The 144,179-nt window shown below is 42.4% G+C and overlaps 2 protein-coding genes across 4 annotated transcripts; one reads left to right on the top strand and one right to left on the bottom strand.

Moving 5' to 3' along the window:
* Window positions 1-68,830: 68,830 nt before the first annotated feature.
* Window positions 68,831-87,662, bottom strand: LOC308552028 (dihydrofolate reductase). Of its 3 annotated transcripts, none has more exons than XM_081162992.1 (6): window positions 87,478-87,662; window positions 87,150-87,196; window positions 83,344-83,449; window positions 76,812-76,938; window positions 74,597-74,712; window positions 68,831-71,466 (listed from the first exon to the last, which is right to left on the bottom strand). In XM_081162992.1, exons 1-6 carry the CDS (start codon window positions 87,561-87,563, stop codon window positions 71,388-71,390), a joined length of 561 nt encoding a protein of 186 aa, XP_081019118.1. In that variant the 5' UTR covers window positions 87,564-87,662; the 3' UTR covers window positions 68,831-71,387. The 3 variants fall into 3 exon arrangements, with proteins under 3 accessions (XP_081019118.1, XP_081019119.1, XP_081019120.1); XM_081162993.1 differs by having other exon boundaries at window positions 86,328-87,196; window positions 87,478-87,609; XM_081162994.1 differs by lacking the exon at window positions 87,150-87,196 and having other exon boundaries at window positions 87,478-87,649.
* A 37-nt stretch (window positions 87,663-87,699) lies between these two features.
* LOC308552027 (DNA mismatch repair protein Msh3-like) lies at window positions 87,700-140,684 on the top strand. Its single transcript, XM_081162991.1, has 12 exons — window positions 87,700-87,996; window positions 89,932-90,049; window positions 93,573-93,793; window positions 95,695-95,910; window positions 98,049-98,165; window positions 98,448-98,565; window positions 100,382-100,518; window positions 102,644-102,810; window positions 118,367-118,479; window positions 121,738-121,852; window positions 134,783-134,867; window positions 140,474-140,684. Exons 1-12 carry the CDS (start codon window positions 87,799-87,801, stop codon window positions 140,585-140,587), a joined length of 1,719 nt encoding a protein of 572 aa, XP_081019117.1. The 5' UTR covers window positions 87,700-87,798; the 3' UTR covers window positions 140,588-140,684.
* The last annotated feature ends 3,495 nt before the right edge of the window (window positions 140,685-144,179 follow it).

The following is a 144,179-nucleotide window of genomic DNA, read 5'->3' as shown; positions in this document are numbered from 1 at the left end:
GCTGTAAAAAATTTCGTACGAAGCGGGATTTGGCCAAAGTTGAAAGACCTTCCAAAACCAACCCTAAAGAACTTCGCCAAACAATGAATGTTGCAAGAAGCTCCTGCAGGACAGGTGCTTCTATGACACAACCCCCGAGTAGGTAACTACATTCTGCACAGTACAAAGTGCATATGAATTCCAGGCTGAAAACTCACTCCAAAAAAATGAAATGTATGTGTTTCTCTCTGAAAGAACACTCAGCCAGTAGGCTTTTGCTTGCTCCTTCAAAGTCTTTGTAGAAACGTGTGTTTTCACTGCTGGAATACGTTTTGGGATGCATTGTTTCAATCTCTTGCAAGCCTCATGTTGTTTCTTACACAATGGGGAAAAATAAGGAGTATGTTTCCCAATCACTTGAAATCCAGGAAAACGCACACTGCATCACTCTTGCACAAACCTGCTCTTTCTCCTAATGTATTGAGAACTTTCAACAAAACCAGAAACTAAAGGCATTTTGCAGTGAAATTCAGACGAGTTTGTATAAAAGTACATTTCAATTGGCTGCAGAGTGAAAAACCGTGATTGATTTCATGTTCTCAATGAAAACCTTACATTTCCAGGTGACCTGAAGTAGGCCTTTCACAAAAAGAATGGTTGCGTGTCTGTGGTGAAAGGAGCTCTAAGTTGTGTATTCAGTGCTGGAGAGTGACACACTCTACATAGGTTACACAGCGTTTTGAGAGCACCAACATGCTTCAAACTGAAACTGCTACAAGGTGTGTGTAGCGTGCAGAATGAAGGCTTGTCATTTCAAAGAAAGAAGAGGAAACCAAAATCCAGGTAGTGAAACGAACACACCAGTATGGGAGATGTGCATGTGGACAGTTTCCAGCAGCACCTCTTGGTGGACACTTGGAAACAGCGCTGTAAAAAATTTCGTACGAAGCGGGATTTGGCCAAAGTTGAAAGACCTTCCAAAACCAACCCTAAAGAACTTAGCCAAACAATGAATGTTGCAAGAAGCTCCTGCAGGACAGGTGCTTCTATGACACAACCCCCGAGTAGGTAACTACATTCTGCTCAGTACAAAGTGCAAATGAATTCCAGGCTGAAAACTCACTCCAAAAAAATGAAATGTATGTGTTTCTCTCTGAAAGAACACTCAGCCAGTAGGCTTTTGCTTGCTCTTTGAAAGTCTTTGTAGAAACGTGTGTTTTCACTGCTGGAATACGTTCTGGGATGCATTGTTTCAATCTCTTGCAAGCCTCATGTTGTTTCTTACACAGTGTGGAAAAATAAGTAGTATGTTTCTGAAATCACTTGAAATCCAGGAAAATGCACACTGCATCACTCTTGCTCAAACACGCTGTTTCTTCTAATGTGTTGAGAACTTTCTACAAACCAGAAACTAAAGGTATTTTGCAGTTATATTCAGACGGGCATTTACAAGAGTTCATTTCTATTGGTTGCAGAGTGCAAAAGCATGATTGACTTCATGTTCTCCATGAAACCCTGACATATCCAAGTGACCTGAAGTAGGACTTGCACAAAAAGATGTGTTTGTGTGTCTGCGGTGAAAGGAGCTCTAAGTTGTGTATTCAGTGCTGGAGAGAGACACACTCCACATAGGTGACACAGTGTTTTGAGAGCACCAACGTGCTTAAAACTGAAACTGCTACAAGGTGTGTGTAGCATGCAGAAAGAAGGCTTGTCATTTCAAAGAAAGAAGAGGAAACCAAAATGCAGGTAGTGAAACGAGCACACCAGTATGGGCGACGTGCCTGTGGACAGTTTCAAGCAGAGGCTCTTTGTGGACACTTGGAAACAGCGCTGTGAAAAAATTTCGTACGAAGCGGGAATTGGCCAAAGTTGAAAGACCTTCCAAAACCAACCCTAAAGAACTTAGCCAAACAATGAATGCTGCAATAAACTCCTGCAGGAAAGGTGCATCTATGACACAACTCCCGAGCAGGTAGCTACATTCTGCACAGTACAAAATGCATATGAATTCCAGGCTGAAAACTCACTCCAGAAGGAAGCAATGCGTGTGTTTCTCTCTGAAAGAACACTCAGCCAGTAGGCTTTTGCTTGCTCCTTCAAAGTCTTTGTAGAAACGTGTGTTTTCACTGCTGGAATACGTTTTGGGATGCATTGTTTCAATCTCTTGCAACCCTCATGTTGTTTCTTACACAATGTGGAAAAATAAGGAGTATGTTTCCCAATCACTTGAAATTCAGGAAAACGCACACTGCATCACTCTTGCACAAACCTGCTCTTTCTCCTAATGTGTTGAGAACATTCAAGATACCAGAAGAGAAGGGCATTTTGCAGTGAAATTCACACGGGTTTGTAGAAAAGTACATTTCTATTGGTTGCAGAGTGCAAAACCATGATGACTTCATATTCTCGATGAAATCCTTAATTTCCAACTGATCTGAAATAGGACTTTCACAAAAAGATCTCTTTGCGTGTCTGTGGTGAAGGAGCTCTAAGTTGTGTATTCAGTGCTGGAGAGTGACACACTCTACATAGGTTACACAGCGTTTTGAGAGCACCAACATGCTAAAAACTGAAACTGCTACAAGGTGTGTGTAGCGTGCAGAAAGAAGGCTTGTCATTTCAAAGAAAGAAGAGGAAACCAAACTCCAGGTAGTGAAACGAGCACACCAGTATGGGAGATGTGCATGTGGACAGTTTCAAGCAGAGGCTCTTTGTGGACACTTGGAAACAGCGCTGTGAAAAAATTTCGTACGAAGCGGTATTTGGCCAAAGTTGAAAGACCTTCCAAAACCAACCCTAAAGAACTTAGCCAAACAATGAATGTTGCAATAAACTCCTGCAGGAAAGGTGCTTCTATGACAAAACCCCCGAGCAGGTAGCTACATTCTGCACAGTACAAAATGCATATGAATTCCAGGCTGAAAACTCACTCCAGAAGGAAGCAATGCGTGTGTTTCTCTCTGAAAGAACACTCAGCCAGTAGGCTTTTGCTTGCTCCTTCAAAGTCTTTGTAGAAACGTGTGTTTTCACTGCTGGAATACGTTTTGGGATGCATTGTTTCAATCTCTTGCAAGCCTCATGTTGTTTCTTACACAATGTGGAAAAATAAGGAGTATGTTTCCCAATCACTTGAAATCCAGGAAAACGCACACTGCATCACTCTTGCACAAACCTGCTCTTTCTCCTAATGTATTGAGAACTTTCAACAAAACCAGAAACTAAAGGCATTTTGCAGTGAAATTCAGACGAGTTTGTATAAAAGTACATTTCAATTGGCTGCAGAGTGAAAAACCGTGATTGATTTCATGTTCTCAATGAAAACCTTACATTTCCAGGTGACCTGAAGTAGGCCTTTCACAAAAGAATGGTTGCGTGTCTGTGGTGAAAGGAGCTCTAAGTTGTGTATTCAGTGCTGGAGAGTGACACACTCTACATAGGTTACACAGCGTTTTGAGAGCACCAACATGCTAAAAACTGAAACTGCTACAAGGTGTGTGTAGCGTGCAGAAAGAAGGCTTGTCATTTCAAAGAAAGAAGAGGAAACCAAACTCCAGGTAGTGAAACGAGCACACCAGTATGGGAGATGTGCATGTGGACAGTTTCAAGCAGAGGCTCTTTGTGGACACTTGGAAACAGCGCTGTGAAAAAATTTCGTATGAAGCGGGATTTGGCCAAAGTTGAAAGACCTCCAAAACCAACCCTAAAGAACTTAGCCAAACAATGAATGTTGCAATAAACTCCTGCAGGAAAGGTGCATCTATGACACAACTCCCGAGCAGGTAGCTACATTCTGCACAGCACAAAATGCATATGAATTCCAGGCTGAAAACTCACTCCAGAAGGAAGCAATGCGTGTGTTTCTCTCTGAAAGAACACTCAGCCAGTAGGCTTTTGCTTGCTCCTTCAAAGTCTTTGTAGAAACGTGTGTTTTCACTGCTGGAATACGTTTTGGGATGCATTGTTTCAATCTCTTGCAACCCTCATGTTGTTTCTTACACAATGTGGAAAAATAAGGAGTATGTTTCCCAATCACTTGAAATCCAGGAAAACGCACACTGCATCACTCTTGCACAAACCTGCTCTTTCTCCTAATGTGTTGAGAACATTGAAGATACCAGAAGAGAAGGGCATTTTGCAGTGAAATTCACACGGGTTTGTAGAAAAGTACATTTCTATTGGTTGCAGAGTGCAAAACCATGATGACTTCATATTCTCGATGAAATCCTTAATTTCCAACTGATCTGAAATAGGACTTTCACAAAAAGATCTCTTTGCGTGTCTGTGGTGAAAGGAGCTGTAAGATGTGTATTCAGAGTTGGAGAGTGACACACTGTACATTGGTTACAGAGCTTTTTGAGAGCACCAACATGCTTCAAACTGATACTGCTACAAAGTGTGTGTAGCGTGCAGAATGAAGGCTTGTCATTTCAAAGAAGGAAGAGGAAACCAAAATCCAGGTAGTGAAACGAGCTCACCAGTATGGGAGATGTGCATGTGGACAGTTTAAAGCAGCAGCTCTTTGTGGAAACTTGGAAACAGCTTTGTGAAAAAATTTCGTACGAAGCGGTATTTGGCCAAAGTTGAAAGACCTTCCAAAACCAACCCTAAAGAACTTAGCCAAACAATATATGTTGCAATAAGCTCCTGCAGGAAAGGTCCTTCTATGACACAACTCCTGAGGGCGTAGCTACATTCTGCACAGTACAAAATGCATATGAATACAGGCTGAAAACTCCAGAAGGATGAAATGCATGTGTTTCTCTCTGAAAGAACACTCAGCCACTGGGCTTTTGCTTGCTCCTTCAAGGTCTTTGTAGAAACGTGTGTTTTCACTGCTGGAATACGTGTTGAATGCATTGTTTCAATCTCTTGAAAGCCTCATATTGTTTCTTAGACAATCTGGAGAAACGCGGATTATGTTTCCCAAATCACTTGAAATCGAGGAAACCGAACACTACATCACTCTTGCTCAAACACGCTCTTTCTCCTTTTGTGGTGAGAACATTCAAGAAACCAGAAAAGAATGGTATTTTGATGTGAAATTCACATAGGTATGTACAGGATTTCATTTCTATTGGTTGCAGAGTGCAAAACCATGATTGACTTCATGTTCTCGATGAAAACCTTACATTTCCAACTGACCTGAAGTAGGACTTTCAGAAAAAGATGTGTTTGCGTGTCTGTGGTGAAAGGAGCTCTAGGTTGTGTATTCAGTGCTGGAGAGTGACACACTCTGCATAGGTTACACAGCGTTTTGAGAGCACCAACATGCTTCAAACTGAAACTGCTACAAGGTGTGTGTAGCGTGCAGAATGAAGGCTTGTCATTTCAACGAAAGAAGAAGAAACCAAAATCCAGGTAGTGAAACGAACACACCAGTATGGGAGATGTGCATGTGGACAGTTTCAAGCAGAGGCTCTTTGTGGACACTTGGAAACAGCGCTGTGAAAAAATTTCGTATGAAGCGGGATTTGGCCAAAGTTGAAAGACCTTCCAAAACCAACCCTAAAGAACTTAGCCAAACAATGAATGTTGCAATAAACTCCTGCAGGAAAGGTGCATCTATGACACAACTCCCGAGCAGGTAGCTACATTCTGCACAGCACAAAATGCATATGAATTCCAGGCTGAAAACTCACTCCAGAAGGAAGCAATGCGTGTGTTTCTCTCTGAAAGAACACTCAGCCAGTAGGCTTTTGCTTGCTCCTTCAAAGTCTTTGTAGAAACGTGTGTTTTCACTGCTGGAATACGTTTTGGGATGCATTGTTTCAATCTCTTGCAAGCCTCATGTTGTTTCTTACACAATGTGGAAAAATAAGGAGTATGTTTCCCAATCACTTGAAATCCAGGAAAACGCACACTGCATCACTCTTGCACAAACCTGCTCTTTCTCCTAATGTGTTGAGAACATTCAAGATACCAGAAGAGAAGGGCATTTTGCAGTGAAATTCACACGGGTTTGTAGAAAAGTACATTTCTATAGGTTGCAGAGTGCAAAACCATGATTGACTTCATATTCTCGATGAAATCCTTAATTTCCAACTGATCTGAAATAGGACTTTCACAAAAAGATCTCTTTGCGTGTCTATGGTGAAAGGAGCTGTAAGATGTGTATTCAGAGTTGGAGAGTGACACACTGTACATTGGTTACAGAGCTTTTTGAGAGCACCAACATGCTTCAAACTGATACTGCTACAAAGTGTGTGTAGCGTGCAGAATGAAGGCTTGTCATTTCAAAGAAGGAAGAGGAAACCAACATCCAGGTAGTGAAACGAGCACACCAGTATGGGAGATGTGCATGTGGACAGTTTAAAGCAGCAGCTCTTTGTGGAAACTTGGAAACAGCTTTGTGAAAAAATTTCGTACGAAGCGGTATTTGGCCAAAGTTGAAAGACCTTCCAAAACCAACCCTAAAGAACTTAGCCAACAATATATGTTGCAATAAGCTCCTGCAGGAAAGGTCCTTCTATGACACAACTCCTGAGGGCGTAGCTACATTCTGCACAGTACAAAATGCATATGAATACAGGCTGAAAACTCCAGAAGGATGAAATGCATGTGTTTCTCTCTGAAAGAACACTCAGCCACTGGGCTTTTGCTTGCTCCTTCAAGGTCTTTGTAGAAACGTGTGTTTTCACTGCTGGAATACGTGTTGAATGCATTGTTTCAATCTCTTGAAAGCCTCATATTGTTTCTTAGACAATCTGGAGAAACGCGGATTATGTTTCCCAAATCACTTGAAATCGAGGAAACCGCACACTACATCACTCTTGCTCAAACACGCTCTTTCTCCTTTTGTGGTGAGAACATTCAAGAAACCAGAAAAGAATGGTATTTTGATGTGAAATTCACATAGGTATGTACAGGATTTCATTTCTATTGGTTGCAGAGTGCAAAACCATGATTGACTTCATGTTCTCGATGAAAACCTTACATTTCCAACTGACCTGAAGTAGGATTTTCACAAAAAGATGTGTTTGCGTATCTGTGGTGAAAGGAGCTGTAAGATATGTATTCAGAGTTGGAGAGTGACACACTCTGCATAGGTTACACAGCGTTTTGAGAGCACCAACATGCTTCAAACTGAAACTGCTACAAGGTGTGTGTAGCGTGCAGAATGAAGGCTTGTCATTTCAAAGAAAGAAGAGGAAACCAAAATCCAGGTAGTGAAACGAACACACCAGTATGGGAGATGTGCATGTGGACAGTTTCCAGCAGCACCTCTTGGTGGACACTTGGAAACAGCGCTGTAAAAAATTTCGTACGAAGCGGGATTTGGCCAAAGTTGAAAGACCTTCCAAAACCAACCCTAAAGAACTTAGCCAAACAATGAATGTTGCAAGAAGCTCCTGCAGGACAGGTGCTTCTATGACACAACCCCCGAGTAGGTAACTACATTCTGCTCAGTACAAAGTGCAAATGAATTCCAGGCTGAAAACTCACTCCAAAAAAATGAAATGTATGTGTTTCTCTCTGAAAGAACACTCAGCCAGTAGGCTTTTGCTTGCTCTTTGAAAGTCTTTGTAGAAACGTGTGTTTTCACTGCTGGAATACGTTCTGGGATGCATTGTTTCAATCTCTTGCAAGCCTCATGTTGTTTCTTACACAGTGTGGAAAAATAAGTAGTATGTTTCTGAAATCACTTGAAATCCAGGAAAATGCACACTGCATCACTCTTGCTCAAACACGCTGTTTCTTCTAATGTGTTGAGAACTTTCTACAAACCAGAAACTAAAGGTATTTTGCAGTTATATTCAGACGGGCATTTACAAGAGTTCATTTCTATTGGTTGCAGAGTGCAAAAGCATGATTGACTTCATGTTCTCCATGAAACCCTGACATATCCAAGTGACCTGAAGTAGGACTTGCACAAAAAGATGTGTTTGTGTGTCTGCGGTGAAAGGAGCTCTAAGTTGTGTATTCAGTGCTGGAGAGAGACACACTCCACATAGGTGACACAGTGTTTTGAGAGCACCAACGTGCTTAAAACTGAAACTGCTACAAGGTGTGTGTAGCATGCAGAAAGAAGGCTTGTCATTTCAAAGAAAGAAGAGGAAACCAAAATGCAGGTAGTGAAACGAGCACACCAGTATGGGCGACGTGCCTGTGGACAGTTTCAAGCAGAGGCTCTTTGTGGACACTTGGAAACAGCGCTGTGAAAAAATTTCGTACGAAGCGGGAATTGGCCAAAGTTGAAAGACCTTCCAAAACCAACCCTAAAGAACTTAGCCAAACAATGAATGCTGCAATAAACTCCTGCAGGAAAGGTGCATCTATGACACAACTCCCGAGCAGGTAGCTACATTCTGCACAGTACAAAATGCATATGAATTCCAGGCTGAAAACTCACTCCAGAAGGAAGCAATGCGTGTGTTTCTCTCTGAAAGAACACTCAGCCAGTAGGCTTTTGCTTGCTCCTTCAAAGTCTTTGTAGAAACGTGTGTTTTCACTGCTGGAATACGTTTTGGGATGCATTGTTTCAATCTCTTGCAACCCTCATGTTGTTTCTTACACAATGTGGAAAAATAAGGAGTATGTTTCCCAATCACTTGAAATTCAGGAAAACGCACACTGCATCACTCTTGCACAAACCTGCTCTTTCTCCTAATGTGTTGAGAACATTCAAGATACCAGAAGAGAAGGGCATTTTGCAGTGAAATTCACACGGGTTTGTAGAAAAGTACATTTCTATTGGTTGCAGAGTGCAAAACCATGATGACTTCATATTCTCGATGAAATCCTTAATTTCCAACTGATCTGAAATAGGACTTTCACAAAAAGATCTCTTTGCGTGTCTGTGGTGAAGGAGCTCTAAGTTGTGTATTCAGTGCTGGAGAGTGACACACTCTACATAGGTTACACAGCGTTTTGAGAGCACCAACATGCTAAAAACTGAAACTGCTACAAGGTGTGTGTAGCGTGCAGAAAGAAGGCTTGTCATTTCAAAGAAAGAAGAGGAAACCAAACTCCAGGTAGTGAAACGAGCACACCAGTATGGGAGATGTGCATGTGGACAGTTTCAAGCAGAGGCTCTTTGTGGACACTTGGAAACAGCGCTGTGAAAAAATTTCGTACGAAGCGGTATTTGGCCAAAGTTGAAAGACCTTCCAAAACCAACCCTAAAGAACTTAGCCAAACAATGAATGTTGCAATAAACTCCTGCAGGAAAGGTGCTTCTATGACAAAACCCCCGAGCAGGTAGCTACATTCTGCACAGTACAAAATGCATATGAATTCCAGGCTGAAAACTCACTCCAGAAGGAAGCAATGCGTGTGTTTCTCTCTGAAAGAACACTCAGCCAGTAGGCTTTTGCTTGCTCCTTCAAAGTCTTTGTAGAAACGTGTGTTTTCACTGCTGGAATACGTTTTGGGATGCATTGTTTCAATCTCTTGCAAGCCTCATGTTGTTTCTTACACAATGTGGAAAAATAAGGAGTATGTTTCCCAATCACTTGAAATCCAGGAAAACGCACACTGCATCACTCTTGCACAAACCTGCTCTTTCTCCTAATGTATTGAGAACTTTCAACAAAACCAGAAACTAAAGGCATTTTGCAGTGAAATTCAGACGAGTTTGTATAAAAGTACATTTCAATTGGCTGCAGAGTGAAAAACCGTGATTGATTTCATGTTCTCAATGAAAACCTTACATTTCCAGGTGACCTGAAGTAGGCCTTTCACAAAAGAATGGTTGCGTGTCTGTGGTGAAAGGAGCTCTAAGTTGTGTATTCAGTGCTGGAGAGTGACACACTCTACATAGGTTACACAGCGTTTTGAGAGCACCAACATGCTAAAAACTGAAACTGCTACAAGGTGTGTGTAGCGTGCAGAAAGAAGGCTTGTCATTTCAAAGAAAGAAGAGGAAACCAAACTCCAGGTAGTGAAACGAGCACACCAGTATGGGAGATGTGCATGTGGACAGTTTCAAGCAGAGGCTCTTTGTGGACACTTGGAAACAGCGCTGTGAAAAAATTTCGTATGAAGCGGGATTTGGCCAAAGTTGAAAGACCTCCAAAACCAACCCTAAAGAACTTAGCCAAACAATGAATGTTGCAATAAACTCCTGCAGGAAAGGTGCATCTATGACACAACTCCCGAGCAGGTAGCTACATTCTGCACAGCACAAAATGCATATGAATTCCAGGCTGAAAACTCACTCCAGAAGGAAGCAATGCGTGTGTTTCTCTCTGAAAGAACACTCAGCCAGTAGGCTTTTGCTTGCTCCTTCAAAGTCTTTGTAGAAACGTGTGTTTTCACTGCTGGAATACGTTTTGGGATGCATTGTTTCAATCTCTTGCAACCCTCATGTTGTTTCTTACACAATGTGGAAAAATAAGGAGTATGTTTCCCAATCACTTGAAATCCAGGAAAACGCACACTGCATCACTCTTGCACAAACCTGCTCTTTCTCCTAATGTGTTGAGAACATTGAAGATACCAGAAGAGAAGGGCATTTTGCAGTGAAATTCACACGGGTTTGTAGAAAAGTACATTTCTATTGGTTGCAGAGTGCAAAACCAGGATGACTTCATATTCTCGATGAAATCCTTAATTTCCAACTGATCTGAAATAGGACTTTCACAAAAAGATCTCTTTGCGTGTCTGTGGTGAAAGGAGCTGTAAGATGTGTATTCAGAGTTGGAGAGTGACACACTGTACATTGGTTACAGAGCTTTTTGAGAGCACCAACATGCTTCAAACTGATACTGCTACAAAGTGTGTGTAGCGTGCAGAATGAAGGCTTGTCATTTCAAAGAAGGAAGAGGAAACCAAAATCCAGGTAGTGAAACGAGCTCACCAGTATGGGAGATGTGCATGTGGACAGTTTAAAGCAGCAGCTCTTTGTGGAAACTTGGAAACAGCTTTGTGAAAAAATTTCGTACGAAGCGGTATTTGGCCAAAGTTGAAAGACCTTCCAAAACCAACCCTAAAGAACTTAGCCAAACAATATATGTTGCAATAAGCTCCTGCAGGAAAGGTCCTTCTATGACACAACTCCTGAGGGCGTAGCTACATTCTGCACAGTACAAAATGCATATGAATACAGGCTGAAAACTCCAGAAGGATGAAATGCATGTGTTTCTCTCTGAAAGAACACTCAGCCACTGGGCTTTTGCTTGCTCCTTCAAGGTCTTTGTAGAAACGTGTGTTTTCACTGCTGGAATACGTGTTGAATGCATTGTTTCAATCTCTTGAAAGCCTCATATTGTTTCTTAGACAATCTGGAGAAACGCGGATTATGTTTCCCAAATCACTTGAAATCGAGGAAACCGAACACTACATCACTCTTGCTCAAACACGCTCTTTCTCCTTTTGTGGTGAGAACATTCAAGAAACCAGAAAAGAATGGTATTTTGATGTGAAATTCACATAGGTATGTACAGGATTTCATTTCTATTGGTTGCAGAGTGCAAAACCATGATTGACTTCATGTTCTCGATGAAAACCTTACATTTCCAACTGACCTGAAGTAGGACTTTCAGAAAAAGATGTGTTTGCGTGTCTGTGGTGAAAGGAGCTCTAGGTTGTGTATTCAGTGCTGGAGAGTGACACACTCTGCATAGGTTACACAGCGTTTTGAGAGCACCAACATGCTTCAAACTGAAACTGCTACAAGGTGTGTGTAGCGTGCAGAATGAAGGCTTGTCATTTCAACGAAAGAAGAAGAAACCAAAATCCAGGTAGTGAAACGAACACACCAGTATGGGAGATGTGCATGTGGACAGTTTCAAGCAGAGGCTCTTTGTGGACACTTGGAAACAGCGCTGTGAAAAAATTTCGTATGAAGCGGGATTTGGCCAAAGTTGAAAGACCTTCCAAAACCAACCCTAAAGAACTTAGCCAAACAATGAATGTTGCAATAAACTCCTGCAGGAAAGGTGCATCTATGACACAACTCCCGAGCAGGTAGCTACATTCTGCACAGCACAAAATGCATATGAATTCCAGGCTGAAAACTCACTCCAGAAGGAAGCAATGCGTGTGTTTCTCTCTGAAAGAACACTCAGCCAGTAGGCTTTTGCTTGCTCCTTCAAAGTCTTTGTAGAAACGTGTGTTTTCACTGCTGGAATACGTTTTGGGATGCATTGTTTCAATCTCTTGCAAGCCTCATGTTGTTTCTTACACAATGTGGAAAAATAAGGAGTATGTTTCCCAATCACTTGAAATCCAGGAAAACGCACACTGCATCACTCTTGCACAAACCTGCTCTTTCTCCTAATGTGTTGAGAACATTCAAGATACCAGAAGAGAAGGGCATTTTGCAGTGAAATTCACACGGGTTTGTAGAAAAGTACATTTCTATAGGTTGCAGAGTGCAAAACCATGATTGACTTCATATTCTCGATGAAATCCTTAATTTCCAACTGATCTGAAATAGGACTTTCACAAAAAGATCTCTTTGCGTGTCTATGGTGAAAGGAGCTGTAAGATGTGTATTCAGAGTTGGAGAGTGACACACTGTACATTGGTTACAGAGCTTTTTGAGAGCACCAACATGCTTCAAACTGATACTGCTACAAAGTGTGTGTAGCGTGCAGAATGAAGGCTTGTCATTTCAAAGAAGGAAGAGGAAACCAACATCCAGGTAGTGAAACGAGCACACCAGTATGGGAGATGTGCATGTGGACAGTTTAAAGCAGCAGCTCTTTGTGGAAACTTGGAAACAGCTTTGTGAAAAAATTTCGTACGAAGCGGTATTTGGCCAAAGTTGAAAGACCTTCCAAAACCAACCCTAAAGAACTTAGCCAAACAATATATGTTGCAATAAGCTCCTGCAGGAAAGGTCCTTCTATGACACAACTCCTGAGGGCGTAGCTACATTCTGCACAGTACAAAATGCATATGAATACAGGCTGAAAACTCCAGAAGGATGAAATGCATGTGTTTCTCTCTGAAAGAACACTCAGCCACTGGGCTTTTGCTTGCTCCTTCAAGGTCTTTGTAGAAACGTGTGTTTTCACTGCTGGAATACGTGTTGAATGCATTGTTTCAATCTCTTGAAAGCCTCATATTGTTTCTTAGACAATCTGGAGAAACGCGGATTATGTTTCCCAAATCACTTGAAATCGAGGAAACCGCACACTACATCACTCTTGCTCAAACACGCTCTTTCTCCTTTTGTGGTGAGAACATTCAAGAAACCAGAAAAGAATGGTATTTTGATGTGAAATTCACATAGGTATGTACAGGATTTCATTTCTATTGGTTGCAGAGTGCAAAACCATGATTGACTTCATGTTCTCGATGAAAACCTTACATTTCCAACTGACCTGAAGTAGGATTTTCACAAAAAGATGTGTTTGCGTATCTGTGGTGAAAGGAGCTGTAAGATATGTATTCAGAGTTGGAGAGTGACACACTCTGCATAGGTTACACAGCGTTTTGAGAGCACCAACATGCTTCAAACTGAAACTGCTACAAGGTGTGTGTAGCGTGCAGAATGAAGGCTTGTCATTTCAAAGAAAGAAGAGGAAACCAAAATCCAGGTAGTGAAACGAACACACCAGTATGGGAGATGTGCATGTGGACAGTTTCCAGCAGCACCTCTTGGTGGACACTTGGAAACAGCGCTGTAAAAAATTTCGTACGAAGCGGGATTTGGCCAAAGTTGAAAGACCTTCCAAAACCAACCCTAAAGAACTTAGCCAAACAATGAATGTTGCAAGAAGCTCCTGCAGGACAGGTGCTTCTATGACACAACCCCCGAGTAGGTAACTACATTCTGCTCAGTACAAAGTGCAAATGAATTCCAGGCTGAAAACTCACTCCAAAAAAATGAAATGTATGTGTTTCTCTCTGAAAGAACACTCAGCCAGTAGGCTTTTGCTTGCTCTTTGAAAGTCTTTGTAGAAACGTGTGTTTTCACTGCTGGAATACGTTCTGGGATGCATTGTTTCAATCTCTTGCAAGCCTCATGTTGTTTCTTACACAGTGTGGAAAAATAAGTAGTATGTTTCTGAAATCACTTGAAATCCAGGAAAATGCACACTGCATCACTCTTGCTCAAACACGCTGTTTCTTCTAATGTGTTGAGAACTTTCTACAAACCAGAAACTAAAGGTATTTTGCAGTTATATTCAGACGGGCATTTACAAGAGTTCATTTCTATTGGTTGCAGAGTGCAAAAGCATGATTGACTTCATGTTCTCCATGAAACCCTGACATATCCAAGTGACCTGAAGTAGGACTTTCACAAAAAGATGTGTTTGCGTGTCTGTGGTGAAAGGAGCTCTAGGTTGTGTATTCAGTGCTGGAGAGTGACACACTCTACATAGGTTACACAGCGTTTTGAGAGCACCAACATGCTAAAAACTGAAACTGCTACAAGGTGTGTGTAGCGTGCAGAAAGAAGGCTTGTCATTTCAAAGAAAGAAGAGGAAACCAAAATCCAGGTAGTGAAACAAACACACCCGAATGGGAGATGTGCATGTGGACAGTTTCAAGCAGAGGCTCTTTGTGGACACTTGGAAACAGCGCTGTGAAAAAATTTCGTACGAAGCGGGATTTGGCCAAAGTTGAAAGACCTTCCAAAACCAACCCTAAAGAACTTAGCCAAACAATGAATGCTGCAATAAACTCCTGCAGGAAAGGTGCATCTATGACACAACTCCCGAGCAGGTAGCTACATTCTGCACAGTACAAAATGCATATGAATTCCAGGCTGAAAACTCACTCCAGAAGGAAGCAATGCGTGTGTTTCTCTCTGAAAGAACACTCAGCCAGTAGGCTTTTGCTTGCTCCTTCAAAGTCTTTGTAGAAACGTGTGTTTTCACTGCTGGAATACGTTTTGGGATGCATTGTTTCAATCTCTTGCAACCCTCATGTTGTTTCTTACACAATGTGGAAAAATAAGGAGTATGTTTCCCAATCACTTGAAATTCAGGAAAACGCACACTGCATCACTCTTGCACAAACCTGCTCTTTCTCCTAATGTGTTGAGAACATTCAAGATACCAGAAGAGAAGGGCATTTTGCAGTGAAATTCACACGGGTTTGTAGAAAAGTACATTTCTATTGGTTGCAGAGTGCAAAACCATGATGACTTCATATTCTCGATGAAATCCTTAATTTCCAACTGATCTGAAATAGGACTTTCACAAAAAGATCTCTTTGCGTGTCTGTGGTGAAGGAGCTCTAAGTTGTGTATTCAGTGCTGGAGAGTGACACACTCTACATAGGTTACACAGCGTTTTGAGAGCACCAACATGCTAAAAACTGAAACTGCTACAAGGTGTGTGTAGCGTGCAGAAAGAAGGCTTGTCATTTCAAAGAAAGAAGAGGAAACCAAACTCCAGGTAGTGAAACGAGCACACCAGTATGGGAGATGTGCATGTGGACAGTTTCAAGCAGAGGCTCTTTGTGGACACTTGGAAACAGCGCTGTGAAAAAATTTCGTACGAAGCGGTATTTGGCCAAAGTTGAAAGACCTTCCAAAACCAACCCTAAAGAACTTAGCCAAACAATGAATGTTGCAATAAGCTCCTGCAGGAAAGGTCCTTCTATGACACAACTCCTGAGGGCGTAGCTACATTCTGCACTGTACAAAATGCATATGAATTCCAGGCTGAATACTCACTGCAGAAGGATGAAATGCATGTGTTTCTCTCTGAAAGAACACTCAGCCACTGGGCTTTTGCTTGCTCCTTCAAGGTCTTTGTAGAAACGTGTGTTTTCACTGCTGGAATACGTTTTGAATGCATTGTTTCAATCTCTTGAAAGCCTCATATTGTTTCTTAGACAATCTGGAGAAACGCGGATTATGTTTCCCAAATCACTTGAAATCGAGGAAACCGCACACTACATCACTCTTGCTCAAACACGCTCTTTCTCCTTTTGTGGTGAGAACATTCAAGAAACCAGAAAAGAATGGTATTTTGATGTGAAATTCACATAGGTATGTACAGGATTTCATTTCTATTGGTTGCAGAGTGCAAAACCATGATTGACTTCATGTTCTCGATGAAAACCTTACATTTCCAACTGACCTGAAGTAGGACTTTCACAAAAAGATGTGTTTGCGTGTCTGTGGTGAAAGGAGCTCTAGGTTGTGTATTCAGTGCTGGAGAGTGACACACTCTGCATAGGTTACACAGCGTTTGGAGACCACCAACATGCTTCAAACTGAAACTGCTACAAGGTGTGTGTAGCGTGCAGAATGATGGCTTGTCATTTCAAAGAAAGAAGAGGAAACCAAAATCCAGGTAGTGAAACGAACACACCAGTATGGGAGATGTGCATGTGGACAGTTTCCAGCAGCACCTCTTGGTGGACACTTGGAAAGAGCGCTGTAAAAAATTTCGTACGAAGCGGGATTTGGCCAAAGTTGAAAGACCTTCCAAAACCAACCCTAAAGAACTTCGCCAAACAATGAATGTTGCAAGAAGCTCCTGCAGGACAGGTGCTTCTATGACACAACCCCCGAGTAGGTAACTACATTCTGCACAGTACAAAGTGCAAATGAATTCCAGGCTGAAAACTCACTCCAAAAAAATGAAATGTATGTGTTTCTCTCTGAAAGAACACTCAGCCAGTAGGCTTTTGCTTGCTCCTTCAAAGTCTTTGTAGAAACGTGTGTTTTCACTGCTGGAATACGTTTTGGGATGCATTGTTTCAATCTCTTGCAAGCCTCATGTTGTTTCTTACACAATGGGGAAAAATAAGGAGTATGTTTCCCAAATCACTTGAAGTCCAGGAAAACGCACACTGCATCACTCTTGCACGAACACGCTCTTTCTCCTAATGTGTTGAGAACTTTCAACAAACCAGAAAAGAAGGGTATTTTGCAGTGAAATTCAGACGGGTTTGTAGAAAAGTACATTTCTATTGGCTGCAGAGTGCAAAACCGTGATTGACTTCATGTTCTCGATGAAAACCTTACATTTACAAGTGACCTGAAGTAGGACTTTCACAAAAAGATGTGTTTGCGTGTCTGTGGTGAAAGGAGCTCTAGGTTGTGTATTCAGTGCTGGAGAGTGACACACTCTACATAGGTTACACAGCGTTTTGAGAGCAAGAACATGCTAAAAACTGAAACTGCTACAAGGTGTGTGTAGCGTGCAGAAAGAAGGCTTGTCATTTCAAAGAAAGAAGAGGAAACCAAAATCCAGGTAGTGAAACAAACACACCCGAATGGGAGATGTGCATGTGGACAGTTTCAAGCAGAGGCTCTTTGTGCACACTTGGAAACAGCGCTGTGAAAAAATTTCGTACGAAGCGGGATTTGGCCAAAGTTGAAAGACCTTCCAAAACCAACCCTAAAGAACTTAGCCAAACAATGAATGCTGCAATAAACTCCTGCAGGAAAGGTGCATCTATGACACAACTCCCGAGCAGGTAGCTACATTCTGCACAGTACAAAATGCATATGAATTCCAGGATGAAAACTCACTCCAGAAGGAAGCAATGCGTGTGTTTCTCTCTGAAAGGACACTCAGCCAGTAGGCTTTTGCTTGCTCCTTCAAAGTCTTTGTAGAAACGTGTGTTTTCACTGCTGGAATACGTTTTGGGATGCATTGTTTCAATCTCTTCCAAGCCTCATGTTGTTTTTACACAATGTGGAAAAATAAGTAGTATGTTTCTGAAATCACTTGAAATCCAGGAAAATGCACACTGCATCACTCTTGCTCAAACACGCTGTTTCTCCTAATGTGTTGAGAACTTTCTACAAACCAGAAACTAAAGGTATTTTGCAGTGAAATTCAGACGGGCATTTACAAGAGTTCATTTCTATTGGTTGCACAGTGCAAAAGCATGATTGACTTCATGTTCTCGATGAAACCCTGACATATCCAAGTGACCTGAAGTAGGACTTGCACAAAAAGGTGTGTTTGTGTGTCTGCGGTGAAAGGAGCTCTATGTTGTGTATTCAGTGCTGGAGAGACACACTCTACATAGGTTACACAGTGTTTTGAGAGCACCAACGTGCTTAAAACTGAAACTGCTACAAGGTGTGTGTAGCATGCAGAATGAAGGCTTGTCATTTCAAAGAAAGAAGAGGAAACCAAACTCCAGGTAGTGAAACGAGCACACCAGTATGGGAGACGTGCATGTGGACAGTTTCAAGCAGAGGCTCTTTGTGGACACTTGGAAACAGCGCTGTGAAAAAATTTCGTACGAAGCGGGATTTGGCCAAAGTTGAAAGACCTTCCAAAACCAACCCTAAAGAACTTAGCCAAACAATGAATGTTGCAATAAACTCCTGCAGGAAAGGTGCATCTATGACACAACCCCCGAGCAGGTAGCAACATTCTGCACAGTACAAAATGCATATGAATTCCAGGCTGAAAACTCACTCAAGAAGGAAGCAATGCGTGTGTTTCTCTCTGAAAGAACATTCAGCCAGTATTTTGCTTGCTCCTTCAAAGTCTTTGTAGAAAGGTGTGTTTTCACTGCTGGAATACTTTTATGGGATGCATTGTTTCAATCTCTTGCAAGCCTCATGTTGTTTCTTACACAATGTGGAAAAATAAGGAGTATGTTTCCCAATCACTTGAAATGCAGGAAAACGCACACTGCATCACTCTTGCACAAACACGCTCTTTCTCCTAATGTATTGAGAACTTTCAACAAACCAGAAACTAAAGGCATTCTGCAGTGAAATTCAGACGAGTTTGTATAAAAGTACATTTCAATTGGCTGCAGAGTGAAAAACCGTGATTGATTTCATGTTCTCGATGAAAACCTTACATTTCCAGGTGACCTGAAGGAGGACTTTCACAAAAAGAATGGTTGCGTGTCTGTGGTGAAAGGAGCTCTAAGTTGTGTATTCAGTGCTGGAGAGTGACACACTCTACATAGGTTACACAGCGTTTTGAGAGCACCAACATGCTAAAAACTGAAACTGTTACAAGGTGTGTGTAGCGTGCAGAAAGAAGGCTTGTCATTTCAAAGAAAGAAGAGGAATCCAAACTCCAGGTAGTGAAACGAGCACACCAGTATGGGAGATGTGCATGTGGACAGTTTCAAGCAGAGGCTCTTTGTGGACACTTGGAAACAGCATTGTGAAAAAATTTCGTATGAAGCGGAATTTGGCCAAAGTTGAAAGACCTTCCAAAACCAACCCTAAAGAACTTAGCCAAACAATGAATGTTGCAATAAACTCCTGCAGGAAAGGTGCTTCTATGACAAAACCCCCGAGCAGGTAGCTACATTCTGCACAGTACAAAATGCATATGAATTCCAGGCTGAAAACTCACTCCAGAAGGAAGCAATGCGTGTGTTTCTCTCTGAAAGAACACTCAGCCAGTAGGCTTTTGCTTGCTCCTTCAAAGTCTTTGTAGAAACGTGTGTTTTCACTGCTGGAATACGTTTTGGGATGCATTGTTTCAATCTCTTGCAAGCCTCATGTTGTTTCTTACACAATGTGGAAAAATAAGGAGTATGTTTCCCAATCACTTGAAATCCAGGAAAACGCACACTGCATCACTCTTGCACAAACCTGCTCTTTCTCCTAATGTATTGAGAACTTTCAACAAAACCAGAAACTAAAGGCATTTTGCAGTGAAATTCAGACGAGTTTGTATAAAAGTACATTTCAATTGGCTGCAGAGTGAAAAACCGTGATTGATTTCATGTTCTCAATGAAAACCTTACATTTCCAGGTGACCTGAAGTAGGCCTTTCACAAAAAGAATGGTTGCGTGTCTGTGGTGAAAGGAGCTCTAAGTTGTGTATTCAGTGCTGGAGAGTGACACACTCTACATAGGTTACACAGCGTTTTGAGAGCACCAACATGCTAAAAACTGAAACTGCTACAAGGTGTGTGTAGCGTGCAGAAAGAAGGCTTGTCATTTCAAAGAAAGAAGAGGAAACCAAACTCCAGGTAGTGAAACGAGCACACCAGTATGGGAGATGTGCATGTGGACAGTTTCAAGCAGAGGCTCTTTGTGGACACTTGGAAACAGCGCTGTGAAAAAATTTCGTATGAAGCGGGATTTGGCCAAAGTTGAAAGACCTCCAAAACCAACCCTAAAGAACTTAGCCAAACAATGAATGTTGCAATAAACTCCTGCAGGAAAGGTGCATCTATGACACAACTCCCGAGCAGGTAGCTACATTCTGCACAGCACAAAATGCATATGAATTCCAGGCTGAAAACTCACTCCAGAAGGAAGCAATGCGTGTGTTTCTCTCTGAAAGAACACTCAGCCAGTAGGCTTTTGCTTGCTCCTTCAAAGTCTTTGTAGAAACGTGTGTTTTCACTGCTGGAATACGTTTTGGGATGCATTGTTTCAATCTCTTGCAACCCTCATGTTGTTTCTTACACAATGTGGAAAAATAAGGAGTATGTTTCCCAATCACTTGAAATCCAGGAAAACGCACACTGCATCACTCTTGCACAAACCTGCTCTTTCTCCTAATGTGTTGAGAACATTCAAGATACCAGAAGAGAAGGGCATTTTGCAGTGAAATTCACACGGGTTTGTAGAAAAGTACATTTCTATTGGTTGCAGAGTGCAAAACCATGATGACTTCATATTCTCGATGAAATCCTTAATTTCCAACTGATCTGAAATAGGACTTTCACAAAAAGATCTCTTTGCGTGTCTGTGGTGAAAGGAGCTGTAAGATGTGTATTCAGAGTTGGAGAGTGACACACTGTACATTGGTTACAGAGCTTTTTGAGAGCACCAACATGCTTCAAACTGATACTGCTACAAAGTGTGTGTAGCGTGCAGAATGAAGGCTTGTCATTTCAAAGAAGGAAGAGGAAACCAAAATCCAGGTAGTGAAACGAGCTCACCAGTATGGGAGATGTGCATGTGGACAGTTTAAAGCAGCAGCTCTTTGTGGAAACTTGGAAACAGCTTTGTGAAAAAATTTCGTACGAAGCGGTATTTGGCCAAAGTTGAAAGACCTTCCAAAACCAACCCTAAAGAACTTAGCCAAACAATATATGTTGCAATAAGCTCCTGCAGGAAAGGTCCTTCTATGACACAACTCCTGAGGGCGTAGCTACATTCTGCACAGTACAAAATGCATATGAATACAGGCTGAAAACTCCAGAAGGATGAAATGCATGTGTTTCTCTCTGAAAGAACACTCAGCCACTGGGCTTTTGCTTGCTCCTTCAAGGTCTTTGTAGAAACGTGTGTTTTCACTGCTGGAATACGTGTTGAATGCATTGTTTCAATCTCTTGAAAGCCTCATATTGTTTCTTAGACAATCTGGAGAAACGCGGATTATGTTTCCCAAATCACTTGAAATCGAGGAAACCGAACACTACATCACTCTTGCTCAAACACGCTCTTTCTCCTTTTGTGGTGAGAACATTCAAGAAACCAGAAAAGAATGGTATTTTGATGTGAAATTCACATAGGTATGTACAGGATTTCATTTCTATTGGTTGCAGAGTGCAAAACCATGATTGACTTCATGTTCTCGATGAAAACCTTACATTTCCAACTGACCTGAAGTAGGACTTTCAGAAAAAGATATGTTTGCGTGTCTGTGGTGAAAGGAGCTCTAGGTTGTGTATTCAGTGCTGGAGAGTGACACACTCTGCATAGGTTACACAGCGTTTTGAGAGCACCAACATGCTTCAAACTGAAACTGCTACAAGGTGTGTGTAGCGTGCAGAATGAAGGCTTGTCATTTCAACGAAAGAAGAAGAAACCAAAATCCAGGTAGTGAAACGAACACACCAGTATGGGAGATGTGCATGTGGACAGTTTCAAGCAGAGGCTCTTTGTGGACACTTGGAAACAGCGCTGTGAAAAAATTTCGTACGAAGCGGGATTTGGCCAAAGTTGAAAGACCTTCCAAAACCAACCCTAAAGAACTTAGCCAAACAATGAATGTTGCAATAAACTCCTGCAGGAAAGGTGCATCTATGACACAACTCCCGAGCAGGTAGCTACATTCTGCACAGCACAAAATGCATATGAATTCCAGGCTGAAAACTCACTCCAGAAGGAAGCAATGCGTGTGTTTCTCTCTGAAAGAACACTCAGCCAGTAGGCTTTTGCTTGCTCCTTCAAAGTCTTTGTAGAAACGTGTGTTTTCACTGCTGGAATACGTTTTGGGATGCATTGTTTCAATCTCTTGCAAGCCTCATGTTGTTTCTTACACAATGTGGAAAAATAAGGAGTATGTTTCCCAATCACTTGAAATCCAGGAAAACGCACACTGCATCACTCTTGCACAAACCTGCTCTTTCTCCTAATGTGTTGAGAACATTCAAGATACCAGAAGAGAAGGGCATTTTGCAGTGAAATTCACACGGGTTTGTAGAAAAGTACATTTCTATTGGTTGCAGAGTGCAAAACCATGATTGACTTCATATTCTCGATGAAATCCTTAATTTCCAACTGATCTGAAATAGGACTTTCACAAAAAGATCTCTTTGCGTGTCTATGGTGAAAGGAGCTGTAAGATGTGTATTCAGAGTTGGAGAGTGACACACTGTACATTGGTTACAGAGCTTTTTGAGAGCACCAACATGCTTCAAACTGATACTGCTACAAAGTGTGTGTAGCGTGCAGAATGAAGGCTTGTCATTTCAAAGAAGGAAGAGGAAACCAACATCCAGGTAGTGAAACGAGCACACCAGTATGGGAGATGTGCATGTGGACAGTTTAAAGCAGCAGCTCTTTGTGGAAACTTGGAAACAGCTTTGTGAAAAAATTTCGTACGAAGCGGTATTTGGCCAAAGTTGAAAGACCTTCCAAAACCAACCCTAAAGAACTTAGCCAAACAATATATGTTGCAATAAGCTCCTGCAGGAAAGGTCCTTCTATGACACAACTCCTGAGGGCGTAGCTACATTCTGCACAGTACAAAATGCATATGAATACAGGCTGAAAACTCCAGAAGGATGAAATGCATGTGTTTCTCTCTGAAAGAACACTCAGCCACTGGGCTTTTGCTTGCTCCTTCAAGGTCTTTGTAGAAACGTGTGTTTTCACTGCTGGAATACGTGTTGAATGCATTGTTTCAATCTCTTGAAAGCCTCATATTGTTTTTTAGACAATCTGGAGAAACGCGGATTATGTTTCCCAAATCACTTGAAATCGAGGAAACCGCACACTACATCACTCTTGCTCAAACACGCTCTTTCACCTTTTGTGGTGAGAACATTCAAGAAACCAGAAAAGAATGGTATTTTGATGTGAAATTCACATAGGTATGTACAGGATTTCATTTCTATTGGTTGCAGAGTGCAAAACCATGATTGACTTCATGTTCTCGATGAAAACCTTACATTTCCAACTGACCTGAAGTAGGATTTTCACAAAAAGATGTGTTTGCGTATCTGTGGTGAAAGGAGCTGTAAGATATGTATTCAGAGTTGGAGAGTGACACACTCTGCATAGGTTACACAGCGTTTTGAGAGCACCAACATGCTTCAAACTGAAACTGCTACAAGGTGTGTGTAGCGTGCAGAATGAAGGCTTGTCATTTCAAAGAAAGAAGAGGAAACCAAAATCCAGGTAGTGAAACGAACACACCAGTATGGGAGATGTGCATGTGGACAGTTTCCAGCAGCACCTCTTGGTGGACACTTGGAAACAGCGCTGTAAAAAATTTCGTACGAAGCGGGATTTGGCCAAAGATGAAAGACCTTCCAAAACCAACCCTAAAGAACTTAGCCAAACAATGAATGTTGCAAGAAGCTCCTGCAGGACAGGTGCTTCTATGACACAACCCCCGAGTAGGTAACTACATTCTGCTCAGTACAAAGTGCAAATGAATTCCAGGCTGAAAACTCACTCCAAAAAAATGAAATGTATGTGTTTCTCTCTGAAAGAACACTCAGCCAGTAGGCTTTTGCTTGCTCTTTGAAAGTCTTTGTAGAAACGTGTGTTTTCACTGCTGGAATACGTTCTGGGATGCATTGTTTCAATCTCTTGCAAGCCTCATGTTGTTTCTTACACAGTGTGGAAAAATAAGTAGTATGTTTCTGAAATCACTTGAAATCCAGGAAAATGCACACTGCATCACTCTTGCTCAAACACGCTGTTTCTTCTAATGTGCTGAGAACTTTCTACAAAGCAGAAACTAAAGGTATTTTGCAGTTATATTCAGACGGGCATTTACAAGAGTTCATTTCTATTGGTTGCAGAGTGCAAAAGCATGATTGACTTCATGTTCTCCATGAAACCCTGACATATCCAAGTGACCTGAAGTAGGACTTGCACAAAAAGATGTGTTTGTGTGTCTGCGGTGAAAGGAGCTCTAAGTTGTGTATTCAGTGCTGGAGAGAGACACACTCCACATAGGTGACACAGTGTTTTGAGAGCACCAACGTGCTTAAAACTGAAACTGCTACAAGGTGTGTGTAGCATGCAGAAAGAAGGCTTGTCATTTCAAAGAAAGAAGAGGAAACCAAAATGCAGGTAGTGAAACGAGCACACCAGTATGGGCGACGTGCCTGTGGACAGTTTCAAGCAGAGTCTCTTTGTGGACACTTGGAAACAGCGATGTGAAAAAATTTCGTACGAAGCGGGAATTGGCCAAAGTTGAAAGACCTTCCAAAACAAACCCTAAAGAACTTAGCCAAACAATGAATGTTGCAATAAGCTCCTGCAGGAAAGGTCCTTCTATGACACAACTCCTGAGGGCGTAGCTACATTCTGCACAGTACAAAATGCATATGAATACAGGCTGAAAACTCCAGAAGGATGAAATGCATGTGTTTCTCTCTGAAAGAACACTCAGCCACTGGGCTTTTGCTTGCTCCTTCAAGGTCTTTGTAGAAACGTGTGTTTTCACTGCTGGAATACGTTTTGAATGCATTGTTTCAATCTCTTGAAAGCCTCATATTGTTTCTTAGACAATCTGGAGAAACGCGGATTATGTTTCCCAAATCACTTGAAATCGAGGAAACCGCAAACTACATCACTCTTGCTCAAACACGCTCTTTCTCCTTTTGTGGTGAGAACATTCAAGAAACCAGAAAAGAATGGTATTTTGATGTGAAATTCACATAGGTATGTACAGGATTTCATTTCTATTGGTTGCAGAGTGCAAAACCACGATTGACTTCATGTTCTCGATGAAAACCTTACATTTCCAACTGACCTGAAGTAGGATTTTCACAAAAAGATGTGTTTGCATGTCTGTGGTGAAAGGGGCTGTAAGATATGTATTCAGAGTTGGAGAGTGACACACTCTGCATAGGTTACACAGCGTTTTGAGACCACCAACATGCTTCAAACTGAAACTGCTACAAGGTGTGTGCAGCGTGCAGAATGATGGCTTGTCATTTCAAAGAAAGAAGAGGAAACCAAAATCCAGGTAGTGAAACGAACACACCAGTATGGGAGATGTGCATGTGGACAGTTTCCAGCAGCACCTCTTGGTGGACACTTGGAAAGAGCGCTGTAAAAAATTTCGTACGAAGCGGGATTTGGCCAAAGTTGAAAGACCTTCCAAAATCAACCCTAAAGAACTTCGCCAAACAATGAATGTTGCAAGAAGCTCCTGCAGGACAGGTGCTTCTATGACACAACCCCCGAGTAGGTAACTACATTCTGCACAGTACAAAGTGCAAATGAATTCCAGGCTGAAAACTCACTCCAAAAAAATGAAATGTATGTGTTTCTCTCTGAAAGAACACTCAGCCAGTAGGCTTTTGCTTGCTCCTTCAAAGTCTTTGTAGAAACGTGTGTTTTCACTGCTGGAATACGTTTTGGGATGCATTGTTTCAATCTCTTGCAAGCCTCATGTTGTTTCTTACACAATGGGGAAAAATAAGGAGTATGTTTCCCAAATCACTTGAAGTCCAGGAAAACGCACACTGCATCACTCTTGCACGAACACGCTCTTTCTCCTAATGTGTTGAGAACTTTCAACAAACCAGAAAAAAGGGTATTTTGCAGTGAAATTCAGACGGGTTTGTAGAAAAGTACATTTCTATTGGCTGCAGAGTGCAAAACCGTGATTGACTTCATGTTCTCGATGAAAACCTTACATTTCCAAGTGACCTGAAGTAGGACTTTCACAAAAAGATGTGTTTGCGTGTCTGTGGTGAAAGGAGCTCTAGGTTGTGTATTCAGTGCTGGAGAGTGACACACTCTACATAGCTTACACAGCGTTTTGAGAGCACGAACATGCTAAAAACTGAAACTGCTACAAGGTGTGTGTAGCGTGCAGAAAGAAGGCTTGTCATTTCAAAGAAAGAAGAGGAAACCAAAATCCAGGTAGTGAAACAAACACACCCGAATGGGAGATGTGCATGTGGACAGTTTCAAGCAGAGGCTCTTTGTGGACACTTGGAAACAGCGCTGTGAAAAAATTTCGTACGAAGCGGGATTTGGCCAAAGTTGAAAGACCTTCCAAAACCAACCCTAAAGAACTTAGCCAAACAATGAATGCTGCAATAAACTCCTGCAGGAAAGGTGCATCTATGACACAACTCCCGAGCAGGTAGCTACATTCTGCACAGTACAAAATGCATATGAATTCCAGGCTGAAAACTCACTCCAGAAGGAAGCAATGCGTGTGTTTCTCTCTGAAAGAACACTCAGCCAGTAGGCTTTTGCTTGCTCCTTCAAAGTCTTTGTAGAAACGTGTGTTTTCACTGCTGGAATACGTTTTGGGATGCATTGTTTCAATCTCTTGCAACCCTCATGTTGTTTCTTACACAATGTGGAAAAATAAGGAGTATGTTTCCCAATCACTTGAAATTCAGGAAAACGCACACTGCATCACTCTTGCACAAACCTGCTCTTTCTCCTAATGTGTTGAGAACATTCAAGATACCAGAAGAGAAGGGCATTTTGCAGTGAAATTCACACGGGTTTGTAGAAAAGTACATTTCTATTGGTTGCAGAGTGCAAAACCATGATGACTTCATATTCTCGATGAAATCCTTAATTTCCAACTGATCTGAAATAGGACTTTCACAAAAAGATCTCTTTGCGTGTCTGTGGTGAAGGAGCTCTAAGTTGTGTATTCAGTGCTGGAGAGTGACACACTCTACATAGGTTACACAGCGTTTTGAGAGCACCAACATGCTAAAAACTGAAACTGCTACAAGGTGTGTGTAGCGTGCAGAAAGAAGGCTTGTCATTTCAAAGAAAGAAGAGGAAACCAAACTCCAGGTAGTGAAACGAGCACACCAGTATGGGAGATGTGCATGTGGACAGTTTCAAGCAGAGGCTCTTTGTGGACACTTGGAAACAGCGCTGTGAAAAAATTTCGTACGAAGCGGGATTTGGCCAAAGTTGAAAGACCTTCCAAAACCAACCCTAAAGAACTTAGCCAAACAATGAATGTTGCAATAAGCTCCTGCAGGAAAGGTCCTTCTATGACACAACTCCTGTGGGCGTAGCTACATTCTGCACAGTACAAAATGCATATGAATTCCAGGCTGAATACTCACTCCAGAAGGATGAAATGCATGTGTTTCTCTCTGAAAGAACACTCAGCCACTGGGCTTTTGCTTGCTCCTTCAAGGTCTTTGTAGAAACGTGTGTTTTCACTGCTGGAATACGTTTTGAATGCATTGTTTCAATCTCTTGAAAGCCTCATATTGTTTCTTAGACAATCTGGAGAAACGCGGATTATGTTTCCCAAATCACTTGAAATCGAGGAAACCGCACACTACATCACTCTTGCTCAAACACGCTCTTTCTCCTTTTGTGGTGAGAACATTCAAGAAACCAGAAAAGAATGGTATTTTGATGTGAAATTCACATAGGTATGTACAGGATTTCATTTCTATTGGTTGCAGAGTGCAAAACCATGATTGACTTCATGTTCTCGATGAAAACCTTACATTTCCAACTGACCTGAAGTAGGACTTTCACAAAAAGATGTGTTTGCGTGTCTGTGGTGAAAGGAGCTCTAGGTTGTGTATTCAGTGCTGGAGAGTGACACACTCTGCATAGGTTACACAGCGTTTTGAGAGCACCAACATGCTTCAAACTGAAACTGCTACAAGGTGTGTGTAGCGTGCAGAATGAAGGCTTGTCATTTCAACGAAAGAAGAAGAAACCAAAATCCAGGTAGTGAAACGAACACACCAGTATGGGAGATGTGCATGTGGACAGTTTCCAGCAGCACCTCTTGGTGGACACTTGGAAACAGCGCTGTGAAAAAATTTCGTACGAAGCGGGATTTGGCCAAAGTTGAAAGACCTTCCAAAACAAACCCTAAAGAACTTAGCCAAACAATGAATGTTGCAATAAACTCCTGCAGGAAAGGTCCTCTATGACACAACTCCTGAGGGCGTAGCTACATTCTGCACAGTACAAAATGCATATGAATACAGGCTGAAAACTCCAGAAGGATGAAATGCATATGTTTCTCTCTGAAAGAACACTCAGCCACTGGGCTTTTGCTTGCTCCTTCAAGGTCTTTGTAGAAACGTGTGTTTTCACTGCTGGAATACGTTTTGAATGCATTGTTTCAATCTCTTGAAAGCCTCATATTGTTTCTTAGACAATCTGGAGAAACGCGGATTATGTTTCCCAAATCACTTGAAATAGAGGAAACCGCACACTACATCACTCTTGCTCAAACACGCTCTTTCTCCTTTTGTGGTGAGAACATTCAAGAAACCAGAAAAGAATGGTATTTTGATGTGAAATTCACATAGGTATGTACAGGATTTCATTTCTATTGGTTTCAGAGTGCAAAACCACGATTGACTTCATGTTCTCGATGAAAACCTTACATTTCCAACTGACCTGAAGTAGGATTTTCACAAAAAGATGTGTTTGCATGTCTGTGGTGAAAGGGGCTGTAAGATATGTATTCAGAGTTGGAGAGTGACACACTCTGCATAGGTTACACAGCGTTTTGAGAGCACCAACATGCTTCAAACTGAAACTGCTACAAGGTGTGTGTAGCGTGCAGAATGATGGCTTGTCATTTCAAAGAAAGAATAGGAAACCAAAATCCAGGTAGTGAAACGAACACACCAGTATGGGAGATGTGCATGTGGACAGTTTCCAGCAGCACCTCTTGGTGGACACTTGGAAAGAGCGCTGTAAAAAATTTCGTACGAAGCGGGATTTGGCCAAAGTTGAAAGACCTTCCAAAACCAACCCTAAAGAACTTCGCCAAACAATGAATGTTGCAAGAAGCTCCTGCAGGACAGGTGCTTCTATGACACAACCCCCGAGTAGGTAACTACATTCTGCACAGTACAAAGTGCAAATGAATTCCAGGCTGAAAACTCACTCCAAAAAAATGAAATGTATGTGTTTCTCTCTGAAAGAACACTCAGCCAGTAGGCTTTTGCTTGCTCCTTCAAAGTCTTTGTAGAAACGTGTGTTTTCACTGCTGGAATACGTTTTGGGATGCATTGTTTCAATGTCTTGCAAGCCTCATGTTGTTTCTTACACAATGGGGAAAAATAAGGAGTATGTTTCCCAAATCACTTGAAGTCCAGGAAAACGCACACTGCATCACTCTTGCACGAACACGCTCTTTCTCCTAATGTGTTGAGAACTTTCAACAAACCAGAAAAGAAGGGTATTTTGCAGTGAAATTCAGACGGGTTTGTAGAAAAGTACATTTCTATTGGCTGCAGAGTGCAAAACCGTGATTGACTTCATGTTCTCGATGAAAACCTTACATTTACAAATGACCTGAAGTAGGACTTTCACAAAAAGATGTGTTTGCGTGTCTGTGGTGAAAGGAGCTCTAGGTTGTGTATTCAGTGCTGGAGAGTGACACACTCTACATAGGTTACACAGCGTTTTGAGAGCACGAACATGCTAAAAACTGAAACTGCTACAAGGTGTGTGTAGCGTGCAGAAAGAAGGCTTGTCATTTCAAAGAAAGAAGAGGAAACCAAAATCCAGGTAGTGAAACAAACACACCCGAATGGGAGATGTGCATGTGGACAGTTTCAAGCAGAGGCTCTTTGTGGACACTTGGAAACAGCGCTGTGAAAAAATTTCGTACGAAGCGGGATTTGGCCAAAGTTGAAAGACCTTCCAAAACCAACCCTAAAGAACTTAGCCAAACAATGAATGCTGCAATAAACTCCTGCAGGAAAGGTGCATCTACATTCTGCACAGTACAAAATGCATATGAATTCCAGGATGAAAACTCACTCCAGAAGAAAGCAATGCGTGTGTTTCTCTCTGAAAGGACACTCAGCCAGTAGGCTTTTGCTTGCTCCTTCAAAGTCTTTGTAGAAACGTGTGTTTTCACTGCTGGAATACGTTTTGGGATGCATTGTTTCAATCTCTTCCAAGCCTCATGTTGTTTCTTACACAATGTGGAAAAATAAGTAGTATGTTTCTGAAATCACTTGAAATCCAGGAAAATGCACACTGCATCACTCTTGCTCAAACACGCTGTTTCTCCTAATGTGTTGAGAACTTTCTACAAACCAGAAACTAAAGGTATTTTGCAGTGAAATTCAGACGGGAATTTACAAGAGTTCATTTCTATTGGTTGCACAGTGCAAAAGCATGATTGACTTCATGTTCTCGATGAAACCCTGACATATCCAAGTGACCTGAAGTAGGACTTGCACAAAAAGGTGTGTTTGTGTGTCTGCGGTGAAAGGAGCTCTATGTTGTGTATTCAGTGCTGGAGAGAGACACACTCTACATAGGTTACACAGTGTTTTGAGAGCACCAACGTGCTTAAAACTGAAACTGCTACAAGGTGTGTGTAGCATGCAGAATGAAGGCTTGTCATTTCAAAGAAAGAAGAGGAAACCAAAATCCAGGTAGTGAAACGAGCACACCAGTATGGGAGACGTGCATGTGGACAGTTTCAAGCAGAGGCTCTTTGTGGACACTTGGAAACAGCGCTGTGAAAAAATTTCGTACGAAGCGGGATTTGGCCAAAGTTGAAAGACCTTCCAAAACCAACCCTAAAGAACTTAGCCAAACAATGAATGCTGCAATAAACTCCTGCAGGAAAGGTGCATCTATGACACAACTCCCGAGCAGGTAGCTACATTCTGCACAGTACAAAATGCATATGAATTCCAGGCTGAAAACTCACTCCAGAAGGAAGCAATGCGTGTGTTTCTCTCTGAAAGAACATTCAGCCAGTAGGCTTTTGCTTGCTCCTTCAAAGTCTTTGTAGAAAGGTGTGTTTTCACTGCTGGAATACTTTTATGGGATGCATTGTTTCAATCTCTTGCAAGCCTCATGTTGTTTCTTACACAATGTGGAAAAATAAGGAGTATGTTTCCCAAATCACTTGAAATCCAGGAAAACGCACACTGCATCACTCTTGCACAAACACGCTCTTTCTCCTAATGTATTGAGAACTTTCAACAAACCAGAAACTAAAGGCATTCTGCAGTGAAATTCAGACGAGTTTGTATAAAAGTACATTTCAATTGGCTGCAGAGTGAAAAACCGTGATTGATTTCATGTTCTCGATGAAAACCTTACATTTCCAGGTGACCTGAAGTAGGACTTTCACAAAAAGAATGGTTGCGTGTCTGTGGTGAAAGGAGCTCTAAGTTGTGTATTCAGTGCTGGAGAGTGACACACTCTACATAGGTTACACAGCGTTTTGAGAGCACCAACATGCTAAAAACTGAAACTGCTACAAGGTGTGTGTAGCGTGCAGAAAGAAGGCTTGTCATTTCAAAGAAAGAAGAGGAAACCAAAATCCAGGTAGTGAAACAAGCACACCAGTATGGGAGATGTGCATGTGGACAGTTTCAAGCAGAGGCTCTTTGTGGACACTTGGAAACAGCTCTGTGAAAAAATTTCGTACGAAGCGGGAATTGGCCAAAGTTGAAAGACCTTCCAAAACCAACCCTAAAGAACTTAGCCAAACAATGAATGCTGCAATAAACTCCTGCAGGAAAGGTGCATCTATGACACAACTCCCGAGCAGGTAGCTACATTCTGCACAGTACAAAATGCATATGAATTCCAGGCTGAAAACTCACTCCAGAAGGAAGCAATGCGTGTGTTTCTCTCTGAAAGAACACTCAGCCAGTAGGCTTTTGCTTGCTCCTTCAAAGTCTTTGTAGAAACGTGTGTTTTCACTGCTGGAATACGTTTTGGGTTGCATTGTTTCAATCTCTTGCAACCCTCATGTTGTTTCTTACACAATGTGGAAAAATAAGGAGTATGTTTCCCAATCACTTGAAATTCAGGAAAACGCACACTGCATCACTCTTGCACAAACCTGCTCTTTCTCCTAATGTGTTGAGAACATTCAAGATACCAGAAGAGAAGGGCATTTTGCAGTGAAATTCACACGGGTTTGTAGAAAAGTACATTTCTATTGGTTGCAGAGTGCAAAACCATGATGACTTCATATTCTCGATGAAATCCTTAATTTCCAACTGATCTGAAATAGGACTTTCACAAAAAGATCTCTTTGCGTGTCTGTGGTGAAGGAGCTCTAAGTTGTGTATTCAGTGCTGGAGAGTGACACACTCTACATAGGTTACACAGCGTTTTGAGAGCACCAACATGCTAAAAACTGAAACTGCTACAAGGTGTGTGTAGCGTGCAGAAAGAAGGCTTGTCATTTCAAAGAAAGAAGAGGAAACCAAACTCCAGGTAGTGAAACGAGCACACCAGTATGGGAGATGTGCATGTGGACAGTTTCAAGCAGAGGCTCTTTGTGGACACTTGGAAACAGCGCTGTGAAAAAATTTCATACGAAGCGGTATTTGGCCAAAGTTGAAAGACCTTCCAAAACCAACCCTAAAGAACTTCGCCAAACAATGAATGTTGCAAGAAGCTCCTGCAGGACAGGTGCTTCTATGACACAACCCCCGAGTAGGTAACTACATTCTGCACAGTACAAAGTGCAAATGAATTCCAGGCTGAAAACTCACTCCAAAAAAATGAAATGTATGTGTTTCTCTCTGAAAGAACACTCAGCCAGTAGGCTTTTGCTTGCTCCTTCAAAGTCTTTGTAGAAACGTGTGTTTTCACTGCTGGAATACGTTTTGGGATGCATTGTTTCAATGTCTTGCAAGCCTCATGTTGTTTCTTACACAATGGGGAAAAATAAGGAGTATGTTTCCCAAATCACTTGAAGTCCAGGAAAACGCACACTGCATCACTCTTGCACGAACACGCTCTTTCTCCTAATGTGTTGAGAACTTTCAACAAACCAGAAAAGAAGGGTATTTTGCAGTGAAATTCAGACGGGTTTGTAGAAAAGTACATTTCTATTGGCTGCAGAGTGCAAAACCGTGATTGACTTCATGTTCTCGATGAAAACCTTACATTTACAAATGACCTGAAGTAGGACTTTCACAAAAAGATGTGTTTGCGTGTCTGTGGTGAAAGGAGCTCTAGGTTGTGTATTCAGTGCTGGAGAGTGACACACTCTACATAGGTTACACAGCGTTTTGAGAGCACGAAAATGCTAAAAACTGAAACTGCTACAAGGTGTGTGTAGCGTGCAGAAAGAAGGCTTGTCATTTCAAAGAAAGAAGAGGAAACCAAAATCCAGGTAGTGAAACAAACACACCCGAATGGGAGATGTGCATGTGGACAGTTTCAAGCAGAGGCTCTTTGTGGACACTTGGAAACAGCGCTGTGAAAAAATTTCGTACGAAGCGGGATTTGGCCAAAGTTGAAAGACCTTCCAAAACCAACCCTAAAGAACTTAGCCAAACAATGAATGCTGCAATAAACTCCTGCAGGAAAGGTGCATCTACATTCTGCACAGTACAAAATGCATATGAATTCCAGGATGAAAACTCACTCCAGAAGAAAGCAATGCGTGTGTTTCTCTCTGAAAGGACACTCAGCCAGTAGGCTTTTGCTTGCTCCTTCAAAGTCTTTGTAGAAACGTGTGTTTTCACTGCTGGAATACGTTTTGGGATGCATTGTTTCAATCTCTTCCAAGCCTCATGTTGTTTCTTACACAATGTGGAAAAATAAGTAGTATGTTTCTGAAATCACTTGAAATCCAGGAAAATGCACACTGCATCACTCTTGCTCAAACACGCTGTTTCTCCTAATGTGTTGAGAACTTTCTACAAACCAGAAACTAAAGGTATTTTGCAGTGAAATTCAGACGGGAATTTACAAGAGTTCATTTCTATTGGTTGCACAGTGCAAAAGCATGATTGACTTCATGTTCTCGATGAAACCCTGACATATCCAAGTGACCTGAAGTAGGACTTGCACAAAAAGGTGTGTTTGTGTGTCTGCGGTGAAAGGAGCTCTATGTTGTGTATTCAGTGCTGGAGAGAGACACACTCTACATAGGTTACACAGTGTTTTGAGAGCACCAACGTGCTTAAAACTGAAACTGCTACAAGGTGTGTGTAGCATGCAGAATGAAGGCTTGTCATTTCAAAGAAAGAAGAGGAAACCAAAATCCAGGTAGTGAAACGAGCACACCAGTATGGGAGACGTGCATGTGGACAGTTTCAAGCAGAGGCTCTTTGTGGACACTTGGAAACAGCGCTGTGAAAAAATTTCGTACGAAGCGGGATTTGGCCAAAGTTGAAAGACCTTCCAAAACCAACCCTAAAGAACTTAGCCAAACAATGAATGCTGCAATAAACTCCTGCAGGAAAGGTGCATCTATGACACAACTCCCGAGCAGGTAGCTACATTCTGCACAGTACAAAATGCATATGAATTCCAGGCTGAAAACTCACTCCAGAAGGAAGCAATGCGTGTGTTTCTCTCTGAAAGAACATTCAGCCAGTAGGCTTTTGCTTGCTCCTTCAAAGTCTTTGTAGAAAGGTGTGTTTTCACTGCTGGAATACTTTTATGGGATGCATTGTTTCAATCTCTTGCAAGCCTCATGTTGTTTCTTACACAATGTGGAAAAATAAGGAGTATGTTTCCCAAATCACTTGAAATCCAGGAAAACGCACACTGCATCACTCTTGCACAAACACGCTCTTTCTCCTAATGTATTGAGAACTTTCAACAAACCAGAAACTAAAGGCATTCTGCAGTGAAATTCAGACGAGTTTGTATAAAAGTACATTTCAATTGGCTGCAGAGTGAAAAACCGTGATTGATTTCATGTTCTCGATGAAAACCTTACATTTCCAGGTGACCTGAAGTAGGACTTTCACAAAAAGAATGGTTGCGTGTCTGTGGTGAAAGGAGCTCTAAGTTGTGTATTCAGTGCTGGAGAGTGACACACTCTACATAGGTTACACAGCGTTTTGAGAGCACCAACATGCTAAAAACTGAAACTGCTACAAGGTGTGTGTAGCGTGCAGAAAGAAGGCTTGTCATTTCAAAGAAAGAAGAGGAAACCAAAATCCAGGTAGTGAAACGAGCACACCAGTATGGGAGATGTGCATGTGGACAGTTTCAAGCAGAGGCTCTTTGTGGACACTTGGAAACAGCTCTGTGAAAAAATTTCGTACGAAGCGGGAATTGGCCAAAGTTGAAAGACCTTCCAAAACCAACCCTAAAGAACTTAGCCAAACAATGAATGCTGCAATAAACTCCTGCAGGAAAGGTGCATCTATGACACAACTCCCGAGCAGGTAGCTACATTCTGCACAGTACAAAATGCATATGAATTCCAGGCTGAAAACTCACTCCAGAAGGAAGCAATGCGTGTGTTTCTCTCTGAAAGAACACTCAGCCAGTAGGCTTTTGCTTGCTCCTTCAAAGTCTTTGTAGAAACGTGTGTTTTCACTGCTGGAATACGTTTTGGGTTGCATTGTTTCAATCTCTTGCAACCCTCATGTTGTTTCTTACACAATGTGGAAAAATAAGGAGTATGTTTCCCAATCACTTGAAATTCAGGAAAACGCACACTGCATCACTCTTGCACAAACCTGCTCTTTCTCCTAATGTGTTGAGAACATTCAAGATACCAGAAGAGAAGGGCATTTTGCAGTGAAATTCACACGGGTTTGTAGAAAAGTACATTTCTATTGGTTGCAGAGTGCAAAACCATGATGACTTCATATTCTCGATGAAATCCTTAATTTCCAACTGATCTGAAATAGGACTTTCACAAAAAGATCTCTTTGCGTGTCTGTGGTGAAGGAGCTCTAAGTTGTGTATTCAGTGCTGGAGAGTGACACACTCTACATAGGTTACACAGCGTTTTGAGAGCACCAACATGCTAAAAACTGAAACTGCTACAAGGTGTGTGTAGCGTGCAGAAAGAAGGCTTGTCATTTCAAAGAAAGAAGAGGAAACCAAACTCCAGGTAGTGAAACGAGCACACCAGTATGGGAGATGTGCATGTGGACAGTTTCAAGCAGAGGCTCTTTGTGGACACTTGGAAACAGCGCTGTGAAAAAATTTCATACGAAGCGGTATTTGGCCAAAGTTGAAAGACCTTCCAAAACAAACCCTAAAGAACTTAGCCAAACAATGAATGTTGCAATAAGCTCCTGCAGGAAAGGTCCTTCTACGACACAACTCCTGAGGGCGTAGCTACATTCTGCACAGTACAAAATGCATATGAATTCCAGGCTGAATACTCACTCCAGAAGGATGAAATGCATGTGTTTCTCTCTGAAAGAACACTCAGCCACTGGGCTTTTGCTTGCTCCTTCAAGGTCTTTGTAGAAACGTGTGTTTTCACTGCTGGAATACGTTTTGAATGCATTGTTTCAATCTCTTGAAAGCCTCATATTGTTTCTTAGACAATCTGGAGAAACGCGGATTATGTTTCCCAAATCACTTGAAATCGAGGAAACCGCACACTACATCACTCTTGCTCAAACACGCTCTTTCTCCTTTTGTGGTGAGAACATTCAAGAAACCAGAAAAGAATGGTATTTTGATGTGAAATTCACATAGGTCTGTACAGGATTTCATTTCTATTGGTTGCAGAGTGCAAAACCATGATTGACTTCATGTTCTCGATGAAAACCTTACATTTCCAACTGACCTGAAGTAGGACTTTCACAAAAAGATGTGTTTGCGTGTCTGTGGTGAAAGGAGCTCTAGGTTGTGTATTCAGTGCTGGAGAGTGACACACTCTGCATAGGTTACACAGCGTTTTGAGAGCACCAACATGCTTCAAACTGAAACTGCTACAAGGTGTGTGTAGCGTGCAGAATGAAGGCTTGTCATTTCAACGAAAGAAGAAGAAACCAAAATCCAGGTAGTGAAACGAACACACCAGTATGGGAGATGTGCATGTGGACAGTTTCCAGCAGCACCTCTTGGTGGACACTTGGAAACAGCGCTGTGAAAAAATTTCGTACGAAGCGGGATTTGGCCAAAGTTGAAAGACCTTCCAAAACAAACCCTAAAGAACTTAGCCAAACAATGAATGTTGCAATAAACTCCTGCAGGAAAGGTCCTTCTATGACACAACTCCTGAGGGCGTAGCTACATTCTGCACAGTACAAAATGCATATGAATACAGGCTGAAAACTCCAGAAGGATGAAATGCATGTGTTTCTCTCTGAAAGAACACTCAGCCACTGGGCTTTTGCTTGCTCCTTCAAGGTCTTTGTAGAAACGTGTGTTTTCACTGCTGGAATACGTTTTGAATGCATTGTTTCAATCTCTTGAAAGCCTCATATTGTTTCTTAGACAATCTGGAGAAACGCGGATTATGTTTCCCAAATCACTTGAAATCGAAGAAACCGCACACTACATCACTCTTGCTCAAACACGCTCTTTCTCCTTTTGTGGTGAGAACATTCAAGAAACCAGAAAAGAATGGTATTTTGATGTGAAATTCACATAGGTATGTACAGGATTTCATTTCTATTGGTTGCACAGTGCAAAACCACGATTGACTTCATGTTCTCGATGAAAACCTTACATTTCCAACTGACCTGAAGTAGGATTTTCACAAAAAGATGTGTTTGCATGTCTGTGGTGAAAGGGGCTGTAAGATATGTATTCAGAGTTGGAGAGTGACACACTCTGCATAGGTTACACAGCGTTTTGAGAGCACCAACATGCTTCAAACTGAAACTGCTACAAGGTGTGTGTAGCGTGCAGAATGATGGCTTGTCATTTCAAAGAAAGAAGAGGAAACCAAAATCCAGGTAGTGAAACGAGCACACCAGTATGGGAGATGTGCATGTGGACAGTTTCCAGCAGCACCTCTTGGTGGACACTTGGAAAGAGCGCTGTAAAAAATTTCGTACGAAGCGGGATTTGGCCAAAGTTGAAAGACCTTCCAAAACCAACCCTAAAGAACTTCGCCAAACAATGAATGTTGCAAGAAGCTCCTGCAGGACAGGTGCTTCTATGACACAACCCCCGAGTAGGTAACTACATTCTGCACAGTACAAAGTGCATATGAATTCCAGGCTGAAAACTCACTCCAAAAAAATGAAATGTATGTGTTTCTCTCTGAAAGAACACTCAGCCAGTAGGCTTTTGCTTGCTCCTTCAAAGTCTTTGTAGAAACGTGTGTTTTCACTGCTGGAATACGTTTTGGGATGCATTGTTTCAATCTCTTGCAAGCCTCATGTTGTTTCTTACACAATGGGGAAAAATAAGGAGTATGTTTCCCAATCACTTGAAATCCAGGAAAACGCACACTGCATCACTCTTGCACAAACCTGCTCTTTCTCCTAATGTATTGAGAACTTTCAACAAAACCAGAAACTAAAGGCATTTTGCAGTGAAATTCAGACGAGTTTGTATAAAAGTACATTTCAATTGGCTGCAGAGTGAAAAACCGTGATTGATTTCATGTTCTCAATGAAAACCTTACATTTCCAGGTGACCTGAAGTAGGCCTTTCACAAAAAGAATGGTTGCGTGTCTGTGGTGAAAGGAGCTCTAAGTTGTGTATTCAGTGCTGGAGAGTGACACACTCTACATAGGTTACACAGCGTTTTGAGAGCACCAACATGCTAAAAACTGAAACTGCTACAAGGTGTGTGTAGCGTGCAGAAAGAAGGCTTGTCATTTCAAAGAAAGAAGAGGAAACCAAACTCCAGGTAGTGAAACGAGCACACCAGTATGGGAGATGTGCATGTGGACAGTTTCAAGCAGAGGCTCTTTGTGGACACTTGGAAACAGCGCTGTGAAAAAATTTCGTACGAAGCGGGAATTGGCCAAAGTTGAAAGACCTTCCAAAACCAACCCTAAAGAACTTAGCCAAACAATGAATGCTGCAATGAACTCCTGCAGGAAAGGTGCATCTATGACACAACTCCCGAGCAGGTAGCTACATTCTGCACAGTACAAAATGCATATGAATTCCAGGCTGAAAACTCACTCCAGAAGGAAGCAATGCGTGTGTTTCTCTCTGAAAGAACACTCAGCCAGTAGGCTTTTGCTTGCTCCTTCAAAGTCTTTGTAGAAACGTGTGTTTTCACTGCTGGAATACGTTTTGGGATGCATTGTTTCAATCTCTTGCAACCCTCATGTTGTTTCTTACACAATGTGGAAAAATAAGGAGTATGTTTCCCAATCACTTGAAATTCAGGAAAACGCACACTGCATCACTCTTGCACAAACCTGCTCTTTCTCCTAATGTGTTGAGAACATTCAAGATACCAGAAGAGAAGGGCATTTTGCAGTGAAATTCACACGGGTTTGTAGAAAAGTACATTTCTATTGGTTGCAGAGTGCAAAACCATGATGACTTCATATTCTCGATGAAATCCTTAATTTCCAACTGATCTGAAATAGGACTTTCACAAAAAGATCTCTTTGCGTGTCTGTGGTGAAGGAGCTCTAAGTTGTGTATTCAGAGTTGGAGAGTGACACACTGTACATTGGTTACAGAGCTTTTTGAGAGCACCAACATGCTTCAAACTGATACTGCTACAAAGTGTGTGTAGCGTGCAGAATGAAGGCTTGTCATTTCAAAGAAGGAAGAGGAAACCAAAATCCAGGTAGTGAAACGAGCTCACCAGTATGGGAGATGTGCATGTGGACAGTTTAAAGCAGCAGCTCTTTGTGGAAACTTGGAAACAGCTTTGTGAAAAAATTTCGTACGAAGCGGTATTTGGCCAAAGTTGAAAGACCTTCCAAAACCAACCCTAAAGAACTTAGCCAAACAATATATGTTGCAATAAGCTCCTGCAGGAAAGGTCCTTCTATGACACAACTCCTGAGGGCGTAGCTACATTCTGCACAGTACAAAATGCATATGAATACAGGCTGAAAACTCCAGAAGGATGAAATGCATGTGTTTCTCTCTGAAAGAACACTCAGCCACTGGGCTTTTGCTTGCTCCTTCAAGGTCTTTGTAGAAACGTGTGTTTTCACTGCTGGAATACGTGTTGAATGCATTGTTTCAATCTCTTGAAAGCCTCATATTGTTTCTTAGACAATCTGGAGAAACGCGGATTATGTTTCCCAAATCACTTGAAATCGAGGAAACCGCACACTACATCACTCTTGCTCAAACACGCTCTTTCTCCTTTTGTGGTGAGAACATTCAAGAAACCAGAAAAGAATGGTATTTTGATGTGAAATTCACATAGGTATGTACAGGATTTCATTTCTATTGGTTGCAGAGTGCAAAACCATGATTGACTTCATGTTCTCGATGAAAACCTTACATTTCCAACTGACCTGAAGTAGGATTTTCACAAAAAGATGTGTTTGCGTATCTGTGGTGAAAGGAGCTGTAAGATATGTATTCAGAGTTGGAGAGTGACACACTCTGCATAGGTTACACAGCGTTTTGAGAGCACCAACATGCTTCAAACTGAAACTGCTACAAGGTGTGTGTAGCGTGCAGAATGAAGGCTTGTCATTTCAAAGAAAGAAGAGGAAACCAAAATCCAGGTAGTGAAACGAACACACCAGTATGGGAGATGTGCATGTGGACAGTTTCCAGCAGCACCTCTTGGTGGACACTTGGAAACAGCGCTGTAAAAAATTTCGTACGAAGCGGGATTTGGCCAAAGTTGAAAGACCTTCCAAAACCAACCCTAAAGAACTTAGCCAAACAATGAATGTTGCAAGAAGCTCCTGCAGGACAGGTGCTTCTATGACACAACCCCCGAGTAGGTAACTACATTCTGCTCAGTACAAAGTGCAAATGAATTCCAGGCTGAAAACTCACTCCAAAAAAATGAAATGTATGTGTTTCTCTCTGAAAGAACACTCAGCCAGTAGGCTTTTGCTTGCTCTTTGAAAGTCTTTGTAGAAACGTGTGTTTTCACTGCTGGAATACGTTCTGGGATGCATTGTTTCAATCTCTTCCAAGCCTCGTGTTGTTTCTTACACAATGTGGAAAAATAAGTAGTATGTTTCTGAAATCACTTGAAATCCAGGAAAATGCACACTGCATCACTCTTGCTCAAACACGCTGTTTCTTCTAATATGTTGAGAACTTTCTACAAACCAGAAACTAAAGGTATTTTGCAGTTAAATTCAGACGGGCATTTACAAGAGTTCATTTCTATTGGTTGCAGAGTGCAAAAGCATGATTGACTTCATGTTCTCCATGAAACCCTGACATATCCAAGTGATCTGAAGTAGGACTTGCACAAAAAGATGTGTTTGTGTGTCTGCGGTGAAAGAAGCTCTAAGTTGTGTATTCAGTGCTGGAGAGAGACACACTTCACATAGGTTACACAGTGTTTTGAGAGCACCAACGTGCTTAAAACTGAAACTGCTACAAGGTGTGTGTAGCATGCAGAATGAAGGCTTGTCATTTCAAAGAAAGAAGAGGAAACCAAAATGCAGGTAGTGAAACGAGCACACCAGTATGGGAGACGTGCATGTAGACAGTTTCAAGCAGAGTCTCTTTGTGGACACTTGGAAACAGCGCTGTGAAAAAATTTCGTACGAAGCGGGATTTGGCCAAAGTTGAAAGACCTTCCAAAACCAACCCTAAAGAACTTAGCCAAACAATGAATGTTGCAATAAACTCCAGCAGGAAAGGTGCATCTATGACACAACCCCCGAGCAGGTAGCTACATTCTGCACAGTACAAAATGCATATGAATTCCAGGCTGAAAACTCACTCCAGAAGGAAGCAATGCGTGTGTTTCTCTCTGAAAGGACACTCAGCCAGTAGGCTTTTGCTTGCTCCTTCAAAGTATTTGTAGAAACGTGTGTTTTCACTGCTGGAATACGTTTTGGGATGCATTGTTTCAATCTCTTGCAAGCCTCATGTTGTTTCTTACACAATGTGGAAAAATAAGGAGTATGTTTCCCAAATCACTTGAAATCCAGGAAAACGCACACTGCATTACTCTTGCACAAACACGCTCTTTCTCCTAATGTATTGAGAACTTTCAACAAACCGGAAACTAAAGGCATTTTGCAGTGAAATTCAGACGAGTTTGTAGAAAAGTACATTTCTATTGGCTGCAGAGTGCAAAACCATGATTGACTTCATGTTCTCGATGAAAACCTTACATTTCCAGGTGACCTGAAGTAGGACTTTCACAAAAAGAATGGTTGCGTGTCTGTGGTGAAAGGAGCTCTAAGTTGTGTATTCAGTGCTGGAGAGTGACACACTCTACATAGGTTACACAGCGTTTTGAGAGCACCAACATGCTAAAAACTGAAACTGCTACAAGGTGTGTGTAGCGTGCAGAAAGAAGGCTTGTCATTTCAAAGAAAGAAGAGGAAACCAAACTTCAGGTAGTGAAACGAGCACACCAGTATGGGAGATGTGCATGTGGACAGTTTCAAGCAGAGGCTCTTTGTGGACACTTGGAAACAGCGCTGTGAAAAAATTTCGTACGAAGCGGGATTTGGCCAAAGTTGAAAGACCTTCCAAAACCAACTCTAAAGAACTTAGCCAAACAATGAATGTTGCAATAAACTCCTGCAGGAAAGGTGCATCTATGACACAACTCCCGAGCAGGTAGCTACATTCTGCACAGTACAAAATGCATATGAATTCCAGGCTGAAAACTCACTCCAGAAGGAAGCAATGCGTGTGTTTCTCTCTGAAAGAACACTCAGCCAGTAGGCTTTTGCTTGCTCCTTCAAAGTCTTTGTAGAAACTTGTGTTTTCACTGCTGGAATACGTTTTGGGATGCATTGTTTCAATCTCTTGCAACCCTCATGTTGTTTCTTACACAATGTGGAAAAATAAGGAGTATGTTTCCCAATCACTTGAAATTCAGGAAAACGCACACTGCATCACTCTTGCACAAACCTGCTCTTTCTCCTAATGTGTTGAGAACATTCAAGATACCAGAAGAGAAGGGCATTTTGCAGTGAAATTCACACGGGTTTGTAGAAAAGTACATTTCTATTGGTTGCAGAGTGCAAAACCATGATGACTTCATATTCTTGATGAAATCCTTAATTTCCAACTGATCTGAAATAGGACTTTCACAAAAAGATCTCTTTGCGTGTCTGTGGTGAAAGGAGCTGTAAGATGTGTATTCAGAGTTGGAGAGTGACACACTGTACATTGGTTACAGAGAGTTTTGAGAGCACCAACATGCTTCAAACTGACTGCTACAAAGTGTGTGTAGCGTGCAGAATGAAGGCTTGTCATTTCAAAGAAAGAAGAGGAAACCAAAATCCAGGTAGTGAAACGAGCTCACCAGTATGGGAGATGTGCATGTGGACAGTTTCCAGCATCAGCTCTTTGTGGAAACTTGGAAACAGCTTTGTGAAAAAATTTCGTACGAAGCGGTATTTGGCCAAAGTTGAAAGACCTTCCAAAACCAACCCTAAAGAACTTAGCCAAACAATGAATGTTGCAATAAGCTCCTGCAGGAAAGGTCCTTCTATGACACAACTCCTGAGGAGGTAGCTACATTCTGCACAGTACAAAATGCATATGAATTCCAGGCTGAATACTCACTCCAGAAGGATGAAATGCATGTGTTTCTCTCTGAAAGAACACTCAGCCACTGGGCTTTTGCTTGCTCCTTCAAGGTCTTTGTAGAAACGTGTGTTTTCACTGCTGGAATACGTTTTGAATGCATTGTTTCAATCTCTTGAAAGCCTCATATTGTTTCTTAGACAATCTGGAGAAACGCGGATTATGTTTCCCAAATCACTTGAAATCGAGGAAACCGCACACTACATCACTCTTGCTCAAACACGCTCTTTCTCCTTTTGTGGTGAGAACATTCAAGAAACCAGAAAAGAATGGTATTTTGATGTGAAATTCACATAGGTATGTACAGGATTTCATTTCTATTGGTTGCAGAGTGCAAAACCATGATGACTTCATATTCTCGATGAAATCCTTAATTTCCAACTGATCTGAAATAGGACTTTCACAAAAAGATCTCTTTGCGTGTCTGTGGTGAAAGGAGCTGTAAGATGTGTATTCAGAGTTGGAGAGTGACACACTGTACATTGGTTACAGAGAGTTTTGAGAGCACCAACATGCTTCAAACTGACTGCTACAAAGTGTGTGTAGCGTGCAGAATGAAGGCTTGTCATTTCAAAGAAAGAAGAGGAAACCAAAATCCAGGTAGTGAAACGAGCTCACCAGTATGGGAGATGTGCATGTGGACAGTTTCCAGCATCAGCTCTTTGTGGAAACTTGGAAACAGCTTTGTGAAAAAATTTCGTACGAAGCGGTATTTGGCCAAAGTTGAAAGACCTTCCAAAACCAACCCTAAAGAACTTAGCCAAACAATGAATGTTGCAATAAGCTCCTGCAGGAAAGGTCCTTCTATGACACAACTCCTGAGGAGGTAGCTACATTCTGCACAGTACAAAATGCATATGAATTCCAGGCTGAATACTCACTCCAGAAGGATGAAATGCATGTGTTTCTCTCTGAAAGAACACTCAGCCACTGGGCTTTTGCTTGCTCCTTCAAGGTCTTTGTAGAAACGTGTGTTTTCACTGCTGGAATACGTTTTGAATGCATTGTTTCAATCTCTTGAAAGCCTCATATTGTTTCTTAGACAATCTGTACAAACGCGGATTATGTTTCCCAAATCACTTGAAATCGAGGAAACCGCACACTACATCACTCTTGCTCAAACACGCTCTTTCTCCTTTTGTGGTGAGAACATTCAAGAAACCAGAAAAGAATGGTATTTTGATGTGAAATTCACATAGGTATGTACAGGATTTCATTTCTATTGGTTGCAGAGTGCAAAACCATGATGACTTCATATTCTCGATGAAATCCTTAATTTCCAACTGATCTGAAATAGGACTTTCACAAAAAGATCTCTTTGCGTGTCTGTGGTGAAAGGAGCTCTAGGTTGTGTATTCAGTGCTGGAGAGTGACACACTCTGCATAAGTTACACAGCGTTTTGAGAGCACCAACATGCTTCAAACTGAAACTGCTACAAGGTGTGTGTAGCGTGCAGAATGAAGGCTTGTCATTTCAAAGAAAGAAGAGGAAACCAAAATCCAGGTAGTGAAACGAACACACCAGTATGGGAGATGTGCATGTGGACAGTTTCCAGCAGCACCTCTTGGTGGACACTTGGAAACAGCGCTGTGAAAAAATTTCGTATGAAGCGGGATTTGGCCAAAGTTGAAAGACCTTCCAAAACCAACCCTAAAGAACTTAGCCAAACAATGAATGTTGCAATAAACTCCTGCAGGAAAGTTGCATCTATGACACAACTCCCGAGCAGGTAGCTACATTCTGCACAGCACAAAATACATATGAATTCCAGGCTGAAAACTCACTCCAGAAGGAAGCAATGCGTGTGTTTCTCTCTGAAAGAACACTCAGCCAGTAGGCTTTTGCTTGCTCCTTCAAAGTCTTTGTAGAAACGTGTGTTTTCACTGCTGGAATACGTTTTGGGATGCATTGTTTCAATCTCTTGCAACCCTCATGTTGTTTCTTACACAATGTGGAAAAATAAGGAGTATGTTTCCCAATCACTTGAAATCCAGGAAAACGCACACTGCATCACTCTTGCACAAACCTGCTCTTTCTCCTAATGTGTTGAGAACATTCAAGATACCAGAAGAGAAGGGCATTTTGCAGTGAAATTCACACGGGTTTGTAGAAAAGTACATTTCTATTGGTTGCAGAGTGCAAAACAATGATTGACTTCAAATTCTCGATGAAATCCTTAATTTCCAACTGATCTGAAATAGGACTTTCACAAAAAGATCTCTTTGCGTGTCTGTGGTGAAAGGAGCTGTAAGATGTGTATTCAGAGTTGGAGAGTGACACACTGTACATTGGTTACAGAGCTTTTTGGAAGCACCAACATGCTTCAAACTGATACTGCTACAAAGTGTCTGTAGCGTGCAGAAAGAAGGCTTGTCATTTCAAAGAAGGAAGAGGAAACCAAAATCCAGGTAGTGAAACGAGCACACCAGTATGGGAGATGTGCATGTGGACAGTTTAAAGCAGCAGCTCTTTGTGGAAACTTGGAAACAGCTTTGTGAAAAAATTTCGTACGAAGCGGTATTTGGCCAAAGTTGAAAGACCTTCCAAAACCAACCCTAAAGAACTTAGCCAAACAATATATGTTGCAATAAGCTCCTGCAGGAAAGGTCCTTCTATGACACAACTCCTGAGGGCGTAGCTACATTCTGCACAATACAAAATGCATATGAATACAGGCTGAAAACTCCAGAAGGATGAAATGCATGTGTTTCTCTCTGAAAGAACACTCAGCCACTGGACTTTTGCTTGCTCCTTCAAGGTCTTTGTAGAAACGTGTGTTTTCACTGCTGGAATACGTTTTGAATGCATTGTTTCAATCTCTTGAAAGCCTCATATTGTTTCTTAGACAATCTGGAGAAACGCGGATTATGTTTCCCAAATCACTTGAAATCGAGGAAACCGCACACTACATCACTCTTGCTCAAACACGCTCTTTCTCCTTTTGTGGTGAGAACATTCAAGAAACCAGAAAAGAATGGTATTTTGATGTGAAATTCACATAGGTATGTACAGGATTTCATTTCTATTGGTTGCAGAGTGCAAAACCATGATTGACTTCATGTTCTCGATGAAAACCTTACATTTCCAACTGACCTGAAGTAGGATTTTCACAAAAAGATGTGTTTGCGTATCTGTGGTGAAAGGAGCTGTAAGATATGTATTCAGAGTTGGAGAGTGACACACTCTGCATAGGTTACACAGCGTTTTGAGAGCACCAACATGCTTCAAACTGAAACTGCTACAAGGTGTGTGTAGCGTGCAGAATGAAGGCTTGTCATTTCAAAGAAAGAAGAGGAAACCAAAATCCAGGTAGTGAAACGAGCACACCAGTATGGGAGATGTGCATGTGGACAGTTTCCAGCAGCACCTCTTGGTGGACACTTGGAAACAGCGCTGTGAAAAAATTTCGTACGAAGCGGGATTTGGCCAAAGTTGAAAGACCTTCCAAAACAAACCCTAAAGAACTTAGCCAAACAATGAATGTTGCAATAAACTCCTGCAGGATAGGTGCTTCTATGACACAACCCCCGAGTAGGTAACTACATTCTGCACAGTACAAAATGCAAATGAATTCCAGGCTGAAAACTCACTCCAGAAGAATGAAATGCATGTGTTTCTCTCTGAAAGAACACTCAGCCACTAGGCTTTTGCTTGCTCCTTCAAAGTCTTTGTAGAAACGTGTGTTTTCACTGCTAGAATTCATTTTGCGATGCATTGTTTCAATCTCTTGCAAGCCTCAAGTTATTTCTTACACAATGTGGAAAAACAAGGTGTATGTTTCCCAAATCACTTGAAATCCAGGAAAACGCACACTGCATCACTCTTGCACGAACACGATCTTTCTCCTAATGTGTTGAGAACTTTCAACAAACCAGAAAAGAAGGGCATCTTGCAGTGAAATTCAGACGGGCATGTACAAAAGTACATTTCTATTGGCTGCAGCGTGCAAAACCATGATTGACTTCATGTTCTCGATGAAAACCTTACATTTCCAACTGACCTGAAGTAGGATTTTCACAAAAAGATGTGTTTGCGTATCTGTGGTGAAAGGAGCTGTAAGATGTGTATTCAGAGTTGGAGAGTGACACACTCTGCATAGGTTACACAGCGTTTTGAGAGCACCAACATGCTTCAAACTGAAACTGCTACAAGGTGTGTGTAGCGTGCAGAAAGAAGGCTTGTCATTTCAAAGAAAGAAGAGGAAACCAAAATCCAGGTAGTGAAACAAACACACCAGTATGGGAGATGTGCATGTGGACAGTTTCAAGCAGAGGCTCTTTGTGGACACTTGGAAATAGCGCTGTGAAAAAATTTCGTACGAAGCGGGATTTGGCCAAAGTTGAAAGACCTTCCAAAACCAACCCTAAAGAACTTAGCCAAACAATGAATGTTCCAATAAACTCCTGCAGGAAAGGTGCATCTATGACACAACTCCCGAGCAGGTAGCTACGTTCTGCACAGTACAAAATTCATATGAATTCCAGGCTGAAAACTCACTCCAGAATGAAGCAATGCGTGTGTTTCTCTCTGAAAGAACACTCAGCCACTAGGCTTTTGCTTGCTCCTTCAAAGTCTTTGTAGAAACGTGTGTTTTCACTGCTGGAATACGTTTTGGGATGCATTGTTTCAATCTCTTGCAAGCCTCATGTTGTTTCTTACACAATGTGGAAAAATAAGGAGTATGTTTCCCAAATCACTTGAAATCCAGGAAAATGCAGACTGCATCACTCTTTCTCAAACACGCTGTTTCTCCTAATGTGTTGAGAACTTTCTACAAACCAGAAACTAAAGGTATTTTGCCGTGAAATTCAGACGGGCATGTACAAGAGTTCATTTCTATTGGTTGCAGAGTGCAAAAGCATGATTGACTCCATGTTCTCGATGAAACCCTGACATTTCCAACTGACCTGAAGTAGGACTTTCCCAAAAAGATGTGTTTGCATGTCTGTGGTGAAAGGAGCTCTAAGTTGTGTATTCAGTGCTGGAGAGTGACACACTCTACATAGGTTACACAGCGTTTTGAGAGCACCAACATGCTTCAAACTGCAACTGCTACAAGGTGTGTGTAGCATGCAGAAAGAAGGTTTGTCATTTCAAAGAAAGAAGTGGAAACCAAAATCCAGGTAGTGAAACGAGCACACCAGTATGGGAGATGTGCATGTGGACAGTTTCCAGCAGCAGCTCTTTGTGGACACTTAGAAACAGAGCTGTGAAAAAATTTCGTACGAAGCGGGATTTGGCCAAAGTTGAAAGACCTTCCAAAACCAACCCTAAAGAACTTACCTAAACAATGAATGTTGCAATAAGCTCCTGCAGGAAAGGTGCTTCTATGACACAACCCCCGAGTAGGTAACTACATTCTGCACAGTACAAAATGCAAATGAATTCCAGGCTGAAAACTCACTCCAGAAGGATGAAATGCATGTGTTTCACTCTGAAAGAACACTCTTCCACTGGGCTTTTGCTTGCTCCTTCAAAGTCTTTGTAGAAATGTGTGTTTTCACTGCTGGAATACGTTTTGGGATGCATTGTTTCAATCTCTTACAAGCCTCATGTTGTTTCTTAATGTGGAGAAACGCGGATTATGTTTCCCAAATCACTTGAAATCCAGGAAAACGCACACTGCATCACTCTTGCTCAAACACGCTCTTTCACCTAATGCGTTGAGAACAATCAAGAAAGCAGAAAAGAAGGGAATTTTGCAGTGAATTTCAGACGGGCATGTACAAAAAGTCATTTCTATTGGTTGCAGAGTGCAAAGGCATGATTTACTTCATGTTCTCGATGAAACCCTTACCTTTCCAAGTGACCTGAAGTAGGACTTTCACAAAAAAATATGTTTGTGTGTGTGTGGCGAAAGGAGCTCTAAGTTGTGTATTCAGTGCTGGAGATTTACACAGTCTCCACAGGTTACACAGCGTTTTGTGAGCACCAACATGCTTAAAACTGAAACTGCTACAAGGTGTGTGAGGCATGCTGAATGAAGGCTTGTCATTTCAAAGAAAGAAGAGGAACCAAAATCCTGGTAGTGAAAGACCACACCAGTATGGGCGAAGCGCATTTGTAGGATTTCAAGCATCAGCTCTTTGTGGACACTTGGAAACAACGCTGTGAAAAAATTTCGTATGAAGCGGTATTTGGGCAAAGTTGAAAGACCTTCCAAAACTAGCCCTGGAGAACTTAGCCAAACAATGAATGTTGCTATAAGCTCCGTCAGGAAAGGTGCGTCTATGACACAACCCCCGAGCAGATAGCTACATTCTGCACACTTCAAAATGTATATAATTTGCAGTCTGAAAAGTCACTCCAGAAGGATGAAATGCATGTGTTTCTCTCTGTAAGAAAACTCAGCCAGTAAGGTTTTGCTTGCTCCTTCAAATCTCTGTAGAAACGTGTAGTTTCACAGGTGGAATAAGTTTTGGGATGCACCGTTTCATCTCTTGCAAGCCTCATGTGCAGCCATCTATGTGGTTTCCTTAGACAATGTGGGAAAACAGCGATTATTTATCCCAAATGACTTGACATCCAGGGAAACGCACACCAGATCACTCTTGCTCAAACAAGCTCTTTCAACTAATGCATTGAGAAGATTCAAGAAAGCAGAAAAGAAGGGCCTTTTGCAGTGAAATTCAGGCGGGCATGTACAAAAGTTCATTTCTATCGGCTGCAGAGTGCCAAAGCATGATGGACTTCATGTTCTCGATGAAACCCTGACATCTCCAGGTGCCCTGAAGAGGACTTTGAAGAAAAAGATTTGTTTGCGTGTGTGTTTGCAAAAGGAGCTCTAAGTTGTGTACTCAATGCTGGTGAGTGACACACTCTACATATCTTCCTCAGCTTTTTGAGAGCACTAACATGCTTAAACGTGAAACTGCTACAAAGTGTGTGTAGCATGGAGAAAGAGGCATCTTTCAAGGAGAAGTTTGCCTCATAACACATCGCAGAAAAGAGGACCTTTCAAAAAATGGACTTCTATTTTTAATATCCCCAAAGATGGGACGACCCTGGAAAGAAGACTTGTCATTTCAAAGAAATAAGAGGAAACCAAAATCCAAGTAGTAAAAGGAGCACACCTGTATGGGAGAAGTGCATGTGATGGATTTCAAGCAGCAGTTCTTTGTGGACACTTGGAAACAGCGCTGTGAAAAAATTTCGTACGAAGCGGGATTTGGCCAAAGTTGAAAGACCTTCCAAAACTAGCCCTAGAGAACTTAGCAGAACAATGAATGTTGCAATAAGCTCCAGCAGGAAAGGTGCTTCTATGACACAACCCTCAAGCAGATGGCTATATTCTGCACAGTATAAAATGCATAGAAATTTCAATCTGAAAAGTCACTCCAGAAGGATGAAACGCATGAGTTTCTCTCTGTAAGAAAACTCAGCCAGTAGGGTTTTGCTTGATCCTTCAAATCTCTGTAGAAACGTGTATTTTCACATGTGGAATAAATTTTGGGATGCATTGTTTCATCTCTTGCAAGCCTCATGAAACCCTGACATTTCCAAATGACCTGTAGTAGGACTTTCACACAAAGATGTGTTTTCGTTTCTATTTGAGAAAGAAGCTCTAACTTGTGTATTCAGTGCTGTAGTGACACACTCTACATAGGTTACACTGGGTTTTGAGAGCACCAACACGCTTAAAACTTAAACTGCTACAAGGTGTGTGTAGCCTGGAGAAAGAGGCATGTTTCGAGGAGAAGTTTGCCTTACACATCCCAGAGAAGAGGACCTTTCAAGAATGGACTTCTCTTGTGAATTTCCCGAAATATGGGACGACTCTGCAAAGAAGGGTTGTCATTTCAAAGAAATAAGAGGAAACCAAAATCCTCGTAGTGAAACGAGCACACCAGTATGGGAGATCTGCATTTGTACAATTTCAAGCAGCAGCTCTTTTTGGACAAAATGCATATGAATTCCAGGGTGTAAACTCACTCCAGAAGGATGAAATGCATGTGTTTCTCTCTGAAAGAACACTCAACCACTAGTCTTTTGCTTGCTCCTTCAAAGTCTTTGTAGAAACGTGTATTTTCACTGGTGGAATACGTTTTGGGATGCATTGTTTCAATCTCTTGCAAGCCTCATGTACAGCCTTCTATGCTGTTTCCTTATAGAATGTGGAAAACATGGATTATGTATCCTAAATGTCTTGACATCCAGGAAAACGCACATTGCATAACTCTTGCTCAAACACGCCATTTCACTTAATGCATTGAGAAGATTCAAGAAAGCAGAAAAGAAGGGCGTTTTGCAGTGAAATTCAGATGGGCATGTACAAAAGGTCATTTCTATCAGTTGCAGAGTGCAAAAGCATGATTGACTTCATGTTCTCAATGAAACCCTTACATTTCCAAGTGCCCTGAAGTAGGACTTTGAAGAAAGAGATGTCTTTGCCTGTCCATTCACTTTAAGCTTCCTAAAGGAGCTCTAATGTGTGTATTCAGTGCTGAAGAGTAACACACTCTGCATATGTCAAACAGCCTTTATAGACCACCATTATGTTGGAAACTGAAGCTGCTACAACTTTTGTGAAGCATGGAGAAAGAGGTATTTTTCTTGGAGAGATTTACCTTATAAAACATACAAGAGGAGAGGAGCATTCAAAAGTGGACTTCCTTGTCTATTTTCTCAAAGTTGGGACGACCCTGGAAACAAGGCTTATAATTTTAAAGAAATAACAGGAAACCAATATCTACACTGTGAAATGAACACCCCAGTATGGGAGAAGTGCATTTGTAGGATTTCTTGCAGCAGCTCTTTGTCGACACTTGGAAAGAGCATTGTGAAAATAATTTGTGTGAAGCGGGATTTAGCCAAAGCAGAAAGACCTTCCAAAACCACCACTAGAGAACTTATCAATGTAATGAATGTTGCATCAAGCTACTGGAGAAAAGGAGCTTCTATGACACAACCCTCTAGAAGATAGCAACTTTCTAGGCAATACAAAAATGCATATAAATTCCAGGATGAACACTCACTCCAGAAGGATGAAATGCATGTATTTGTCTCTGAAAGCACACTCTGTCTCCACTTTGGTGCTTGCTCCTTCAAAGTCATTGGATAAAAGGGTATTTTGACTGGCGGAATTAGTTTTGGGTTGCATTGTTTAATCTCTCACAAGAGTGATGTGCAGGCTGCTATGTTGTCTACTTAGAGAATATGGAAAAACTCAGATTTGTGGGTCTTTTGACTTGTAATCCATGAAAATGCACACTATAAAATTCTTGCTAAAACACACTCTTACATCTAAGCATTTAGAAGATATAACAAAGCAGAAAAAAAGGTTATTTTGCAGTGAAATTCAGCTGTGTATGTACAAAAGTTCCATTCAATAGGTTGCAGAGAGCTAAGTCATGAATTACTTCATGTTGTCGATGAAATCCTTACCTTTCCATGTGCCCTTAAAGAAAGCCTTTGAAGAAAAAGAAGTTTTTGTGTTTCAATTTACTTTAAGCTTCCAAAAAGTGCTCTATATATGTTCAACCGTGTTTTTAGACCACCATCATTTTTCTAACTGAAAGTGCTACAAAGTGTGTGAAGCATGGAGAAAGAGATATCTTTCTTGGATATCAGATAGGAGAGGAGCATTCAAAAATGGACTTCCCTTGTCAATTTACTCATAGGTAGAACGATCCTGGAAAGAAGTCTTGTATTTCACAAGACATAACAGGAAACCAATATCTAGGTAGTGAAACGAGCACACCTGTATGTGAACTGTGCATGTGTAGGATTTCAAGCAGCACCTCTTTGTGGACACTTGGAAAAAGCACTGTGAAATGAATTTGTACGAAGCGGCATTTGGCCAAAGAAGAAAGACCTTCCAAAATACACCACTAGGGAACTTATCCAAATAATGAATGTTGCAACAAGTCCTGTGTGAAAGATGTTTTTATGACACAACCCTCCAGAAGATATCAACATTCTACACAGTACAAAATGCATATGAATTCCAGGATGAAAACTCACTCCAGAAGGATGAAATGCATGTATTTCTCTCTCAAAGAACACTCAGTCACTTCATTGGTGCTCACTCCTTCAAAGTATTTTGAGAAAAGTGCATTTTGACTGCTGGAATTAGTTTCTGTGTTGCAATCTTTAACCTCTCACAAGGTTGTTGTGTAGCCTTCAATGTTGTTAATTAGAGAACCTGGAAAAACACAGATTTGTAGCCCAAATGACTTGTAATCCATGAAAACTCACAGTACATAATTCCTGCTCAAACACGCTCTTACACCTAATGCATTTAGATGATATAACTAAGCAGAAAATAAGGGAATTTTGCAGTGAAATTCAGCTGAGTATGTACAAATGTTCATTTCAATAGGTTGCAGAGAACTAAAGCCTGAATTACTTCATGTTGTAAATGAAATCCTTACATTTCCACTTACACTAAAAAAAGGCTTTGAAGAAAAAGATGTTTTCTGCCAGGGTCCAGCCCCAGCAATCCAGGGGTCCCCAAGGTGTGGACGGCATCGGAGCAGAATGAAAGACAGTGAGACAGCTTTCAGAGCATCAAGACAATTAGCTTCTCCCTTTACTGCTCTGTTTCAACTGTATTTATACTATTTGGTTTTATTGCTGGTTAAACAAGATGGCATCATGCTTTGTTCCAGTTTCTGTTTTGGCCTTTCACAGTTAATGATTATATCTTCTTATCTGACCTTTGCTCTAGAATTTACATCTTTTTAGGTGTGTTAATTTTAGTCTTATCTATTGTTTATGGGCTATTCTACAGGTTAATCTCTAGTTTGTTATTTATATTCTGAAGTTAATATTTTATTGCTCTACCATATAGCTAAAAGGAGAATAACTAAGCCAGCTTTTCTTATGTGAAGGTTATGCAAGTCCTAAGTAAGGGTTATGTAGCTTGTGCCTGATTGTTTTTAGCTATGGTGATTGACTGCCTGACTAGCACCTTGCCTTCGTCTCTCCATTTGCATTCCCTGCAGCAGTCCATCCTCATTGTAATATCCTGTGTATGATATGGGTTCAGGTGTAGATTGAAATAATCTTTTCTAGACTGCTCTTTCCTTGTGGGGATTCCCAGAGTTTTCCATTAATATAAACATCCCCCAGTAATACATTCTTTAGTTGGAACTCACTGGTGGACTCCCTATGGATGGCCCTGCACCGCTGATTCAGCAGGGGCCACAACCCAGGCCTCTTCCCTGGTGGGAAGGCCCCCGGGGTAGTGGGCCTAACAAGTCCTAACTCTTCTGCTGACAATCTGAGTCTAAGTACCTTATAGGCGCCACATGATATCTTTGTAATACTTGAGGCTTTTACGGAATCATTGTCTTTTCCAGTTCTATTCGACTCCCCTGCTAGGGAAAAGTTTCCAGCTAGGGCAAAACCCTTTACTGGTGAAGTGACTCAGAGGGTAAGGAAGGGGAACAAGTGTAGAAAGAGGGATATGCCATACACCAAGTCCCATGGAGCATTTGCTGTGCAGATGTCTCCTCCTTGAAGTACTGTGTCAAGCAGCAAGGATGGAATGGCTTCCAGCTTAAACCCACAGCAAATATCATAATTGTGAGAACTGAAAGTGTTTCCTGTAATATCAGGACAAAACAAGGAAGTCTACTCTCAGAACTGTTATTCAACATAGATCTGGAAGTCTTAGCCGGAGCAATAGGGCAAGAGATATAAATAAAAGGCATCAAAGTAGGGAAGGAGGAAGTAAAACTGCCACTTGTAGGAGATAAAATGATTTTATACATATATAGAAAACACAAAAGACACACAATGAAACTATTAGAAGCAATAAATACAATATAGTGTGTACTATCAAAGATTAACTTCAATATGTTCCAGATAGTTAATGTATGAATAAGTTTATGACATAACATGAATTTCACATGTGTTCAGGCTCGTAACAAAGAATGTGTGAAAGAGTGTAGTTTTAGTGTTTATATGTGCCTTGAATGGTTTAAACTTGGAATGAAGTATCTGTACATTTCTACAAAGGTGTACACAGCACATATATGAAACACCATTTTTCCCACAGTCATGATTAATAAATGAAAAGGTTAGGAAATATGAAAAACCTGAAATAACAGGCAACTTCCATAAAGAGTATTACATTGTAACACTTCACAGAAGAGATGAGCACTCTGCAGAGGACTTCTCTTGTGTATTTATTCAAAGATTGAAACACACTCAAAATAATGCATGTGTTTTTCAAGAGATATCATGAAACCAATGCAATTGTAATGGTAATAGCAAACCAGAATTCGAACAGTGTATTTTTAAGGTTTCAAGCAGCAGCTCATTGTGTAAAACTTGATTAAGCATTGTAGAATTAATTTCTACAAAGTGAATTTTGCAAACTTTTAAGCACACACAAAACTAAGAAGAGAGATAACAAAATATTGAATATTGGGACATCCTCCCCCTACAGAGGCAATATGACAATACTTTATGGAAGTTATCAGCATGCTACACAGTAATAAATGCGTGTACTTTGTCCAAGATTGAAATATATACTCCAAAGAGAGGATATGCATGTATTTCTCTATGAAAGAACCTAAAATCAATATATTTCTACATGCTCCTTCAAAATCTTTTGAGAAAGGATTATTTTCGGTGTTTGAATGAGTTTTGTCTTACACTGTTTAAACTTGTAACAAAGGTGATGTACATTCTTAGAATGCAGTATACATAGAGATCTGGAAACACAGATTTCTAGCACAAATTGTATGTAATGCAAGAAAATCCAAAGTATGTAGCACGTGTTCAAACATGGTCTTACAGTTAATGGCTTTAGTTCATAAAACAAATGAGAAAATAAAGGTATTTTACAGTGCGTACACCTGTGTAGTATCCCAGGTACATTTCCAAAGGTTCCAGATAGTTAGTGCATGAATTAGTTCATGTCATCACATGAACTCCGTACATTTTTACAAGCCCATAACAAAGACTGCATAGAAAAATGTAGTTTTAGGGTTTCAAATAGCATTAAACTGTCTAAACGTGGTGTAAATTTTTGGTACACTTCAAGAGAGTTGTACAAAATATATATGTGAAACACCGTTTTTAGCACAATCATGATTAATCAATGAAAGAGCTACAAACTGTGTGAATGATGCAGTAACAGGCACCTTCTGTAAAGACTATAACATTAAAACACTTCACACAAGAGAGGAGCACTCTGCACAGAACTTCTCATGTGTGTTTCATCAAAGTTTGAAACATTCTCAAAATAATACTTGTATTTTACCAGACATAACATGTAACGGATGCATTCATAATGGGAAGAGCAAAAGAGTATTGGACCAGTGTAGTTTGAAGGCTTCAGATAGCAGCAGCTCATTGTGGAACCCTGGATTGAGCATTGTGAAATTAATTTGTACGAACCACCATTTGGGCAAAGTTTTAAGCACACTCAACACTAAGAAGGGAGATGTTAACCAAATAATGAAAGTTGGAACTGCTCCTCGATGAAAGGCCCTTACATGACACTACAGTCTAGAAGACATAAGCAAGATGGGATGAAATGCATGAATTTCTATATGAAAGAACCTAAAATCAGTGCATTTGTATGTGCTCCTTCAAAGTCTTTGAGAAAAGTCTATTTTTAGTGCTGGAATGAGTTTTCTCTTGCATTAACTTCTAGCAAAGGTGATACACACTATAGAATGTTTTATACTTAGAGTATCTGGAAAAAATGTATATGTAGCACAAATTATTTGTAATCCAACAAAACCCACACTAGGTCACAGGTGTTCGAACATGCTCTTACAGTTAATGCCTCAAGGAAATTAATGAGAACAACCAACAAGACAGCTCATGAAAAGATTCAGGAACTTAGTGGAAACATGAAAAAAGATAAATATAAATAAGAATCAGGCAGAAATGAAGAATACTGTATCTGATATCAAGAATACACCGGAAGGAATTAAAAGCAGGCTCAATGAAGCAGAGGATAGATTAAGTGATGTAGAAGATAAGGTAAAAAAAAAAAACACAACAACAACCACTCAATCAGAACAGCAAAAAGAAAAAACACTTAAAAAGCATGAGGACAGCCTAAGGGAGCTTTGTGACATGAAGCAAAACAACATTCCCATCATAAGGGTGCCAAGGGGGAGGAAACTGAGCAATGGATAGACAACTTGGTGGAGGAAAATTGGGCAGGTACATGCAAAAAAATGAAACTAGACCACCCACTTACACTATACACAAAAATAAACTCAAAATGGATAAAAGACTTAAATGTAAGATGCAAAACCATAAAAATTCTAGAAGAAAACATAGGCAGCAAAATCTGAGAATCTCTCATAGCAACATGTTTGCCAATACATCTCCTAGGGCAAGAGAAACAAAGGAGAAAATAAACAAATGGGACTGCATCAAAATACAAAGCTTCTCCACAGTAAAAGACACCATTCATCAAAACAAAAAGGGAGCCCACTGTATGGGAGAACATATTTGCCAATGACATACCTGATAAAGGGTTAATATCAAAAATATATAAGGAACTCATACAACTTAACAAAAGGAAGACAGACAACCTAATTAAAAAATGCACAAAGGACCTGAATAGACATTTCTCCAAAGAGGACATGCAGATGCCAAAAGACATGAAAAAATGCTCAAGGTCGCTAATCATCAGAGATGCAAATGAAAACCACAATGAAGTATCACTTCACACCTGTCAGAATGTCCACCATCCACAAATCAACAAATGACACGTGCTGGTGAGGGTGTGGAGAAAGGGAACCCTGGCACTCTGCTGGGGGGAATGCACACTGGGGCAGCCACTATAGAAGACAGTATGGAGGTTCCTCAAAAAATTTAAAATGGAGCTGCCATTTGACCCAGTGATCCCACTTCTAGGAATATATCCTAAGAAACCCAAAACACCAGTCAGAAAGAATCTATGCACCCCTATGTTTATAGCAGCACAATTTACAATAGCTAAGATCTGGAAACATCCCAAGTGCCCATCAGTAGATAAGTGGATAAAAAAAGCCGTGGGACATTCACACCATGGAACACTATGCAGCTGTAAAAAAGCAGCATCTCTTACCCTTTGTGACAGCATGGAGGGACCTGGAGAGTATTATGCTAAGCGAAATAAGCCAGTCACATGATTCCACTCATATGTGGGATCTAATGAACAAAATAAACTGATGAACAAAGTAGATCCAGAGACATAAAGGCATGGAACAGACTGAGGGATCTCAGAGGAAAGGTGTGTGTGGGTGTGTGTGGAGATATTAACCTAAGAACTTACATGCTCATGTGCATAACCAAAGGACACAGACAATACTGGGGTGACTCCTCCTTGTGGCCTCCAGTCTCCCTGGAGGAAAGCGGGGTCTGCCTATCAGACAGAGGCAGCTTTTTCACCCATTCTGCCAGGGTCAGAGTGTCATGGTCCTCTTTATTCTTCCCCAGGGGTGACGGCACCGTGAGCACCGTCTCGCTGGAGGTGTTGCACTGGAAATAGTCGTCCATAGCTGTTTTTGTCAGACAAGAGTTGAGTTCACCATAGGACGTGAAACTCTCAGGTGGTTTGCCTGGCTCCATGAGGCTGCAAGCACTGGGAGGTTCCTTGCTGTTGCCGACTATTTCTGGAATACACAGCTCTTTATAGCTTGTGGACAAAAGATGAGCCCTTTGATGACCGGCAGTCTGCACAGGCCTTAGAGTGCTGTCGTCAATGTAGGACTGGATGGGGGTTTGGTTGAGGCAGGAACCGCCGCCATTTTAGGGAGATTCCCCATTTCAGGTCTCAGATTCCCTGCCTGAATGTACATGTGACCTTATCTGACCTCTGTAACCCCGCCCACTATTTTTGTGCCAAAAGCAGGCCCGACTTCCGACCCTATAAAGCTGACCCAAGCCCTTTGTTGGGGGCCCAGAATTTGGAGACTGCCTCCTCTGGGACCGCATGCGTTAATAAAGGTCTCCTTTCGCCTCCTCCTGTGTACGGCCTGAGTCTTTTCCGCTACATTTTGGTTCCCTGACCAGCAAACGACTCCCGCGTGCAAGCCCTTTGCTACCGGTGCGGGACCCGTGGGGGGGTCTGTGGAGCTCGGAGGCGGGAGGGAAGAGTGCGCCCCGGTCTTTTCGGTCCCGGCCCGGCCGGAGTTGCGTGGATGGCCACTCGCGGAGTCCACCCACCCGGGCTGCCGGGGGAGGATGAACAGATCTGGACACGGGACGAGATCTCTTCAAAACCGGTGAGTGTCCGGGGACCAGGAGCCCGAGACCAGGCCCACCCTGCGGGTGGAAGGAGAGACTGATCGCCTCTCTTGGCCCTTTGGCCACAGGCAGGGACATCCTATCGGGCGGGGATGTCTAAACTCAGTTGACGAACGTGAGTGTGAGTGAGTGAATGTCTGCGGCTCCACGGGCGCTCGCCCATGGAGTCTGAGTGGGCCCCAGCCTGCAGGTCCGTGGTGCACCTCATATGGCTCAGGGCAGCATCAGGCTCTGGGGGACCCCGTCCCTCCCTGTGAGTCTGATTCAGGTCAGGGGTTTATACTGACCTGCCAAAGCTAAGAGGCACCTAAATCCCCACGAGGGGAGCGGCCAGGCGGGCGAACTGAATACCCCCTCCCTTGTTTGTCTGTGCCAACGTGGGAGGAAGGGCTATGGGGGGCCCCTTGTCGACGGTATTAGGTTGTATGCTTAGGAACTTTGACCGGTTCAGGGGACAGGACCCCTGGATGACCCCGGATCAGCTGGGCACTTTCTGCTCAGTCGAGTGGCCATCATTCGGGGTAGGCTGGCCCCCTGAGGGAACTCTTAATCTGGGGATTGTCCGGGCAGAACACCTAGTAGTTACAGGGAAGCCAGGACATCCCGATCAGTACACATACATAGACAGGTGGCAGGAACTAGCCTGGGAGCTACCGAGTTGGCTTCGCCAGTGCCAGAAACAGACGCCCCAAACCATCAGGGTCACCGGGGCCAAGAAGAAGGCTTCCCGAATACTAGTGGCCCGCCCTAGGGAAGGCCGGCACCCGCCAATCTACAAGAGTGACCCAGAGGAAGAGCCGCCATTTAGCACATCCCCGCCTTACGCCCCAGAGCCGAGAGCCCCGGAACCGAATGCTCTGGAATCAAAGGTCCCAGAGCTAGAACCCCCCCCCCGTCAGTTTCACCGCGGTGTCAGGTGGAAGCAGCCCCAGCCTCACCAATGGTACCCAGACGCCGTCCCAAGCAGGCCCTACAGCTACCCTTAAGGGAGACCCAAGGGCCCCCGCAAGTCGGACCCGATGGGACTGAGCTACCAGGGCGTATGATAGTCTACTATCAGCCTTTCACTACCACAGATCTCCTCAACTGGAAGCATCACACTCCCTCGTACTCTGAAAAAGTACGGGCCTTAATCAACCTTATGGAGTCGATTATGCAAACTCACCGGCCCACGCGGTACGACTGCCGGCAGCTACTCCTCACCCTATTCAGTACAGAGGAGCGCCGGCGCATACTCCAGGGGGCCTCCAATACCTGGAAACCACGGCGCCAGTGGGGACACTAGACCCGGCGCAGTGGGCCAGAACGGCTGCGCCTGAAGTCCGGCCAGAATGGGACCACCACACCAAAGAGGGCAGGGCGGTGCTACAGAGGTATCGAGAAGCCCTCCTCCGTGGCATCCGAGCAGGAGCCAGAAGGCCCACCAATATGTCTAAAGTCGCCAATGTGACCCAACGACCAGATGAATGCCCGGGAGATTTCTACGAGCGACTGTGTGAGGCATACCGAATTTACACGCCATGACCCCAAGGGGCCAGACAATCAAAGGATGGTAAATACAGCATTCATCTCCCAGTCCTCCCCGGATATCAGGAAGAAGCTTCAGAAGCTCGAAGGTTCTGCAGGAATGAACATTAGTCAGCTCATAGAAATCGCCAATAAGGTCGACAACAACTGGGAGGAAGCGGCTGAAAGGGAGGCCAGAAAGAGAATGGAGAAGAAAGCAGCCCTCCTGGCGGCAGCCCTAGGACAATCCGCACCGTCTCCGAGAGGACCCCCGAGTAAAGAAAGGGTCGGGCACGGCCAGGTAGAAGCTGATCAGTGTGCTTATTGCAAGGAGAGGGGCCACTGGAAAAGGGAGTGCCCCAACAGGAAGAAGAGGCAGATCCAGGGTGATCCTCAGCCTAAGACTCCCGCCCCAACTGTCCTCAGCCTGGTGGGCATGGACTCAGACTAGGACAGATCGGGCTCCTTGAATCTTGGCCCCCACGAGCCCATGGTCAAGTTAACTGTGGGGGGCCAAACTCTCCCTTTCATGGTAGACACAGGAGCTGAGCACTCCGTGGTAACCACTGCCATAGCCCCCCCCCCCCCCCGTTGGGGCGTGAGATCTCCATTGTAGGGGCAACCAGACTATCAAGTGGCCCGAAGAGGTTCTGCCAAGCCCGAACAGTAGAATTAAGGGACCATCAAGTAAGACATGAATTCCTGTACCTCCCAGAGTGCCCAGTCCCACTCCTGGGACAGGACCTGCTGGCCAAACTAGGGGCCCAGATCTCCTTTCAGCCATCGGAGGAAGCCCACTTACAGGTCGGGGCACCGTCTGTGATGGCAGTCCTCATTCCCAGGGGAGAGGAGTACCGTCCTACGAGAAACGAGAAACACTAGAGGCAAAACCCCTACCAGCTGGGTGGTTGGCGCAGAGGGCAGAACTGTGGGCATTAATCAGGACCCTAGAGTTGTAGGAAGGGAAGGTCAATATATATGCAGATTCCCAGGATGCCTTTGCCACTGTACATATCCATGGCGCCATCTACCGGGAGAGAGGACTACTTCCCCAACCTGGCCAGCATATGTGCTACAACTGTGGCCCGGTGTACAACCTGCGCTCAGAACAACGCTGCTCCACATCCACAAAGGCCCTTCGGCATTCAACACAGGGGATAGCAGCCCTTTGAGGACTTGCAGGTCGACTTCACGGAAATAAAGCCAAGCTGGGGTTACAAGTACCTGTTAGTCCTTGTCTGCACCTTTTCGGGGTGGGTAGAGGCTTTCCCCACCCGGGCTGAGAAAAGCCGAGGTAGTAAAAGCCCTTTTAAGAGAAATAATTCCCCGCTTTGGACTGCCGACCTCCATCGGCAGCGATAATGGGCCAGCCTTTGTCGCCAAAGTCATCCAGGAGCTAGCAAGGCAACTAAGAATAACCTGGAGGCTACACACGGCGTACAGACCTCAAAGCTCAGGGAAGGTGGAGCGGATGAATCGAACTCTGAAGGAGACACTAGCAAAATTCCATCAAGACACTAACCTGCCATGGCCTGATTTACTCCCCTTAGCTTTGTTCAGGGTTCAAAATGCTCCTAACCCCATGGGCTACACACCCTTCGAGCTCGTGTAGGGCGACCACCAGCAATATTGCCCATCCTGAGGGGAGAACTACGAGTAATCGGGGAAGCCAATCAGACTAGGTATCTCCAGAAACTGGGGAAGACACTAGAACAGGTACACAAGGCCGGACTAGGCCCAGACCCAGTCCCTAGAGGGGGGCCAGCGCACCCTTTTAGGCCAGGAGATTACGTGCAGGTTAAGGACTGGAGGAAGGAGCCACTCCAGCTGGCTTGGACCGGACCCCACTTAGTCATATTAACAACCCCTACTGCCCTTAAGATTGCAGGAGCAGCGCCCTGGGTCCATCACAGCCGAGTCAAGAGGGCAGCCGATCCTGAGGTCAACGGAGAACCTGAGGACCGGCCCCAGCCGCGGCTACCCTCCTTGAAGCTAAGGAAAGGACCGACCCACGAACGGATTGTTGTCCAGAATGGCACCTCGCAGCTGCTGGGCTCCTCGCCACAATCTTCGGAGTAGGACTGGCGGCAACGGCACCTCAGGACTGGAACCTGTGGGGGTGGGTAGCCCTTGGGGGACTATACCTCAGTTTTGCTTGTTTGTGTGGGGATATATAGTTTACTTCCTATAAGTGCCCCTGCCGTTATCACAGTTCCCCGGTCCCAGTACAGCACCCCGAGAGAGAGAATAAGACTCTCGGGTGTAGTATTGTATGTAGTTGAAGGAAGCCCCTTTCCTATAGCACTGACATGCCACCAGACTGTACAAAACCAAACAAGGCTCAGTGTACCTGGAATAATAAGGTCTACTGGACAGGGGTTATGCAGGAAACTAGGGGCTACCAGGCTCACAAGTGCCGAGGATATGGACCACCCAGGCGGCAGGTATGTTGGGACCTAATATGGCCATTAAGTAACACAGAAAGTAAAGGAATTAAAAGGAAGCACACAGAGAGGCAGAGAGGAGGCTAGGAACTGGAATTGGGGCCTAGACACTCAGGCCTGGGTCCGGTGGCTCGTTCCGTTAACCGGGCCCGTTCTTATCATCCTAACAGGAATATCTATCGGGCCGTATGTAATTAGAACGGCCATCCGGACCCTAGAAACCAGTTACCAGAAGGGCCACCGCCAAGATTCTAGCCCTTCAGCAGGTCCAGTATCGTAGACTCCGGGAAACTGAAGACCCGGAGGAGAGGGACGTGGATCATGATGCAATAATTGCTGCAGCAACAATAGCATCAGAGGGGGAAATGAGGCAGGAACCGCCGCCATTTTAGGGAGATTCCCCATTTCAGGTATCAGATTCCCTGCCTCAATGTACATGTGACCTCATCTGACCTCCGTAACCCCGCCCACTATTTTCGTGCCAAAAGCAGGCCTGACCTCCGACCCTATAAAGCTGACCCAAGCCCTTTGTTCGGGGCCCAGAATTTGGAGACTGCCTCCTCTGGGACCGCATGCATTAAATAAAGGTCTCCTTTCGCCTCCTCCTGTGTACGGCCTGAGTCTTTTCCACTACATGGTCATCCTGGCTGCAGCCTTCGGCAAGGTCATCAGGTATCCTCAGAGAGGATGCACCCAGAGGTCCCTTGGAGTTGTCCATGGACCTGGACCTCTCTTGGGCTTTGTTGTACCTCTCATTCCTGGACCATCAGTCCTGGGTATGGCGGTGGCTTCGGTGCACTTTTGAGTGGAAGCTGCCCCTGGAAGGTTCAGGAAAAGGCATCTCAGTTCTCTTGGCCAGTTCCCAGGAAATGTCCCACTCCGGCGTCATGGGGAAGTGAGGCTCAAGCACGTTGGGGTCGCTGTGCATGATGAAGTTCTCGCCTTTGTGTTCGATGATGAAGCAGCCCTCCCGGGGAGCCCTGGTAAGGGGATCGCAAAAGTCATACTCCCTGTCCCCCGGGATGTAGCTTCATATATAGGTATTGCCATGCTTCTTAAATTTTATGCTCCAGCACTCCTAGAGTGTTTCTACAACTTCTGTGCTTTGCATGGTATTTTCTTTGCTTGGGATGTCCATAGCTCTTCCTCTCCCTACCCCTCCTCTGCTTGAACACCTGACAAACTAGTCCTTTAAATCTCAGCTCAGGTGTTGCCTCCTCTAGGAAGCCAAGATGAGGTTCCCGTTTCCCTATCAGATTCTACCTGTTACCTTGTGCTTTTTCACCACCATTTGCTTGCATATTTGTTTCTAGAATAGACCACGAGCATCTTGAGATGAGAAACCATGTCTTATTTATGTTTGAATCCCTAGTGCTGATGTGACTTAACAGTAGATGCTCAAGAAATTCTTGAATAAAATGAATGAAGGAGTTGAGGGCTGTGTTTTCACAGCTGTGTTCTCGCTTGATCCTAGACCGTCAGCTTCATGGGGGCTGATATGCATCAGTTTTGTTCACCCTGATCCCCATGGCTGAGCAGTGCCTGGAAAGCTCTCGATTGACCTTGTCCCACAAGCAGCCACTCCTTATTGGTCTATCATAAGGTCTGACTTTAAAAAATGAGCTGGGAGAATTATACTACAGATTGAGAATTTGAATGATGAAACAGAGAAAAGAAGTTAGTAGTTAGGATCCCAAACAGGAGTTTTTGTGGGAGGTAGGCTGGAGTTAGAAGAGGCACAGAGAGGGAGTCGGACACAGCAGGAGAGAAACCACCACTGACCACCAGCCAAACCCCTGGTTCCCAGCTTCACATCCTCGTGTCCACGTGTGTGTCTTTAGTCAACAGCCTGTCCCACAGTCACTGTGAGCTGATTCTAGTGAGCGCCTGCTCCTTGCAACTAAGGTTTTTAAAGACCATTCCCAGGTGACCCAAGGATTGAAACTCAGGCCTTCTCTCCCCTTGTCCAGTGCTCTTTCCACTATTTCAGGGCTAGAGACAGTATCTTTGTGCAGATTTTGGCAGAGGGCCATGCAAAAATGGTCCATATTAAATGTATTTTAATGACAATGAGCATGGCTGTAATTGTGATGTAAGTGGGAGGAAACAGCCATGAGGCAAACCAAATCCCCTCTCAATTTAAGCTAGACCAGTAGAAAGATCCCAAGAAACAGAAAATAGGCCCTTAATGGAATGCTTATTTTTATAAGGCATCTGCCTTCTCTGCTCTCTTTTGACCCAAATCTTAGGGAGTTCTGGCCACCCACTTCCACCATCTCCACCTGCTGCCCCCGCCTGCCAGGTGGGTGGGGCTTGGAAAGGGGACAATTGGTAAGTAACCTGGGCACATGGGCTTCTGCCCTTCAAGTCTCAAGGCTGCAGAGTGCAAAGAATGCCAAGATCATGGTTGCTATCCACATGTGGCCTTTTGGTTCACAAGCTAGTGATATATTTCAGGTACAAATCATTCTTTCCCACCAGCTCTTTCTGCAGGTCTCCAATGAGACAATTACATGGTTCCACTTAAAAGTGACTCAAGGACGGATGTGAGGGTCGACTCGTGTTGAAGCCTGGCTGTTTTCCTGCCCTTGTCCCTGGCTTTAGAATTTGTGTTGAAGTTAGTACCTGCCTGTGGGGGCAGCAGGCTCTCCAATGCGCCTGGTGTGTGCTCAGCCCTGCTTTTCAAGCACTGAATGGGCAGGTTCATGATGCCAGTAGGGACAATGGCAGCTCAGAGGGGTTTGCTCACCCCCTCATTTCTCTGAAAACATGCCTCTACTTGATGATTACCTATCTGGGGGTCATCTTTTGAAACTTACTGAAAAGAGTTTATCTTATAATCAACATTTCCCAGAAATTGCTCAAGAGCCACAGGCTATGAAAAGAAACAGATTTTAACAAACTACATTCAATGTACATTGTCATAAGTTTGCAGAGCTGCAGGCCAGCCCTTGGAATATTTTCAGATTTGATTTTCCAAAGGAATGCTTTTAGAAGCTGCAAATACCTAGAGGCACTGATAAAAAGCAAGAGTGAGATGTCCTATCAGAACTGGATATTCAGGGGCACAGAGGAAACAATTTTAAAAGTTAGAGTTCACTTTTCGATTTTAATCTAAGCTTGAACAATTACTGAACTACAGAGGAGGGGACAATTGAGACCCAATCATAAATCAAAAACCTCCAATGTGGTTGACATTCTATTTAGACCAAACCACAAACTCTTTAAGAAAAACATCCTGATAAACCCACAATTGTGACATTAGTGCTTATGAGAGTGTTGCCTTTTTTTCAAAAAGCTTTCTGACATGAAAAGGAAATAACTCCAGGGAGGCCTATAGCTCAATCACATTTTCGATTACTTTGATTAGTTTTCTGTTAATTTGGCCAGGCTATAGTACTTGGTGATTTAAACAAACATGGATCTCAGTGTTTTTATGAAGGTATTTTGTAGGTATAGTTAACACCTACAATTGGTTGACCTTAAGGAAAGGAGATCACACTCAACTACCTGGGTGGGCCTAATCTAATCAGTTTAAGGCTTTAAGAGGGAAAACTGGTTTTCTGGAGAAGAAATTCTGTCTCAATATTGCAACATCAACTCCTAGCTGAAATTCCAGCATGCTGGTTCTGCCCTACAGATTTCAAACTTGCCATTCCTCGTAAGTCCATGAGTCAATTCCTTAAAATAAAGCTCTTTCTATATACACATACACAAATAGGATGTGCCTGTGTCCTATTTCTATGGAAAACCCTGACCAATATAATCACATTTATATACCCAAGTAATAGCTAAAGTTCTTAAAATGGAAACTCAGAACCGTTCCATCCAAATAAGCCTGCTTTCTGACCCTCTAGTTTGTACTGAGTTGACAATATTCTTAATTTCAACCCAAATGCCACTCAATGCTGTAGAGGTGGTAAGTGATAAAGATGTCTGGGTGTCAGGCTGCGTGGGGGTGTTCCTAGGAGAAGTCTGGGTAGTGAGAGGACCAGCAAGGAACACTCACCAACGGGGGGTCCACAGGTTCAGCCCCACTTCCCATGTACAACTTGAAACAAAGATCTTCCTGGAGTGAGTTCTGAGGACAGAATGTGGAGAAGTTTATGTACTAATGGCATTTGAGGGAAGGACAGGCTTCCTGGTCTAGATGGAAAAGCCAAACAAGAATATGTTTCACAACTGAAAAACACTTGAGATGCTACACATCTTGAGGGGAGACAAGGAAATAAGGTAGTTTCTGCCTGACAGCGGGCAGTCTGGCCATGTGGATGGGGCAATCACTGGTTGTATTCTCATATCCACCCTCTTCCTTGTCCAGACGTCCGATTTTGTTGGGGAATATACCAGCCCCAGATGATAGGTCAAGAACAGTTTTAAGCCAGTGATCCTAAATTCTGATGTGCATTAATTAGAATTAGACTCCGATACTAGGAGGATTTGGGACAAGCTTTGCTTTCCTGATGAAGGGATTGTCATTAGTTCCTAACAGATAGCAACATGTAGACCTAATCTTTACCATTTTACTTTCTCCAATCTCACACGTGTTCTTATAATTAGCTTGTTTTTGTTTTGCTTCATGTCGATATTCTAGATACAGGAAATAAAATTTCAGTCAGTTTTCTCCCTTCCAAGCACCCTACCTGTAACAAGAACCTTGAGGAGGCCTCAGGACCATCTGGGTGCTTGTTTCAAAGGCCTCACATGGGGACTGGGGAAGACCTGAGAGCCTGTTAGGACATGGATGTTACAGAATTTCAGTCTCATGAAAACATAAAATGTGCTAACCTGAGTATTTAGAATATGTGGTCATGGTTTATTATTTTTTGCCTTGAATTACCATCACCTTATAGTGCTGTTTCATAAATCAATCTGGGAAAAGTGAGACTTTGACTCCCCGTCTTGAAAGATGAACAAACCAGGCACCACGACAGAAAGGCTAATATTCCCAACAACTGGCTTTTGGAATTTTGTGACCCTTGGCTAATTTTGTTTTCCTTTATACATTTTTAAGCTGACTGTGGAGATAAATTGCCATAAGAGTCTTTGACATTTTATGTGAAGTGTTCAAAGACCAACAGGAGGCCAGCACTTATGAACTAGTACAACTTATTAAGCAATAATTGTATTTATTAAAGAAATACATGAAAATGGTTACATAAAATCAAATGGTTCCAAAAGTCTAAGTGAAAACTAGAGCGTCTCCTGATCTATCTCTCCCTAGCTTCAATTGTCTTTGATTATTCGGCTGAGTATAGATTTACCAGCCGGAAATATCTTCTCAGAATTTAAGGCATGAGTCTAGTTTTGTTTTCCTTTTACTCCTCTCCTTCCTTTCCTTCCAAGCATCTCAAATTTGGTGGGTCCAAAACCAAAATTAAACTCCATCAGAAAATCCCATTACCTCCAACTTCGAAATATATCCTGAATCACAATTTTTTCACTGTACTCAAGCCTCTGGTCCAAGTTACCATCATCTGTCACCTGGACTTCTAATTGGTCTTTCTGCTTCTGTATTTCTTTAAATTGTAAAATATTTAACAAACTGTATGTTGCTTTATACTTTTTACTACATAAGTATGAAGATCTCACACATAATTACAAGTATATGGAATTGGTTTAGGTGTTTAGCTTTCACTGGTCCTGTGCCTGTCAGCAACTTCTTAATGCAAACACCGGGGCCCTATCTAGCAGCTGAAGTGTGTTCAGCCCACACAGAGGGCAGGGAATTGATGGCCCTGGGAACAGCCCTCAAACAATGAGCAGGGGATAAATACTCCCGCTTCCTTCCCTCCGTTTCCCAGATATCTCACCAGTATTGAGCGTGGTACCCAGGGAGAGCCTGCTCACTGATCTTGAACTGGCTTACCTTCCTAGTTGCACTTTTCCACATACCACCTGGTGCTTTCACTTAAATTCTAGTCTTGGGATCTGCTTTTGGGGGAAATCCAATCTAAGACAGTAATGTATGCATTTTCCTGTCATTGGCCTTTTGGGTTGTTTTTAGTTTTTTACTATTACAAACAAGGATGTGACATATTTCTACAAGTCTCTTGATATGTATGCAGGTTTGCTCTTGGCATTTACCCGTGTGTGGAATTGCTGGGTCAAAGGGTATATTCATCTCCATCCTTCATAAATCTGGTCAACATTTTAAAAGGCTGAGTGTCAAGTACTGGTGAGAAGGCCACGTCTGGTACATGTGGAATGGTTCCTGTCTGCAGTTTTAATTTGCATTTCCCCAGTCACTAGTGGGGATATATGTCTGTGCACATATTCACAGCCTTGTCTCTCCTCTTCTCTAAGCGGCTTCTTTTTCTTATTAATATGTGAGTTCTAAAAACTCTGGACACTAACAATTTCCTGCTTGTGCTCCTTGCTCCATTGTTTTCTTGTGGTTTGTAAATCTTATGCAGTGTTATTTCTGTTTTTCTGTGTGATCTGCTTTTTTTTTTTCTCTATGAAAGATTTTTAGGAAATTTCTCTTTACTCCTGATGTTCTGTATCCTAATTGTACTGCTAAATGTAAAGGGCTCAATTTATTACCTTAATTAATTTTTCATGAAAATAAGCACATGATAGTTCAAAAAAGTCAAAGTACAATAGACATACCTAATGCACAAAATAACACACTCAACTGTGATACTGTCAGCAGTTTACAGCGTAATTTTCCCCACACTGAAAATTTTGGATACTAGTCTAAATTTTTAAAATGGTGCAACAAATGCTCTTGCGTCCGTCTCTTTGTTCAGGATTAATTTCTGGAAGTGGAAGTTCTGGATCCAAACCCAGGTTATTTTGAATTTTGATTGCTATTGCTAACTCTTACCCTAAAAAGTTTGTACCAATGTACAGGCAGAAAATGCTATTTCTTTGGATACCTAAAAATCCAAATATTTGCTAACATGATGGGTAAAACATGTTTTAATTTTTAATTATGTGAAGTTTATTTTCTAACCTACTAGTTTTGGTTTCTCACAATACCCATTCTCTTCGAGTTTTTCATTCTAGCCGCCTGCTTGTTGTGAGGTTACTTTTTTGTGTGAAGAGCAACCTATTCTTGTTCTATCACTAGAACATCCCAACGAGTTTTTAAAGGTCTCTGACCTTCTCTTTTAATCATAATGAAAGGAATCTCCTACCTGCCTCTTACTATGTCTGTGGAATGTGCTGCAGGAACTGAGTAAACAGAACTTTTTCAGAAGTGTGATGTGCAGAGAGAAATTCTGGTCCCTATTTCGATCTGCTTCTCTTTTAATACCTAAGTTCTAACTCATCTGGTTTATAACCCATTTCTGACATTTGGACAAATTTAGCTAGCTCCTTTCTTTATAGGCCTGGGTTTCAACTCATGCTATCAGGGGACTCTCTCATCGTGGTTTCTTGGTATATGTTACCCTAGGCTGGTGCTTGGGACGTAATCCTGGGCCCTTGATGGACATTCAGACAGTTATAGCAACAGATGTTTCACAAAGGGTATATGATGTAGCACCGTTAAGATTAATTTAACCAAATCTAGTTAAGATTAAAACTAATTAATAAAAATACATTGCTAGAAATAATTATCCAGATCTAGTCAACAGAAGTCTCTTTTTCTAATGTTAAATACATAATCGTTTGGAGGGGAGAGGGAACAGCTTGAAATGAACCAGAAAACACCTTCACATTACTTGTATTTTTCATAGACTTCAAATTTGTACTTAATGCCTTTCTCCTCCTGGACATCAGAAAGAACGCCTGGGTATCTGTAAAAGAAATATACATATAATTTTAAAATGTATCAATTAAAAAGACTTTTTTAAAAGAATTGTTTATTGATTTTTAGAGAGAGAAGGGAGAGGGAGAGGGAGAGAGAAACATCGATGTGAGAACGCAGCATCGATCAGCTGCCTCCTGCAAACCCTCTACTGGGGATCGAGTCAGAAATCTGGGCATGTGGCCCGACCAGGAATCGAACCAGGACCTCTTGGCTTCTGGGTCGACACTCAACCACTGAGCCACACTGGCTGGGTGGCAATGGTTTCTTAGGTCTAAGACCAAAAGGACAAGTGACCAAAGGAAAAACTGGACATCAAAAGTAAAACCTTTGTGCAACAAATGATACCATTTAGAAAGTGAAAAAAGAAATAAATGTAAATTTTTTTAAAAAGTGAAAAGATAATTCAAATAATGGGAGAAAATTTGTGAAGCAAGTACTGATACATACAGGGAGGGGCAACAGTAGGTTTACAGTTGTCCATATGGAAATAATGCGATAATTAATAAATAGTAATACAAGGATAAACTGTTTTGTGATTCACAACTATAAATCTGCTTTTGCCCACCCCTGTAGTACAACATGGATGAACTTCAAAAAGGTACGCTAAAAGAAAGCAGCCAATTCCAGAGGCATCTCTACAGAGACGGAAAACAGGCAGCTGGTTCCCAGGGCTCGGGGGGCGGGGTGGAGAATGGCTGCCGAGGGTGCACATTTTGTTTGTTTTGTTTTGAATCCTCACCTGAGGGTATCTTTCCGCTTTGAGAGAGAGGAAGGAAGAGGGGGGGAGAGACAGAGAGAGAAACACCGATAGGAGAGGCACACTGACGGGCTGCCTCCTGCACACGCCCCAACCAGGGCCAGGGATGAGGCCTGACACCAAGGTGCGTGCCCTCGGCAGGAATCAAACCCGGGGCCTTTCAGTCCGCAGGCCGGTACTCTAGCCAGTGAGCCAAACCGGCCAGGGCTGAGTACATGTTTTTTGGAAGGTGATGAAAATGTTCTAAACTTAGATTGTGGTGATCATTGCACAACTCTGCGAATATACTAAAACCATTGCATTATATACTTCCAGTGGGTGAATGTTGTGATTTATGAATCATTTCTCACTAAAGATCTTAAATTCTTCATTTCTAAGAGTCAGAGAGCCAGAATGGTGTTTAAGCTATCAAGGATCCTGAAGGGTCAGAGCTCTGGAGAGGCCTGACTGAGAACCGATGTGGAAAGGTATTCATGTGAAGCCAACTCACAGAATAACCTACTCTTTGCCAGGAGCAAAGAGAAAGAGAAGAAATGAGGGACAACAGAGATCAGTTTTCACATCATGTGACAATTGGCAACCTGAGCAGTGTAAGAAAATACATGAGGTGCAGCAAAGGAAAACACACGTATTTTTATGTAAACATATATGAAATCAGTAAGTGAGACTCTTCTATGTAGTCACCTTTGCAAACTATAAGCAAGAGCCTGAACTTCAGCTGTTCAGAGCTAGTTAAGAGGCCAAGAAAATCAGTCACACATTTCATTTGATTCAAGACTACTACCTATTACTCTATAAACTATCAATCTAAAGCTTAGCCACCCATTTATTCAGACTTGGCTTCTGAATGTTCTTTTGGGAGGTCTTGACAAAACAAACCCTCAAAGAACAATTGACTCAATTCAACTGAGAATATTTGAAAGAATCTGTTAAAAGCTAGTAAAAACTGTTGATATAATTAATCTTAAAGCTGAAAAGTGTTTTTAAACTAAAATGCTGTAAGTTTTCAAAATCAGGCAGTTTCATGCTAAAATCACAACACCGTAAAGCAAGGGTAATCTCTCCTTTCCATCTCCACCACTGCTAAGTCCCTTCGTCTTTCACCTGAACTACAGCAACTAACTGGTTTCCCAGCTTCACTCCTGTCCCCTCCGGTCCATTCTCCACAAACAGCTAGAGCATCGCTCAATTCAAAGCCCCCTAAACCTGCATTTGGCCTCACCCCTTTGGGTCTTCCCATTGCTCACAATGCCCTCAGCGGCTTTCAAGGCTCAGGAAACAGGCCCAGCTTGTTCCCATCACCGGGTCTCTGCACTGGCCATTTCTGGTTCCTGGAATGCTCTTCGCTGTTCTTTGCATGGCTGGCTTGTCATTTAGATTCTAATAACGGTACTGTTGTAATTAATCTAGCTATTAATCACAGGAAAGAAACAAAGGAAAGGAGAAATATTATAGGCATGTCATTTGGGCAGCTTCACTAGGAAGCTAAAACTTTATACTCCCCAGGGAGCCACTGGTCTATTCCCTAAAAATCGCTGAGGGAAGGGACAGGGAGAACAGACGCATGCCCAGTAAAGTTGGGGTGCCCTCGGGAAGGTACTTGCCTGTCAGTTACTCAAGGGCTTGAAATTTGGGATATTAAATTCCCTAAACAAAGGAGTCCACTCTCTTGGTTGACTCCTGGCTTACCAGGCCTTTGCTCCTGCTCCCCTGCACTCGCCCACGTGGCCCATGACCATGTGGGCCCCACACACAGTGGACTAATGCACTGCAAGTAGCCTGATGCTGAACTGCACCCGGCTGCAACATGGAGTGGAACTCTGGACACTGGCTTTGCTTCAGAAGTGTAACTGAAACCCCAGCTACACTTCTTCTATGACTGGAAACCCAGGTATGTAATTCCACCCAAATAAAAATCACTGATCCTCCTGTGTGAGTCGCGGAAAATTCTTTTTCTTGAGATATTGTAAGGACCCCGCCCCCAGTGCCCAGTGGGGAAGAGCATACCCCAATTTCCCCGATAACAGTGCAAACATCACTCTTCAGAGACGACTTCTCAGACCAACAGTATTTACATCACAGTACTTCAGGTCTCCACAAGGCAACTGCTAATGTTTATCTCCTGTCTGCAGCCCTCCCTCTCTGTGGCAAACACATGATCTGGTGAACACTGACTGCACCTGTTTTGGGAACTTGAACATTCCCAAGTCTGTTAAAGCAGAATTCCAATAATTTCTATAGTACGTGTCTATAAAACACATTACTACCCCAAATTTAATCTGAGAGACATACTCTTTCCTATAATTCTTAAACTAGAAATCCAGAAGTGCTTCGGAATAATTAGTAACATTTTACTTACTCTGAGAGAAGCTTATATTTCTCTAAATCAATTTCTGGAAAAAATGTGTCACTTTCAAATTCCTGCATGATCCTTGTCACAAACAGTCTAAGATGGCCTGGCTTGTTCATGGCTTCCTTTGAAATAAAACAAAAGTTTAAATTATATAGCAAGTTTGTACTAGATATGAAAGAATCCTATTTAAATATCCCATTCTTTACTTTGGAGCCCTGAAAAGTACGCCTTATTTATGTTGAGAATGGACTAATCATTATATATAATTATGAGAGTTAAAATATATTCTCACCTCTAGTTTCCCTACATGAACTCTTTTTTCATTTAAGTGTTCAGTTTTGTCTTTTTTCTTGGTGGTTGCTTAAGAATTAAGAACCTCAAACTATCTAATTATGGGCTATAGAAAAATTTACATATACATAAATGGATAAGATAGTATAAATTATAATGAAAACCTCAAGGGTATACTTGGTACATTTACACAAAGTTTAATAATGCTTTCATTTCCCAGGAGATAGTTATAACACTAGTAATTTATTCTGCTCTTGTTGCTAGTGATTATATTTGGTCTCATACTATTAATGACTTTTCTAACTATCACCTATAGTACTGTTGATTAAAAATCAACAGCCGGGCGTGGCTCAGCGGTTGAGTGTCAACCTAGGATCCAGGCGATCGGGGTTCGATTCCTGGTCAGGGCACATGCCCGGGTTGCGGGCTCGATCCCCAGTAGGGGCGTGCAGGAGGCAGCTGATCAATAACTCTCTCATCATTGATGTTTCTGTCTCTCTCTCTTTTCCTCTCTCTGAAATCAATAAAGATATTTAAAAATATACGTGTATATATATTAAAAATCATGAGTCCCAAAAAAGAAAAAACAATATATACTTACATATATATATATATATATATATATAATTTCAAGTGTTTGTTATCTTTAAAATTCCAAATAAGGGCACAGAACAAATTTTACTTTTTATTTTCAATATTACAGTTTATAGTATTACATTGTTTATTCTCTTGCCCCAAACAAATAAATATTCTACCAATTCTTGCTGTATCAAAATTTAGGAAAATTGAATAGGACCAACCCCACAGCATGTGAAAGTCTGTAGCAAAGGCAATGCTTTTTGGCAAACCTTTTCTGTAAAGGGTCAGAGAGTAAATCTTTTAGGCTTTAGGGCCACAAGGTTTCTCTTACCATTTAGGCAAAAGCAGCCACAGACAATACTAAGCCGACGGCCATATTCCAGTGAATACATGTTCCAGTGAAACTTTATTTACAAAAGCAACTGAGTAGGCCCACGTTGGCCCACGAGAAGAGAAGCCTGAATGTTCTACAAATGTTGAGATATGAGGTAGGTGATAATGCAGAATTATAACTTAGAGATTACACTTCCTTACCTACTATATGTAGATCTATCAAATTATATAGATGAATTTAATTTGAAGTATTTATATTGTTTAAAAGGTTATAGAAAAAGGAACATAACAGTTTTTGTAATCCCAGCTCAGATCCTGGTACGCCTCTTCTCAGGTAACTCCAGTACACATGCTCCCACAAGCCCCCAAAGGTAGGGGCTGCTTTTTCCCTTCCCATAAATATTAATCTTTCATGAGTACTTTAAAATTAGAGTACGAAAATTCCTTTTGTTTTCCTCAAAATTTTTGAAAGCTGGAAGTCATTTGGTGTCAAGAACAAGGAATATTTTCTCTTTTACCTACTGTTTTCCCTTATGAAATAAAATAATTTAATACTTTTCCCTTGCCCTCACACTGTATGAAAATTGTTGAGGTAGAGTTTTCTGTTTTTAACAAATTCATATACATCTGGTCAGTGTACATCAGCTGGGAGCCCATCACTGTCTTAGGAAGAGACGTAGTTTTCCTTGGAGAAAAGGGGTAACTCAGCGTCTCAGGGTATCCAGGGAGTAGAAAACAGTGCAGCCCCAGTATGTTTCAAAGGGAAGGATTTACAATGTTTTAAAACTGGAAACATCAACTATTTTGAATTGGAAATAAACTGATAAAGACTTAAAAACTTACTTTTACATTTTTATTTAGTTTGCATGATAGCATCAAAAACGAAGAATTCATATTGACAATATGTCTAACTGACAGCAGGGAAATGTGCTTCCTTCGCTTGTGACCTGATAGTACAGACACAGGGGAGTCGAAAGGAAGCAGAGGGAACACTCTGTTCACAGGTAACTTTACTTACCTTGTAAACAGAGCTGCCTCCTATTATCCAAACCATGTCCACTTTATTTGTTAATTCTGGTTCCTCAAGAAGTTTTAAGGCATCATCCAGACTTTTGGCAAGAAAATGTGCTCCTTTTGGAGGTTCCCTGAGGTTAAGGGAAAGAATTACAATTTCTACAAAAGCCATCGACACTAGGCAGATAATCTGTACAGGAAGCAATAATTTAAAAACTAAAGTCATCATAAATGTGAATCCTTTCAACAAAAAACAGTTAACAGCAGTATTGCCTATGACCAATAATTTAACCCACATTTGTGTATGTATGGTCCACAAGGAATAAAAACACAAAAAATACTTCTCTCAAGATATTTATTGCAGAAAAACCTCAGAAGAATAGTTGTCTCTGGAGGGATGAAGTAAAGATTACTGGGAAGGGGAATGAGGAAACTTTCTGGGGGTTATGGTAGCGTTCTGTATCTTTGATATGGGTTCTACAGGTGCATATATTTGTTGTAACTTAGGGAATGTACACTTAAGACTTGTATGCTTCACAGTACATAATTATCTCAAAAGGAAAAAGTGTAAAGAAATACTGAACTGTAGTTAATGACGTATATGGTAAAATATTTAGGGGAAAACATACTAATGTCTGCAATTTACTTCGAAATGCATAAAAAGAACAAGACTAACGGATTGATGGATGGGTGATAAAACAAGCAGAGCAAAATGTTCAAATGGCAAGATCTATGTGGTGGGTACACAAGTGTTTGCCGCAAAGTTTTTTACATTTCAAAGTTTCATGACAAAATGTTGGAAAAAGTAAAATGCTTGAATGAATAGTTTCCAGTGATATTCAAACTGTTACTATGTGGCGCGCGGGGAAAGGAGGTTCACATTCCGAATAATACAGAGAAGGGTGAGCACTAAACACGGAGCATGTCAGGGTTTCTGTCATTAACAAGTAAAGTGCCACGGAAAGTCCCAGATGGGGGCGGACCGAGGGGAAGCCACACGGACTCTCTCCTGGACCAAGCTGGAATGACAACTGAACTATAGAAAAACCACCCTGAATATCGAATTGCAACTGAGGACGAGCTGGACAGCACCCCACAGCCAAGGAGGAAAAGGGGAGACCCCACAGAGACGGGTAGGAAGTGCAGAGGCACCAGAGGGCTGGCTGGGCTCCCAGAGGCAGCAGCTGAAGGTCCAGAGGGAGATCTCAGCTGTGGGGGGTTCCCACTGAGGACTCTGGGGCCTAAATACCAGGCTGGGCTCCCCAGCCCAGAGCATCAGACCTGAGACAGGTGCCCCCATAACATCTAGCTGTGAAAAGCATCCAGGTTTCTATCTGCCAGGGAGAGAACGCCTGGAACTGCAGGCACCCTCTTAAAGAGCCAACACACAAAGTTTCATGTGCAGTCACTCACCTTGGGCTACAACAGAGGGAGGGCAGAGTGGACTGCAGCTGTGTGAGGAGAAGCTAGGGCTGTGGGCCCTGGAGATAGAGATCAGAGGGCATCCCTCAGGACTCCTGTGCCTAGTCATTCCCACATACTGCAGAGGACATCTTTCTCAGACAGACACTTACCTTCAAAGCAGCTTTTGCATGGGGGGAAAGCAATTGCCCCAACCAGCTGGAAAACCTCTGGCCCCACCCTGTGGAGATTCTACAGCCTGAAGCTCATTAAGAGGCTGAATAACAGCCTTTGGGTGCTTTGAGTCTTTGCCTGATTTGCTTCCGGACCCAGGGCTTGGAAAAGCAGATGTTGGTGTGCGTCTTGATCCTGTCCAAACACACCCCCAGACCCAGCAGAGAGAACCACAAGCTGCGGCCAGTCACAAACAGCATCGGACATTGGCCCGCACCAGAGACCATCTAAAAGACTGGGAGTCCTAGCAGATCTACCTAATACATAGAAACAAATCCAAACAGGCAGCCAAAATGGGAAGATAAATAAAGCCCCAAATGAAAGGATTCTCCAGAAGAAGAGCTAAATGAAATGGACACAAGCAATCTATCAGATATAGAGTTCAGAATACTGATTGTAAGGCTCCTCAACAGCACGAGAAAAAATATGGAAACTATAAAGAAAATTAAGAATGACATAGTAGAAATAAAAAATATATTGGAAGGAATAAATAGCAGATTAAGGGAAACTGAGGATAAGATTAGCAAATTAGAAGACAGGGTAACACCCGACCAGGCATGACTCAGCAGTTGAGCACTGACCTAGGATCCAGGGGATTGCGGTTTGATTCCCAGTCAGGGCACATGCCCAGGTTGCAGGCCCAATCCCCAGCAGAGGGCATGCAGGAGGCAGCTGATCAATGACTCTCTCATTACTGATGTTTCTCTCTCCCTCTCTTCCTTCCTGTCTCTGAAATCAATAAGATATATTTAGGGGGGAAAAAAAGGGTAGAAAAAAATCACTCAATCAAGAACCAAAAAAAAAAATAGAATAAAAAACAGGAGGACATGAAACGTAACAATATTCACATCATAGGAGTGCCAGAAGAGGTTGAAAGTAAGCAAGGGTTAGAGAACCCGTTTGAAGAAATAATGGCAGAAAACTTCCCTAACCTGGTCAAGGAAAAAGTGACACAAGTTCAGGAGGAACGGAGAGTCTCAAGCAAGAAGAATCCAAAGAGGCCCACACCCAGACACATCATAATTAAAATGCCAAAAATTCAAGACAAAGAGAGAATCTTAAAGGCAGCAAGAGAAAAAGCAAGCTGTTACCTACAAAGGGGCTCCCATTAGGCTGTCAGCTGATTTCTCCTCAGAAACTCTACAGGCCAGAGGGAATGACATGAAGTATTCAAGGTAATGCAAAGCAAGGATCTGAAACCAAGACTACTCTATCTAGCAAGGCTATCATTCAAAATAAATGGTGAAATAAAGAGCTTCCCAGACAAAAAAAAAAAACACGCTAAAGGAGTTTATCACTACCAAACCAGCATTGCAAGAAATGTTAAAGGGACTGCTGTAATTAGAAGTTGAACTAGAGAGGAGAAACATAGGCATAAACAAATAGAATGGCAATAGATAAGTACCTATCAATAATAACTTTATATATAAATGGATTAAATGCGCCAACCTAAAGACATAGAGTAGCTGAATGGATAAGAAAACATGACCTAAATATATGCTGTCTACAAGAAACCCACCTCAGAACAAAAGACTCCGACAGGCTGGGGGGGGAAAACACAATACAAAAAACTTCTAGAGGACTTTAAAGGAGAGATCAACAGCAATACAATCACAGTAGGGGAGTCTCTACAAGTTCAAGGTGAAAATCATATCAAGCATCTCCTCGGACATTTACACCATGGAATACTACGCAGCTGTAAAAATGAAGGCTCTCTTACCCTATGAGACAGCATGGAGGAACCTGGAGAGTATTATGCTAAGTGAAATAAGTCAGACAGAGAAAGACAAGTACCACATAATCTCACTCATATGTGTAATCTAATGAACTAAACCAATGAACAAAATAGATCCAGAGACATAGAAGTACAGAACAGACTGATGAATCTCAGAGGGAAAGCAGGGGGTGGCGGGTGGGGAGAGATTAACCTAAGATCTTAGATGCTTATGTGCATAACCCATGGAGACAGACAATAGTGGGGTGAAGGCCTGCGGGGAGGGGTACAGGGTGGAGTGGATCAATGGGGGAAAAATGAGGGACATCTGTAATTCTTTCAATAAAGAGAATCTGATGGTAAGACCACAAAAATATTACATCATGAAATGATAATTTTTGGATTGAACATCAGTTATAACATCTTATTTCATGGAGGCAATTTTAGATTTTTTAAAGATGCTGTCAAAGCTACAACATTGCAGTAAAGCTTCTTAATTTAATTTCTGGTCCCAAAGACCTTTAAAAAATGCTTTATTGAGAGAAATCACATACTATACAATTTACCTTTGCAAGGCGTACAATTCAGTTAACTTTTCAGTATGTTCATTGAGCTGTATAACCATCACCACCGTCTACTTTCAGAACATTTCCATCACCCTGAAAGGAAGCCCGGTGCTTATTATCAGGTATCCCCGCTTCCACCCCCTCTCTCCAGGGATTTGCCTATTCTGGACATTTGATAGAAAGGGCATCGTGTGGTCTGCTGTGTCTGGCCGTTTCAGTTGGCACACTGTTTTCAAAGTTCATCTGTGCTGTAGCATATCTTGGCACGTAATCCTTTTTGTGGAGGAATAAATATTCCATTGTATGGATATAGCACATTTTGTTTATTGTTCCTCAGTTGATGGACATTTGGGATGTTTCCAATTTCTAGATGTTATGAATGATGCTGCTGTGAACATCTGTGTACAAGTTTTTGTGTGGTCATATGTTTTCATTTATCTTCGGTATATACCAAGGAGAATTGCTGGTTCATATAACTCTGTTTACCCTTTTGAGAAAGTGCCAATCTGTTTTCCAAATGTAGCTGTAGAGCATTCCTTTTAAAGCCACACTTGATAGTCTAGAAAGCCATGGAAAAGCATTTTTCCCCTATAACTTATTAAGTAAATAGTTACCCTGAATAGCTAGTACGGGCCAGCAAATCTGGGGATTATCTTGAGGATTCAATTTCTTCTCACACAGGGGAGAGGGTGGTGGTGAAAGATTGTCTCTGAAAACTTACAGGAGCAATAGTGATTCACATGTGTAAATCTCTCCCCTTTTATCTGGACCCAGCAGTGCCTGCTACATAGCAGGTGCTCAGGACATGTATAGAACTGACCAGCAATTGACCAGGGAAGCAGAAGGCAGGATAAAAAATAAACTTTAAATTTTTTTCCTGATATCCCTATTTCCTTAGCATGCTTGATAATAAAGACTTTAAATTTTCTCTCTGCCTATAAATAAAAAGTGAAATACACCAATAAATGTTATATATAAACATATAATAAACAGCCAAACCCAATTACACATACCCCAGATGGGTCATAAAAAAGAAATCAGACTCATCATTTGAGGAGATTTGCTGTCTCAACTGAACATCTCTCCCACTGAGATTTCTTTATGTTTGTTTTAGCTCAAGCTAGCCATAAATAAACTTGAGTAGTATTCAAGAATATATTAAGGAGTCTCTAGAAATGACAATACAGTCTGTCAATTTGGATTTACCAAGTATAGAGATAATCAGAATATCCTAGCAACCAGGAGAAAGAGAACAGAATGAAGACTGAGGCAGGTGGCAAGATCCACATCAACATATTCCCCATCACTCAAAGACAAGCAATGTACATATTCTGGTACACTTTCTTCCAGGTTTTTACCTATGCCATTCTAGGAGGGATCTGGGAGAAAATCTATAGAACCCCAAACCCCCTTAGCCTACAGTTGTGCAATGTTTTTTCCTTCCTGTGGTGTGATGGTCTTTGGTGTGTTCACTTGGCTAGGAAATAGTCCTTAGTTAGTCAGACACTAATCCAGGTGTTGCTGTGAAGGTATTTTATAGATGTGATTCAAGTTGATAATTGGATGACTATAATCAGGGTGGGCCAGATTCAATCCGTTGAAAGGCCTTAAAAACAGATCTGAGACGTCCCTGAAGAAATTTCAGCTGTAGACATCAGCTTCAGCCCTTGAAGAGTGGTAGCCTCCCCTTCCTGATGGCCTACCCTACAAATTCTGGACTTGCCAGCCCTCACAACTGTGTAATCCACTTCCTTGTAAGATATTTTTATGATTATATTAGTAGTTTAAGAAACAATCAGCGTGCCAATCCCAAACTTTTCCTTAAGGTCTAATTCAGGCCAACTACCCCCAAACAGACCCTTGAAGTTCAGAAAATTATTTTATTGGGTTAGGACCAATGTAAACGCCAAAAAATATGGAAATCAGAATGTCACTTCACGGGTAGTTTTAATGCTGTTAACTACCACCCCAGCTGCCCACACCTCTTTCAAGTTCATTTCCAGGCATCAGGAACTAACTATATTGGCCTCAAGGACAGGAAAATTCCTAGCAGAGGCCAACTGCACATACTCCCTTCTTCTAGGATCCCTAGGACCATTTCAATACTTCGAAATTTATTTGCAGACACAGGATAAAGAACAGAAGTACAAAATACTATTTGGGTTTTGAGGAAAACTAGAGTACAAGAATATGACAGTTTTTTGCCCATTTTAAAATTTATCCTGCTGCATTTAGGACTGAGTCTAGGGAAATGATAGCAACTTCATTTTGGCAAGTCCCAAAACATATGTATTTTGATTTTATGTACAACTGACAAGTTATTAATTTATATTATATAACTGATATTTGACCCTACTAAATTGAATTGAATTCAGGGAAACATGCAATTCTGTTACCATAGTGAGATTTAATGTAACTTTTTAAGACTCATCATTTGAGGAGAATTGAAACCACTCACTTGAGCAGCAGAATAAGTTATAACTGCTTATTCATTTCCTATAATCACCTAGTGATATTAAGCATCTTCATCAATAGCTACATTTATAGTATTTTACTTTGTCATATACTGACCCCAACATAAGAAGTGGCACATGGTTTTCATGTGGTGAAGGTGTACTTACTTGAGTTCTCTACTGAGAACTAAATTAATCCTGTCCTTTAAAGGTCGATTCTTCTCGGGAATGGAGAACCAGGTCTTCCTACCCATAATCACCAAATTCTGCTTACCTATAAAATCACATAGAAAGAATAGATATATTTTGGGAATATACATATATATTTTCATACATTTATATTTATGCATATATAATCACATTGACCTCTAGTGGATCTGCTTTAAAAAAATTAAAATTTTTAACAGCTTTACCAAAATTTACCATTTATCACTCATTATCTAAATATAGTAATTATTTTTCCCTTTGACTTTATCCAACTTATATTCAATATAGTTTTAATCAGTCATGTATAACATAGTTGTGAAAAGCAAAGATTCAGAGTTCAAATGCTCCAGGGGAACGTATGCTGTTACCTACTACACAGGTCCTGCTAATCTTCTGGCCTTACTATCCATACCTATGAAATGGGGATAACATATAGCTCCTGCTTTAGGATTGTGGGGACTGAAGCCTTAGACAATGTTTGACATCTAAAAAGTGTTGTTTAACTGTTTGATAATAACAGTACTCACATTTGTGTACTTTGTAGGTTTAAATTAAGAGCCATACTTAAAAAATAACTGCTTAATATTCCACTCAATTAGCTGAAAATACTTTCAAGTTGTGCCTCTTTCCTTAAAACTTTTATACACATAGCTTCCATTTCTGGTTTAATTATTTAGGAGAAAAAAGTTTGTGAGTCAGATATCCAGATCAAAGGAACGTACACATTTATAATCACTGAATTAGAGTGACTTTATAATCAAACTAACATGTGCAGAGACAATCCTAAAGACTCCACCAAAAAACTATTAGATTTAATAAATGAATTCAGCAAGGTAGCAGGATTAACATCCAGAAATCGATGCCATTTTTATACACCAATAATGAACTGTCAGAAGGGGAAACTAAAAAAACAATACTATTTACCATTGCAACAAAAAAATTAAGATACTTAAGAATAAATTTAACCAAGGAGGTAAAGGACCTGTACTCGGAAAACTACAGGATGTTGCAAAAAGAGAGGAAGATATAAACAAGTGGAAGAATATGCTGTGTTCATGGATCAGTAGAGTTAACATCATTAAAATGTCCATACTGCACAGAGCAATCTATAGATTAAATGCAATCTCAATTAAAATACCAACGGCATATTTCACAGATCTAGAACAAACTCTTTGAAAATTTATATGGAACCAAAAAAGACCTGGAGTAGCCACGGCAATCTTGAGAAAGAAGAACAAAGTTGGTGGGATCACAATACCAGATATACTACAAAGTCACTGTAATCAAAACAGCCTGGTAGTGGCACAAGAACAGACATGTAGATTAGTGGGACAGAACAGAGAACCCAGAAATCGACCCAAGCCATTACGCTCAATTAATATTTGACAAAGGAGGCAAGAACATACAATGGAGTAAAGACAGTCTCTTCAATAAATGGCACTGGGAAAATTGGACAGGTACATGCAAAAAAATGAAACTAGATCACCCACTTACACTATACACAAAAACTCAAAATGGATAAAAGACTTAAATGTAAGATGTGCAACCATAAAAATCCTAGAAGAAAACATAGGCAGCAAAATCTGAGAATCCCTCATAGCAACATGTTTGCCGATATATCTCCTAGGGCAAGAGAAACAAAGGAGAAAATAAACAAATGGGACGGCACCAAACTAAAAGGCTCCTGCACAGCAAAAGAAACCATCAATAAAACGAAAAGGGAGCCCACTGTATGGGAGAACATATTTGCCAATGACACACCTGATAAAGGGTTAATATCAAAAATATATAAGGAACTCACACAACTTAACAAAAGGAAGACAAACTATCCAATTAAAAAATGGGCAAAGGACCTAAATAGACATTTCTCCAAAGAGGACACACAGATGGCCAAGAGACATGAAAAAATGCTCAACGTCACTAATCATCAGAAAGATGCAGATTAAAACCACAATGAGGCATCACTTCACACCTGTCAGAATGGCTCCATCAACAAGTCAACAAACAACAGGTGCTGGCGAGGGTGTGGAGAAAGGGGACCCTAGTACACTGCTGGTGGGAATGCAGACTGGTGCAGCCACTGTGGAAAACAGTATGGAGTTTCCTCAAAAAGTTAAATATGGAATTACCATGTGACCCAGCGATCCCACTTCTAGGAATATATCCTAAGAAACCGGAAACAGCAATCAGAAAGAACTTATGCACTTTTATGTTCATAGCAGCGCAGTTTACAATAGCTAAGATCTGAAAACAGCCCATATGCCCATCAGATGAATGGATAAAAAAGCTGTGGGACATTTACACCATGGAATACTACGCAGCTGTGAAAAAGAAGCATCTTTTATTCTTTGGGACAGCATGGAGGGACCTGGAGAATATTACGCTAAGTGAAAATAAGCCAGGCAGAGAAAGACAAATATCACATCATCTCACTCATATGTGGACTCTAATGAACAAAATAAACAGATGAACAAAACAGACCCAGAGACATAGAAGCATGGAACAGACTGAGGGATCTCAGTGGGAAGGTGGGGATGGGGGAGTGGGCAGGGAGAGACTAATCAAAGAACTTACATGCTTACATGCATAACCCATGGACACAGACATTGGTCTGGGGAAGGCCTGCGGGTAGGGCAGATCCGGGGTGGAGGGGATCAATAGGGGGAAAGGGGGACATCTGTAATACTTTCAACAATAAAAATAAATTTAAAAGATAATAGAAACAAAAAAAGCAGTAATGTTTACAAACTAGCAAGACTAGGCATTTTTCCATATTTTGTTTCCTATTACCAGACTACTTAGGATTCTTTGTTCTATTTTAAAGATATTTTTATTGATTTTTAGAGAGGGAGAGGAAGAGAGAGAGGACCTGGACAGGCTGCCTCCTGCCCGCCCCCTACCAGGGATCCAGAATCCAGCCGGAAACCCAGGGCCCGTGTCCTGACCTGGAGTCCAGCTCACTGGGCCACAGCAGCAAGGGCCAGGGGCTTAGGGCTCTAGAGGGTGGTTCACTTCAGCCCTTCAGCTTCAAGCTCTTGCCATCTTGTCTCTACCAATGATCTAAGTGCCAAGGCCGAGAACTTGTGTCTGTTCCGTTAAAGTTATGCTGCACCTGCTCCTTCCTATTTCCCTGTTTACTCTGCTATTCCTCCTCCTGCGACCAGATATACATCGAAGGTTTTATTTTTTAAATGTTTTTTCATTGGCTTTAGGGAGAGACCAAACATCGACTCCGCCGGCCGCCTCCTGCGCGCCCCCTGCTGGTCCCAGCCCGCAGCTTCCGGCGCAGGGCCGCGCTCCGCCCGAGCAAACCGGCCGCGCTGCGCCTCAGGTGTCAGGTGGGTCCCCCGACCGCAGAGCCTTTTCCTTGGCTGTCCACTTCTTCCAGTGTCCGAGCTACCTGTGCCCCAATGTCCCACAAGCACCTCGAAACCGCTGCGATCGCATCCCCCAGCTCTCGGCGTCGCTCTGAACGTCCCCACCTCAAACCGAGGGCCAGGAGCCGGGCGCGGACTCGCCGCCCGCCGCCCCCGCCCGAGGCCTCGTCTCGCCCCGCGCCAAGCGCCACCCAGCGGCCACTCCGGCCCAGGGCCTCAACTGCACGCGACCCGCGTAAAATCTCAAAGCCCGTTTAAAACGAGGAATGAGGACTGGGAACGGCACACAGATCAGTGTGGAGACAGAAGCTCCCGGACGACCGTGGGGAACCACGCTTGGGTCGAGTCTGCGCTGGGAGGCCCTCGGGAGCCCGCCGCCGGTCCCGTCACCTGCTGCCGCGGCGGCGGTCATCCTCTGGAAGTAGGCGAACTCCTGCCTGCAGGACGAGAGCGCGGCGTCACTCGGCGCCCCTCCCGCGGGCTCCAGTCCCGGCCGGGCGCGGGCGCGGGGGGGCTCTGCGGGGCGGGCGCCCCGGGGCAGGCCGGGGAAAGGCCGCCCTCCCGCCTCCCGGCCTCCGGCGCGGACGGCAGACCGGCTCGGCTCCGGGCGGCTGGGTCCCAAGTCCACCCCCCGCCCCCCGCGGCCAGCCGGGCCGGCGCCGCCCGGCAGGGGCCCCGGCAGAGGGCGGCTCGCACCGCAGCCCGGCGCGGCAGGTACCTGAGCGGGGGCCAGGGCAGGTCCCCGGCCTTGCCGATGCCCATGTTCTGGGACACGGCGACGATGCAGTTCAGGGTCCGAGCCATGCGGGCCGCACCCCCCGCTCGGAGATCGCCGGCCGCCGCGCAGATCAAGCCTGGCGCGAAGCTGGCGCGGCCCGCCCCTCGGCCCCATTTGCTGCGCGACGCCCCGCCCCGCCCTCGCCCGCCCCGCGCTCGCCCGCCCCGCGCTCGCCCGCCCGCGACGTGCTCGCTCCCGCAGGCGCCCGGAGCTGGGCCGCGCTGGCTCTCGGCTCGCGCGTCCCGTCCTGCCCGCGCCTTCATGTCGCGCCGAGAGCCAGTCCCTGGCGGTGCGGCGGGCGCTCGTCCGGCCCCTGCAGGGCCAGCGGTCTCGAGCCGGTTCTTCCGGCCCAGCGGGCGCCTGCGCGCCGCCGCCTCCCGCTCGGGGGCCGCGCGGGGAGCACCCGCCTCCGCAGCGCCTCCAGCGACGGCTTTCCCGCCTCAGCGGCCGCAGCACGTGGTGGGTTCTGTTCCGGAGAGGGGGGGGCGGGAGCCAGGGGCGGGCGAGGAGGGGCGGGGCGCGGCGCCGGAAGAGGGGCGGGGCGCGGGCGAGGAGGGGCGGGGCGCGGCGCCGGAAGAGGGGCGGGGCGCGGCGCCGGAAGAGGGGCGGGGCGCGGGGGGGCGGGGCGCGGCGCGGGCGGGCAGGCAGGGACCCGCCAGCCGCCCTCCGCGCTGAGGCAGTTGGGAGACTGTCGCGTCCCCGGGTGACAGCCCAGGCCCGGGGCTAAGGGCTGGCCGGGGCAGCCCCTCCGGCGTCCTGACGCCCGTGGGGACAGGGCAGGCCCGCGGGAGAGGGTCGGTCTGGCCCCTTCCCGCCGCCGCCTTCCGCGCCCCGGGGCGGGGCTGGAGGAGCAGCCCCACGTCGTCCTCGCGGGCCTGTGGGACCCCGCCGTCGGCGAGCGCACCCGCGGCCGCGTCCCCGCCGCCTCCCGGGCCCTGCGGCGGGGGTGCCCGCGGAGCCCGCCCGCCCGCCCGGGCCGCGTTCCGCTCGCAGGAGGGCGAGGGGCGCGGAGCGGCTCGCAGGCGCCTCCGCGTTTTCACGGGGCAGCGTGGCCCGTCGCAGCCTTGCCCCGTCCCCTCCGTTTCTCCGCGGGTGCGTGGCCTTGTCCTGGGCGCCGACGGCGGTCCGCAGGTCGGCGCTCTGCGGGCCCTGCCTCGCGCCCGCCGTCCCGAGGGTACTGGGGGACCTGGGGCTTGACGGGCTTCCCGCCGACCGCGGGTCACCGTCTCGTGGCGTGGTCGGTGGTGACCGTCAAGTGCAGTCACAGCCAGCGCTCGAGGGGCCCGTCTTTACTGCCCAGCCGACTGCCCGGCGCTAGACGGGCACCTCCTGCGCGTCAGGGTGCTTCTCTGGACGAGGGAGCCCAGTGGCTGAGGTGCCACGTCCCACGGGCGCGCTGGCTGCGCGAAGGGGCGGCCTCGCTCCCTGGGGCTCCCCGCGGGCGGGTGCGAGGCGCCCCCCACCCTGGGGCGCTGACAGCCTTCCTCAGGGTCTCTCCAGCCCCCCCCCCCGCCCTGGGGCGCTGACAGCCTTCCTCAGGGTCTCTCCAGGCCCCCCCCCCCGCCCTGGGGCGCTGACGGCCTTCCTCAGGGTCTCTCCAGCCCCCCCCCCACCCTGGGGCGCTGACAGCCTTCCTCAGGGTCTCTCCAGGCCCCCCCCCCCGCCCTGGGGCGCTGACAGCCTTCCTCAGGGTCTCTCCAGGCCCCCCCCCCCGCCCTGGGGCGCTGACAGCCTTCCTCAGGGTCTCTCCAGGCCCCCCCCCCCGCCCTGGGGCGCTGACAGCCTTCCTCAGGGTCTCTCCAGGCCCCCCCCCCGCCCTGGGGCGCTGACAGCCTTCCTCAGGGTCTCTCCAGGCCCCCCCCCACCCTGGGGCGCTGACAGCCTTCCTCAGGGTCTCTCCAGCCCCCCCCCCCGCCCTGGGGCGCTGACAGCCTTCCTCAGGGTCTCTCCAGCCCCCCCCCCGCCCTGGGGCGCTGACAGCCTTCCTCAGGGTCTCTCCAGCCCCCCCCCCCCCGCCCTGGGGCGCTGACAGCCTTCCTCAGGGTCTCTGCAGGCTCCAAACCGACGGCGGGCAGGAAGGGCGGCAGGGCCCTGCTGTCGGTTAGAAGTGCGTGTAAATTACCTCGCAGCCTCGTGGTTGTGGATTAGCGGTGACGCCAAGCCTGACTTTCGGTTGTGGGCTGGCAGTGACGTCACATCTGACTTCCTGTTGTGGCTTAGCAGTGACGTAATGTCTGACTTCCGGTGTGGCTTAGCGGTGACGTCATGGCTGACTTTCGGTTGTGGGTTGGCGGTGACGTCACGTCTGACTTCCGGTGGGGCTTAGCGGTGACGTCATGGCTGACTTTCGGTTGTGGGCTGGCGGTGACGTCATGTCTGACTTCCCCCACACAGGCCGCAAACACCGACGCAAGCGCCAGGAGACCCCCGGAGAGTGACGGGCCTGTTGAAAAGCGAGCAAAGCGAGCCCGGGACGGGGGCGGCCGCGGTGACTCGGCGCCGGGGAGCCCCGGTGAGTCCTGCTGCTCCGCGCTCGCCGCCGTGGCTCTGAAACGGCTGCGTTACCCGGCGCGCGGCGGGGCTCCCGGCGCAGACAGGCCTCCGCTGCGCCTGCGCACGGGGCCCGCCGGCCGCGCTGCTGGGTCGGGGTCGGCGGTGCAGGGCGGAGCTGCCGGTCTGCAGCGTGGCTGTAGTTTCCTCTAGATTATTTTTGTCTTGATTATAAAAGTAAAACATGTTTGTTGTAAAAAAAGCAATACAGAAATGTAGAAGGTGGACAGTGATAGGCCCACAATCCCTCCCTCTCAGTGAGGCCTACTGCTAACTTGGGGGGAGACTGTATGTTCTTTCAGGTCTTTCTATTTATTCACATGTATGTGTATACACATAGACCCACAAATTAGTTAATATTCTATAAGTTTTATACTGTATATGCTAATTTGCAACTATCTTTTTCCACTTAACAGAACGTTTTGGAGAATTTCCATCTCAGGACATGTAGCTCTCCCCTGTCCTTTTTTATCATGGAGCTACCTTTTCCATATGCAGAAAGGTTTTGGCTAAAGCCACCATTCCTGAGGTCCTAGACCTCTGTAGGCGTTGGGTATACAGCTGGTTGAGCAGATTTTTCTGTTTTTTGCCTCAAGAATATGTGATAAGGGAAGACGGAAAACGCTCCTTTCTTCATTACCCTCGTAGCTGAACTGAACTGCCCGCAGCTCGGGAATGAAGCGCGGCAGAACCTCCGGGGGCGGGGCCGGGGCCGCGGCCGCTCCCGCGCGGGTCTCAGCCCGCCGCTCGCCAGTCCCGGTCCCTAGTCCGCAGAGCTCCAGATTGGCCAAGTGAACTCTGAAGCTTATGGAAATAAGGCCATAGACATGGCGGTTGTTGAAACAGGAACTTTAAATACAGTTTACTTAATAAAAATAAATACTGGGAAGAAAAAAAGAGCATCCACCAGCCAGAAGAGTCACTGGCTACTTCACCTAAAGTTGTTTTTTCCAATTACAGTTGACAGTCACTACTATTTTATGTTAGTTTCACGTGTACAGCATAGTAGTTAGACATTTATGTAATTTACGAAGTGACCCCCTGATAAGTTTAGTGCCCACCGGACACCATCAGTAGTTACTACAATATCGTTGGCTATAGCCCCTGTGCTCTGCTTACATCCCCATCACCGCAGGTGTCTAACACGTTAGCTTTAGATTCTGTCTTTGGCAAGATTTGCCCTCCACCCCCATCCTGGGGAAGGTTTTTTGTATCCTTAGGAAGGACTCCCTTGTATAATATACAAACTTTTTCTTTATCCCTCACCTGAGGATACTACTTCCATTGCTTTTCAGAGAGAGCGGAAGGGGGAGAGAGAGACATATCAATCGGTTGCCTCCCGCAGGCACTGGGGCCAGGGATCAAGCTTGCAACTGAGGTACGTGCCCTTGGCCAGAACTGAACCCAGGACCCTTCAGTCCGCCGGCTGATGCTCTAACCACTGAGCCAAACCTGCCAGGGCACAAACTTAACTTTTGAAGAGTGATTCAGTTATATATTTTCAAAGGGAGAGAGTAATAGTAAATAGGATGAATATATACAATTGAAGAGATTCAAAGAGACATTTTTCTAGCTATGAGATTAACAGGAGATAAGATAAAGTATCCATCTGAAAAGAGGTTTTTAAACTTTTAGAAATGAAGAAGACATACCACTTACCTCAGTGTTTTTGCTTTAGGGAAGGCAGGAGACGATAAACGCAGTCCCAGTTTCCTGATGTATAATACTAGCTACTTAATAGCATTGCTCCAGCCCTGGCCGCTGTGGCTCGGTCGGAGTGTCAGTCCCTTCAGGAAGCATCTCTGGGCTGCAGGTTTGATCCCCAGTGAGGGCTGTGGGGGTGCGTACGGGAGGCAACTGATCCATGTTTCTCTCCCTTCCTCTTTAATCAGTAAAACATCCTCAGGTGAGGATTAAAAACAAAAAGGCCCTGGCCAGTGTGCTCAGCGGTTACAGTGTCAGCCCTCACACCGAAGGGTCTTAGGTTCGATTTCCAGTCACGGGCTCGTGCCTGGATTGCAGGTTCCCTCCCTGGCCCTGGTTGGGGCTGTGTCTCTCATACCAGTGTTCCCCCCCTCTCCCTCCCCGCCCTTTCCACTCTCTAAAAATCAATGGAGGGGGAAATACCCTCAGGTGAGGATTAACAACAACAAAAATAATGTTGCTCTAAAGGGTGAAATAATGTTTTCTGGCACATAGCAGATAACTGGTAAGTGGTCACTTCTTTTATGGATTGATTGCTTATGAATAACTTCTAGTTAGCAGACTGATAAATGCTGTAGAGAGCTATGACCTTGTTACAGGAACACAGAGAAAGAAAAGATTGTTTTTAAGCTGGGGAATTAGTGGAGCGTTTCATGGGAAAGGTAGCTTTGAGATGGCTCTTGATGAATGAGTGCAGGTTTGACATGTGGAAATTGGGGGCTAGGCCATACCACAGAGAAAGACTAGCATGAGCAAAGCTTGGAGGCAGGAGAGCAGCTGTGCCTGGAGTGGTTTCCTTGGTGCACTCTTGGCGTCAGCATCTCTAGGTCTTTCGCATGGAGCTGGTCAGATTTTCCAGTCAAGAGTCTCCCCAGCTTCTGCCTTAGGGGACAGCCCTGTTCTGAGAAGAGGCTCTTAGAAGAGGCTGCGTTTCTCAGCACACAGCAAGACTATTTCCGTTTGTATTCTTTTGGCTTAGGCACAGTAGTGTGCCTGTTTTACCTTTTCCAGAGAAGTCTCCAATTCTCTGCTGATGTGGCGGATGGACAGCTGCCCTTGAGTTAGGACATGGGGTCTAGGGATCAAATTACTTTGAGCCAATCCTCGTTATTTTATAACCTCCCTTTATTCCATTTTCAGAGCTACAGGTGTCCTAATTCCTGAGCCTTTTAAGTATTTTGTGTTGTGAGTATAGGACTGGTTCTTGGTTTTCTCCACTGCTGATTTAGGATGTAGGCTTCCGGTATGCTAAGTTGGTTGTTGCTCATTCATTTTTTTCTTCTAGCTTCAGGTATTTCACTTGCAATACTCTCCTCTCCTTTTCTTTCTGTACATATGGGCTTAAAGCTTTAAAAAAAAAAAAAAAGGAAGAAAGAAAGTAAAACCCTATAGTTTCTAATGGGCTTTTAGGACCAAGTAAAATAAGAAAGTAGATGTATATTTTAAGTGTGCTATGCTTATTTTGAACCCAAGTTACTTTATTTTCTTATTATGTTATAACTAGAGTCATTGCTTTAGTACAAAACTCCCTCTTTAAAAATCCAATGCTGGTTGGGGGAGGGGTGGGGAGATTAATCAAAGAACTTATATGCCACGGACAATAGTGAGAAGGCCTTGGGGGGGGGGGGTTCGGGGTGAAGGGGATCAATGAGGGGGGAAGGGGGACATTTGTAATACTTTGAACAATAAAGATAAATTTTTTAAAAATCCAATGCCGGCTATGAATTGACGTAATGAGACAAAATACTATTGTTATATTTTCTTCTGATTTACTAACTAAGAGTCAAGGAAATGTCTGAGGACCAGGATTGTTTTAAAGTCTCTGGAAAAATTGAAAGAATTCTGCCGCGATTCTGCCCTTCCTCAAAATCAAGTCCAGAGAGAGCCTCTTCAGGAGAGATTTGCAGTTCTGCCAAAATGTACTGATTTCGACGATATCAGTCTTCTGCGTGCAAAGAATGCAGTTTCTTCCCAAGAGTCCAGATCTCAAACTAGTCAGAAGGTGTGTAACAGAGTGACAAATACCCAACTCCCCAGAATGGTAGGTTCTAAAGTGCCTTGAGGTTCTTTGGGTCCACTCGGGGCATGGTTCCCAAACTTGGCTGATCATCTGAATTAGTTCAGGGAACTTTTACCTTTTATTTTATTTTATGTTATTTTATTTTATTATTTTATTTTATATTTTATTTTATTATTTTATTTTATTTTATCTTTTTATTTTACTTTATTAAGTCCCTGGAGATTCTGATTTACTGTGTATTAAGGAGGGATGAATTGGTTGTATTAAAACAAAACAAAGCAAAAGCTTCAGGTGATTCTGATGTATGGGGCGTGGATAAGGAGCCATTCACTGACTTGGGGGATTCTTTGCTGATAGGACAAGCTCAGTTTCTTAAAGTCCTCTTTATGGCCTCCATGGTCAACTGGGATGGTCACAGTGGGCCACTTATATAGATGTTCTGAGGTTTTCAGTTGAAAGCTTGGCTGACATAAAGTAAATTCAAAGGTAAACCAACTGAATATGGGTCCTTCTACTGTTTTATAATTTATTGATGTTTTTCACCATTGCAAACTCAGGGAATTTAACTCTTGCTCCATCATTGAAATCTACAATTCATAATAGTGGTTTTCAGCCCAGCTTTAAATTAGAATCTCTGGAACACTTAAAATACTGATAGCAAAACTTTTCCTTAGAATTATATAACTGGTTTTTAACTGTTTTTCAATAAGAACTGGACGTGGACTTTGTTTAAGAACTCTCACTTTAATGTGCAGCCTGATTGAGAACCACTGAATTAGAGAAGTAGTCTTTACTTTTTTTTTCTTTTTTTTTTGAGTGATTTAAATCTAATGAAAGCTATAGATTCTTTTCTCAGAAAAATACCAAGCTAAAATCCATTGGCTTATCTTAGGTCATCACGGGAAAAGGGTGTTTTTGTTCTTTAGTACCTAAAAGCAGTTAGCCAGAATCTCATAAAATACAGAGGTTGAGCATCGACCCATGAACCAGGAGGTCACTGGATCAGTTCCCTATCAGGGCACATGCCTGGGTTTTGGGCTCAATCCCCGGTAGGGGGCGTGCAGGAGGCAGCCCTTCAATGTTTCTCATGGATGTTTCTATCTCTGTTTCTCTCTACCCCTCTCCCTCCTCTCTCTCTAGAAAAATCATTAAAGTATTAAAACATTTTATCTACTAAAGTTCACAATTTATTAATTGGGGAATTTACTGTAGGACCTCACAAGAGCCTGTTTACTATAGCTTTATGAATAGAATGACCAACTTGGCATCTCTGATTCATAGAAAATTAGAAGTAACCAGTTAGAAGGGACACCTAGAAGTAGTATATGGATATTATTACAAGTGATAGCTGAGTATTTAATGGCATGGAAGGACACAGACAAATGGAAAAAAGCTACTGAATAAACTTGAATGCCCAGTGGTCTGGGACTGTTAGTGTGGGCTCAACAACCCCATAAGTCTTGATAGGTCCTAAAATTCCCATTTTATTAACCTGATCAGCCTGAGTTGTCAGGACAAGTTAAACTGAGTTCAGAATGCCGTCTCTGGGAACGTGAAAGACTACAATGTATCTGAGGAGTATTTTGCTCCAAGTGCTGAAAAAATGTTGCTTACTGCTCAAGTATACAGATTGACCTGTGTATGTGAACCTTTTTCCTGGATGCCTCCTCTCACTCAACATATGAGTAAGGACTTTATAGTAAGGAGTTTTTCCCCCTAGGAAATACATATATATAAATTTCAAACCTACCAAAAAAATTGCCTTAATATACTGTGTTCCCCTCAGATTCACCAGTTAGGTTTGTGTCAAATTTGCAGTCTCACTCTGGGAACTAATGTTATGGTTAGTACTTTTTAAACTCTCAAAATCTCTTGGTTGCCAGGACAAGACACTTTCTGATCTCAGTCATTTTGGATCACCACATGGGAGTTGTGAAAACTTACAGAAAATCTCTGATTCTAAACCACCTAACAAAAGAACCAAAAGCATCTACACACCGTTAGAATTACAGTACATAGAAATGAAGCAGCAGCAGAAAGATGCAATTCTGTGTGTGGAATGTGGATATAAGTATAGATTCTTTGGGGAAGATGCAGAGGTAAGTTGTTTTTTCAAACACTGTTTCATATTTTTCTTGTCCAGCCTTAAATATTTTCCAGTTTTTTTCATTTTTGTTTTTTTTAAATATATTTTTATTGATTTCAGAGAGAGGAAAGGAGAGGGAGAAAGAGAGAGAGAAACATCAATGATGAGACTCATTGATCGGCTGCCTCCTGCACGCCCCCAACTGAGGATCGAGCCTGCACCCCGTGCATGTGCCCTGACCGGGAATCGAACCGCGATCTCCTGGATCCTAGGTCGATGCTCAACCACTGAGCCACGCCCGGTTGGGCCAGTTTTTTTGTTTCATTTTTTGACCTTATGAAGAAGTTTATGTAATCAATTACCCTTTAAAACTGCTGTCCTGTAGCACTAGCCGATTTCACTCAGTAGCTAGAGCCTCAGCCCTCGGACTGAAGGGTCTTGGGTTCGATTCTGGTCAAGGGCACGTACCTTGGTTGCAGGCTCGATCCCAGGCCCCTGTCGGGGCACGTGAGGGAGGCAACCAATCAGTGTGTCTCTCTGACATCGATGTGTTCTTTTTCTCTCTCTCCCACTCTCTCTGAAAAGCAATGAAAAAATATCCTCGGGTGAGGATTTAAAAAAAATGAAAAGCTTTCATTTAAAGTAAAAACTAGAACACAAACGTGTTGAGTGCTAGACTGGTGGGGAAGGAGATGAGGGTTCCTGTTGGAATGTTGGTGCTCCTCCATGGTATTCACTTAATACCTTTCATCCATCAAAAGCTGGACGAATCAATTAGTAAGTGAACCATAATCATGTGTTTCCTAATGAAAACTCCAGCAAGGAAAAATTTTTGAGATGTAAGTTCCTCTGTTTATCCTTAATTTATGAATTTTCACAGCCAGTAGCATTGTTAAGTCTCAATAGAAGAGCCCATTAACTCTACCAGCCACCAATAATGTTTGAAGTCTTACAGGTCTCTCTATATTAGTCACGTTGCTATCTTGGTCTAAGTTGGGTTTGTATTTAATTTGGGGTATTTGACGTAGGCCTAAGTTAAGAAGGTTAGAAGTGAACTTGAGTATTTAAGGGCAGGCTTAAGGAAATGCTTTGTTGGAGTCCTGGGTGGTTTTGATGATTCCATAGTTTTCAGGCCTGGTTGGGTTGCACACCATCAGAGTGATGAGGTGGCACTTCTGCCTCATGGATGGGGAGTGAAGACTTGGCCAACTTTTTTCTTCCAGTTTCCTAAATCCTGTTGTGGCAGGAAAGTGGTATTGTCTAGTTCAGATGACATTGGGCTGTGTTCTGTGTTAAAAGTCAGATTTGAGACAGCACGTTTGCTGCAGACGGGAACACGTATGTAGTTAGTACCCGATAAGTGAAGGGGTGAAAGGAAATACTGTTCTCTCCCCTTCTCTCTAGGTCAAATGATAGATTTAGCCTTGACCACAGTAAAGGCTTATGTTTTCCTGCCCTGCCCTGCCCTGCCCTGCCCTGCCCTGCCCTGCCCTGCCCTGCCCTGCCGGGATGAACTAACACAGTTCAGAAATGGATAGGGTAGGGGAGTAAGAATGTTGGAATGAGAGCTCTGTGGCTCTGGTGGGCAGCCTCCGAGCCGTGGTCCTGTCTAGGAGGCAGGGTGTCAGGTGACTGCCCGGCTCTGCATTTCTATCACTCATGCATCAGAATTGGCTAACCTCGCCAGGGGGTTCTCTTCTCACTTCCTCAAAGATGCCCTCTGTCCAAGTGGGTTTATAATTTATGTACACATACCCTTAGTATCTCCTAATTTTCAGTTATTTGCATGTGCTATGGTATCAAATTCTTATTCCATTACAGTTTCTTATTCTAGTCCCATTACAGAGAAAGCTCAGCACTTTAAAGTTTTGATGGAGCTAAGGACGTAGAAAAGGACCTGTCATTTACTTCCGAGTCATTTGTAGATACAGATGCTGACCCAGAGCTTAGGCCATGGGAACTGCCAAAAATACCAGGTGAAACTGTAGGCTCCTGCATAGGGAATGACTTCTAAACTTTTTATCGATGTACCACAGAGAAGGGCACAAGTCCTGCGGGTTTATCTCAATGGATTTTTAACAAACTGAACAAATATCACACAGGGGATCTTGAAATAGAAATTTATTGATATTCTCTATTTCAATTTTTTAGATTGCAGCCCGGGAGCTCAATATTTATTGCCACTTAGATCACAGCTTCATGACAGCGAGCATACCGGCTCACAGACTGTTTGTGCACGTGCGCCGCCTTGTGGCAAAGGGATATAAGGTCAGCTTTGGCTTCAACTTGTGGGAAAAGGGGTCCGATTCTCTTCCAGAGAGAAAACATGTTTTGTAAGGTGGTAGCTCTAATCGGTTTAGAATTTGGCATTTTGGGGAAATGAAAGTATGTCATAATTATTAGCATTATATCTTCATGAGCTTTAACATATTAGATATTTAGGCTAAATTTTTAAAAAACTGGTGTTTTAGTTAACCTTTTAAAATCTCAAAACATGTTTTAAAATTTTTTATCATGTTTGATATTTAATATTTCTTATTTCTGTTGAAGGTAGGAGTTGTGAAGCAGACTGAAACAGCAGCGCTGAAGGCCATTGGGGACAACAAAAGTTCACTATTTGCCCGGAAATTGACTGCTCTTTATACAAAATCTACACTTATTGGAGAAGATATCCTTTTTGAATGGGAAATTTTCTCTTAAATTTTAGAAATCTTTGTTTTAAGGAGCACTTTAAAAAAGCACTGTTCTCTGGATGGGTATCTTTTTGGTGATGAGGCGGTGTCATTCCTCTAGCTTTCCGTCAGTGTGCTCCTGAAGAGCTGTGGGTTGGTAATGGCTGGAAACACACACTGTTTTTTTCTAATGCGGTAGTGAAGGAGAGTGCATCATACTTTAAGAGCAAGAAAAAGGACAGCCTGATAAAAGATGACTGCCGGTTAGCAACTAACTTGCAGTCACAACTTTCCTGTGCCAGTATGGGCAGTGGTTAGGCACTTAGGCTTATAAGCTCCTTCAGATCGTCCTAAACAGGACCTAAAAATAACTTCCTAACTTCAAAATGAGAAAAGAAAACCACGAAGTCAACACACAGTGAACTGCTCATGGAATATAGTCCATCTTCTTTAATTGTTAGCTTCATGAAAATTGTATTATTTTTGAGAGTGGATTATAGGTGAAGCTTTCTCACTTTTTAAGAATCCTTAGTGTGCACAATGATTGCCCCAAAATTTATGGCCATTCATAAATTCAGTGAGTTATTTAAAGCAAGAGGACTTTAATAGAAAAGTCATAAAATTCTGTCAATTTTTTAAAAACAAATAATTATGTATAAAATGAAATAAGGATATATTTTCAAATGTATATGAGATGGAGTCAGATCTCGGGATGAAAGGATATAAGGGTGAAGTCTTAAGTGATACTGCATGAAAGTAAAATTTCTGTTTCAGGTTATTACAAACCTGCATATTTAGAGACCTGCTCAGATTCTGTCCAAATGGTGAAGACTTTTGTTTTATTAATATCATGAATAGGGAATGGCTATCACTCAAGATGAGCCCCAAGCCATGAACAGTTCTGTGTACTCCACGCTGATGAGGCTGTAAGACTCTGGTAATTTTATTGTTTCTTTTGCCTGAACTTGAGTCTCTTAACGGAATCCTAAAACAGTTCTCCTCTCTGCTTCTCTTCTGCTACTGCGATAGCTCCTCTGCTGATGCCCAGATTGGATGTTCCCAGACTGACCTTGTCTAAAATCAGCATTTATCCCTGAGAATTTAATTGATGGACTCAACACATATTCACACACGTATACACACACATGCACATACACATGTATGAATGTATGTTTCTGTTTCCTTTTTTGTTTTTTTGCGCGTTTTTCTATAGTTTTTTTAAAAATACATTTTCATTAATTTCAGAGAGAGGAAGGGAGAGGGAGAAATAGGAACATCGATGATGAGAGAGTCATGGATCAGCTGCCTCCTGCAACCCCCCCCCCCCCCCCCCGTCCCGGATCGAGCCCACAGCCTGGGCATGTACTCCAACCAGGAATCGAACTTCGATCTCCTTGACACTCAGCAGCCCCTGAGCCACGCCAGCTGGGCTATTTCCTTTTTTGGTTTTCTTTTCTCCTGAGAACTATTATGCACTTTAAAGGAGGAAAGTAATGTATACTATTTTAGTGTATTCACCCTTCGATTTACGGAATTATACATTAGGAGATGGTTAAAGATTCAAGTCTCAGCATCAGATAACATTTGGGTTTCCACAAGGTCTGAGGATCTCTCCTAGGCCCTTTGGAAGTGAGAAGATAATAGTTGTTGGTCCTCATGGAACTATGACCAGAGTGAATCAGAACAGTTAATGCTGTGTGGAAGATTTATGCACAGAGCAAAAATGCCTGGAAAAATGAATCGCTAATTTAAAGGAAAACACAGTTAATATTCATGGGAATGGAGTGTATACTCTTCTTTAATCATTGTTACATGTGAGCCCTTTGGCCCAGCTGGGTGACGCTCTCCATGCCGACGAGACGGTGACTGACGCCTCCAGTGGCTGTCTTCTGTGCATCTGTGAAAACATTAAGGACAAAAAAAAGGGGAACGTTTTTGTTGGAGTTGTGGTGAGTGCCTTGTAGGGGAAGGATGAGCGACAATGTCGGGTCTGGAAATAGGAGTAATCACGTGGTTTGTGAGGAGGGTGTCTGGTGAAGTGTGCTCTCACGTAATCGTACTTAAAAACACACATTTCCTCATAATTTCTGTATTAGATCACTAGTTTCAGTTTTCTCATATGGCTCCTTGGCGCTCTGCCAGGAGAGGTCAAGGTAGTTTCTGTTCCTGTGCTCTAGTTGTTTAGGGTTGCAGACAGACATGGTGATAGGCGTGGGTGTGAACAAATACAGATAGCAAGACAAAACACCAAACCAGCACATGCATGGATAGCAAAGGGTTTTACAGACTTCCTAGAGGTTTGAAATGGAATACAGATGATTGTGGGATTGTTGTATGTAGAATTGGAGGAAAGGATAGGTAAGGGAGGGGAAATGTAGTCGGCCAATACAAAACTTCATATTTAATTAATATTATGAATATTTACAACCAGTCTTCCAAATACATGTAACTTGCGAGTCTTAGTTTTATTGATCTTGCCTTCTGGCAATTTTTGAGTAAATTTGCCCATTTACAGACCTTCCTGGACTCTGCTCAGAATCTTAGACTTTTTAGGGCCCTTCAGAACTGTTAGGCTCCCATGTCTGTTGCAGATGTTACAATATAGACCATTTCTCTGATTAAAAAAAGCAAAGGGGTATTTGTTTGGCTGATAAATTTGTTACTTGAACTTCTATAAATGGCCTTTATAAATGGTTTGTAGAGTGGGAGATAAACTTACATATGTTACTAATGTACGTTAGTCCAGCCATCTCGGCACTAGAGGAAGTCCTTTGGGCTAGAATTAAGGAGGTTGCTTGAACCGAGAAATGAAAGATTTTTAAAAATTATGAAGTGTTCAAGAGGAAAAATGCATAAAAGAGGATACGTACCTACAGTGTAATGTGAGTTACCACTGAGGTCAGGAAATAGAACTACCTGCAGAAGGGCCCTTCCCTCCAGAGGGAACTAATCCAGATTTCTATGGGAATAATTTCCTTGCTTCCAGTTTTACTCCTTAAACTTCACACAGATGTAAACATATTGTATGTATTTTGGGGGGTCTTGCTGCTTTTGTTTAGAAAGTACTATTTGTGTACAAGGTTTACTTACGTGTGTCACTGGAGTTCTTCCACTGTCAGTTGCTGTGCTGTGTTTCATTTTATGATCTACAGTTTATTCAGTCTTCTGTTGACGTACGTGTGGGTTCTTTCCAGTTTTTGGTTTTACTAAGAACACTGCTATAAACCTTTCTGTACATGTGTCTGAGTTTCTCAGGACTATATACCTAGGGGAAGAATTGCTGAATTGTGGAGTATGGATGTTTTCAGCTTTCCTAGAAAGTGCTAGGCTGTTTCAGAAGCGGCTGCGTCAGTCGACTTCCCATCAGCCACGTATAAGTGTGGGGACTGGTTATTTTCCCTGTTAGCTAATACAGTCTGTAACTAGCCCCATACATTTCTTAAGTATCCGTAGTGGATAAGAGTGTGGCCTGTGGAGTCAGACTACATGAATCTTGGCTCTGCCCCTGTATCGCCCTGTGACCTTGGGAAAATCACTTAAGAACTTTTTTCACCTGTTTTAAACCGTGATCTTTTCTAGTTTATCTTTGCTGTTACTGGCTTGGGGTGATAGGGGTGGCTTTTAATTATCATGCTTAGTCCCTGGATGGATTGTCCCCTTGGGGTACATTCAGAGTTTGTTATATTTGATTTTTTTTTAAAGTTATACTTTTTATTTATTAACTTTATATCATTGATTAGTAATTTACTGCTACTCTTGTGGCCAGGTTACTAGGAACATGTCGCTTAGTTACTTTTAGTGACGACGACCGCTGTTTGTACAGTGCTTTATAGCTGACAAAGCCTTCGTGTCTGTTTTCGGATTGGGACCTTTTGACGACCCTCTGGGAAGCAGGCTGGCGTCGTCCTGCTAGAGTGGAGGAAACAGGGCTTGGTGACTTGTCACAGTCACTCTCTCAGGTTTGATAGGTCAGGAGGACTTGGACTTGGTGTTGCTCTAAAATCTCATTTAGCATAGTTTGGATGTTAGTGGACCTGACTCACTAAGAGTCTTTACGTTTTCATCTGTTTCCAGGGCGTGCAGCCCGCCACAGGAGCGGTTGTGTTTGATAGTTTCCAGGACTCTGCTGCTCGTTCAGAGCTGGAAACTCGGATACTGTGCCTGCAGCCGGTGGAGCTGCTGCTCCCATCACAGTTGTCAGAGCAGACGGAGTCGCTCATCCACAGGGTCACAGCGGCCAGGTAAGTGGGCGTGCACAGAGGTGTGGTCCAGCTCCGGGCCAGGCTGCACGCCTGGGCTGCTGTTCGTCCCCTCGGGGTGTGTACAGCAGGCTGCCGATGGATGTCTCTCTCACATTGCTGTTTCTCTCTCTCTATTCCTTTGTCTCTAAAAAAATTAATGAAAACATATCCTCGGGTGAGAATTAAAAAAAAAAGCTTTTAAGAAAAACAGATTTGCCTGTAATGGAGGACTTCATGTAGGACTGTGGAAGTTGGCTTTGTTAAAAGGGGTTAATGATATTAGTTGGTAATTAATCTTCAATTTCTGGAGATAATTTAGAGTTCATTTCTTAGGAAGTTTATATAATATTGAAAATGCGTTATCTAAGCCGTAAGTTTCAATTTGTGGCTGTGCCCATGACTCTTATTTATGAGATCTAAGGTCATACCTCTTCTTTATGAGGCGGTATGCCGGGCACTGTGGCGGAGAGAGGAAGATGTGGCTGTGGTTGGTGCCGGGCAGACTTTATACCCCAACTGGAGAGACAGATATGTACACAGCTAACTAGATTCACAAAGCACAATGTGTATTAAGTGACGATTGTGAAGGTGCCTCCTGGAGGAGTGTGGTGGGAGAAGGGACTGCAAAGGGCTGGGGCTCCAGGGAGGAGAGGTCCATATACTGGGGACTTTGGACCGGAGGCTGTGCAGGAGAGCCCGTGAAGAGTTTCCGTTCGCAGGATAACAAATCGGTTAGAAAATCAAACTAACTGAGTAAGTGAAGTTCTGTATGTTTTTTGTTCTTAGAGTTAGGAAGGTGCCTTTTTAATTGGACTTGAACATCTTTCAAAGTAGCTGTTATAATATGTTGTTCTGATGATCATATGAACCTGTGTTTATTTAGGAAAAGTTAGGAGTTACTAAAAAGATAAAAATATGTCAAATACTGCAGCCCAGAGATAGTTACCGTTAAACATTTTAGTGTCTTTTTCCCCTGTATGTATGTCATCTTTTTCTGTTTATGAACTTGGATTTATGTTTTGAATCAGTTTTGTATCCTGTTATTTTTTTTTACTTAAAATTTCCCATATATTATTTTCTGTATTATGGGAATTTTCAAACATATACAAAACTAGACAGAATGGTGTAGTGAACCCCCATGAACCTATCAACCAACTTTAACATTTCTCAACTCAGCCAATCTCACTCCATCTGTAACCCTACTCCTTCCTTCCTTGGATTATTTACTTGAAGCAAATCCTAGAGAACATCACTTGATCTGCCAATATTCAGTGAGTGCTCATGAAAACCAAATGACTACATAACATTCAGTCATATAAATGGATCATAACCTATCCATTCCTATTTTGTTATATTGCATTTTTTTTCTAGTATTTCAAATATTGTTATAATAAATATCCATGCATAGAAATATTTGTGTGTGTTTCCAATGATGTCCTTAAGCTAAATTCCTAAAAGTGGAATTCCTGGGTCAGAGGATATAAATATTTATAAAGTTCTTTTTTTTTTAAAAGATTCTTTTATTGATTTTTAGAGAGAGACAAAGGGAGGGGGGAGAGAGAGAGAAACATTGATATGAGAGCACAACATCGATTGGCTGCCTCCTGCACACCCTGTACCAGGGATCGAGCCCGCATCCCAGACGTGTGCCCTCACCGGGAATCAAGCTGGCAACCTTTCAGTGCATATCCAACCTTTCAGACAATATCCAACCAGCTGAGCCACACCAGCCAGGCTAAAGTTCTTGATTGCTTGCTAGAATTGGTAACTTCAAGTAATATTTCCACTATAGTATAGGAGACTTGTTTGAACCCTTGCCAGCATTTGGGGTGATAATTTAAATAATCTCTGCCAATCGGATAGATGAAAAATTTCACATCAAGTTTCCTTAATTTGTTTTGTTTTCTTTTAATTTATCTTTATTGTTAAGAGTATTACACGTGTCCCATTTTTCCCCCCATTGACCCCTTCCACGTCGCTCCCACCCCGTCACCAGGCCTTCACCCCATTATTGCCTATGTCCATGGGTTATGCATATATACATGTAACTTCTTTGATTAATCTCTTCCCACCCTCGACCCCCCCTTCCCTCTTCCCTCTGATATATGACTGTCTGTTGTATGCTTCAACGTCTCTGGGTCTATTTTGTTTGTCAGTTTATTTTGTTCAGTAGTCTCTTCTTAAAAAGAACCCTCAACATTTCATGTAGTACTGGCTTGGTGGTGATGAACTCCTTTAGCTTTTTCTTATCTGTGAAGTTCTTTGTCTGACCTTCAGTTCTAAATGACAACTTTGCTTGGTAGAGTCATCTTTGTTGTAGGTGCTTGCTTTTCATCACTTTGAATATTTCTTGCCACTCCCTTCTTTCCTGCAAGGTTTCTGTTGAGAAGTCAGCTGACAGTCACATGGGTGACCTCTTTTAGGTAACTAACTGCTTTTATGTCTTGCTGCTTTTAAGATTCTCTCTTTGTCTTAACCTTTGGCATTTTAATTATGATGTGTCTTGCTGTGGGCCTCTTTGGGTTCCTCTTCTTTGGGACCCTCTATGCTTCCTGGACTTGTAAGTCTATTTCTTTCCCCAGGTAGGGAAAGTTTTCTGTCATTATTTTTCAAATAGGTTTTCAATTTCTTGATCTCTTTCTTCTCCTTCTGGTACCCCGTAATGCGAATGTTGAGCCACATGAAGTTGTCCCAGAGACTCCTTACACTATCTTCATATTTCTGGATTCTTTTTTCTTTTTGCTCTTCTGGTTGCATGTTTTTTGCTTCCTCATGTTCCAAATTTCTGATTTGATTCTCACTGTCCTCTATTCTATTGTTGATTCCCTGTAAATTATTCTTCATTTCAGTTAGTGTAGCTTTCATTTCTGACTGGTACCTTATTCTGTCATTGATGATCTCACCAGTTTCCTTAATAGTGTTATTGAGATCCTTGAACATCCTTTTAACCATTATTTTGAACTCTGTGTCTAGTAGCTTGCTTGGCTCCATTTCCTTCAGTTCTTTTTCTGGATATTTTTTCTGTTCTGTCATTTGTGACATGTTTCTTTGCCTCCGCATTTTGGCTGCTTCCTGGTGTTTGTTTCTGTGTATTAGGTAGAGCTGCCATGTCTCCTGAAATTGGTAGAGTGGCTTGGTGTAGTAGGTGTCCTGTAGGGCCCAGTGGATGAGCCTCCCCAGTCACCTGAGCTGGGCCTTCTAGGTGCTCCCCTGTGTGGGCTGTATGCACTGTCCTATTGTAGTTGAGCCTTGGTTGCTGTTGGTGTCCCTGGGAGGCATTGACCCCCCGGCCAATCAGCTGTGAGGATCAGCTGCAACTACAGCCAAAGAGCTGCTGTGCTGGAGACACCCCTATGGAGCAGGATTTACTTCAGTGGAGCTTTGGTGTTCATCGAGTGCACCCTTTGAGTGTGTCACTCATAGATGTGGTAGGATTGTAATCCAGCATGGTTGAAGCTGACCACCAGGTGTGCTGTCTCTGGGGGCCTCCCGGGAGGTGCAAAGTCAGGCTCTGCCTATGCTCTGCCCAGGGCCACCCAGCATGAGCTACACAGCACTCTGTAGATGGCTGCTCCTTGTGCTGGGCTTTGAGGTGTCCAGGAGAGGCCAAAGTATGAACCAGTGCAGTCTGCCGCTAGTGCCTGGCCTGAGGCCACTTATCGAGAGGTATGGGGCACGCTGAGGTGAGCTGCTGCTTGTTTGAGAGATTTTAGGAAAGTCCTAAGTATACGGCTTAAGAGGCCACTTGCACAGAAAAGTTCCTGGAAATGGCTTGGATGAGCTTGTAGGTAGGGAGGGGCAGGGCCAAAGGTGTGAATCAGGTGCTGGTGATTCAAATATGGCACCTGCCTGCCGGCTGTGTGGGGGGAGGACTCTCCAAAGAAGCAATGGCCTCTGCCAGCTCTTCTGCCTGGGAGAATGCTACCCCTCCACCTCTCGCCCCAATCTCAGGCAAGTTAGTTCCTCCCCAAATGTCCCAGGTTCCCTTCAAGCTGCTGCTGGACACTGGAGCTCAGAGGGAGCACGTCTGAGTGAGGCCGAGCACGGGCCCTTTAAGAGGAAAGCCTGGGGTTCCCGCAGCCTCTGCAACCATCAGCGACAGTCCTCGCTGGTTTTCACAGCCTGAAGTTGTGGGGACTTTTCTTCCCCGTCCTGGATCCCTGGGCTGGGGGCCTGTTGTGGGGCTGGGACCCCTGCTCCTCCAGGAAACCCCCACCACTGAGATGTCCGTCCTGGGTTTAAATCTCCGCAATGGGGGTGGTCCCTTGGCTGCGTGTCCGAGATTCAGCCCTGATCCGCTGGCATCTCTGCCCCTCCTACTCGTCTCGATGCTTCTTTAGTTCCCTGGTTGTAGGGCTTCTGTTCAGCTAGGTTTCAGGAGGTTCTGAGTGATTGTGGTTCTGTATTTGAGTTGTAATTTTGATGTGGTTGTGGGAGGCGGCGGGTACAGCTCTTACCTACCCCGCCATCTTGATATATCATGTCGTTCTTAATTCCCTTCATAGTTTCCATATCTTTTTCATGCTGTTGAGCATCCTTAGATCAATATTCGGAACTCTATCTGATAGATTCCTAATCTTCATTTCATTTAGCTCTTCTTCTGGAGACTTCTCTTGTTCTTTCATTTGGGGCTTGTTTTTTTTTCTCCCCATTTTGGCTGCCTGTTTGGATTTGTTATTGTGTATTAGGTAGATCTGCTAGGACTCCCAGTCTTTTGTATGGTCTCTGGTGCAAGCCAGTGTAAGATGCTGTTTGTGTCTGGCCTTGAGAACCCTGCTTGACGTTTTCCATACTCCACAGCCTGTGGTTCCCTCTGCTGGGGCTGGGTGTGTTTCCATAAATTATGTTTTAGAATTTACGTTGTGTTAGGATGATGTAATATATACATATATGCATTTAAACTATGATTATCTCAAAGCATGTAAATCTGGAGTGTAGTTTATGAAGTTAAATATTTTTCTTCAAATGAGATACTTCAAAATCTTACTCCCCAAAATGTGTTTGGAATACTTATTTGCACAGGAATTTGTTAGTCTAATTGTTCAGATTTCTTTTTAATAGAAAATTTTCAGCTATAAATTATATGGCAAATACCAGAAGCTTTATTTTTCATTACATTAAGTATGATTTACATGCAATAAAGTTTATGCATTTTCTGTGGATGAGTCAATTAATTTTGACAAATATATACATCAATGTAGCCATCTCCAGCAATTAAGAAGAGCATTTCTATTTTCCGAGAAAGCCCCTGTGCCTCTTTACAGTCATTTTAGCCCCACCTCCACCTCCTACTCCAAGCAAATACTGATCTGATTTCTCACTATAGGATGTTTTAGATTCTTAGAATTTCATATATATGGAATCATTACAGTATGTGCTCTTTGGTGTCCAGATCCTTTCAGCATAGGTCCCATGAAGTTCACCTATATTATTAAGTATGTCAGTAATTCATTCCTTTCTGTTATTCAGGAGAATTGAATTGTATGAATATACCAGAATTTGTTCATCCACTCACTTGCTGAACATTTGGGTGTTTGGATTTTTCAGTAAAACCTGTAAAACATATGTGTAACTAGGCTTTTTATGGACATATCTTTTTATTATGGGTAAATTGGAGTGGATTTCTGGGCTGTGTGGGTAAGTATATGTTTAACTGTGTAAGAATGGGCCAAACTAAGTTTTTAAAAGCAGTGCCTCAATTATACACCCTACCAGCAGGATAAGAGAGTTGTAGTTGTTCCACATCTTTGCTACCTCTTGATATTGCCAGCCTTTTAAATTTTAGCCATTATGATGAGTGTGAAGTGGCATCTTGTTTTGGTTTTAGCTTGCTTTTTCTGATAACCAGTGATGTTTCATGTGCTTATTGGTTATTCCTATATCTTCCTTTGCCTATTTAAAAAATTGAGTTGCTTATGATAATTGAGCTGCAAGAACTCTTTCTAGATTCTGAATAAAAACCTACTATCAGATACATGTATTGTGAATATTTTCTTCCACTCTGTGGCTTGACTTTTAAATTCTTGATGACCTTGGAAGGATAGAAGGTTTTAATTTTGATAGAAGTCCAATTTATCAGTTAATTCTTTTATAGTTAGAGCTTTTTGTGTCCTGAGAAATCTTTGCCTACTTCAGGGTCATGAAGATTTTCTCTTATGTTTTTTTCTAGAAGTTTAATTGTTTTAGCTTTTACTTTTAACTCTGTTAAATATTTTTATTTAATTTTGGCCACAGTATGTGAGTAAGGGTTGAAGTTCCTTTTTCTCCTTAGTATGTAGTGTTGGACTTTCTATGTCTTTTGTTTTCTCATCTTTGAAGACAGCTATTTAAGTGACCTTTGAGTAACTCCTTTAGTTTCAACTTTTGAAAGGAAAATGCCTTGTGTCTATTTAAAATCATTTCAAGCATCAGAAGTAGGTGAGGTGGGATTTTGTGGAGGAGCTGTGGTTTCTAATATCACACATTAGATTTTCCCCACCTTCATCCCCTGTTACCCTGGAGTGAAAAGGGTGCGGTTAGAGACATACCTTGGTAGCTGCTGAGAGTAGTCATTATTGCTGACATGTGGTTTATTTGTGCTCATCCTGCCCAGTGACTTTTATCCTAAAGCTCTCTCCCCCTTTTCCCTTCTCCTTTGAGCACAACAGTAGCAGTAATAATAACAGCAATAACTAACACTGTGTATTAGGCACTATTCTGAGGGCTTCATATTTATTGACTGCTTTAATGTTCACAAACACCCTGTGAAGGATCTACTATTCTTTTGATACAGATTTTATAGATGAGGAAACTGGGGCAGAGAGATGTTGAGCCCAGGATTATACAGCTAGTTAAGTGGCAGAACTGGGATTCAACCCAGACTTCCTGGCTCTGAAGTGTATGCTCTTAACCACTACGTCGTATGGCCTCTAGGAATAACACAGGAGAGCAGCCATTCCTTCCTTCACTCCTGCTTCTGGATTTCAAAAGGAGTAATATTTTATAGCATAGTTGACATTTTGGCTAATATCTTATGAAATTTTCATTCCTTTATAATGCATATTACAGTTTGTGTTTCTATCTCTGGCAGTAAAGTTTCTGACAAAAAGCCTGTGTGCCAAAAACAAAGTCACTCTCTTTCTTAAGGTCTTACTTTGCAAACTGCAGTCCCATGTGTCCAATAGAAAGCTCAGGCCATCCTAGCCTGTGGTCATCCTTCTGGGAAAGCATCGGAGAGGAGGTGGGCCTGGCCCACTTGTTAAATAAGAATGTACACACTGGGCTGGGGTGTGGTATGTGCAGATGGGTGGTAGAGAGAGACCCAGGACTGGGATGGGCTGAGACATTAAGAAAGGATGGAGATTTTAAAATATCCTTACAGGGGAATTCATCCTTAGAGAAGATTCCCGGGGTCAGGGAAGAAGAGCAGGGAGGTCAGGACTACAGGCAGACCAACGGCCTCGTTAGGCCCTAGGGCTCTGCGCCTCCCATTCCCCCTTCTCCTTCTCTTTTCCTTTTGGGCTCCCAGGTCTGAGCGCTTGCAGCACTCCTGGCCTCATTGCAGATTCAAGTACTTTTCTGTCAGGTTTGCAGGACAGATCAGAAAGTTTCTGACAGAGCTTTACCTCACAAGGGTGGCAACCACTGTAGGAAAAAGTAAACCCTAAAGTTTAGAAAAGGCTAGAGAAGGGTTTACCAACACATGAATTTACCTAGTACAGAATTTTTATATCCAGATATTACCCCCCATCTCTTGTTTTTTGAACAGCACAACCATTGTGCAAGCTTGATTACTTCCTGAGCCTTAGGCCTCTGTTGAGGCCCATGGAGCTCACACAGTGAGGGAGGAAATCCTCAGCTTCCCCCTCGCTCCCCAGCGGGCCTGTCCTCCAGGCATGGTCCTGCTGTTTCTTTACCTCAGCTCTTTTTAATCCTGCAGGGACCTGGCCCTAAATTTGCTTTTAATTTCTCTGCCCCAGTGGTAACTTGGCTAAGGTCCTCTTCCCTCTGCTTGGTGGGGAGGACTGGGAGGGGATCCTCCTGGTCCCCAGAATCTCTCACTTGTGTTCTGTCTGCCTGTTGGTTTGGTCTGAAGCAAATTCACTAGCGGAAATCAGACTTTGGGTTTTTCTCACCTTGGTCCACTGTGGGCCATGAGGGCTTCAGAGAGGTGGCCATGTTCCTGAGAAGCTGGCTGCTTCATTAGATTATGTCCACTTCTTTCTTTGGACATCAAAGGACCCCTATTTCTTTTTAAATCCTTTCTAGTGGACACTCAGTGAATATTTTAAAGGTGAATTAACATTGGCTCAGGTAAGAGAGAAGCGTGAAGGCAGGCTAGAGCCCGGGGGGCTGGGCTTGGGGCTCCCGCTTCTCTCTCCTCCTTGGGTTTGTCTTCCCCTCAGGCCTACAGGCGGCAGAGGGCGCCCGTCACTCCATTCCAGGACTTCAGCCTCCTGGTCCGAGGAAAGGGCACAAAGGGCTCCTGGGAGCTCCCGCGTAAACCCTGAATCCATTCTTTCCTTTCCTTTCTCTTTTTCCTTTTCATGAAAAATTTTAACTTTTGAATAAGTAGTAGATTCCAGTGGTTTGAAAACCTAAAAGTATTTTCAGAGGACATGGGGGTAAAAGTTTTCATCTTATGTGCCCTTTTTATCATAAAGTACCTCTTTTTGTCTTGTTTAATGCTTTTTGCCCTGAATTCTATCATCCTTGATAATAAAACCTTGTTCCCTGATTTCTTTTTATGTATTTGCATTTGCCTAGTATATCCATCTGGGCAATGTATTTTTCATCTATCCTTTTATTTTCAGTCTTTCAAAACTTGTTTTAAGTTGTGCTCCTGTTTGTAGCAGAACTTTTATTTTTCCCCTTCGTAATCCAATCTGAGATAAATTTTCTTTTAATAGGCAAGTTTAACAAATTTACATTTGTCTATGTGGCAGATATATTTGATATTAGCTGGTCATATAATTTTGTTTTGTTTTCTATTTTTATACCTTTAAAACTATTTTCATTATGTGGTCCATGGGGTGGTTCTGATACCTTTGTTTTAGTGGTTGTCTTTATATTTATAATTTCACATAAAGCCCTTAGTCTTTAAGAGAAGGGTGGTGGTTCCTACTATGAATGGTGATGAAATTAATTTCATACCCAGTTCTACAGTAGAGACACTGTAACTATGTTATGTAGTCTCTTTTATTCAGTCTACACCTCTGTTGTATTCTGTTCTCAAAGGAGAGAATTAATCACTCAGCCAGGAAGCTTGGAACGCAGTCAGGATTATTAGCAGCAGCAGCACACTGTCAGAAGAGGCCTTGTGAGTTTCCCAGAGGCTTTTTGTCTATAAAATTATGGTTTCTAAAGTCAGCATAGATTATAGACTTGGTAAGCTGCCGTTTGTTTGTCACAATTGGATGTTAGTTCAGAGTCTTTATAGTGATCTGTTCTTCAACCCCAGAGCCACCACATTGACATTAAAAGTTATTATTGGGTCTGAAGTCCCCCCCTTTTTTAGTGTGCGCTCCACACTTGTTGAAAGTTTTATCACCATTTAATATTTCAAAAACAACATATTTGGCAACAGAGAGACATGTCACGTATGAAAAATTTTTTTTCATTACAAATCTTATTTTAAAACGGTCCAGCGTGGCTACCTCATGTAATGACTGAGGCTCGTACCCTGGTATTAGGCCCGTCCAGCACTGAAGGGGACTCGCCACCACAGCCCGGGGGAAGCAGACAGCCTCCTGGAGGCTGGGAAATAGAAGGTGTCTTCATTATACGTTAGGCCCGGGTCAATTATATGACCATAGTTGACTTGGTTTTGTTTTGTTCTTTTTAACTTTTTTTCTAATCCTTACCCAAGGATATAATTTTATTGGTTTTAGAGAGAGAGGGAGGGGGGAGGGAGTGAGGGGAGGAACACAGAGAGAGACACATCAATGTGAGAGGAAAACATCACTCGGTTGCCGATGTGCCCTGACTGGGAATCGAACCTGCAACCCTTTTGTGTACAGGATGATCCTCCAACCAACTGAGCCACCGCCCAGGGCCATGGTTGACTTTTGATTTCTTTTGGTGAAGAGGTATTTACTGCCCATCTTTGATGGAGCAGCTGAAACATGGACTATATTTGGAGATTTGTATTTCTACTTTGCAGCCTATCCTAGGATGGCTGCCAGTATTGTTTGTGTAGACGGGTGTTTTCAGTCTGCAGTTTGCCTGTGAATCACCCCTGCAAAACCCTGTTAAAAATGAAAAGCTGTCCTTCTCCGTAGCTTCCTGCTGAGTTCAGACTGAACACATTTGAAGTATGGAATCTGAGCTCTTACTGTGTGTTGCACGCAATTCTGATGTAGGTGTTCCACATACAGTTTGAGGAAATCAAGATTGACAGTTCTGTGTTTAATGTAGAAATTTACTAAAATACAGTTTGACAAAATTCTGGTTGGATATTACTCATTATATATACAACTGTTTCAACTATCTTCAATTTAAGAAATCCAGGAAAACACAGATATGAGATTTTAGCTCTAACTGGTTTGTGAAAAAACTTTGCATAAGGACGTTTAATTTACAGTTTGCAGAACAATGAACTTAACACTGTTGTAATACTTCCATGAAAGCTTCAAAGATAACTGACAAGGCCTTTTTTATAAGATTTAATGGGTTTCTAAATCCTTTCCTGCTTATGCAAAACCTTAATTAGAACAGTAATTGAGTTACCAGCTGCCTCTGTGTTCACTGTAGGAACTTGTACAAAAACATCATGGAGCTCATGTAAGGTCATTCCTTGCTTTTTGAGTTGCTAAATAATAACTTTGCGCTAGCTTTTCAAAATCCAGGTATTACAGGAGTGAGTCTATAGCAAGATAAAAATTGATAGGAGACTTGTTGTAGTAGTTAGTCTGACACTCTCCCTCCAGTGGAGCAAAGTGGAAAATTCCTCTTTAGCACCACAGACGGGAGAAAATCCTCCTTCTTAGATTTTTCCTGAATCCTCGATGCCTGCCTAGTCTTGTAGTAGAACAGGAAGAGCCTTTGGAGCCAGGTACACTGGCACAGATTTCCTGAGGAAAGATTAAAACACTAAGAAATTGGGTTTATAACTTAATTTGATCAACCTGGAACATCATGACAAGGATATTATATCCCAGGAAAGCAAGAATCATTCAGCATCAGAAAATACGAAAATATATTAAGATATTAAGTGAGAGAAACCACAGGGTCATTTTAACACATGTAGACAGAACATTAGGTAAGATTTAATAATCCTTTATGCTAAAATTTTCCTTTTTGCCCAAACTGGGAAACTTACTAAGCCTTAGGCTAATAAGTCATTTATCTCAAAACCTACAGCAAACGTTACACTTAGGAGTTGAAACTTTAGAAGCACTCCCATTGGTGTCAGTAAGAAGACATCTGATAACATTACTTCCGTTCAACACAGCCCTGAAGGTCTTAGCCAATAGTGTAATGAGGTAGGGAAAAAAAATGAGGAATAGAAATTGTAAGAGAGAGGCAAACAGGTTTTATTTACAGATGACATTGATGCATGCAAAGATATTACAAAAAAATCAATTAGTGTTCAGCATAGTTGTTACATATAAAAATTGATAGGCTCATGTATGGTAGTGATAACACTTTAGTAAATATAATAGAAGAAAAGATTCCCTTTATGGTAGTATTAATCTATAATACAGAGTGGGCAAAATTAGGCTTATAGCTGTGAGTTCACGAAACAGAATTCATTCTTGTATTATTATATATTAATTATTGTACTATTTATTATTAACCTGCTTTTGCCCACCCCTTTATACCTAAGAGGGAGTACAATCAGTTGCATAAAACATGAAGAAAATTATAGAACATTATTGCTAGATATAAAATGCATGAATAAATTATGTTTTCTTCAACAATGGGATGTTATACATTTGTAATGTTTTATTATTATTTAGGTAAAAATGTTTTAAAGCAACTTGTGACAGAATTTCAGCACCAAGTGAACATTTGCCAGTAAAGAAATGGTTGTAATAAATAGTGTGTAAAAGTTAGGACTTTCACGTACTATGGAACATTTTTCAGCTGTTAAAAAGATCAAGCGGTGGGAGAAACAAGACGGCAGTGTAGGTAACAGCTGCACCCGCCGCCTCCCGCAACCACATCAAAATTACAACTAAAACACAGAACCACCATCACTCAGAGCCTCCTGAAATCTGGCTGAACAAAAGCCCTGCAACCAGGGAACTGAAGCAGCACCGAGACCGGTAGGAGGGGCGGAGATGAGGGCGGATTGGGGCTGAATCAGAGACTCACCTCGGGCCCACACCCGGTGCCGTGGTTTAAACCCGGGAGGGAATCTCAGCGGTGAGGATTTCCCAGAGGAGCGAGGGTCCCAGCCCCACAGGAGACCCCAGCCCAGGGATCCAGGGCCGGGAAGAGACGTCCCCACAACTCCGGGCTGTGAAACCAGCGGGGACTGTCCCTGAGGGTCGCAAAGGCTGCAGGAGCCCCAGCAGCTCCTCTTAAAGGGCCCGCGCACAGACTCACTCAGACGCTCCCTCTGAGCCCAGCGCCGGGCAGCAGCTTGAAAGGACCCGGGACACTCGGGGAGGAACTAACCTGCCTGAAATCCGGGCAAGAGCTGGAGGGGCAGCTTCCTCCCAGGCAGAAGAGCTGGCAGAGGCCATGGCTCCTGTGGCGAGTCCTCCCAGCACACAGCCGGCAGGCAGGCACCATATTTGAATCAACAGCACGTCACTCTCACCTTTGGCCCCGCCCTGTGATTCCCGGAAGCGCCGCCCCTCCCCACCTGCAGCTCATCCAGGCCATTTCCAGGGGCTTTTCTGTAAAAGTGGCCTCTCCATCCTCATGCTTAGGACTTTCCTAAAATCTCTCAGACAAGCAGCAGTGGGCTCCATACAGCTTGGTAAGTGGCCTTAGGCCTGGCACTAGCAGCAGCCTGTATTGGCTCATAGCTTGGCCTCTCCTGGACACCTCCAAGCCCAGCACAAGTAGCAGCCAACTACAGTTTGCTGTGTAGCTCATGCTGGGTAGCCCTGGGCAAGGCACTGGCAGATTGACTTTGCACCTCCTGGGAGGCCCCAGAGACAGTGCACCTGGTGGTCAGACTCGACCACGCTGGATTACAACCCTACCACATCCATGAGGGGCACACTCAAAGGGCGCACTTGGTGAACACCAAAGCCCCACTGAAGTAAATCCTGCTCCATGGGGGTGTCTCCAGCACAGCAGCTCTTTGGCTGTAGTTGCAGCTGATCCTCACAGCTGATTGGCCGGGGGGTCAATGCCTCCCAGGGACACCAACAGCAACCAAGGCTCAACTACAACAGGACAGTGCACACAGCCCGCACAGGGGAGCACCTAGAAGGCCCAGCTCAGGTAACTGGGGAGGCTGAGCCACTGGACCCTACAGGACACCTACTACACAAAGCCACTCTACAAACTCCAGGAGACATAGCAGCTCTTCCTAATACATAGAAACAAACACCTGGAAGCAGCCAAAATATGGAGGCAAAGAAACATGTCACAAAGGAAAGAACAGAAAAAAATCTCTAGAAGAGGAACTAAATGAAATAGATCCAAACAAGCTAACAGATACAGAGTTCAGAATTTTGTTTATAAGGATGTTTAAGCAGACTATTAGGGAAATAACTGAGAAAATCGATAACATAATGAAGTACCAATTTGAAATGAAGGCTACACGAATTGAAATGAATAATTTACAGGGAATCAACAGTAGAGTAGAGGACGCTGAGAATCAAATCAGCAATTTGAAACATGAGGAAACAAAAAATACCCAACAAGAAGAGCAAAAAGAAAAAAGAATCCAGAAATTTGAAGATAGTACAAGGAGCCTCTGGGACAACTTCAGGAGGCCCAACATTTGTATTATTGAGGTGCCAGAAGGGGAAGAAAGAGAGCAAGAAATTGAAAACCTATTTGAAAAAATAATTACAGGAAACTTCCCCTACCTGGGGAAAGAAATCGACTTACAAGTCCAGGAAGCACGGAGGGTCCCAAACAAGAGGAACTCAAAGAGGCCAGCACCAAGACACATCATAATCAAAATGCCAAAGGTTAAGACAAAGAGAGACTCTTAAAAGCAGCAAGAGAAAAGCAGTTAGTTCCCTACAGGGGAGCAGCCATATGACTGTCAGCTGATTTCTCAACAGAAACCTTTCAGGCCAGAAGGGAGTGGCAAGAAATACTCAAAGTGATGAAAAACATGGAACTACAACCAAGATTGCTCTACCCAGCGAAGCTATCATTTAGAACTGAGGGTCAGATAAAGAGCTTCACAGATAAGAAAAAGCTAAGGGCGTTCATCACCACCAGACCAGCACTACAGGAAATGTTGAAGGGTCTTCTTTAAGAAGAAGCTAATGAACAAAAGAATCTGACAAACTAAATAGATCCAGAGACACTGACGCATGCAACAGACGATCATATTTCAGAGGCAAGAGGGAAGGGGGGTGGAGGGTGGGAAGAGATTAACCAAAGAAGTTATATGCATAACCCATGGACACAGTTAATAACAGGGTGAAGGCCTGGGGAGGGGGTGGGAGCAAAGCGGAGGGGCCTGTTGGGGGGGGGAAAATGGGACACATGTAATACTCTCAACAATAAAGATAAATTAAAAAACAAACAAACGATTGGTAACTAAGGTACTTTAGATGGAGGGATTTCAAAGAGTTACTGCTTAGTGAAGAAAACAAGACACAAAAGTTTGTACAGAGTGATCCTGTCTTTATAAAACAATGACATGAATGAATATGTATATGATATATTTGTATATGAACATGAAAAAAATTAGGAAGGATTCATTCTAGGCTGTTTACATGGGTTAGAAATAAGATGAGGAGGAGAGGAGGGGAGAGGAGAGGAGAGGGGAATGGGAAGCCAAGCAAAACAGAAAAAAAGAAACTGCACTACCCAGCATGGATGATGTAATTTTGTTTACATACTAACATAATTTTACATATATGTAATTATACACACACATATCTATGTATACACATTTATGTATATATTTAAAATTTTTAAAAACCTACACACCCACTTTAAATAAAGAGTGAGGGTTGACCTAAGGGGAATTTACTGTATTTCACCAGAGGCTGTGGTAGAAGTAGAGCTAGCAGATCGCCAACCAGACATAGATTTAACCATACCTTGGAGAAAGATGTGCTTGATGATGGGCTCTGTCACTAGAGTGTGAAACAGATGGTGCAGGTAAATCACACAGCACTTCCCTGTTCTCTCTTTGGTATTTATTAAAGTAATTGACCGTAATTTCAGTGAGTTCTTGACAACATGTATAAAGTACTCGAAATGTGCTAGGGCACATAAAATATGAGTAGTAAATGTAATAATGATATTTTATGAAGTGGAACTTTTTCCACAGGGAAACTTTAGATCTTTCTTTTTTTCCAACTTGGGAGAGAATAAGAAATAGTCTTTTTTTTTTTTTTTTTTTTGGCCAGGCCAAGGCCTAAATACAGACAGTGCAAGATGATAGAGAATTGTCTTTGACATTTTCATTTTTCCCTTGCAGTGTGCGGGACGACAGAATTCGAGTAGAAAGGATGGATGCCATGTATTTTGAATACAGCCATGCTTTCCAGGTGGTCACAGAATTTTATGCAAAAGATGTGGTTGACATCAAAGGTAAATTATATGTTACCATAGGTCCTCAAATTTAATGGAGTTGAGGTTTACATAAAGGTGCAAATTTGACCTTCGATGTAGTGAAAACTAGTTGCCAGTACATAGCTGGAAGAAGCAGAGGAAAGAGTTTACTGTTCTCACTCATCAGAGCAGGACTATAGCTCTCCCTTTGTAGTTATGACCATTTAGCGATTTGATGTTTGACCTGTCCATTGTAGTGTAAGGAGTCACTCACTGACCAACTTCCCTTGTTCCTCTTAAAAGATGGCCCATCATTTTCCTGGCAGCTTTATAGGATGTTTGGATAAGTAAATCTCTTGATGAAGGGTAGCATTTCACAAGGTTGATTACCAGAAGTTAAATACATAAATTCTGGAAAGAACATTAGTGACAGGGTCTGAATATGTTAGGGAACCACTGTTTGTCTGATTCACATTTCCTGATCCAGGTATCTATGCTTGCTTTGGTCCGGACCCCTCCTTCTTGCCAGTCCAGCTTATGTGAAGGTCCATTTTTATCCCTTGTCACAGGCTACAGAGCCTTCACTGTTAGCCTATAGATAGATCAGCCTCCCCCAGCTCCCTCCCAGGCATCAGTGTCTTAGCGTTTCTCTCCCTATCCCTTTAATCTCATGGTGCCTTGGCCAAATTGAATCGAGTGTTTCAGGGTGTGACCCACATCTGACACCAGTCTGCAGTATCACCAACGGGTCATCGTCTTATGCTCAACTAAAGACAAGACTAAGTCACAAGATTACCATAAGCCACTCTTGGCATCAGATCACTTACAGCAGGGATGGGGAACATTTTTTCTGCCAAGGGCCACTTGGATGTTTATAACTTCATTTGTGGGCCATACAGAATTATCCACTTAAAATTTAGCCTGCTATATTTGGTCAGACATTTAATTAGCTCGCCCATACAGTGATGGCTGGAACTGCTTCTCTCTGGTGAGGCCTTGGCAGGGCCAGACCAAATGATTTCGTGGGCCGGACATTCCCCACCCCTGATTTAGGATGTAAGACCAAAAATCTAACTTGCCGGAAGGGCACATGTTTTCCTTTTAGTGGGAGTAGTCCTCGGTGGTCTCTGTAGCATTTCACAGAGCCATCGGTGCTTACGTTTCCCTTCTCCGCTAGTGACAGCTTAGCTGAAAGGAAAGGAGACTCTTATTAGGTGGGTGCAGGGTCAGCCTGGCTCAGAAACCCCATGTTCTGCAGGAACCCACTTTCCTTGCTGGAATTTCTACAACGGACATGCCAAGTTCAAAGAGGCATTGTGCTCTCAGGGAAGGCCAAATTTCTGGAATCAGGTGTTCATAACTCCTCCTAGTCCAGGTGGAATTTACTGATTTCAGGTCATTTTTAGCATATGCAATGTTGCTTCATAACACACTGGCATTTCATCTTTATCAGGTTTCCTGGGTAATGGAGCTAGAAAGTTAATGGAAGATAAAATTCTCATTTCTAAAAGTAATAAATGCCTATTGCAAAAAAAGTCAAAACATAGTTGTGTTTAAAGAAAAAAGTAGCCCAGCCGGGCTTGGCTCAGCGGTTGAGCGTTGACCTAGGGTCCAGGCGATCGGGGTTCAGTTCCCGGTCAGGGCACATGCCCGGGTTGCGGGCTTGATCCCCAGTCAGGGGCGTGCAGGAGGCGGCTGATCAATGACTCTCTCATTATTGATGCTTCTCTCTCTCTCCCTCTCCTTTCCTCTCTCTGAAATCAATAAAGATATATTTTAAAAAGAAAAAAATAATAATAATAAAGAAAAAAGTAAAAGTCCCCCCTCAAATCCTTATGAATCTTTTTATGTACAAATCCTCACATGTACACATAAACATACATATGTGATTGTGTGTATTTGTTTATTAACTTGAATTTATTCTTTCAGCTAATTTTATTGGAATGCCTATTGTGTGAGGCCTTGCGCCTTCAATAAGGAATAAAACACAGAATTCCCCACTCTTTTGGAGTTTACATTCTAATGGGGGGAAGATGAACCATAAAATAAGTTAGTGTGTTTGAAGCTGGCAAGTGCTATGAAGAAAGTAAGGCAGGGAAGAGGGTGAACTTTTATTTTATTTTATTTTTTTAAATTAAGTTCGCATTCAATATTGTTTTAGTTTCAGGTATGTAACATAATGGTTGGACATTTATATAACTTACGAGGTGAGCCCCCTGATCAGTGTTGTACCCACCTGACACCGAACATGGCTGTTACAATTTTGTCGACTGTATTCCCTATGCTGTACTTTACGTCCCTGTCACTGTTTTATAACTGCCAATTTGTACTTCTCTATCCCTGAGGGCGAACTTCTAAATAGGGTGGTGAAGGAAGGCTTCACTGAGAAATGGCCCTGGAACAAAGTTGTTCACAGAGATGGAGGGAGTGAGGGAAGCCGTGTGAAGGAGCTGCGGGCAGAGAGAGGGAAGCACAGCTCCCTCAAGTGCCTCCTGTGTTTAAGGAATAGCAAGGAGCTGGCGCTGGAGCAGAGCAACCAGTGGGGAATGTTAAGAGGGGAGCTCAGTGTTAAAGAGGAGGTGGAAGGCAAGGTGTGTAGGACCTTACAGACTTACGGGCTTAAGCTTTTTCTCTCAGTGAGCCTGGGGATGTTGGAAGACTTTTTAGCAAAGTCTAATGATTTGATGTACATTTTAAAAAGGATTCCTTCGGATTTTTGTTAAGAATTACCCTGTGGAGCACAGGGATGAGCTGAGAGACCAGATGGAACACTGTTGCAAGATTGCTGCTGAGAGATGAGAAAGATGGTACAACTTCTTTTCCTCACAGGAGTGTAGTGTGGATAGCTTTGCATATCAGTACAGATGGCGGTAAGTCATTCGTATCAGCAGGTGTATAATAATCTGGATTTACCACAATTTATTTAACTGTTGCTCTGTTGACATTCAGTTAGATTGTCTCTAGTTTTTTGCTAATACAAAAGATTTTTCAACTCCCTTGTTTACACACCTTTGGCATGCATTCTGGAGTATTACTGGGTCAAAGGAGATGAGCATTCTGCATTTTGAAAAAGTTGCTCAGTTGCTTTACAAAGGTTTATTCCACGCCAGGCAGCACCCCTTCCCCTCTGCCCACAGTATTCGTCATCGTCTGCATTTTTCCAGAGGGCAGTTTTAGGCGCTATTGTCTAGACAACTGTTATTTCAATAGCCATAAATTAAATTTTCTTTAACTTAAAATTTGTTTATAATAATGGTGGATAATAATTCTAACAAAGGTATGTATTCTGTTTTTTAGGTTCCCAAAGTTTTTCTGACATCATTAACTTGGAGAAGCCTGTGATTTGCTCTTTGGCTGCTATAATAAGATACCTCAAAGACTTTAACTTGGCAAAGGTGCTTTCCAAACCCAAGTAAGTGATTTTTCAAAAATAAAAAAAGGGGTGGGCTTATATTAGCAACATCTCTTTAATGTGGTAAGAACTATACTCAGAATTTTACTTGCTGTTGATAAAGCACTCTGTCCGAGGGCAAGGATGAGCTATGTGTTATTGTTGCTGAAGAATATTAAAAATACTAACTGGTACAAAAACATTGATAGAATCCTTGAGAATTTTGTCAGTTTGTATTCATGATAGCTATTTAATGTAGTGTAGTTTTGACTACAAAATGGTGCTTTATTCTAAAGCACAGTTAATTAACCAGTAGTAATAAGAAGTGGGATTAAAAAGCATTCATACGAGAAGGAAGATGGCGGCGATATAGGTGAAAGCAACACACACCTCCTCCTGGCACTGATCTGGAGTTACAGCCAAAACTTAGAGCATTTAACCTGAATTAACAACAGAAAGACATCTGAACAGAAGTATTATATCCAAGGAATGAAAAGAAGAAGCTATACAGAGACTGGTAAGAGGGGAGGAGGTGCAGAAAGGACTGGTCCCAGCACCCAGGGGCAGCGGCTTTAGCCAGAGAAATATTGTGGCTGCAAAAGCCCCCCAGAGGAAGAGAGGGTTCTCAATCCCACACCAGGACCCCCAACCCAGAACACCAGGGCCTGAAAGAAGAGCCTGCATAACATTTGGCAGCAAAAATAAGCAGGGAATTGGCCCACTGGAAGGGGGAGGGAGTCTGCTCGAATCCCAGGCGAACGTTCTGCATAAAGGCTAACACACGGGCACTTACTTGCAGGCACTCACCTGGGGCTCTGTTGGAGGCAAGGAGACTCAGGGCACACGGAAGCCATAAGGAGAAGATCGGGGTAGCATAGCTCCAGTGATCGGGAAGGCAGGCTTTTAAGTCCCCAGTCCCAAACCAACATCCCACACCTTCCCCAGACACCATCTCCCAGGGTCCAGCACTTCTGTTCTTTCATCACCAGCTGGAGAAAGTGCACTGACCCTGTCTTCCAAGTATTGGCAACACCACCCTGCCAAGCTTGAGTCTGGCATAAAGAACCTTAGGCTCTACCCAAAAGGGACCTGAACAGTGCTTTTTCCTCTGGAGAAACTATAGACAGCCTTAGACAGACTTTGAACTGAGTGGCTGGGAAACAAAAGCTAATCTTCCCACCTACCCCCCACGGGGTAGGCGGGCGCAGTCCCCAGTGGAAGGCGCTCTGGGCAGGGTCTCAGGCTTTAGGAAGCTGCAGAATGAGGGGGAGGTATATACTTGCAAGCCTCCCTTCAGGATATTTGGCAGGCACCACCAAGCTAGAAAGCCAGCAGCTAACCTGCTGAGATCCTGTGCCACCCCCTACAAGGGGCAGTCTGAATTTGCATTCCCAGAGCCTGGATTTGCATTCCAAAACCTGCCTACACAAGCCTAGAGCAGATCCACAGGAGGAACAAACTGCAGTCCAGATCTGGATCTTTGGTACCACCCCCCTCAGAGGCCTTCACTAGGGCATCTCACAGTGAGCTGCAGGAATAGAGAAGAGCAACAAGCTGTCCCCCCACAAGAGCTGGAGCAACCCCAAGCAGAGGGGGCAACCTTAATCTATTACTGCAAACCCTACCTGCACCATCCTGCAGGGGCAGACTCAGGGAAAATGGGTCATAAATCAGAACTGTGAAATCTGATGTGACCCACTAGGAGCCTTCCTTCCAGAGCTCTGTAGTGGAGCCTAAAGGAGAATACCTACCTCCCTTCTTGAGGGCTAAGGGCCTGTTCCACGTCAATCATAGAGTGGCTAAAACTATCATCCGCAGATTCTACTGGTCCCACCCTGCTAATCATATCCACTGGGGAATATAAGAGCTTGGACATCGGACCTGACTCACTCAGGGCACTTCAACAGAGCTTCTGGCAGACCACTGCAGATATAGGAGGAGGCAAGCAGCTCTCTCTTTCCTCCCAAGGGAAAGCAGCACTGCAAGTGGAGGGGGCAACCTTCTTCTCTTCCTCAAAGCCCTGCCAGTACATCCCTGCTGATGCAGCCTCACAGGGGAAAGGGGACATAACCCAGAGCTGGTGTGAACCCCTTGGAGCCTCCCTTCAGGGTCTCTGATGGGGCACTGCTGAGCTAGAAGGCAAGCATTTAGCTCCCCTCTTGAGGTCTGAGAGCCTGTGTCACCCCAATCAAAGGGAGGATTGGATTGGCACTCCCATTTCCAGCTGACCCCATCCTGCTAAGCTCATTTCCATGGGGTGAAAGTCAGTCTCACCCAGGAACAGGCCAACAACAATCAGCTCCCAGTTACAACAGGAGGGTCCACATAACCCACACAAAGGACATTACTAGAGCATTAAGCTTAGGAGTTCAAGGAGACTTTACCACTGTGTTCCACAGGACACTTACTACATAAGGCCACCCTATGAAGACTGGGAGTCATAGTAGTTCTATCTTACACATAGGAAAAATGCAGAGACAACAAAGAAACAATCCCCAAATGAAAGAAGAAAAATCTGCAGAAAAAGCTAAATGAAATGGGAGCGAGCAATTTATCAAACACAGAGTTCAAAATAATGGTTATAAGGATGCTCAAACAACTTTAGTGAGAACTACAAAGAACTTAGTGACAACTACCTCAATGTGAAAAGGAGATAGAAACTCTAAGTAAGACCCAGTTGGAAATAAAGAATACCATAGCTGACATTGGGAACACATTGGAAGGAATTAAAAGTAGGCCAGATGAAGTCGAGGATAGAATCAGTGATTTGGAAGACAAGGTAGGAAAAAACAACAGAGCAACAAAAAGAAAAAAAAAGGAACAAGGATACTTTAAGGGAACTCTGAGACAACATACAACATGAAACCTAACAACATCTGCATCCTAGGGGTACCAAAGGGGGAGGAAAGTGAGCAAGGGATAGAGAACCTGTTTGAAGAAATAATCACAGAAAACTTCCCTAACCTGGTGAAAGACAAAGCTACAAAGTTCAGAAAGTTTATCTTTCATGATAAAACCAAAAGGACCCACACCAAGACATATCATAATTAAAATGGCAAATATTAAGGAAAAAGAGAATCCTAAGGACTGCAAGAGAGAGGCAATCCGTGTACTACATGGGAGCCCCCATAAGGCTTTCAGCAGATTTCTCAACACAAACACTTCAGGCCAGAGGGAATTGGCATGAAGTTCTCAAAGTAATGAAAAGTGAGAAACTGTAAACAAGACTGCTTTATCCAGCAAGGATATCATTTAAAATTAAAGGTGAAATAAAGAGCTTTCCAGACAAAAGAAGGCTAAAGGAGTTCAGTACCACCAAACCAGCATTGCAAGAAATGCTAAAAGGACTGCTCTAAGAAAAAGAAGGATCAGTGAGAGAAAGGTACATCAGCATAAAGGGGGAAATGTCATTAAATAAGTTTATATCAATAGTAACCTTATATGTAAACGGAATAAATGCTCCAATCAAAAGACATAGGATAGTTGAATGGATAAGAAAACAGGACGCAAATATATGCTGCCTACAAGAGACCCGCCTGAGAGCAAAAGATTCACACAGGCTGAAAGTGAAGGAATGGAAAAAAATACTTCATGCAAATGGACACCAGAAAAAAATCTGGAGTAGCAATACTTATTTCTGACAAAATAGACTTCAAAATAAAGACCATCACAAGAGACAAAGATGGTCACTACATAATACTAACGGGATCTATCCAACAGGAGGAAATAACCCTTATAAATATATATGCACCCAATATAGGATCATCTAAATATATAAAAAATTTCTTGGTGGACTTTAAGAGGGAGACTGATAGCAACACAATCACAGTGGGGGACTTTAACACCCAAATGTCATCACTGGACAGATCATCAGGACAAAAAATCAACAGGGAAACACAGGCCTTAAATAACTCACTAGGTCTAATTGGTTTAATTGACGTTTATAGAACATTTCATCCCAACGCAGCAGAATACACATTCTTCTCAAGTGCACATGGAACATTCTCAGAAATAGACCACATGTTAGGGCACAAAACAAGTCTCTACAAGTTCAAGAAGATGGAAATCATATCAAGCATCTTCTTGGATCATGATGGCAAGAAAGTGGAAATCAACCATTCTAAAATCAAAAATATTCAAACACATAGACGCTAAATAGCATGTTATTAAACAATGACTGGGTTACCAATGAGATCAACGGAGAAATCAAACACTTCCTGGGAAAACATGAAAATGAACAGACAACAACCCCAAATCTATGGGGCACAGTGAAAGCAGTCCTGAGAGGAAAGTTCATAGCAGTACATGCAGACCTCAGGAAGCAAGAAAAAGCTGTAATAAACTATCGGCACAGCTAAAAGAATTTGGGAGGGAGCAACAAGAAAAGCTGAAGTAGAAGGAAGGAAATAAAGATCAGAGTAGAAATTAATGACATAGCGACTTAAAAAACAATGCAAAAGATCAATGAAACCAAGAGCTGGTTCATTGGAAAGATAAATAAGATTGATGCACCTTTAGCCAGACTAACCGTGAAACAAAGAGAGGACCCAAATAAATCAGAAATGAAACAGGCGATGTAACAACTGACCCAACAGAAATACAAAAGATCATAACGAAATACTATGAGCAACTATATACCAACAAAGTGGACAACCTGGATGAAATGGACAAATTTCTAGAAGCATACAACCTTCCAAAGCTGAATCAAGAAGAGGCAGAAAACCTGAATAGGCCGATAACAAACGAAATTGAAGCAGTAATCAGAAAACTCCCAGCAAGCAAAAGTCCTGGACCAGGTGGACTTACAGGTGCATTTAACTAAGCATTCAAAGGAGAATTAACTCCTATTTTCCTCAATCTATTCCAGGAAATTCAAGAGGAATAAAGGCTCCCAAACTCTTTTTATGAGGGCAGCATCATCCTAATCCCAAAACCAGATAAAGACACTACAAAGAAAGAAAATTTCAGGCCATTATCCCTGATGAACATAGATGCTAAAATCCTCAACAAAATACTAGCAAACCGGATCCAGCAATACATTAAAAAATCATACACCACGACCAAGTGGGATTTATTCCAGGGATGCAAGGCTGGTATAATATCCACTAATCAATAAACATGATACATCATATAAACAAATTGAAAGACAAAAACCATATGACCATATCAATAGGTGCAGAAAAAGCATTCTATTTCTGATAAAAACTCTCAGCAAAGTGGGAATAGAGGGATCATACCTCAACATAATAAATGCCATATATGAAAAACCATCAGCCAATATCATATACTCAATGGGCAAAAACTAAAACCATTTCCAATAAGAACAGGTACAAGACAGGGATGTCCACTTTTACCACCCTTATTCAACATAGTACTGGGAGTCCTACCCACAGCCATCAGACAGGAAGGAAACATAAAAGGCATCCAGATTGGAAAGGAGGAAGTCAAACTGTCATTATTTGCAGATGACTTGATATTGTACATAGAAAACCCTAAAGACTCCACCAAAAATCTACTGGATTTAGTAAATGAATTTGGCACAAAACAGCCTGGTAGTGGCACAAGAACAGGCATATTGATCAATGGAACAGAACAGAGACCCCAGAAATAGACCCACACCATTATGGTCAGTTAATATTTGACAAAGGAGGCAAGAGCATACAGTGGAGTAAAGACAGTCTCTTCAATAAATAGTGTTGGGAAAATTGGTCATATATATACAAAAAAATGAAACTAGACCAGCAGCTTACACCATACACAAAAATTAATTCAAAATGGTAAAAGACTTTAAGTTGTGAAACCATAAAAATCCTAGAAGGAAACATAGGCAGTAAAATCACAGACATCTCACTTAGTGAAATTTTTGCCAATACATCTCCTAGGGCAAGAGAAACAATGGAAAAAGTAAACAAATGGGACTGCATCAAACTAAAAAGCTTCTGCACAGTAAAGGAAACCATCCTCAAAATGCAAAGGGAACCCAGTTTGGGAGAACATATTTGCCAATGATATATCTGATAAGGGGTTAATTTCCAAAATATACAAAGAACTCACACAACTCAACAAAAATGGACAAAGGACATGAATAGACACTTCTCCAAAGAGGACATGCAGATGGCCAAGAGACATATGAAAAGATTCTCAACGTCACTCATCATCAGAGAGATGCAAATGAAAACAACAATGAGATATTACTTCACATCTGTCAGAATGTCCACCATCCACAAATCAACAAATGACATGTGCTGGCGAGGGTGTGGAGGAAGGGAAACCCTGGTACACTGCTGGTGGGAAAGCAGACTGGTGCAGCCACTGTGAAAGACAGTATGGAGGTTCTTTAAAAAATTAAAAATGGAACTGCCTTTTGACCCAGTGATCCCACTTCTAGGAATATATCCTAAGAAACCCAAAACACCAATCAGAAAGGATATATGCACCCCTATCTTTATAGCAGCACTAATTACATTCACACCATGGAATACTATGCAACTGTAAAGAAGGATCTCTTACCCTTTTGGACAGCATGGATGGACCTGGAGAGTATTGTGCTAAGCGAAATAAGCCAGTCAGAGAAAGAGAAATATCACATGATCGCACTTATATGTGGAATCTAAGGAACAAAATAAATTGATGAACAAGAGAGGACCACAGACATGGAAGCATGAAACAAACTGACAGATCTCAGAGGGAAGGTGGGAAGGAGGGCGGGAAGAGATTGACCAAAGAACTTATAAGCATATATGCACAGCCCATGGACACAGACAATAGACAGTTGAAGAACTGGGAAGAAATGGGAGGGGACTAAAGGGGAGAAAATGGGGACATCTGTAATACTCTCAACAGTTAATAAATTTAAAAATAAAAAAAGCATTCATAAAATTTCACTGCCTTTCTTATTCTTGGTTTCAGTTCTCATTTCATAGACCATAAAGTTGGAGACAGAGAGGACAGCTTCTAACATAGACAGCTTTTTAAAAGAGTGATTAACTTGTAGAGTTTAGAGATTTGAAAGCTGGCAAGTGACATTCTAGGGAAATACTAGTTTAAAAGTCAGTGGAATTAAAAGGGGATGATTTTCTTGCTTTCTGTTGTGCACCTTCACCAGCCCCTTGTCTTTGGCTCTTTAAAGAATTACCCTCCACCGCATTGACCCTGGATAAATCAACTCCTTCCTGCCCTGCAGAGGTGGGTGGACACATAGGAGCTATCTGAGTGAAGTGGCTGGGTGTGAACTGAGGAACAAAAGGTGGTGCTGGTTTGAGGTTGCTGGAGAAAGTGGAAGAAAGGCAGGTCCCTTGTGAATCTTTTTGTAATGTCTTATTTTGGTGTGTGTTCTAGTATGTGGTGTTTAGAATAGAACAGAGTATAATTTCTCTGGAAATAGTTTTGTCCTGTTGAAAAGCAGCCTAAGTGTCCATCCACAGGAGCGTGGGTTCACTGTGTTATATTCTTGCACTGTAATGTTACAGAGCAATGAAAATGAGTGGACTCGAGTTAATGTGTCAGTATTCTTTTTAAAAAGTTCATTAGCATTATATTGAGTCAAAAATCCAATTGCTGAAGGACATACAATACAGATCATTATGTGAATTGAGGAGCATGTGAAACAGTAGGGCATATTGCTGAGAATACATACGTATATTGAGCCCTGCCAGGGGTGGCTCAGCGGTTGAGCATCGACCTCGGATCCAGGAGATAGGGGTTCGATTCCCGGTCAGGGCACATGCCTGGGTTGCGGGCTCGATCGCGTCAGGGGTGTGCAGGAGGCGGCTGATCAATGACTCTCTTATTATTGATGTTTCTCTCTCTCTCTCTCTCTCTCTCTCCCCCCCCCACTTCTCCTTTCCTCTCTCTGACATCATTAAAGATATATTAAAAAAAAAAAAGAATACATACGTATCCTGAGAAGGTATAAAGACATGCGCGGGAATGAGCAGCAACAGCTCAGAAGAGGGTATGGAGGGGAATCTGTAGAGGCCAGTGAGGGAAATGGCACAGGGAAGTTCTGCTTGATGTTTATTTTTTAACCTGAGTGTTATATTAACCTATGTATGTTTCAGTATGACAGAAATGTTTTATTAAAAAAAGTAGCGCCCTGGCATTATACCTTGTAGATTCCTCTTTAAGATCCAATAATAGGAGACATTGCAGAGTTCGCTCTGTGTGGCTGATAGTGTTGGGTCGCCATAAGGAAGGATGACAAGCTGTCTACCATTTGACGTGTTCCTCACAGGGACCCCTAACTTGGTGAGGTACAACTAGTGACTAACAGCTTGCCCATTACCAGGTGGGTACTGGAAGTATCAGGGGGACACTTTGTAAAGTACATGATTGTCTAACCACTATGCTGTATACCTGAAATTAATACAGAATCATATTGAATGTAAACCATAATTGAAAAACATTAAAAAAATTCAAAAATAAATAAAAGCAAAAAAAAGTTTCTGAAAAAATAAAAGATTGGTTTCTAGAAACCTGACCTTTTCTAAAATCAGGCTCTCGTGTGTTTAGAAGATTAATTTGGATCTGAAAACATTGTTGTGTCTTCGTCATATGCAATTCAAAGTAAAAATAGTACTAAGCATTCAGACATTAAATGTTTATTTGTCCTGAAATTAAAATAGCTTATTTTAAAATGATCTGACTTGATAAGTTTGAATGCAGCTGGACTTACACTGAGGGGTGGTGCTGGGGAGTGGTCAGGGGGCAGGATCTGCTGCTGGCTTAGTGTGCGTCTCATCTGCCTGTCGGGCAACCCCCCCCCTCACTTCCCGAGAGCAGACAAAAGAAGGTATAAAGAGCTCCAAAATGTTAGGCCCTCACATCGTCACCAGCATATGCCCAGCACTTAGCAGGCTAAATGTAGGATTAACAAGAAAGAAAGGAAGGAATTCTTCATCCTGTGAGCATGGATTTGATTAGAAATTGCAAAAAATGTTCTTGGGAGCCAAGATTAATGAATAAAGATCCAACTGGTACTATTTTTTTTGCTTAAAAATGAAACGTGAGTGATGATGTTTTTTGGGTGGCATGTAATTTGACTCTGAGTATAATTCCCAAAGTGTAATTCTGTGGTTCTTATATCTTGAAAAAAGAATGTAGCCTCTTCAGGTAATTACCTTGGGAAATATGAATGTTCTCCTTCTGTATCTAAAATTCAGTTGTATTGCTTTGAAAACTCAGTAACATAAGATATGATTATATTTACTTCAGGAGCCGTGTGATTGGGGGAAATTTAGTTGTGTTGTTTTGAAAATGCTTTCACAAAAGTTGCTGCGTGTTTCCTAAAAATCTTGATATACATTTTATTTAAAGATCTTTATGCCTTTACAAAGGTTATTGGAGGGATATATACCATTTCAGGAATTGTTCCTAAGGATGGATTAAGTGAGGTTTTATTAGATAGGACACACTTTGCCGTGTATTTTTTCGCTGTAATAAATCAGAGCCGAATGGATACATGCTGACCCCTCTACCCTCCTAGTGAGTCGTTGAACCTGGCAGTCACTGGGGACTGTTACACACCTTTATTTTCCTCTCTAATATGCTTACTCATTTTGTTTAATTACAAATCAACTAGAAGTGAATCTATAATAAAACGAATTTTGTAATACAATATAAATTATGATCATTAAAATTAATTTTATAAAATTAAATGTATAATAAATTAACCATCAAAAGATTAGGCAGATGATAAATGTATGACCTCTGAAAACTGTACGTAGAGAACTATTTTCCACTATTGATTTCATATGTAACATGGTAGATTTTTTTTCTTTGTTTCCATTTTTCAAGGAATGATGTAGTAGTGTCTTAAATTTCTTTGCCAAGTTAGTAGCAAGTATATTTCCTCCCATTTTAAAACCTGAGAAAACAAAAGCATTCTTTATATTTTTGTTGTCTTAAATATTAATGAAATATTTTCTCATGTTACTTATAATATTTCTATCCAGGTTCACACAGCATGAATTCTAGCCAGGCATTATTTATGAGGTTCATTTCAAAGCACATGAAATTTGCCTTCTTCCAAAAGGATAAATAATTCAGAATTGTTTGAGTATTTTAGTTCAGTGACCATATACTGCTAAATTCCTAAGGATGCTGGCAGATTCAACCCTTAGTTCAAAAATGTATACAATTTCCAATGGATCTAGGGCTGACAGAAGGAAATCTCTTCTGTGTTTGGATAGAAGAGTCCCAACTCCAGAACATATTATCAACCAAACATTTGGGAAACCCAACAGCAAAATTGGTTCTTGTAATTGCTAGATCATTATTGTTCCATGGGGATCAGTCTAATTTAATATTGTCCAGGGGTTGATCTTTTATTAAAAATCAATGCAGATGTCAGTTTAAAGAAACTCTTGCTTCTCCCAGCATCTACCTTGAGGTCCAGATGACTTGTTGAGTAATGGCAAAAGCCAAACATAAACAGAAGAACCATATGCACATCTCATTAACACTGCTAAATGAGAAATCACCTACAGGCAGACCTCGGAGTCACTGTGGGCTTGGTTCCAGACCACTGCGGTAAAGCAATATCATTATAAAGTGAGCTGTAGTCATTTTGCTGGTGGAGGGTCTTGCCATCTATTTGTAATGCTGCATATGCAGATCTGTGAGGCTCAGTAAAAGGAACAAACCAATTTGGTTCTTCACAGTTACTGGGTTCTTTTTGATATTGTAGATATTGGGAGCCCCAGTAATTATGTGTAGGTGAGGCCTAAGCCTCCTCCCCAACCCTCTCTCTTCCAGGTTGTAAGTCCAAACAAAATTCTGCCACATATGTAGATATGTTTTAGCAAACAAATGCAAAAGCAGTCATGTAAACTCTTCTGTAAGCATCTTGAGATTCAAATTCTGGGTCTCCTCGGTGTTCTGACGGGGCCTTGCTTCAGAGGCTCACTCAAGACACAGGAGGACCAGGATTTCACTTTTCGTTGGTGTTGACAACACTCTCAGATAATTGGTGGAATGAGAGCCTTTCGGAATCCTAAACCTAAGACACCATTCGTCAGGATACGGACTGTTGGGTTTACAAGTTCTTGTGAGGGTGAAGGCAACTGAGCAGTATTTGTGGACAGCCCACATATTTTATGTGCTACTATTTTATTTTACACCTGTGGTGTTCCTGGGAGATAAGGCAGCTTGCTGAGATGTTTTAAGGAACACTGCTGGATTATGTGTTTTTGATTAGTCTCTCATACCAGCTAAGCAAACCTCTAGAGTCCATGTTTGATTAAGGTATTCAAGTGTTAATTGTGTAGGTTAAACCCAACTTTCATGAACAGGGGAAGTAAGTGACATATCTAAACACGTGGGACTGGTTAGGTACCAACTCTGAGTCTAGGCTGTCAGCTCTTCCAGCTTGGATTTTTTACCATGAAGCTGTGTGAGCACCTGTCAGCTTCACAGCCAATTACTGCTTAATTATTCCTGAAAATAATGTTTGACATTTTATTACTGATCTTGAGTGTTTACAGACATTTCTGATCAAAGGAAAACAGACTCACACTGGCTTCCCTATAGAAAGATGGGAGACATTGATTGAGCATCTACTGTCTGCTAGACCCTGCAGGTGCTGCAAAGGGTGTGACATAAATAACTCCTCCTTCCTAGGGGCTACGATCTATTGATGAGGACAGACCAAGAACATTAATTGCTATAATGCAAGACTAATTAAGTTATTGAATGAATAACTGCTATAAGAAGGAGAGAAAAGTCAACATACTCCTAGTATCAATCAGGGTTGGAGTTGCTTCCCTCTGAAAATCATTAACAGGTTACCATCCTTTCGATGCCAGGTCAGATCCTTTGCTGATAAATTACACTGACAAAGGACAGCATTCGGTTACTAGGCAACATTCCTGATGTGCTATAAGTTGTTTCTTTTTCCGGGCTCTAAAACTGTAGTTGGGAAGTCATCCAGAAGTGGAGGCATCTTGTGATGAACACTGGCTTTGATTTTAGGCTCTGGATTCCTGGATGAGAGCTTGTTTCCACAACTGGCTTGGGAAACTGGGTTTTATTTAAATCTTATTGCAGCCGTGATAAGTGCGGTTAGGTTCATAATGGAAACACTCATGCTCTCCCTGCAAATAGTTTAGTGGCCTTGCCATTATGTTTCTTGCCTTTAAGACATCAAGTCTGTAAGTGCTGTTGATAGAAACGACAAAGGACTGGCTGACTTATGAAGGAAATTGAATTCCTGTATCAGTAGTGCATTGATTAATATACTTTTTAACTAACAGCGACAAAATTGGAATTGCTCATACGTTTGTTAATCATATTGCAACTCAGTACTCAAGTCTATTTGAAATTTATTACATTTTAAATCTAGTTTGAGATAGTTACAGGGACATAAGGAGAATATGAATTCTTTGAGCATAAGGAAATAATTTCTGCTAGCTTTTTCAGTTTTATACTCTACTGAAACTTTAGCCACATTAATGTGTGTTGTTAATTATAGAGTAAATTACATTTTTTGCATATATCAGAATGTCTATTAAAATCTATTAAAGCGTTTATCAAAATGATCTCATGCTAAAGAATAAGAAGGACGTTCTTAAGTATCTTGACATATTTTTTAGCTAATTATATAGTTGTTTCCAGAAGATACCACACTACCACATCCCCAGCCAATGATAGAAGACTATGCTTGGTTCTATTTCTGGAAATATATTTTAAAAATTATTGGTAGCACTTAGTGTCCTTTCCTTGTTCTTGTGTTTGGTTTGAGAGCAACTGTCCTTCCTTTGCCATCAAGTCTATTTAATGACGCTGGCGTCAGTGGAGACAGTCTCCCAGGGAATATTCTCTTGGCTCCTTTTGGTTTGATTCTCTATCAAGAAGCTAATTTTTGTTATATGACTGGAATATTTCTAGTACCTAAGTTAGTTTTTAAAAGTTCTTTAAGATCTTACATCATGGCTCAATTTTGTTCTTTTACAGGAATTTTAAACAGTTGTCAAGTGAAATGGAATTTATGACAATTAACGGAACAACATTAAGGAATCTTGAAATACTACAGAATCAGGTCAGGTAAACATAAGAGCTGATTCAAATGGTTTTGAAAACAAAATTTGGAATAAGGTAGCAGTTTCTTCTTCTTAGGAGTACAGGTGAAAGCAACAGTATTGTCTTCAACTGACCACTCTGCCTGTTATCAGCTTATAATTGTAGCACCCAATTTTTGGAGAATCAAATACAATATGGGAAATACTTCTGTGAGTTACTTTGGGAGCTATAGAGCTGTCCTTTTCAGTGATTGAAGTAACATGCTCATCCAAATAATATCCATATCAAATATTTCCTTGGAAGAGCATTTTTTTAATGTTTTAATTTATCTTAGTTGTTGAAAATATTACAAATGTCCTCTTTTCCCCCTATTGGTCCCCTCCACCCAGGCTTTCAACACCCTATTGTATGTGTCCATGGGTTATGCACATATGCATGTAAGTTCTTAGGATATTCAGTCCCCACTGACCGCCCACCCCTGCCTTCCCTCTGAGATTTGTCAGCCTGTTCCATGCTTCTGTGTCTCTGGATCTGTTTTGTTCATTAGATTCCACATATGAGTAAGACCAGGAGATACTTGTCTTTCTCTGACTGGCTTATTTCACTTAGAATAATACTCTCCAGGTCTCACCATGATGTCCCAAAGGATAAGAGATCCTTTCTTTTTACAGCTACAGAGTATTCCAAGGTATAAATGCCCAAGAAGATGCTCGACATGATTTCAATCTTCTTGAACTTGTAGAGACTTGTTTTGTGTCCTAACATGTGGTCTATCTTTGAGAATGTCCAATGTGCACTTGAGAAGAATGTATATTCTGAAGCTTTGGGGCGGAATGTTCTGTAAATGTGAATTAAATCCATCTAGTGTGTCATTTTGAGTCCCTGTTTCCTCGTTGATTTTTTGTCTGGAAGATCTATCCAGTAAAGTCAGTGGGGTGTTAAAGTCCCCTAATATGGCTATATTGCTGTCTTTCCTTTAAAGCCCTCCAGAAGTCGTTTTTCAGCCTATGTGAGTCTTGCTCTGAGGTAGGTTTCTTGTAGACAGCATATAGTTGGGTCATGTTTTCTTATCCATTCAGCTACCCTGTGTCTTTTGATTGGAGCATTTAATCCATTTATATTTAAGGTTATTATTGATAGGTACTTATCGACTGCCATTTTATTTTTTTTAATAATTTATTGATTTAGAGAGAGAGAGGAAGGGGAGAAAGAGAGAGGGAAAAACATCAATTTGTTGTTCCACTTATTTATGCATTTATTAGTTGATTCTTGTATGTGCTCCGGCAAGGGATTGAACCCACAACGTTGGTGTATTGGGTCAATGCTCTAATCAACTGAGCTGTTTTGCAAAGGTGCCATTTTATTTTTTTATGCCTGTGTTTCTCTTTCTCTCTATTTCAACTTCTTACAGCAGTCCCTTTAACATTTCCTGCAATGCTGGTTTCATGGTAATAAACTCCTTTAGTCTTGTTTTGTCTGGGAAGCTCTTTATTTCACCATCTATTTTGAATGATAGCCTTGCTGGATAGAGTAGTCTTGGTTTCAGATCCTTGCTTTTGATTAACTTGAATACTTCATGCCATTCCCTTCTGGCCTGTAGAGTTTCTGATGAGAAATCAGCTGACAGCCTTATGGGAGCTCTTTTGTAGGTAACCGCTTGCTTTTCTCTTGCTGCCTTTAAGATTCTCTCTTTGGCCCGGCCGGACGTGGCTCAGCAGTTGAGCGTTGACCTAGGATCCAGGCGATCGAGGTTTGATTCCCGGTCAGGGCACGTGCACGAGTTGTGGGCTGCAGCCGATCAATGACTCTCTCATCATTGGTGTTTCTATCTCTCCCTCTTCTTTCCTCTCTCTGAAGTCAATAAAGATATATTAAAAAAAAAAAAAAGATTCTCTCTTTGTCTTGAATTTTTGGCATTTTAATTATGACATGTCTGGGTGTGGGCCTCTTTGGGTTCTTCTTGCTTGAGACTCTCCGTGCCTCCTGAACATGTGTGATGTTTTCCTTGACCAGGTTAGGGAAGTTTTCTGCCATTATTTCTTCAAACAGGTTCTCTAACCCTTGCTTACTTTCGACCTCCTCTGGCACTCCTGTGATGCAAATATTGTTATGTTTCATGTTGTCCCACAGCTCCCTTAGACTCTCCTCTCGTTTTTTAATTGTTTTTTCTTCTTGGTTCTCTGATTGAGTGATTTTTTCTACCATGTCTTCTAATTCACTGATCTGATCCTCATCTTACCCTAATATTCTGTTCTTTCCTTCCAATGTATTCTTTATTTCTACTATGTGATTCTTAATTCCCTTCATAGTTTCCATATCTTTTCTTATGCTGTTGAGCATTCTTATGATCAGTATTCTGAACTCTATATCTGATAGATTGTTTATCTCCATTTCATTTAGCTCTTTTTCTGGAGACTTCCTTTGTTCTTTCATTTGGGGCTTGTATTTTTGTCTCCATGTTTTGGCTGCCTGTTTGGGTTTGTTTCTGTGTATTATGTAGATCTGCTAAGACTCCCAGTATTTTGGATGGTCTCTAGTGCAGACCTATGTCAGACGTTTGTGACTGGCCTTGAGTACCCCGTTTGAAGCTTTCCACACTCCACAGCCTGTAGTTATCTCTGCTGGGGCTGTGTGTGTTTGGACAGGACCACGATATGCACCAAGGTCTCCTTTTCCAAGCCCTGGGTCCAGAAGCAAATCAGGCAAAGATTCAAAGCACCCAGAGGCTGTTATTCAGTCTCTTAAGGAGCCTCAGGCTGTAGAAACTCCATAGGGTGGGGTGAGAGGTTTTTCATTGGGTGGGCCAATTGCTTCCTCCCCTTGCAAAAGCTTCTTGGAAGGTAAATGTCTGCCTGAGAAAGATGTCCTCTGCAGTATGGGAGAATGACTCAGCACAGGAGTCCAGAGGGGTGCCCTCTGATCTCTATCTCCAGGGCCCACAGCCCTAGCTTCTCCTCACACAGCTGCAGTCCACTCTGCCCTCCCTCCTGCTGGAGCCCAAGGTGAGTGGCTGCACACGAAACTTTGTGTGTTGGCTCTTTAAGAAGGAGCCTGTATTTCTAGCCATCTCTTCCTGGTATACAGAAACCCTGCTGCTTTTCACAGCCAGATCTTATGTGGGCACGTTTCTAAGTTCTGGTGCTCTGCACTAGAGAGCCCAACCTGGGGTTTAGATCCCACAGTCCTTAGTGGGAACCCCCCAGAGCTGAGATCTCCCTCCGGACCTTCAGCTGCTGCCTGTGGGAGCCCAGCCAGCCCTCTTGCACCTCCGCACTTCCTACCTGTCTCTATGGGGTCTCCCCTTTTCCTCCTTGGTTATGATGGTGCTCCCCAGCTCATCCTCAGTTGGCAGTTGATTATTCAGGGTGGTTTTTCTACAGTTTAGTTGTCATTCCGGCTTGATCCCAGGAGAGTGTCGGTGTAGCTTCCTCTCAACACGCGCCATCTTAGAATCCTGGAAGAGCAGCATTTTTGAAAATTCATTTGAAGTGGATTGTTTTGTATGATTGATTATATTTTTCTACATACTTTAACTTTTTCTTGAAATCTCTGCAGTCTTATTTTATTACACAGCTTATAAAGTTTCTGTGATATTCACTAAACTATAAGGCGCGTAATAGTTCCCTTTACAAACTTTCATCATTGTTTACTTGCCCTTTATTAATGAATTAGGAAAAGAATGGAGTCATTGAAACTATTGCTTTTATTTATTTCATTGTCACTTGGTAATGTGAGATATTATATTATAAAATTGATGTTATTATAACAAAGTAATAAAAATAAGCAGTTTCAAGTCATTTGAATAAGTAGTGGAAACTGAACCATCTGAGTCAAATGGTTTAAAGCTCTTCAGAAATATTTATTACTGTTGTGAGTTACAGTAAATGCCTAATTTATTCTCCAGGCTCCGGAATGTGTACATTACTAACTAGTTTCTCCCTCTTCTACACTATCTTTTTATCCTAGAGTCCACCTTATTTCCATTCAGTAACTTGCTTATCTTGTCATTTCACTGTCCAGAAGTGAGAGTCTTTCCCATAAGTCTTTCTAATAAGCTCTCTGTACATCCCTGTAGTAGGAAACACACAGGAGGAATAAAAGGACGCTGATTGGATGAAGAAGAGCTCAGTCAGTCTACAGACACAGCCCCAGCATTCCAAGGTGTCCTTGTTCTGCCACACCCTCCCTGTTCCAATCCTACTACTGTGGAGTCAGTTCTGAGGTCACATTCCTAAGGAAAAAGTCATCTGCAATCAAAATACCCTTTAAAAGTCCTTTCATTACCAAGACTTGGGCCCTCATAGAATAGAAGCTGAGAATGAATATCTGCGTGTCTTTACACATCAGCTTTGGCCTCCCCCAGGGGTGAGCGTGGAAAGGGGCAGTGAGGTGGGCAGGTGTCAGGGCAAGCATAGGTGTACAGGACTTGTGTTTCCCCCTCCTCTCTCTGCTGAGCCTGCTCCTCCAGTGACGCCAGATAACTGGAACACGATTCCCCTCCACTGCCTTCTTTCTGGGACCCTTCACTGCAGGTATCCAGTCGAGTCGTTGTCTCAGACAAGTGGGGCTGTTGCTGATCTGGACCAGCCTCGTGGGTCAGCTCTGCCTGTCCAGCTCCATCCTTAGGGAACCTCTGAAACCACTGTAGCTTCCCTGTGCTCTGCTTTAAACCCTGAAGGCCTGGGGAGCTTATGTCATACCTTTTATAGTTTCTTTCTGCCAGATGGCATTGTATCCTAATCATGAGTCTTTTTCCCCAAACTTGGATATAAGTGCCCTGAGGGAGGGAACACATCTTAATATATCTTTGCCAGCCGCACGTCTGAGTGCGTGGGCAGGTGTTCTGTAAGCACCTGCTTGATGGTTTCAGAGGCAAAGGAAAAAGTTAAAACCTCTCGGGAAAACTGCAACTTTATTTTCCAAACAAGGTTTAATCTACTAATAGACTTTCTGTAATACAATGAAACCTTGGCTAAAATAAACCATCATCTCTAGTTAGTTGTAAATTTTTTTATGACTCAACTTTCAAATAGCAAAGTATAGATAAATAAACTTACTAAGGATTTAATAAAACAGACTAAAATAAAACCCTTCCAAGTAAATTCCCTGGGGGCAGTGCAAGTTCATGTCCGTGTGGGCCTCGGCTCAGTCTGTGCTGTCCATGGGAGGGTCAGTCTATAGGACAGTCATGCTGAGTCAGGGAGAGAGACTGAATTGCCAAAGGAAAATTAAATTATCTTCCCTGTATTTCCCAGGGCAGGAAAATATACAATTATATTTTTAAGATGCTTAGGACAAATATATACTTCAAAAGAGATTTCTGAATAATTTATTCTTAGTTAACCAAAAACAACACATAGACTATCCCTTTTCTGAGCAAAATATCAATACTTTCTATATATAGTGTGTGTGTGTATATGTGTATGTTTGTGTGTGTGTGTGTACACGCATATTTATTCAGCAACATTAAATAAACACCTGTTATGAGCCATACTTTATACTAGGCATATGTGACATTGAAAATTTTGATACATGGAATAATTAGACCTCATAATCAACTAGTGATTTTGATACAAATACAGTTGTCCAGTTAATAAAACTTGTTTGTTTTCTGATCTTTCTTAGACTGATATGAAAACCAAAGGAAGTTTATTTTGGGTTTTAGACCATACTAAAACTTCATTTGGGAGACGGAAGTTAAAGAAGTGGGTGACTCAACCACTCCTTAAATTAAGGTAAAGAGAAAATTTTTGTGTGTGTGTGTTTAATCTGAAATTATATAAAGTTGTGAAATTAAAGGTATGCTGACCTCATTAAAACCAAGATTACCATGACTTAAAAGAACAGTTTTTTGGTTTGATTCATTTGTTTTTTCTTTTATTCAAAATATTACAGATGTCCCCTTTCCTTCTGATTGACCCCTTCCACCCTCCCCCACCCACCTCACCAGTTCCTCACCACACTATTGCCTGTCTCCTTGGGTTATGCATATATGCATATAAATTCTTTGGTTAGTCTCTTGCCTCCCCACTCATCCAACCCCTCCTTACCTCTGAGATTCCTCAGTCTGATCCATGCTTCCATGTCATTGAATCATTTCTGTCCATCAGTTTATTAAGTTCTTTAGATTCCATGTATAAGTGAGATCATGTGATGTTTGTCTTTCTCTGCCTGGCTTATTTCGTTTAACATAATATTCTCCAGGTCCATCCATACTGTCCCAAAGGGTATGAGATCCTTCTTTACAGCTGCATAGTATTTCATGGTATAAATGTCCCACAGTTTTTTATCCACTCATTGACTGATGGGCACTTGGGCTGTTTCCAGATCTTAGCTATTGTAAATTGCGCTGTTATGAACACAGGGGTGCATATATTCTTTCTGATTAGTGTTTCAGGATTCTTAGGATATATTTCTACAAGTGGGATCACAGGGTCAAAAGGCAGTTCCATTTTTAATTTTTTGAGGAACCTCCATACTGTTTTCCTTAGTGGTTGCACCAGTCTGCATTCCCCCCAGCAGTGTCCTAAGGTTCCCCTTTCCCCACACCCTCGCCAGCACAAGTTGTTTATTGATTTACTGATGGCAGCCATTCTTACAGGTGTGAATTGATACCTCATTGTGATTTTAATTTGCATCTCTCTGATGATTAGCCATGTTGAGCATTTTCTCATGTGCTTCTTGGCTATCTGCATGTCCTCTTTGGAGAAGTGTCTATTCAGGTCCTTTGCCCATTTCTTAATTGGGTTGTTTGTCTTCCTCTTGCTGAGTAGTATGAGTTCTTTGTACGCTTTGGAAATTAGCCCCTTATCAGATGCATCCTTGGCAAATGTGTTCTCCAGACCGTGCGGTTCCTTTGTATTTTGAGGCTGTTTTCTTTTGCTGTGCAGAAGCTTTTTAGTTTGATGTATTCCCATATGTTTATTTTTTCTTTTGTTTCTCTTGCCCAAGGAGATGTATCAGTGAAAATTCCACAATGTGAGATGTCTGTGACTTTACTGCTTATTTTTTCTTCCAGGAATTTTATGGTTTCGCAACTTACATTTAAGTCTTATCCATTTTGAATTTTTTCTTGTATATGGTGTAAGTTGGTGGTCTAGTTTCATTTATTTGTAGCTACCTGTCCAATTTCCCCCGCACCATTTATTGAAGAGGCTGTCTTTATTTACTCCATTGTATGCTCTTGATTCCTTTGTCAAATATTAATTGATCATAATTGCATGGGTCTGTTTCTGGGGTCTGTGTTCTATTCCAGTGATCTCTATGTCTGTTGTTGTACTAATACCAGGCTGTATTCATTACCATGGTTTGTAGTACAGTGTGATATCCAGTGAAGTGATGCCTCCTACTCTGTTCTTCTTTCTTAAGATGACTAGGCTGTTCGTGGTCTTTTTTTGTTCCATATAAATTTTTGGACTATTTGTTCTAGCTCTGTGAAATACAGCGTTCCATTGAATCTGTAGATTGCTTTGGGTAGTATGGACATTTTAATGATGTCAATTCTTCCAATCCATGAGCATGGTATATTTTTCCACTTTATATCTTCCTCTGTTTCTTTTTTCAGTGTCATGTAGTTTTCCGAGTACAGGTCTTTTATATCCTTGGTTAAGTTTATTCCTAGGTATCTTATTTTTTTAGGTGCAATGGTAAATGGTATTGTTTTTTTAGTTTCTCTTTCTGAGAGTTCATTATTGGTGTATAAAAATGCCCTCGATTTCCAGATGTTAATTTTGTATCCAGCAACCTTGCTGAATTCATTCTCAAATCTAGTAGTACTTTGATGGAGTCTTTACGGTTTTCTATGTACAAGTCATGTCATCTGCAAATAATGACAGTTTTACTTCCTTCTTTCCAATTTGGATGCCTTTTATGTTTCCTTCCTGTATGATGGCTGTGGCTAGGATTTCCAGTACTATGTGGAATAAGAGTGGTGAAAGTGGACACCCCTGTCTTGTTCCTGTTCTTAGGGGAAATGATTTTAGTTTTTGCCCATTGAGTATGATGTTGGCTGTAAGTTTGTCACATATGGCCTTTGTTATGTTGAGGTATGATCCCTCTATTCCCACTTTGCGAGAGTGTTTATCAGAAATGGGTACTGGATTTTGTCAGATGCTTTCTCTGCATCTATTAATGTGATCATATGATTGTTGTCCTTCACTTTGTTTATATGATATATCACATTTATTGATCAGCAGATACTATACCAGCCTTGCATCCCTGGAATAAACCCCACTTGGTCGTGGTGTATGATTTTTTAATGCATTGCTGGATCTGGTTTGCTAGTATTTTGTTGAGGATTTTAGCATCTATGTTCATCAGGGATATTGGCCTGTAATTTTCTTTCTTTGTAGTATCTTTATCTGGTTTGGGGATTAGGGTGATGCTGGCCTCATAAAAAGAGTTTGGGAGTCATCCCTCCTCTCAAATTTTCTGGAATAGTTTGAGGACAATAGGTGTTAATTCTTCTTTGAATGTTTGGTAAAACTTGCCTGTAAATCCATCTGGTCCAGGACTTTTGTTTGCTGGTAGTTTTTTGATTACTGCTTCAATTTCATTACTTGTTATCGACCTATTCAGGTTTTCTGCTTTTTCCTGATTCAGCTTTGGAAGGTGTATGCTTCTAGGAATTTGTCCATTTCACCTATATTGTCCAGTTTGTTAGCATATTATTGCTCATAGTATTTTCTTGTGATCCTTTGTATTTCTGTTGGGTCAGTTGTTATATCGCCTCTTTCATTTCTGATTTTATTTATTTGGGTCCTCTCTCTTTGTTTCTTGGTGAGTCTGGCTAAAGGTGCATCAATCTTATTTATCTTTCCAATGAACCAGCTCTTGGTTTCATTGATTTTGATTTTTTTTGTATTTTTTTTTAGTCTCTAGTTCATTAATTTCTGCTCTGATCTTTATTATTTCCTTCCTTCTACGTAGGGCTTTTCTTGCTGCTCCCTCTCTAATTCTTTTAGCTGTGTTGATAGTTTATTACAGCTTTTTCTTGCTTCCTGAGGTCTGCATGTACTGCTATGAACTTTCCTCTCAGGACTGCTTTCACTGTGCCCCATAGATTTGGGGTTGTTGTCTGTTCATTTTCATGTTTTCCCAGGAAGTGTTTGATTTCTCCGTTGATCTCATTGGTAACCCAGTCATTGTTTAATAACATGCTATTTAGCTTCTGTGTGTTTGAATATTTTTGATTTTAGAATGGTTGATTTCCCCTTTCTTACCATCATGATCCAAGAAGATGCTTGATATGATTTCCATCTTCTTGAACTTGTAGAGACTTGTTTTGTGCCCTAACATGTGGTCTATTTCTGAGAATGTTCCATGTGCACTT

Source organism: Miniopterus schreibersii, assembly GCF_964146895.1.
Source record: "Miniopterus schreibersii genome assembly, contig: HAP1_SCAFFOLD_31, whole genome shotgun sequence".
Taxonomy (NCBI): Eukaryota; Metazoa; Chordata; class Mammalia; order Chiroptera; family Miniopteridae; genus Miniopterus; species Miniopterus schreibersii.
The sequence above is the reverse complement of the archived record's forward strand: the minus strand, read 5'-3'. Positions and strand labels throughout refer to the sequence as shown.

What these genes read in the sequence shown, in the direction of transcription:
- LOC308552028 (XM_081162992.1), bottom strand. Translation starts at nt 87,563, where the DNA reads ATGGCTCGGACCCTGAACTGCATCGTCGCCGTGTCCCAGAACATGGGC. An exon ending in GTTCTCAGTAGAGAACTCAA is followed by an intron (nt 76,939 to 83,343) that starts GTAAGTACACCT and finishes CCTTAACCTCAG; the next exon opens with GGAACCTCCAAAAGGAGCAC. An exon ending in AAATATAAGCTTCTCTCAGA is followed by an intron (nt 71,467 to 74,596) that starts GTAAGTAAAATG and finishes TTTCTTTTACAG; the next exon opens with ATACCCAGGCGTTCTTTCTG.
- LOC308552027 (XM_081162991.1), top strand. Translation starts at nt 87,799, where the DNA reads ATGTCGCGCCGAGAGCCAGTCCCTGGCGGTGCGGCGGGCGCTCGTCCG. An exon ending in TTGTGGCAAAGGGATATAAG is followed by an intron (nt 98,166 to 98,447) that starts GTCAGCTTTGGC and finishes TTTCTGTTGAAG; the next exon opens with GTAGGAGTTGTGAAGCAGAC. An exon ending in TTGAAATACTACAGAATCAG is followed by an intron (nt 134,868 to 140,473) that starts GTCAGGTAAACA and finishes GATCTTTCTTAG; the next exon opens with ACTGATATGAAAACCAAAGG.